The sequence below is a fragment of the Mustelus asterias genome, chromosome 8 (genome assembly GCF_964213995.1).
Source record: "Mustelus asterias chromosome 8, sMusAst1.hap1.1, whole genome shotgun sequence".
NCBI classification, from domain to species: Eukaryota; Metazoa; Chordata; class Chondrichthyes; order Carcharhiniformes; family Triakidae; genus Mustelus; species Mustelus asterias.
This window is the reverse complement of record NC_135808.1, coordinates 84,597,671-84,725,672: the sequence shown is the minus strand read 5'-3', so window position 1 is coordinate 84,725,672 and position 128,002 is coordinate 84,597,671. Positions and strand designations below refer to the sequence as shown.

Genomic DNA, 128,002 nt, shown 5'->3' with positions numbered 1-128,002 from the left:
ATCTTTGGAAGAGAAAACAAGTATTACATGGGTATTTGAACAGAACTCCAAATTAAAACAGGATAAGGGTTAATATAGGCTAGATATTTACATAAATTGAGGCAGGAGAAAAAGACAAGACATAACTGCCAACAGCAAAGTAGATGGAAAATATTTGAATATTAACACATTGCCAAGTTAACAGGAAATGATGTTACTTGAAGCAATTAACATCTTGAACCACAACTTTTCCTTCCCATAGTTTCATGCAGGATGTGTGGGGTGAATCCTCAGTTTTTAAACAAATTAAAAATTCCACATCTGTTTTATTAAATTGGGAATGATCAATACCTTTACACCTGCTTAATGAGTAACTGCACCATCCAAGCCAGGACAGTCCCAGTTTGAATTCTTAATCTATGTTTATTAGTTGATCTGGACAAGTCATCAGTAAAGGCACACTCAGTTCAACATGCTCATACAGGCAAAGGGGAAAAACAAAAAAAAAGTTCATTGCTTCCAACAGCTATCTAGTGACCCCTCCTGAGAATATGTAAGTATGCCTTTGTTATGCAAGGACAGAATTGGTTTCAGGTTCAATATTCTTGATTCCCCAATACTGGCCTTAAGATCAATCTTTAAATGAGCAAATAGCATTCTAATGTTAGTGAGACAGAGAGTGGAGCGTAATATAAAGTTGTTAAAATAAGGAAGTTAACATGAAGAGTTAAATCATTTATATATTTAAAAGTTGGCAGGTTTGGCAAATAACTTTGAATGTCTTGTGAGATTCTACCTGCAATTTAATGCATTTGCACAGATAAAGATTTTTGTTTACAAATTAGTCAAAAGCTGAAAGTCAGGATTTTACTGGCAAGACCCATCAGGCCCTACAATCAGCATTGCTGTGGCCACACAGGGAAGACGTGAATGGACAATGTTATTGGGCTGTCCAATTAACAGCCAGTGAGAGTTGATCTAGCACGAGGAAGTACCAGGCAAGAATGGCACTATCTTTAAACGGCAACAGCCCTAGAGAAATCTGAAAGGGAGTCCTGGCAACTAGAGAGTTTAGGAATAGACAGAAGGCAGAGCCAGAGTGGTGCCCCAGTTCTAAGGCTTCACTCTTCCAGGTTTCACAGCTTCAGAGTAAAGTCCACTGCCCTTGGGGGGAGGGGGGGGGGGGCAGGAAGAGACTGGCTCATTGGACTAAACAGGCATGGATTATGATAAAAGATGAGTAGCCATGCAGTGATCCAATGTACATGGTTACGGTGTCAAACGAGAAGCAATGACTTGGTGTGTTCCAACAAGGCAAGTAGTAGGGGACTACCTTCTTCTCATTTCTCCACACCTCATAGGCTTGCACTTCAGTTACTCTCAGAAACCTATTTTCACTCGGCATTACGACTTGGGTGGAGTATACGGTATGGTTTCCCATTGCCTTCTTCAAGACACAAGTGCTCTTTCCACAGGATTCTTCACCTGTAATCAGCTGTTGCCCCTGGTGGGGCTCTCTTTCCTGCCATCACCAGAAACAAATTCTGACTTCACTATTGGCCATGGATCCTTCACCTAAACCTAGGATAACCACACAGATCTCATGACCCTAAGTGCACTTTAAATCTGACTGAAGGGGTGTATGAATGTAGCAAAAGGAGTTTCCACCAGGTCAGAAGCAATGGCAGGCAGGAATATTGGGTGCCACATACAAGGAACCTTCTCTGTGAAGGACACTAGTTGAGTTGCCTCCTGCATTACTGGTACTGAATAGCCACATGCAGGAAACATCTCTGTGGCACTCTATTCGTATCAGCCCAGTTGCCCATCATAGTAATGGTGCATTGCCTATAATGACTGAGGCATTGAAGAGGTATTTTGTATCGATCTTCACAGTAGAAGATATAAATAACATGCCAATGGCAGGGGAGGACCGAGAAACATTTATCGCTAAAGAAGCAATGTTAGGTAAGCTAATGGGGCTAAAGGTAGCCAAGTCTCCCGGCCCTGATGGAATGTATCACAGGGTACTAAAAGAGATGGCAGGGGCAATAGCAAATACACTCGTAGTGCTTTACCAAAATTCACTGGACTCTGGGGTAGTTGTTGCTGATTGGAAAACAGCAAATGAGACACCACTGTTTAAAAAAGGAGGTAGACAAAAGGCAGGTAACTGTAGGCCGTTTAACTTAACTTTTGTAGTGGGGGAAATGCTCAAATCTGAGGACAAAATAGCGAGACATCTGGATAGAAATTGTCCCATTGGGAAGACACAGCATTGGTTCATGAAAGGCAGGTCATGTTTAATTAATTTAGTGGAATTCTTTGAGGACATTAAGAGCGCGGTGGACAACAGGGAACCGGTGGGTGTGTGTACCTGGATTTCCAGAAGGTATTAGACAAGGTGCAGCACAAACGTCTGCTGCATGAGATAAAGGTGCACGATGTTACGGGTAATGTATTAGCATGGATACAGGATTGGATAACTAACAGAAAGCAAAAAATGGGGGTCAATGGGTGTTTTTCTGCTTGGCGATCAGTGACCAGTGGTGTGCCTCAGGGATCAGTGTTGGGACTGCAATTGTCTACAATTTACATAGATGATTTGGAGTTGGGGACCAAGTGTAGTGTGTCAAAGTTTGCAGATGACACTAAGATGAGTGGTAGAGCAAAGTGTGCAGAGGACACTGAACGTCTACAAAGGGATATTGTTTAAGGGAGATCATGAATTTTGGTAGGAACAAGAGCAAAATGGACCATTATTTAAATGGTAAAATATTACAGCATGCTGCTGTGCAGAGGGATCTGGGTGTCCTTGTGCATGAATCACAAAAAGTTGGTTTGCAGGTGCAGCAGGTAGAGGAAAATGTAATTTTGTTCTTCATTGCCAGAGGGATGGAGTTTAAAAACAGGAGGTTATGTTGCAGCTCTAAGGTGCTGGTGAGGCCTCACCTGCAATACTGTGTACAGTTTTGGTCTCCTTACTTGAGAAAGGATATACTGGCACTAGAGGGGGTGCAGAGTAAATTCATTAGGTTGATTCCGGAGTGGAGAGGGTTGGCTTCTGAGGAGAGACAGACTATACTCATTGGAATTTATGAGGGGGATCTTATAGAAACATAAAATTATGAAGGGAATAGATTAGGAGGTTGTTTCCACTGGCGGGTGAAACTAGAACTCGGGGGCATAGCCTCAAAATAAGGCGGAGCAGATTTAGGACTTAGTTGAGAAACTTCTTCACCCAAAAGGTTGCGAATCTGTGGAATTCCCTGCCTAGTGAACCTCGTTGAATGTTTAAGGCAAAGATAGATTTTTGAACAGTAAAGAAATAAGGGTCATGGTAAGCAGGCGAGCAAGTGGAACAGAGTCCGCAAAAAGATCAGCCATGATCTTATTGAGTGGCGGTGTAGGCTCGAGGGGCCAAATGACCTACTCCTGCTCCTAGTTCTTATAGTCTAATGAGGCGAGTTACACACTGCAGGACTCCTAGCTTCGGACCTGCTCTTATAGCCATGGTATTTACATGGTTAGTCCAGAAGAGTTTCTGGTTAATGCTAACCCATGATGTTGATATGAAGGAGTACTAATGGTAGTTGTAGGGGGTACTGAACTAAGTGAGGGGTATAGCATCATGTGTATTGTCTCCAGACAGAACAGCTTGCAAGTCCAGGAAGCAGGCTGTTACTGATAATGCACCAGGGCTAAGTATACTGGCACTGTACACAGTGTACAGGGGCTAGAGGGTGGGAATGAGGGGTATAGAAAATAGATACAGGATATAGAGGGGTGCAAGAGGTATGGGAGCAATGCAGAAGTATTGGGGTGGAATTTAGTATTGAGGGGGGTCTGTATCAAGGGGCTGTAGGAGTATTGAGGGGAGGAGGGTTTTACAGAGTATTGCGGTGTAGTGGTCTGGGGAGTCTTTAGGAGATATTAAGAGGGGGGTTAGGAGGATATTGAGGGGGTACCATTGCAGAGGTTTAGGAGTACATGGCGGTTGTTTAGGGGAATAGGGGTGTTTAGGCATTATATTGAGGGGCGTTGGGGTATATGGGAGTGTACAGAGGGTATATTGAGAGGGAGGTTTGGGTAAGTGGGGGATATTTAGGGGGTTTTAGAGGTCTATATAAAGTAAAGTTTATTAGTCACAAGTAAGGCTTACATTATCATAGAATCCCGACAGTGCAGAAAGAGGCCATTTTTGGCCCATTGAGTCTGCACCGACCACAATCCCACCCAGGCCCTACCCCCATATCCCTACATATTTACCTGCTAATCCCTCTAATGTACGCATCTCAGGACTCTAAGGGGCAATTTTTAGCATGGCCAATCAACCTAACCTGCACATCTTTGGACTGTGGGAGGAAACCAGAGCACCTGGAGGAAACCCACAGAGACACGGGGAGAACGCGCAAACTCCACACAGACAGTGACCCAAGCCGGGAATCGACCCCAGGTCCCTGGCGCTGTGAGGCAGCAGTGCTAGCCACGGTGCCGCTATATATAGACCAGATCTATTAAGGCATCCAAGCTGTTTTCAGAAGACCCATACCTTTAGTGGGTAGCCCTCGTCACTGAGTACCTAGCCTCAAAAGCATGCAGAGAACCCGAAATAGGTCAGCCAACTGAGACTGCCTTTGTGTAGGCATCAGAACAGCTTCCTGAGAACTTTGCACTAACCTGAAGGATTTATTTGCAATGGCTACAGATCAATTTTACATTGAACAAATTGTAGGTCTGCTGTTGAAGGTTGCTGCCTGGTCTGTGGTAGCATTGATGGCCACGTATGTGCAGCTTCTGATAGCTGCACCTGGGGAAATATAACGACTCCAAATTCTACAGTCCTCTCTACTTGAGTGTCCAGCTCAATCAGAAATGGCTTTGATGACCATCGTCAAGTAATGATGAGTTGCAGACTGAAGAAATCCCACAGATACCTCCAGAAGACCATTGGAATGATGTGTTAAAGCTCAGCATTATGACGATGTTCACCATTACAGGTAAAGGATGCCCATCACTTCCTTTGGGCTCTGCTCCTCCATCATGATACACAGCTTAGTGGATGGTCAGTCTTCAACACTATGGTTCTGATATTTACAGGAAGCTTAGCCTCACAGCAGAATCTCTCTGGAGGGTCATGTTATCTGTACACAAGAGGCTGCTTGCATTCCCCTCTGTGCTGTCCATGTTCACCCCCCCCCCCCCCCCCCCGCCTTCCAGCCTCATGAGTCTGATATCTCTCAATAGCCTTGCTCCTGGTGGCTGTATCTCTCTTCCTCTGACATGCTGCCTTACTGGCGGTCACAAAGCCTGGGTGAATAAACTCCATTGTAAATTGCTCACCAACACTGCAAGGCCTCCCACCCTCCTTTACTCTGACTTACTACATACAAAGAGGACACAGCCAGAATGCCTTTGCTGTATTTACCAAATTTAGCTCGGCTCCAGATTGCTTGTCACCAATTACTGAGCATCACCCTTCCACCTCTCACATTAGCTGCGAACTGCAGTCAAGACTGTCGAGCTTCCAGTTTCTTAAAGCTGGCAAGGCTCTGAAGCTCCGTAGTTCTCCAATGGCCCTTAGAAGTCTAAAATAGTTAAAATTGCTGTTAATTACTACATAGCAGGCTTTCCCACCACCTTAAAGCACAGCCTCCACCCACCAGCTCCAGTAATATCCAATAGTGGCATAAACACAATGGCTTCCCTCCCTCCCAACACCATTGACTGCCACTTTGTCAGCTCTCCTGCCACCCAGCCCACCTCTACTGTGTTGAAAAACCCCACATGCAGATCATCCTTCAATAATATTCTTTTATCTACTGACAGTAATCTCTGTTCCAGTCATTGGTGAATTTGATATTCAAAATCTAGTGAGCAAAAATCTCTATAATCAAAGGGAGTTATCAATGGCCTGGGTTGTTAATTGTAGATTATATTAGCTGTCTATGAACCACAGGTGATGAACGCACCAACTAAGGAGAACTGGTGGATGCTACTGGGTCTAGCAGCCGACAAAGAAATCATCTTAAAAATTATATAAAGGGATAAAGCTATATATTAATTTCCTTAGGCCATAAGAATTGCTGCAACTGTGCCCAGAAGGAACTTTTGCAAGCTGTTAAACCCCTCTTTGAAGGATGCTGGGCAAATTAGGATCAATTTTCAACACTCCTTCCTTTGAAGTACAACTGCATTCAGCTTGTTCTGGCACTGCAAGTTGTGTACCAAGATAGCTAAATCAGCATAAACACCATAACCAAGAATACCGAATCAGCAGCTGCAGTATAGATATCAAACTTGATGCCTTGTTAATATTGCCCAATTAATTGTCTCAGTTTGGACAGCATCCATGTCAATCTGCAAGCACAAAACCTCACCCAATCATTACATTTTAGGAACACCAGCAAAAACACTCATTGATTCTAGAAACTGGTGCAGGACTTATTTTAATGTGCAAATTGCCAAGGACTAAGGGACACCTTTAAAACTAATTGGTCATTCTATTGGAAAAAATACTCATTGCAGTACCGTTACCCATGTAATGCAAGACTGCTTCACATGGATAGTCTTTCACCATTCCCTCACCTGTAGGGTGTAGCTCTAATCCACAACTACTTTAGCTTCACTACATTGCAGAAACAGCTATGCAGTAACACTAGAGTATTAACTCACGAAGAGACCATGCTAAATTCATCACTCTGCCTTATTAACTGTGGTTTAAGACACAGTCAGATTACATTCAGCCGTTTTATAAGGAGGCAAACACAAAACCTATTGCTATTTTCTCAAAATTGCTATTTTTCCCTCCGTCCCCAAGCAAAACGCTTACTTGTTGCAGGAGGAACACTTATGGATACTTCCTTTATAGAACTACTTCCACCAAGCCTATCTATAAGTTGATCTTTTAAGTATCAATTCCACAACTTTCCAACCACCTTCTCTAATTTATGAGGATTTAAGGCGGCAAGGTAAAAATGAAAACACAATATTTCTGGGCTATACCAATAAATTTAACTCTGTCCATAGCTACAACAAAATGACAAGGGGTAGCATCAAGCACTTATAAATGCAACCATTTCTGTTGCACCCCCCCACCCCCCAAAGTCCCTTAGGGTCCTACCCAGTTAAGCTACGTCACAATACCTTCAGGGATACTGCCACTTATGTTATAGCATTATAATATGAAGGTTAATGCCTTAGATATCTTGATCCAGCAACAGCTTTCAGTTTAAAGCTAGCAAGAAAAAAAAAATCAGCTGGTAAAAAAATTCTTCCTAAAAAGGACAAAGGAAAACAGAATGTGATTCTTTTAAGACGTTTACTTTTACTATGCAAAAAAACAAGAAAATAAACCACAGTTTATGATTCAAGTGTAGTGAAATGTACTCCTGCTTTTCCCTAGTCAAAGGTAGCAACATTTTTACTCAGACTATACCTATCACAGTCTCCAAACAATTCTAGTTCACATACCAGTATTAATTCAAAAACACATACATATATCAGCATTAAAAATTACTTTCATAGAGTAATCATCCCATCAATAAAACAAGGACCCAGCAGTAACCTTCAAAGCAGCCAGAATAGAATACTTCACTGAAAAGAAGAAAGTACTTCTGCATTTTAAGTGCTATATATTACACAAAAAACACCCAACATCTTTGCTTTGGTCAGTGGGAGCAGGCTGTACTGCATAGTGTAAATATACTGAAGACAACTACATCAAATATAAGTCAGTTAGTGCTGTCAGAGAACAAGTGTTCATCCATGGTAAAAGCTCATTTCATGTACAGAAAAAACATTGCACATATGCAAAATGAAATCTGAAAAGTGCAATTCAATAACTAAATGATAGAAGTGTACCTGATGTGAACTGATTGAACAGAAAAAAATAGTTGGGGGAGGGAAAAGAAATCCACACCTATTTTTCCATGGCCCTTTCTTCCTTCCCTCCTACCAAAAATCTTAATACATTCTAGAGTGAAACATTCAAGTGTGATTAAGCTGAAGGCTCTACAATTCTTCTTGCACATTCAATGAAAGACTGATTGAGAGAAGTTAAAACTGGTCCCGCTTTGCAAAAGCAATAAAAAATTGAAATCAGATTGCGCAGCTGCCTTCAAAACAATGAAATCAAGACTGTCTATAGCAGGCATGAACCAAAATGCATGGTAATGTGTATTCTGGAAACCTGGTTTTTGATGGGGGGGGGGGGGGGGGGGGGAAGAGTCATATTAAAAAACAATTTCAAAATAAAAATTTAAGGAGACCATTAAAACTTATATTTTTTAAAAATCAGTTTTTCTAAACATAAATGTATTGATACAGGCAGTTTCACATTTAAAAGAACTATCCAGCATTAGGCAAAAAGAAACAGCAGCAAAAATAACACAGCAAAAAAGTCAAAATATCCTCTTTTTCTTGTAATATGAATCAGCATAATGACCACCGAGGCCCTGCGAGTGCTGCCCAACGTAGCCGCCATCTGGACTCACTTCAGGGGAAGGCAGGAGGTAGGAAGATGCACGTTTCTGGCCAGTCACTGGAGACTTAAGGAAAATAATGAATTAAATTTCTGATCTTGTTTTAAAAAACTCATCCTGAAGATAGTTTCTATTAATAGTAAAGCAAAAACAAATCACTGGTGCAAGAAATGCTGACTATTTGAAGCATTTACTAATTCTATTAAAATAGTAATTTCTACAATCAATGAAATATTTGCACGGAAAACCAAAGTATTCTCAGTGGCACAACATAATTCTCCAGTATGAAAATGAACCATGCAGAACAGTAAATGCCCAAGCTAAATGCCTGGTCTCCATTGAAGTAACCATTTTTGATTTTGGTTCTGGACAAGGGTCATGTTTCCAATCCTTATCACTACCCAGTCACTCCTTACAGGGTACGTATTTTAAAACTGACTGCCAATGTGACGCATTTCAATGTTTTTTGTTACAATGATCTTACTGCACTCTTCTCTCCACAAAGAAACAGAAGGTGCACCCCTATTTTCTGTCCCAGATATCCCACACCCATAAGATTTCTAATGCCCACTACACTATCTCCAAACCATTTCAGTAGTACATCAATGAAGTATAACAACCATGTTTAAGCTGAGCTCAGATTTCAAAATAACTAGCTTTATTAAACTGCAAACAAGAGATATAGATTGATAGTTTTTAAAAATTGGGCTATTTTGCAACTATTTTGTCCTAACAGTAGTAGGTGTAATGAGAGTCCCTTCACTACCCGATGGGAACACTTCTGCATTCACTTTCAGTTCCACAGAACCAAAGATTAGAACTCTTTGCATGAGCTTCCCATAAACCCCTCTTCCTACAGACTTGCCCATTTCTCAAAATGACACAATGATCTCGGTCTCAACTACTTCATGACCATGCTCTAACAAATTCTGCAGAAAGAAATTTCTCCTAATCCATCTCAACATTTTAAGTGATGATTTTACATGGGATAATTACAGACCCTGCACCAGGAAATAAAATTTCCATTCCAGGCCATCAAAACTAAATTTTGAAAATAGATTAAATCTGATCTCAGCCTTCGATACGCCAATGAAAATAATCCCAATATTTGCCATAACGATAGTTTTGTATTCTTAGAACAAACTTGGTGAAATTTTCCCTGAACCTGACTTTGATAAGAAATAACAACAGAAAATGTTTGAAATGCTCAGATCTGGAACTATATGATGAAAGAACAATAGAATGTATGTTTCAGATTGATAACCTTTCCATCAGAACTAGACAAGTTAGAGATGCAACAGATTTTAAGAGGCAGGGAGGAAAGAACAAGCGGGAAGGTTTGTGTTAGGATGGAGGGCAAGCGTGATTAAATGACACTCCTTTTTGTCATTTAATCACACTTGCCCTCCACCCAATCAAAGATTTTCTTTTTGTATCCCCACCACCTCCCACTCCCAGCCGGTCTTTGCCTTCCACTCGATCACATACTTCTCCTTTCATTCTTTACCCTTCCCCATTCCCAGTTTCTGTACTTGCTCAAGGCCTGTTACAAGTCTAACTTTCCAATTCTGACAAAAGGTCATTGACCTGAAACAATAATTCTATTTCTCTCATCATAGATGGTATCCACCTTGCTCAGTATCTGGACCATTTCTCTTCACTTGAGTTCCAGCATTTTGCTTTGGCTTTGAAGTGCTTTCTGTAAAGTCCAAAACTACCCACAGCACTCTTTCTTAATGGCAACCTATCAAATCGTACACATTCGATATTGTTTATACTCTAGGCTTCTGTCTTTAAACAAAATTCCATTGGTTATTAGCATGCGTACTTTCAAATGATTGCGATTTGATTTATTGTCACGTGTATTAACAGTGAAAAGTATTGTTTCTTGCGCTTCACACAAAGCATACCATTCATAGAGAAGGAAACGAGAGAGAATGCAGAATGCAGTGTTACAGTCATAGCTACGGTGTAGAGAAAGATCAACTTAATGCAAGGTAAGTCCATTCAAAAATCTGACAACAGCAGGGAAGAAGCTGTTTGAATCAGTTGGTACGTAACCTCAGACTTTTGTATCTTTTCCCCCCCCCACCGAAGGAAGGGGGTGGAAGAGAGAGTGCATGGGGTCCTTAATTATGCTGGCTGCTTTGCCAAGGCAGCGGTCAATGGATGGAAAGCTGGTTTGCGTGATAGATTGGGCTACATTCACGACCTTTTGTAGTTCCCTGTGGTCTTGGGCAGAGCAGGAGCCATACCAAGCTGTGATACAACCAGAAAGAATGCTTTCTATGGTGCATCTGTAAAAGTTGGAGTGAATGAGCTGACATGCCAAATTTCCTTAGTCTTCTGAGACAGTAGAATGTGTACGATTTGATAGGCTGCCATTAAGAAAGAGTGCTGTGGGTAGTTTTGGATTTTACAGAAAGCACTTCAAAGCCAAAGCAAAATGCTGGAAATCAAGTGAAGAGAAATGGTCCAGATACTGAGCAAGATGGATACCATCTATGATGAGAGATCAGCATGGGGGAACTGGGACAGATTGTTGGTGATCTGGACACCTAAAAATTTTTCTACTTCGTCCTCTTTGATGTAGACAGGGGCATATGCTCCTTACTCTTCGATGACAATCTCCTTCGTTTTGTTGATATTGATGGAGAGATTATTGTTGCCGCACCAGTTTCTCTCATACCTGTACTCTGTCTCACTGTTTTGAGATCTAACCCACTAGGGTGGTGTCGTCAGCAAGCTTGAAAATCGAACTGGAGGGGAATTTGGCCACACAGTCATAGGTGTATAAGGAGTATAGTAGGGGGTTGAGAACACAGCCTTGTGGGGCACCAGTGTTGAGGATGATCGTGGAGGTTGCCTATCCTTACTGACTGCGGTCTGAGAATTAGGAAGTTCAGAATCCAGTCGCAGAGGAAGATGCCGAGGCCCAAGCCAGAGTTTGGAGATGAGATTTGTGGGAATAATGGTGTTCAAGGCTGAACTGTAGTCAATAAATAGGAGTCTGACATAGGCATCCTTGTTATCTAGGTGTTCCAGGGTTGAGTGCAGGGCCAGGGAAATGGCATCTGCTGTGGACCTGCTGTGGCAATAGGCAAACTGTAGTGGATCCAGGTAGTCCGGAGGCTGGAATTGATTTGTGCCATGACTAGCCTTTCGAAGTACTTCACAATGATGGATGTCAGCGCCACCGGCCAATAGTCATTGTGTATTTCAAACCTACACCCATTTGTTTCTCCATATCCTTCAGTATCCCTGGATTTACTTCCCAAAATGAACCTCCTCCTTAGCACTAAGTGCCATGGGCCATCTGTCGATCCATCAGATTAATTTGGAGTACGATGCAGCCCCATTTTCAATCTTATTAAAATGTAGTATCTGCTTTAATAGGATACACCCTATGCCCATAGAATCAATATACTGCAGAAAGAGGCCATTTGGCCCGAGTCTGCACAGACTCTCCAAAAGAGCATCCCATCAGGTCCTCCCTCCGCCGAATCCCCGTAACCCAGCAAATTTACCATGGCTAATCCATGTAACCTACACATCTTTGGAATGTGGGAGGAAACCAGAGCAAACCCACGCAGACATGCAGAGAAAGTGCAAACTCCACACCAACAGTCACCAGAATCAAACCCAAATCCCTGGCCTCTGAGGCAAGTGTTTAAGCCACCCTTTCCAGTCCAATTAATGTGAAGCAGATACCACCCTGTTTTATTAAGCTTTGCATTTTGAGGTCATCATTCATCATCCTATTTTTAAATTGAGTCCAACGATTAGAAGAACAAAGTGCTGGAAAATCTCAGCAGGTCTGACTGCATCTGTGGCAAGAGAGCACAGCTAACTTTGAGTCTGGGTGGTGTTCACAATGTGGAGATGCTGGCGTTGGACTGGGGTGAACACAGTAAGAAGTCTCACAACACCAGGTTAAAGTCCAACAGGTTTATTTGGTAGCAAATACCATAAGCTTTCGGAGCACTGCTCCTTCGTCAGATGGAGTGGAAATGTGCTCTCAAACAGTGCAAACAGACAAAATCAAGTTACAGAATACTGATTAGAATGCGAATCCTACAGCCAGCCAGGTCTTAAAGGTACAGAATGTGGGTGGAGGGAACATTAAACACAGGTTAAAGAGATGTGTATTGTCTCCAGACAGAACAGCTAGTGAGATTCTGCAAGCCCAGGAGGCAAGTTGTGGGGGTTACTGATAATGTGACATAAATCCAACATCCCGGTTTAGGCCGTCCTCATGTGTGCGGAACTTGGCTATTAGTTTCTGCTCAGCGACTCTGCGCTGTCGTGAAGGCTGCCTTGGAGAATGCTTATCTGAAGATCCAAGGCTGAATGCCCGTGACTGCTGAAGTGCTCCCCCACAGGAAGAGAACAGTCTTGCCTGGTGATTGTCGAGCGGTGTTCATTCGTCCGTCATAGCGTCTGCATGGTTTCCCCAATGTACCATGCCTCGGGACATCCTTTCCTGCAGCGTATCAGGTAGACAATGTTGGCCGAGTTGCAAGAGTAGGTACCGTGTACCTGGTAGATGGTGTTCTCATGTGAGATGATGGCATCCGTGTCGATGATCCGGCATGTCTTGCAGAGGTTGCTGTGGCAGGGTTGTATGGTGTTGTGGTCACTGTTCTCCTGAAGGCTGGGTAGTTTGCTGCGGACAATGGTCTGTTTGAGGTTGCGTGGTTGTTTGAAGGCAAGCAGTGGCAAGCTACGGCATCTCCTCCGGAGCCTTCAACAAGCTACGGCATCTCCTCCGGAGCCTTCAACATGTCATTGATGAAGACGAACATCTCGCCAAGGCCATCCCCACACCCCCACTGCTTGCCTGCCTTCAAACCACCACGCAACCTCAAACAGACCATTGTCCGCAGAAAACTACCCAGCCTTCAGGAGAACAGTGACCACGACACCACACAACCCTGCCACAGCAACCTCTGCAAGACGTGCCGGATCATCGACACGGATGCCATCATCTCACGAGAGAACACCATCTACCAGGTACACGGTACCTACTCTTGCAACTCGGCCAACATTGTCTACCTGATACGCTGCAGGAAAGGATGTCCCGAGGCATGGTACATTGGGGAAACCATGCAGACGCTACGACAACGGATGAATGAACACCGCTCGACAATCACCAGGCAAGACTGTTCTCTTCCTGTGGGGGAGCACTTCAGCAGTCACGGGCATTCAGCCTTGGATCTTCAGATAAGCGTTCTCCAAGGCGGCCTTCACGACACACGACAGCGCAGAGTCACTGAGCAGAAACTAATAGCCAAGTTCTGCACACATGAGGACGGCCTAAACCGGGATGTTGGATTTATGTCACATTATCAGTAACCCCCACAACTTGCCTCCTGGGCTTACAGAATCTCACTGGCTGTTCTGTCTGGAGACAATACACATCTCTTTAACCTGTGTTTAATGTTCCCTCCACCCACATTGTCTGTACCTTTAAGACCTGGCTGGCTGTAGGATTCGCATTCTAATCAGTATTCTGTAACTTGATTTTGTCTGTTTGCACTGTTTGAGAGCACATTTCCACTCCATCTGACGAAGGAGCAGTGCTCCGAAAGCTTATGGTATTTGCTACCAAATAAACCTGTTGGACTTTAACCTGGTGTTGAGAGACTTCTTACGGTGTTCACAAGAGCAGACTCGTGACTATTACTCAGTTGTTTGGATTTCATCCCTTATTCATCTTGCTCATTTCTCAGGAATAAAACTAAGTGATAATAGTTATAATTCCTATAAGACTAGAAACATGCTGATTTATTCTTGCATGCCTCCAAAAGATACTACCCACATTCATTATCTACATTATGTTTATTCCAGGCTATTTAGAGATAATTAAAATCATCCAGTATTATTGCCCAGTTGATCTTGAACTATCTGTACATTTTCCTTACTCAATCCCAATGCCCTGAAATCCCATCTAGTCTAAATAATATCCATTGTTTGGTGACCTCCATTAGGGAATTTCACAATTTGCCGTCCTAATTCTACCCCAAAGGATTCTGATTTAACTCAACCCAGAATGTTCTCACATTCCAATACTGTAATAAATAATTCAACTAGCTCACTGTTCTCAACCTTTTCACCCCTATTCAATCTTTCTGAAAATGTCATTACCTCTCTCTTTTTAGGTACCATGGCCTAAGAGGACATTGATGACCATCGACCTCCATGTCAATCTTGCTCTGGAGGAGCAGACCATCTTCATTGGTGGTGCACTCATCCATTTTGTGGGGTTCTTAGAAAGATCTGTCTTCATCTATCTTGATCTTTTTTACCACGGACCTTCTAAATCATGATTTCCTATTACATGCCCAAGAAATTCCAATTGCTGATCAAGATCTTAATCTCAGATTTTACAAGCTCCTCTGCATTGATAGTGATTTTTCCAAAATGTCTTAATTATTCACCATAAGAACTAGAAATCTGCAGCCTCAATTCTTCTCTAACTGCCGAACATTCACTTCTGTATGTCAACATTGATGTGAATCCCAGAGTTCAGAGCTTTGGTTAATTTTGAGTTGATCACAATCAATTATTTTCATTTTTTGAGATGCATCTTTGGCCATTCCAATCCTTCATCTTATTTCTTGGACAAACTTCTCATCTGATGTTAACATACTTCCTAGGTAACAAAATTTGTTTGGGTGACATTTTCATTCTTCACTATGATCTTTACATTTTGGTATGATATTCTTTTTGGACACTACTAGACTTTTTGTTTCCTTGAAATTTATGCTCAGCCCCTTATCACTTGCACTCACGATTCTAGCCAAAACCTTATGCAGTTTCTCTTCAGAGCTGGCAGTGAAAACAGTATCTGTATTATTAAAGTTGTAACCTCCAACCTCCAATTTAGGAAGGTCGTCAATCTCTCCAAGAATATTTTCACTCCACAAATTGAATAAACCTTGGGAGAAAATACACCCATGTCTAATCCATCTTTTAATCTTCACAAAATTGCTTAAGGTTGTTGTTTGCTGCCATTAAAGATTTCTGATCACTCCAAGATCCTCACCATCAAGATCAAGAGACTAACATACTCATCAATTCTTCACTTTCATCTTATCAAATGCCTTACCATAATCAATTAGAACATTTTTTTCATGTCAAGGCTCTGATAGCATGTATAGCATAAATATTACATTTCTTGTTCCTCTACCTTCTACAAAACAACACTGAAGATCTGAAACTTTTGGTTTTATCTTGCTCCCGGCCCTATTCAGAAAGTGGTAATGTAACTCAGTCAGTGTGACGAAATTCACATTTAATAACTCCTGATTTTTTAGGGAGTGTGATAAATATCGATTTATTTAAGTCTTCTGGGATTTCTCATGTTGTAAACATTAAAGATCAATCAAAAAGTATTTTAGCACCTTTAACTTGTCTGGTGTTTATTTTGTTTCGGCTTTTGGTTTCATTGTTTTTCATCTTATTTACTGCTGTTCTTACTTTGTCTTTCAAAATCTTTGGATCACCCATATTTTTCGTTGTTGGCTTCAAGTTAGTTATGTATTCATTCCAAACACTTGGCCCCTTTCCATGATAGCTTCCCCATGTTTCTCTTTGATGCATCCGTCAGATGTACACCTAACTTTGTTATTTCCTGAATGTCTTTATGCCCTGTTCTCAAGTCTGTTCTGGCATTTTAAAAAATTCTTTCATTTTTTGTACAACCATTCTTACTTCTCTTCAACATGTGTCTGTTTGATCCTTTTCACCAATTCCTGATATTGCTGTTGATCTATTTGCTTTACTTTCCTTATGTGCTCCATCAGGTCCAATATTTTATTGGTCACCCATTTTTGTTTTTCTCTTCAAAACTGGAATGATACTCTATGATAACTTTTGCATAACCAGAAATACCAAATCCCCACACCTACCTAAACTGCAAAAATGCCTTCATTATAACTGCTATATTGCACCATTCCAACATTCAATGTTTTTAAATACACCAATTGTTTAGGCAGCTAATTTTTGACAATCTTATTTAAATATTCCTCCCTTCAAACTGCTCCTTTTATTTTCCTTTTCTACCCCGTTTCATTTGCTTTTTTCCTCTTGCTTTATTTGTTTAAACCATCACCCATGGAACTAATTATTACGCCAACGCAGGTACCCTCTTCAGTCCAGCTCAGGCAAGTTCCATGCATCTTATACAAGCCAGTCTCGTCCCAAACCTGACTCCAATGTTGCAGGAAATTGAATACTTCTCTTCCTAACACGGTTATTTCCCTTATCCCAATAGATTTTCCTGCCTATCATTTGGTTCGAGTGTAACTCTACAATTACTACCTTTGAGCACCTATATCTAAATGCTGAAAATCCCTTTTCAGGGCTCCAATTCGAATACTTCCTCTTTCACTGGTTACAACATGAACCATGACTTCTGGCTGTTTCAATTTCCTTTTTGTGCGTGTTCCATTATGTCCCTTACCCTAGCAGTTGGGAGATAGCACATGAGATTCACATGCAACCACAGAAGCATATTATTTCTTGGATCATGGAATGCTCCATCACCACAACATTTCACTGCCAACTATTCATTTCAAAGTGTTGGCACCATGGGTGCCTTCAAATAGTCACCATTAGGCTACTCAGTCCTGAAAATTGCCTAATCAAGTAAATACACAGGGCATCTTAGTGTTTCTCCTGTCTTCCTTCCCTATCCCAATGGGTGGCAAACATTTTGCTTCCTCGCTACACCACTGCACCACTACACCAAGGTGACCAACTCCCAGGAACCTTTCCATCTCCTGTATGCAAGTGTTGCGAGCTGTCTGGAAGCTCTGACACTTCAGGTTTCAGCATAGCAGACTCCTACGCACACAGTCAACATGCAGATTAAGCACCCTGGCCGTCCCATATTCTGCTGCTACTTCACAGCATAGGCTTCAGCTAGATCTCCCACATCCTCACCCCCACACTTAACTACTTTCAACCAATTAGCTTGGTTTCTCTGATGATCAACCTGATTTTTTTCTTGCTATCATGTCCCCATTTCCCTTAAATTGCCTACGATATGAATTCTGGATAGACAATACATGTTAAAGTTAATTGCATAATAATGCGTTTGACCAATCTGAAAATTGGGTTATCAATCAGTAAGGGAATTGCCTGCACTTCAGTTTTTCTAGCTCAACCATTATTAATCAGAAGCAAAAGATAAAAACCACCTTCCGGAATCCAGAAACATACAGCTGTCTTGTACTTTTTCCAGTCTCAGCTTTACACATATATAGTACACTGTTAATTTAGATTTGTACACTTAATACAGTAACAATGCCATGCAATTTATTATACTGCGACAGGACAAAGTTTGTAAATTACACATGAACTAGTAAGGAGAGGGCTTAGCTTCTGTGCAACACCCTTGCAGTTGGATAGCTTAAAACACACACACACAGGATTCTAATTCTCGCTTTTCGAAAGATAACACAGCATATACTTCACAAATGATTACTGCTTGCCTAAACTGTCAGTTTTTCATCTATACGCTCAGGTCATTTAGTCACAGGGAGAAGAACATCACATCATACATCATCTGACCCATACATCAAACATCTATATAATTTCCATCAGGATAGAGATCAAAAGCAGGAGCCATGGGGAAAAACAATTAAAATCAGAAGTAATGGGACCTTCATGCCTCAGACATTTACAAACTTAACTAGAGATGTCAATTTTTTAAAAAAAAACAGAAACTGCCTTCTATAACTTGTCTATAGAATAGTTTTCAATAATTTAAATTGGAAATAGAACAATTGAATTCATAGCAGTTAAACAACAGCAGTACCAGAAATCATTCAAATCATTTCCTTCACTTATTGTAAGAAAATTATGGTGGTTCAACCAAGAATTAAATATTGCTGAGAAAAAGAGACATGTCAAAGTTTGTACTTACCAAGACACTTTGCAAGAATACCAATACAAAAGGGGAAAACAACAGGAGTGCTGATTGGTTGGCAAGTGGAGTCTGATTGACAGTTGCTAAGGGGAGTCTACCAGTTGATGGTGACTGATAGTTAACTGCCAAGCATTGCTTAAAGTTTAAATCAGGCAGCTTGACTGGTCAAGACATTGTCCTGAAGAATGAATCGGCCAATGACTTGTACTTATTTTGTTTACCTGAAACAAGCATAATGTGTGTGTATATATACATGTTTTGTCTGCAAAGAACAGGGCCCTGTGTATCAATAAATGTAGCTTCCAGTACAAACAAACGCACCACACAGCAAGTCCAATCGACCATCTGAAGTTGGTTGTCAGCATAATTCTCAGCACAATTCTTAGCACACCAAGGATTACTTAGCAAATGTTGTCCAATTGTAGAACCACATGTAATGTTTGACAGTGTTTAGAATTTTGCAAGCATGGGCTGGTTGGGTACACTTTGTACCCTGCCCGTTGCAAACAGCGGCTGGGACATCTTGCTTGATATGATCCACTAGTCTTTGGCACGTACAGGCTATAAACCTAGCATCTCACTGGCAAAGAAATTCATACATCATATTACTGGTTTGAGCGACAGGTTTGATGGCAGCGTCCTGCTAGTGGCAAATATCATGTGTGTTGTTACTCCACAGTATCAGCACAAAACAGCTAGCTTCACATGATTTTGAGATACCCTGCCCTTCTAGGGTAATCCAAGATAGATCAGCTACTTTTCATGGCTGAAAGTGACAGCCTTCAGCCTGTTCATGAGTTTCCGTGATATTCAGTGCAAAATGATCTGATCAGGGTAGCCATTATCCTGCAATATGTCTGATACAGCCTATTTAAGGCATCAAATTTGCTTTGAGCAAATGGCTCAGGTCCTATTTACAAGGCTGTCAATAAGACCAATCTTGTAGCCTCTTTGCAGGCCGTTTTCAGGGTCAAGCTATCTGATTTAAATTTCAAAATTCTTGGCAGTTAACTGCCAGTCACCATCAACGGGTACATTCTCCATGGCAATGTCTCTACCAGAGATCACTGCCCAATCAATGCACACTCTCTTCTCTCAGTATAAATTAGTGTTTTCCCCTTGCATTGGTATTCTTGAAGTGTCCCGTTGGGTACAAGACAAAAAGCTTTGACAAGTCTTTTTAAGCAATACTCCAGTTTCTGTACTCGAAACTAATTTTGACTAAATTAAATGGATTTTAATCATACAAGCTGCCAAAATACAATTCAAATGCATTACATAGTGATGCATTACAATGGCACATCAAATACACACCAGAATGAAGGTTTGATCAGTCAAGCTGAGATCAATTATATGACTGCAAAATACTGCAAAGCAGCAGTATGACAGAGGAGGAGCTTGGGATATGATACTGGCTAATCTCTCATACATCCTAGCATCAAATCCAAGCAATTCAACCCCAAGTTGGATACATAAACCATGAACCTGGAGGGCAAACTGGAATTATAAAAATGAAAATGCCTCTTTATTCAGAATTGATTTATAAAGGAAAATTGTGGGGTGAAACAAGTCAATTGTGTATTAAAACTTATATCTGGTTTCAATTTCTCCTAAAACAAGTTGTTTTCCCATTTCTTCCTACTTTTAGTATTTCCCTTTCACTTCTGCCACACTGACAGTCAGGTAGCTCAAAGCCCAGATCACACCATTAGAAAGGTACGTTACATTCAAGGCACATTCCCAGACTGTTTTTCTGGCCAAGGCCATCCTGATCACCAAATTCTCTGGAAATGTTAGAGCCCTCAGGTTAAAAAAACAATTCACCTTGTGACAGGTACCCATCTCTATTCATTTGGAAATAACACTCTGCCCTTGGAATTTCTTTGTCGTCTTTTGGGGGAGTAAAGGCTTTTACCAATTTTCCATAATGATACTTTACGTGATGGTATTAAATTTGCTTTATAACAGTTCTGTGAAGTAAACTTGAAGCGTTTTATTGCATTTTCATAATGAAAATTTGTTGTTGGCCTCGGGTTTTTCTCATCCCTTCAAGTGGAAACACTCAACCATAGAACCTCAACAGTGCAGGAGGCGGCCATTTGGCCCATCGAGTCTGTACCGACTGTCCAAAGGAGCATCCTACTGAGGCCTTAACTCCCCTTCCCTATCCCCATAACCATATGCATTTACCATGGCCAATCCACCCAACCTGCACATCTTTTGGACTGCGGGAGAAAACCAGAGCACCCAGAGGAAACCCAAGTTGACACGTGGAGGTGGTGCAAACTCCACAGCCTGTCACCCAAGGCTGGAATCAAACCTGGGTCCCTGGCACTGTGAAGCAACAGTGTAAACCACTGTTACTATGCCACCCCACGAGATGATTTATATCTTGTCGAACAAAATCTTTCAATCTTAAGACCTCTATTAGGTCACCCCTCAGCTTTCTCAATAGAAAAAAAAAGACCCTTTCTTGATAAATAGAATCTCATTTGTTATGATTTGCGTACATTTTTCACTGCCTCCATATTTTTATAATATAGCAAGCAGAACAGTGCAAATGTATTCTAACAAAAGATTAATATAAATTTAGCATAACTCCTGTACTTTTCAATTCTAACCCTCTTGAAACTGTAGTTCTCCTTTTAATGGTAATTCCTCACTTAAGATTTTGCCCCAGCCAGGACCAATAGTCTTTTTATGTACTATAATTTCTAACAAACCCATCACCTCCAACATAACCTCTAGAGTAGTCAATATAATATTCAACACGCAATATTGGAACCCTCGCTGAACAGAGCCTTATGTCTTAACTAAGGAGTCAGCATTCACAACGCAGTGCATTATCCATTGATTGACATGGTAGGTATCTCACATGCAGGGTCATAATATTAAAGGCAGTTTGCACTACTCAAACTCTCCCTCACTGCTGAAAAATCAATTCCAGCCCATTCCATTTGTACCCAAACAATCAAGTTATCACAAGAGATAATGCAAATACTGCATCACACTAGTTAAAATCAGTGCAACAGCAGCAAAAACGTATTCAGACTCTTACAAGTCAAATAAAATAGATTTGAAATTTACCTTGAAATTAGTCATGGGGTTTCCCACTGGAGCAGGACCAAGAATTCCAGCCCCTGGAGCAAGTGACTGCTGGGCTGTAGCACAAGGAGGTCCCTGCTAAGAAGAAAACAAATGAATCAAAGCAAGCATTAGCCACCCCCCCGCCCAAATGTTCCCTTCTCCTCACCTGAGGCCAGAGATGAATGCAAGGTGTAGTGACATGGGTTCCAGTTACCTTGTGATACTCTATTTAAGTGATTATATTTCATTTGAGAAGAATCAAAGCTAAAAACTAAAGTGAAATATTAATAAGGTGTGTAAGCACAAACAGCAACTTTGGTTTCAATGCCCTGGGGTATGGTTCCTATTCCTGATCAGTGATAAACTGATCCTGGTCTTAGATGTCAGATGAGAACAGGATCAGGATTCCAAGTGATAGGAAGAAAGTTGTTGACCAAAAAATAAACTTGCAATTGTGGGGGAAAAAAAAACCACACTGGTATTTATGAGAGTTGGAATTCAATGTATTGATCAGCTCTCTATGGCAGCTGGAACAAAATCTCACTATGTTGACAAGAGTAGAAAGTGGCATTTTATATCTTTTTCAAATGCAACAATTTGTTGAAGGGCTGTCATCATGAGTGTTTTGGAAAATCTGTGTGTCGTGGAAACAACATTATATCACTTGCATACAAGACCATAAATTATACATAGCAAAAGAAAAGTATTCCCAAATACTCCTTTAATTCAAAGATTGTTGTTCTGCGAAATCTAAAACCAGATAAGGTAGAGTATTTATTTAGGGCCAGTTCTCCCTTCTTTACCCCTCTTCCCAGCAAAGGATGTTGTCTATTGATGGACATGGTTCCAACAGCCCTCTGATGGCTTTCCCCAGCTGATATTTATCATGAGAACTTAAACAGCATGGCATTAAAACTTTCAGGATATGGCAACTGGCCCTGATCTTGTTCTCCTACAGGAACCATTGGATAGCAACAAGAATAATGAATCTTTTTCCTTTCGTAATGCAATGGAGTTACAGGATTCCACTTTCCCTTCTTGTTACTTGGGCAAAGTCAGCTAACTCAGCTGGATTAGAAAAATCAAACTTTGGGCATTCCAGGCTAGGTGGTTGAACAGTACATTAGATGCTCATTTTACTCGAGGTTACTGGGAACTTTAATACAAGATTTTTTTAAAAAGCACATCTGAAACAAATCTCTCAATTTTTTTGTACCAAGATAAGAAGCACTCACATTTTTCACTCAGTGGTAGCATCAACTGTTCCAAAATCACAGGCTCTCATCCATCTATTGCTCTCACTAGCCTACAATCATCTTTTGGGGAGCAATCGTGGAACTCTCTTCTCAACGTAGTCTTTTAAGTATGCTCTTCTCCAGGTTTAAGTATACTCATGTCTCTCTCTGACCCTGGGCCTAGCGCGCAAAAAGGTGACTTCTGACCAGGGTACAGGTTTCAGCGTTATATCCTCTCGTTTCTCCTCTAGGTAGTCCAACATTCTACTCACTTCATTGAATTTGAACTTGACAAAAGTCAAGGAATTAATGCGAATGTATATTTGCCAATGTCATCTAAAAGTTGATCCAAATTAATATTTTGCATTCTATTTATTAACCCCTACCTTGTTGGTTTGACCACTTTGCATGCTTCCAGGGAAGTAGGTTTGATTTGCAGCATAATAAGAAGGCACCACCTGCACAGCCATACTGTAGTCCACACTAGTATTTACAGGTGTGTTCTGGAAGGAAGAAAACCACTCAACTATGAGTTTTTAAGGAATAGGAAAAGCTACATGGGCCAATGATGCTGTGCTTTTTGAAATATCTCAACCCAGCCCACATTCACACCACATCTCTCAATTACTGTTGCGACTAAGCAACATATTCATGTACACTGAAGTTATATACATTGGACATTTTTCCTTCCCTTATGTTTCACATTTCAATTCCCCTCACACCCTAAATATTCCTCGTAGCTTTCCTTGTGACTACAAACTACAATAGATTAAAGTTTTTTAAAAGTGCATTTTCTGCTTAAATTCTGTTTGTATAAAGATGCAACAGTTGTGATCAAAGCGTTGGATGGGTGCCTGGATCCCTGGCCTCCAAATTCATCAATATGGATGCAAATACCAGTGCAGGATATCAAACATAGAACATAGAACATAGAACAGTACAGCACAGAACAGGCCCTTCGGCCCACGATGTTGTGCCGAGCTTTATCTGAAACCAAGATCAAGCTATCCCACTCCCTATCATCCTGGTGTGCTCCATGTGCCTATCCAATAACCGCTTAAATGTTTCTAAAGTGTCTGACTCCACTATCACTGCAGGCAGTCCATTCCACACCCCAACCACTCTCTGCGTAAAGAACCTACCTCTGATATCCGTCCTGTATCTCCCACCACGAACCCTATAGTTATGCCCCCTTGTAATAGCTCCATCCACCCGAGGAAATAGTCTTTGAACGTTCACTCTATCTATCCCCTTCATCATTTTATACACCTCTATTAAGTCTCCCCTCAGCCTCCTCCGCTCCAGAGAGAATAGCCCTAGCTCCCTCAACCTTTCCTCATATGACCTACCCTCCAAACCAGGCAGCATCCTGGTAAATCTCCTCTGCACTCCTTCCAGCGCTTCCACATCCTTCCTATAGTGAGGTGACCAGAACTGCACACAATATTCCAAATGTGGTCTCACCAAGGTCCTGTACAGTTGCAGCATAACCCCACGGCATTAGGTCCTGATTTTACCATCAAGTCGCACCAGTTTTCGGGTGCGAAAACTTGGTAAAGTTGGGTGTGAGGCAAGTAGCGCGATCCGTGCCCGCTCCCCCTTTACCAAGGCCCGATAACGGCTGCGATCGGGACTGTGCCCGAAATGGGCGTGACAGTCATTTAAATTGACTTAATGGACTGGGTCTGACAGCTCTTTGCTCGGGATCAGTGCAGGGAAAGTCTGCTGCCACTGCCCGGGATCAGTGCAGGGAAAGGGAGGGTCCACTGCCACTGCCCGGGATCACCGGGGGGGGGGGGATGCATGCGCGAGGGGCCCGCGATCGATCTGGATGGTGGGGGGGGGGGGGGGGGGGGGGGGGCAGCAATGTCGGTGAGGGCCAAAGATAGGCATCATCCAGTCCAGGAGTGATGTGGCAGGGGAGCCACATTATCATTTTCTTCTGCGCATGTGCAGTTGGAGGTGCTGATCAGAACTGCAGGATTTCAGGTGCGTTAAGCCCCACCCTCAGGCTTCTGCAACGCGATTCAGAATTGCTGATTTTTTTCAGAGTGCATATGGGGGCGCCTGAGAATGGGTCTAAAAGTCAGATCTGAAACACAGTTTCAAGTCCGCCCAGCACTTAGAATCGAAATGGTAAAATAGGGCCCATAGTCTGCTTGATAGTGCCACTATTCTCTCTGTTGCTGATTCTCTCAAAACTTTTAAAGTGTCACAGAGTGCCTTTGACTTCCCTAGCTAGCCCTTTTGTATTATTACTATCCTGCCACCACAGTTACAAAGAGTAGCACTTAATAGAAGTGATCCAGGAGAGAAAGGAAGAACGGGAAGGGGTGCAAAATACAGGAGTGGCATCTAGAAACAATGGTGTCATATTTGATGCACTGAGTCTCCCCTCCCACCCCCCCACAAATCAAGGAGTCCCCATTATCCGACTAGTTCCCCCCTAGCTCCCACCCCAAGACCCAAACACATCTCCCATCCCAACCCAACACTGTTCCCCCCTCCCCACCCCCAAATTCCAAAACACACCCCTACAACCCAACACTTAGACCTCTCGCTGTCCACCCCAAGCTGACATTCACTCTCTCTTCCCCCACCGGCCCCAGAATCCAACCTGATGTGCCCACCCCACCAACTCAACTCACCAAAAATCCAACACTTCTCTCCTTCAACAGACTCTTACCCCACCAACTTCCAAAAAAATCATGATGGGTGTGAACAGAGTATCAAAGAGAAACTCTCATGTGTGAATGGATTGTGACTGAGGGGGCACAGATTTAATTTAAGAGCAGCAGAAGCAAAATGAGAAGTTTTTTGACGCAGTGTGGGTTTGGGTCTGGAATGCAGAGCCTGCATGTGTGGTGGAACCAAATTTATTCAAGGCATTGAAAATGGAGTTAGATTTATCTGAAAAGGAACAATGTGCAAGGTTATGGGGAGAAGACAGGAAAATGGCACTAGGTAAATTGCTCAGACGGTAAGTGCAGACAAGACTGCCTGAATAACCCCCTCCTGCATTGTAACAATGTAATTGTGACCCACAGCCCGCCCCCCCCCCCCCCCCCCCACCCCACTGTAGTGCTCTAATTTTGGTAGGAGCACTGCTCCACGGAATGGGAAGTAAAACAAAAAAAAAAAGCCTTTTCTACCATTTCTCTAGTAGCCGTTAGCTGACTCTTTAATTACCACTGTTTAAGGCTGTTGCAGAACTGGAAAAAAAATGATTTTCCACAGTAAATGCTCCACCAAGCTTTTCTCAATTTGCACAAGGACCTTAACAGGCACAGCACCCTCCTTTGCAGCTTTAAACTGAACCTGTGTTAAATTCAGTTGTCCATATGGATCAATATAGCTGGCGTCATGGCATCAGTACAAATTAGTTGCAAAACACAAGACTAAGAAATTGATAAATATGGAACCTGTTTTACATTCTAAAGATGGGTGAAATCACACCAATTATCCCAATGTGTCCAAACACCTTCACTGAATGTGGCTCATGCAAAGTGCAAGGATGTCTGAACAAACTATGTAACTTGAGTCTTTGCACTAGAGGGCATGCAAGAATGGAAGGAGCACCGTTCCTGAAACAATTCCTAATGTGGCAAAACATAGATGAGTATGATGCGTCATCCATGCCCATCCACACAGAAGGCTGTTCAAACAATGCAATCTCCTGAATGGCCTGCAAAATTGGGTAGTAGGGTAATGAGCCGGATTATAAAGGGCAAAGACCTGCTCAGACAGCAGCAAGTTCCATTCCAGTCTGTTCTCAGAAGTAAAGGCTGTGATGTTCCCCCAGGCAAAAGAAAAAGGGGCAATTTCATAATTGGGTCACCTCTGGCACTTGCGCAGTTACAAGATGTATCAATGCTATCTTTTTGGCAGCAAAGTTCTCCAATGAGATGGTCCCACTAGGAGGGAAAGACTAGGGAATTAATAATAGGAAGACAAAGACATGGCAAAGACTTTGAACAAGTATTTTCTATGTCTTCACAGTAGAAGACACAAAAAGTATCCCAAGAATAGTAGAAATGCAGCGGGTCATGGGGAGGGAGGAACTTAAAACAATGATTAGAGAAAAAGTACCAGGAAAATTAATGGGACTAAAAACTGATAAGACTCCTGGACCTGATGGCCTGTATCCTAGGGTCTAAAAGGAAGTGAAGCCAGAGATGGGGATACGTTGGCTGTAATCTTCCAAAATTCCCTCGATTCTGGAAAGCAGATTGGAAAACCATAAACAGAAACAGCTCTATTGCAGAAAGGGGGAGTGAGGAAGCAGGAAGTTATAGGCCTGTCAGTTTAACATTTGTTATTGGATAAATGCTAGAATCCATTATTAACGAGGTTGTAGCAGGACATTTAAACCATCATTTAAATATTTAAACGTTAAGACTATCATGCTGGGTCAACATGATTTCCCTTTCACAAAATCATGTTTAACATATTTATTAGAGGATGTAACAAATAAGGTGGACGAAGAGGAACTTGTAGACCATAAGAATTGGACTAGTAGCACTTAAACTTCAAAAAAAAAGGTACTCCTAAAGGTACATAAAAGATTACTGTCCAAGACAAGAGCCCGTAGTGCTGGGGTGTTATTTTCAAGAATGGATAGCAGATTGGTTAACAAAATAGTTGGGATAAATTGGTCTTTATCAGGTTGGCAAACTGTAATGGAGTGCCACAGGGTCTACTAGGGTCTCAACTATTTAGCTACATTAATGATTTGAAGAGACTGACGGTTCTTTAGTCAAATTTATTGACGACAAAGTAGGAAAGCAAGCTGTGAGGAAGATTCAAAGTCTGCAAATGGATATTTGTAAAGTGCATTATAAGCTTCTTCTGAAATCCATCAATATAAATAGAAACAAGTTTGCTACTTTCAATATTTAATTCTTTTGGATTTGTGCTCTGAAAACTGTAATTTATGGACTTTAATTCAACTCCTTTTATCAGTTTGCTGAACACAAACCAAAAATGAACAGTACACACACAAAAACTCAGTCTGGCAGGCATATTATTTAGAAGGGGCTTGGAGCTCCGAAAGCTTGTGTGGCTTTTGTTACCAAATAAACCTGTTGGACTTTAACCTGGCGTTGTTAAACTTCTTACTATACTATTTAGCCCAGTAACAATCCCTATACCATACTGCCAAGCATCTTATATTACATCCAATTCCTGCTAAGGACCATAGACATTGATGATAGAATCTCCAGAATAATCTTTGATTTAGTAATGTGAATTGATGATTTTATATTAAACTATTCAAAAACACAACCTAAAAGCTTCCAGAAACTAATTCCTTGTTTCCCCCACCAGTGTCTAGCCAAAATTCATCCCTGTCAATATCACAAAAATGGATTATTTGGTCATAGAATCATAGAAACCCTACAGTGCAGAGAGGGGCCATTTGGCCCATCGAGTCTACACCAACCACAATCCCACCCAGGCCCTACCCCCATATCCCTACATATTTACCCACTAATCCCTCTAACCTACACATCTCAGGACACTAAGGGGCAACTTTTAGCATGGCCAATCAACCTAACCCGCACATCTTTGGACTGTGGGAGGAAACCGGAGCACCTGGAGGAAACCCACACAGACACGAGGAGAATGTGCAAACTCCACACAGATAGTGACCCAAGCCAGGAATCGAACCCAGGTCCCTGGAGCTGTGAAGCAGCAGTGCTAACATGCCGCCCCTGTTGTAGTACATTACAGTACTACAACAGGGGCAGCATGGTAGCACAGTCATTACAGTATCACATGCAGTTTGTGGGAGCTTGTCCTGCCGTTGGGTGGAATGTTCCCTCACTATAAAAGTGACTGCACTTCAAAAACACCTTATTGTAAAGTGTTTGCGTCTCTCAATGCAATAAAAAAAATCATTTTAATCAACAGTTGCATTTAACTCTCTATAGAGAAGCTTAATCTTCCAGGTGTGGTCTTCTTGCCACATGGTCACCTCCTGAGATCCCTAAAGATCCATTCCCAGCAGCCTTATTATATCTGAGTGACAATTTGTAGACACTGGATTAGCTTCTACAAATAGCTGATGATGTCCAACTCTCTCAACATCACTGCCCTTAATGTATGGTTGTAATTGTGTAACTAAAACAAGTTTAAACAGAATTTAATGCAATTAAACACTGGGAAAACAAACTTGTCAACCTTACTATAAGTGCTTATTATCTCCAGGTCTATCCCTAGTTGCTCACTCAAGTTGAGCAAGCAGAAACCAGTCTTGATAGTCAGACATTTGACGTTCACTTACTTCTACCATATCAGTCATTTCAACCTTACCCAGCTTCCAGTGCCACCTAAACCTTTATCCACACTACCACCACCTCAGGGCTGAACTTCGTCCACACCTTCTAGCCAATCTCAGAAGCTCCCACATAGTCAATTGCCAAAATTCCAAAACTCTCAATTTCTTCAGCATTGAGCCCATTCCTTCATTACTCCAAAACTCAACTGCTCTTCATCCAACAGGTGCAAAATGCTCATCATGGTCTAAAATCACTCTACAGTATTGTCCCACTATAATTTGTGTTTTTGATTTGATTATTGTCACATGTATTAGCATAGTGAAAAGTATTGTTTCTTGTGCGCTATACAGAGCATCCTGTTCATAGAGAGGGAAGGAGAGAGTGCAGAATGTCATGTTACAGTCATAGCTACGGTGTAGAGAAAGATCAACTTAATGCAAGGTAGGTCCATTCAAAAATCTGATGGCAGCAGGGAAGAAGCTGTTCTTGAGTCAGTTGATACGTGACCTCAGACTTTCGCATTTTTTTCCCGACAGAAGGTGGTGGAAGAGAGAATGTCTGAGGTGCATGGGGTCCTTAATTATGCTGGCTGCCTTGCCTGCCGAGGCAGCAGGAAGTGTAGACAGGGTCAATGGATGGGAGGCTAGATTGTGTTGGATTGGGCTACATTCACGACCTTTTGTCGTTTCTTGCGGTCTTGGGCAGAGCAGGAGCCATACCAAGCTGTGATACAACAAGAATGCTTTCTTTGGTACACCTGTAAAAGTTGGAGACAGTCATAGCTGACGTGCCAAATTTCCTTAGTCTGAGAAAGTAAAGGCATTGGTGGGCTTTCTTAACGACAGTATCGGTACGGGGTCCAGGACAGGTTGCTGGTGATCTGGATACCTAAAACCTGAGGTTCTCGACTCTTTCCACTTCGTCCCCATTGATTTAGACAGGGGCATGTTCTCCTCTACACTTTCTGAAGTTGATGACAATCCTTCATTTTGTTGACATTCAGGAAGAGATTATTGTTGCCACGCCAGTTCACCAGATTCTCTCTCTCATTCCTGTACTCTGCCTTGTCATTGTTTGAGATCCAACCCACTAGTGATGTCATCAGCAAACTTGAAAATCGAGTCGATGGGGAATTTGGCCAGTCATAGGTGTATAAGGAATATAGTAGGGGGCTGAGAACATATGGGGCTGTGCTTCATTAAATAAGCATCAACATTGCAATAACAGTTATCCTTCAACTTAAAAGCCTTTGCTAAGGATGACATTGAATTGGCCCCAGTCTCTTGCATAGTCAATAATTCTATCAGCATGTGTTAATTACATGGCACGGTGGCACAGTGGCAAGCACTGCTGCCTCAGCGTCAGGGACGCAGGTTCGATTCTTGGCTTGGGTCACTGTGTGGAGTCTGCACATTGTCCCGTTACCTGCGTGGGTTTTCTCCAGGCGCTCCGGTTTCCTCTCTCAGTCCAAAGATGAGCGGGTTAGGTTGATTGGCCATGCTAAATTGACCCTAGTGTCAGGGGGACTAGCAGGGTAAATATGTGGGGTTACAGGAATAGGGCCTGGGTGGGATTGTGGTCAGTGCAGATTCAATGAGCTGAATGGCCTCCTTCTGCACTGTAGGGATTCTATGACTGCTGCTTTCAACTCTCTGGCTCATCTGAACTGAACTGCTTGAAATCAGTTACCGAGACCAGCAATACATTCAGAATATTTTTCTATTTTTAGGAATTCCCTAAACATGCACCTCCCCAAAACTGATGGGGTGGTTGACATCTTCCTAGGGCTTTGCATGCATAAAAAAAAATGAACAGTTGGCTTTATAATTTTTTTAAAACAAATACAAAATGTGAAAACAAGCAACTTTGGAAATGCAATGGGAACACAGCTTTCAATAAGAATTGTAGATATACTCAATATTCCTTAATGCATACTGGAGCAAAATTATGCAATTAAGACTGAAGGAGTATTTAAACATTTAGTGCACCGCATTTAACCCAAGTTAAAATCAAACCAGTTGTAGACCAAGTGGTCACGTGAGAACATGACGGGGCTACAAAAGAGATCATGTGGCAGGAGCTTTGGAGTTGGTTTTCCCTGGGAGTGCAGGCAGAGCACAAGTGTTGAAGTAGCTGGAGAGCTAATGAATAAACTACCTTATTGAAAGCCCTTGTTGTCAGTGAGTGATCGAAGGAACCCACAACATCTACATGGTGTCAGAAGCTGACTGTATGGTACAAGGACTTTGCTGCATTGACTTTGCTTTGATGAAAATATTGCAGATAGCTGGGAAAAGTGACATATTTACTGTGATGCTGCAATCTCTAACAAGTCTAAAATCATATGCTTAAGTCCTATTAAAGCTTTCAGGCCCCGAGGCCGTCAAAAAATTTGAGTCATTTGTTTTCCATACAGTTAAGGAAAAGACACAATATAATCCTGAAAAGTTCAACACCACCAGTCTTCTGGTTTAAAAAAAAAATTTTTGATAGACCTGCATTCAATTCAATGAACCAAAGAATAGATGAATCAATAATCTTGCATGGCCACCCTAAAGAAGTGTGTTTTGATTTGTCACATGTATTGGCATACAGTGAAAAGTATTGTTTCTTGGATGCTATACAGACAAAGCATACCATTCAGAGAAGGAAAGGAGAGAGAGTGCAGAATGCAGTGTTACAGTCATAACTAGTGCGGAGAGAAAGATCAACTTAATACGAGGGAGGTCCATTCAAAAGTCTGATTGCAGCAAGAAGCTGTTCTTGAATCGGACGTGTATCTTTTTCCTGATGGAAGGTGGTGGAAGAGAATATGTTTGGGGCGGGTCCTTGATTATGCTGGCTGCTTTTCCGAGGCAGCGGGAAGTGTAGACAGAGTCAACAGATGGGAGGCTGGGTTGAGTGATGGACTGGGCTTCATTCACGACCCTTTGTAGTTTCTTGCGGTCTTGGGCAGAACAGGAGCCATACCAAGCTGTGATATAGCCAGAAAGAATGCTTTCTCTGGTGTATCTGTAAAAGTTGGAGCGAGTTGTGGCGGACAGGCCAAATTTCCTTAGTCTCTGAAAAAGTAGAGGCGCTGATGGGCTTTCTTAACTATAGCGTCAGCATGGAGGGATGAGGACAGGTTGGTGGTGATCTGGACACCTAAAAACCTGGGACTCTCACTGAAGATTTAATCAGAGATCACGTCGTTTGTGGAATATATGATGATTTAATCTGCTAGCAGCTGCTATGAGAGAAAAACTTAACACTACAATCAGCCATCAATATCTATGTTAAACAATCAGAGAAAAGAAACAGAGTTTTCAGGCAAGAAACTGAAGCATTCGTTGCACAGGGGGTGTCTAGCTTCAACTGGCCCCAAAGAGAACAGCTTCTTTTGCATATGGTAAAAGCAGAAACAAATGAGGGAAATGGAAGCACTTCACTAAGTGCTGCAGATCCAAACCACAGCAGTCCTCCTCTGCCATCAGCAACATGGCAGCTGTTCAATCCTCCAGGGGAAAAAGCGTCAGTGAGGGGAATGAGACTACATGATTCAATACCACCAACACACTGTGCTCAGAAGAGTACCAATAGCCATGAAGCAGAAAGTCATTAATGAGTCGAATCAGATGACAGCACGGTGTCATAACTTCTGCAGAGGCGGCCATGGAATGGGTTGCACCAATGGTTACAAAAGATGGTACAGTCAGGATGCGTCTTGACCCATTGTACTTGAACAAAGCACTGCTCCGACCACATCACCCTATGAAGACAGTGGAACGTGTGATAGCAGACATGCCAAATGCCAAGGTGTTCAGCATTCTCAATGCAAAATACGGGTTCTGACACAGCCGTCAAGATGAAAAATCCTCAAAACTAACCACATTCATGTCTTCAGTAGGCAGATATCACTTTCTTCTTATTGCCTTATGGGAACTGCGACTGGATGTGAGGTTGTTCAGTGGTGCATGAAGCAACTCTGATCATAGTTCATAATATCCTTGCTTGGGGTCGCACTATGCAAGAACATGATGCATGATTAAGACTATACAATTAAAGCTCAACCCCGAGAAATGCAGATTCCAGGTCAACCAGGTTCCTTACCTGGGTCATTTACTCAGTTGATGTAAAGCCCGATCCAGGCAAGACAACGGCTATACGACAGATGACCATTCCCATGGACAAGCATGCCTTACAGCGCTTTCTTGGCATGACAGATCACCTAAGTTCATTCCATGTTAGTGTCAGGTCACTGGACCTCTCATCAACTTCACACCACTCAGCGATCTTCAACAGACTCAAACAAGCACTTGCTATCCCACCTAAGTCCATTGATGTTCGAGCACCCATACTTGTATCAGCTGACACCTTCCAGCATGGATGTGGCATTCAGAACAGCAGTCCTTTGCTTCAAGGGCCCTCATTGAAACTCATTATGCGCAAATTGAAGAGTTCTTTTAGTCTTTGCCTGTCAAATTTCATGACATCATATATGACCACACAATAAGAACTAATACTCCATCACCAGTAATCTGTCAGCCCTACTACCCTCCAAAGGTACAACACACAACTGAACCCTAGATTAGAAGCAACCAGATACAGGGCCAAGGAATCACTACCAGCCTTCCATGTATAGAAGTGTGGAAAGGAAAATCTCCAGATGTGTACGATGCAAGGCACTCCAGCCACATCAAACTAAGGAACCACTGAGGTGCCAGACCTCCCATGGTCATTTGTAGCAACTGATATCTTTGAATGGGATGGTAAACAACATTTAGTCTTAGTTGATTCGTATTCCAGTGGTTTGAACTCTACTACCTGCCAAATCTGATGAGTTAAACAGTAATCAAGCTTAAGAGACACTTCGCTACACACTGTCCCACAGAGACTCACTCATGACAGACAACTCTCGTTAATTCATTCTCCACTGAATTTCACAACTTTGCACATATAGGACTGTGACTGGATATTGGGGGCTACTTGCAAGATACTCAAATGGCCTGGTGGAACAAGTTGTACGCTCAGCCAAGCATGTTCTAGAGAAATGTGCGTGGGATCGCAGAGACTACAATGCTGCACTCCTCCCTCAGCCTGCAAAATCTACTGTGCCCTCGTCAGCACAAGGACTTTTTTCCAACTGCACCAGGATCACAATTCCTACTGCTGAGGCTCTGCTTCAGCCCAAACTTGAAACCAATGTGAATGATGCCCTCCTGCAATACAAATTGAGAAGTAAAATGCACATGCCCACAGACTCACCCTCTAGCACCAAGTCAAACAGTCAGGATTCAGACTACGTGCAGCCATGACCTGTTAGCGGCGCTATACAGCAATGCCTGCAATCAGTTACACGATTGTGATGAAGAGGCATGATGGGCTATGCAGCAGTTGCGACAGCTTAATCTAAACCTCATATGGAAATAGTTATGCATCGTTAGCTCCTTTAATTGCATGTTCTACAATGGTCTGTACATAGTTTCCTATTGTGCATACTGTTACATCTCAAGCCACTGGGTGTCCCACTAAACAGGGAAGATGCAGACTGAGTGGTCACACAAGAACATGATGCAGCTACAAAAGAGGTCAAGTGGCAGAAGTCCTTGCTGCCAGTAATTCATTGAACCCATATCAACAGGAGTTAGATGTAATCGGGAGCCTTTATTACAAAACCAAGGGAAAGTTGTTCTGAAGGGAATGTGAAAAGTTCAAGTCTCCTATACATTAAAAATGTGCATTTTACACCATAGGCGTATACAACATGGCTGATTTAAAAAAAGAACATCTATAATGCAAAAATATCCAACAAATAGTGGGGGATAGGAGAAGAACAGGGTGTTTTAATCAAAAGTCAGTTGAAGTTTAGAACTGGAGTCAATCTGTACTTGGCCAATCTGTATTCAAATCTAATATTTCGAGTGAAACATTACAAGTATAATCTCCTAACTCAACTAAACCCCAGTTTCACAGTCAAGTGGATGCTAGATGCCAATTTGTGCCCTTCACTTGAATATAATTAATCACAATTGTTATACAATTAACAGGAGTACGAAGTTTGGGTTTATAAAGCTAAAAAACAGGGATAACAATGTCACGGGGAAGAAATTCTAAACCAACTGAATATTAGGAAACATCAAGAAGCGAGAAGGAAAATTTGAAAGAATTTCCATCCAAAAGAAAGAAAAATCATACGATAAAGTACCAAGATAGCTTGTTGAAATCGTAGCTACAGGCAATTTCTGGAGAGACAAGACACTGAAAAATATGGTATTTATTGGCTTTTTGTTGCTGCAGCACTTAGATGCATTTTCAGTTTCATAGCTAATTATGGAACATTTAATCAGTGATTTTTGAACAGAAGCTGGTACCCAAGAGCAATAAAAATACAACGCCCAAAATAAAGAAACAGGTAACTTAATGCAGAGAAGTGCAAGCAAATGAATTTTGGGAAGGAAAAGACTGAAAGGACAGAGCATACTCAATGGAAAGGTCTTGCGGGGTGTCTGAGAATATTGTAAATAAATAATCCCTTGAACATGAAAGTGACTAAGTGCATATTCTGCGATGCAGTACAGTGGATGAATATGATGGACTGAATGCATCATTATCATGAAGGGAGAAGGTTTCAGAAGTTGAACCTCTGGTTTATGTTCAATCAACTAATCTCAGGTCAGAGCAATGATGAGGCATTATACGAGGTCTTTGCATCAACAGGTTAGAAAGAGGCGAGAAAAGTTTATCTAATCTGAAAAGCATCGGCCACGGCACTGATCGTGGACCGTGCCAGAACATAACACCCTCATATCCAAGATGAAGAATAGTTCTATATGCCACGAGTTAAGGGATGACCAACACTGCCTATGCAAACACACATGAACACAAGACACTATTGCAATTACAATGGTCTTCGTTTCTCTGTTGCCCCTCATTTTTCAAGAGGAAATTAATAGGTGAAGTGCTGGTAAATACGAAGTTGTCATTGTCCTTTTTTTAAAAAAGTGGTGCAATTTATTTTACAAAAGCAACCACACGAAAAGACAGCATTTATTTACTTTCAGTAAATAAATTCAGTAAATTCCAAAATATGGTTCCTTCCAAATCAGATACATCTGAAAATCCCCCTTCACTCCACTGCGTGCACACTCCTTTAGGGCATGGAATGTCATGCCGCAATTCAGCCTAATTATGGCTTTTATTATGCAAATGAATTAGTATTCAGCTTTATTTTGTGCCCAAACACACACTGCTGTTGTAAAATATCTCAAATACAAATATATCCTCACATTTATCAATGCAATGTTCATGTACACAAAGCTCAATGACAATCAAATAAAAGAAAATACAGAAATAGCAACAGAGCATATTGGAGTACCAACATATTGATCAGCAGCTACACAGTTAACTCTGCACGAAGGAGATTCCGACTTGGACCAAGATACTGCTGCAAAATTGCTGATTTCCAACAGCTCCCAAAAAGAATAAAGCAAACAAAAATAATCCAGTTTGTTTTATTTTGGGATCCACAAAAATATAGATTGCAATACACCATGGGGTTTTGTACCATCTACAGGAACTATTTCTATAGCTATTAATGCAATTTCACTTACCTCACTCTGCTCTTTCTCACACCCTACTACAAACGTCTCGGAGGAGCTATGTGATGGCACATAGTTCTGGTACCACTGCTGCATGGTATCCTACCAATACAGAAACAATTTCACAGGCCATTTTCAATGCTTGGTCTAACATGTAATATGGGATTGAAAAATACTGAGTTCCAATTCACCTTTAATAATGTATCCAGGAATATTCAGTACCATGTCCTGCACTTTTTTTGAGCCAGTTCTCCCAATGACCACAACTTCATATTCCCATGTAGCTACTTGCACTTTAAACCCTCTAGATCTTAATGCATTACCTCGAAGACCGACCGCCATCTCATGTTTTACCATTTCCTATTTTATTTGCTTTGCCCAATTCTTTGTGCACCTTGTTTATCCTTTCTAATGCTACATTGTGGTTCCCATCCCTGCCAAGTTAGTTTTAACCACCCCCAACAAAGTGATTAAATTTTTCCTTCTGATTACTTTAGCCCATTTTCTGTGGCAGATGCCAGGTTCTTTTTCAGCTACTTTATAAGTGATCACAGTGATGAAATAAGTGATTAAATAATCACAGTTATGAATATTTGTTACACAAGTTGACTTCCAAACAATTGTGTAAAAAATGAAAAACATTATTTTCAAGAATTACATCTACATGGCTCAGTGGGGAAATTACTATAAAGACCAGGAAGGTCTGTCTGGTTGCCTCCTCCATCCTTCATCCCTGTATCCCACCTTCAACTTACATCCAGTTCAACAAACTTTGACATTTCACCTTTGAAACTTAGCTACGTTTGCCAGTCCCCTTCTCAGCGTTTTTCAATTCATACAACATACACTGAACCCAAGGTAGAAAATCTACTACATAAAGAAAAATTAGGTTTACATTGTTATATTTTGTTTGTATTCTGTTGAGCTCATTTCATATTTTAAAGCATATCCAAGTTTCTCTTGTTTTATACATTTACAAATTATGTTCTAATCATTTGTCTTTGACCTTAATATGAAAGAAAATAAACTTAATTAAAACCAAACCCATTTCACAGCAGCCATTACAAATTGCGATTTGTAGCTTTACCTGCGAATAGTCCGCACAACTGGAGGTGTACTCAGGATAGCAGTCAAATGTGTACTGAGAGGCTGATGTCTGCAGCAGTTCAGGTGTTGTGACTGCTCTCGAGATGGCTGGATTCAACATGTATTCCAGGATTCCAGCGTGCTGTTGCCCAGGAACATGCTTACTGACATTTCCAACTGAAGGGAAGAAAATGGGTTTAAAATTTAGACAAAAAAACTAATTGGTTGCATTGTGAAGAGGAGGTAGTAAAAGTAAAAGAAAAGCATCTTCCTTTTCTTTTTGAAAGTTGCAACTTGACAACCAATGGTAGTTTTCCATTACCCTCACCATTCATGAAACAGCAGGCTAATTGGTTACTTAAATGTGGAAAATATTACATCTGATCTTGGTTTTGTCCATACCTACAAACACATTTTCATTCAGCAGTTTTACAAGATTTTAAAATTAGAAATAATAATTAAGAGTAAATAGCAAATCCAAGTAGGAAAAAACCAATTGTTTTCTGTACAGATAAATTTGATATAAACCAATTGTAGAGTGCAATCAGATTCCAACCAATCTGAACATTGATCAGCTTGTGCGCTGCACACCTAAAGTCTGGACATCCATCAAGGAAGAAACTCAATTTTTCAAAACAGATACTAATATTTTGAAAGGAATTTAAGAAAGTACTTAGAGTAGAAAATAGCCTTCTACACTTAGACATTTGAATCTATGGCAGAATATTTGTAGCACCTCTTTATTATCCTTCCACGAACTGCAACCAGTTTGGAACATCAATAACACCAACTGCTCGTTTGTGCCATGCAAAAAGAAAAATAAGCCACCTCCCCAGATTACTCACCAGGCAAATTCAGGTTTGGCAGTATATTGCAAAAGTTAAGATAAGGATTGTTCGGCATTTTCAGATCAGGTGGTGGGATTCCCAGTAATGATGTCTGGTTGCTTGTTGCAGTGTTCTGTGAAGAAAGGAGACTTTAAAACAAACAGGATTTTTATTTTTCTCTGCTAATCATCTAGCTGAGAAAACAGTAAATACGAGTTTAATACGCTGGCAATTACTCTTTTCTAGTTTTCCTTATAGAATTACAAAAAAATCCTGGATTAATAAATATTAGGAAAATAAAGGTAGTTTTAAGAGATTTATATTAGAGCTATCATTAATTGATAGTTAAAGCAATTGTGAATAACTTATATAACATTCAGGATAAAGTAATTCTGAAAGGGAAGGTGCAAAACATGGGAGCAAAACTGATGGAGGGAAAAGTTATTTAAAAGAAGATTTGAAAGCATGTCTTTTTGAAAGAGGTGCTTGAAATCACTCGTGTGGAAGCAGAGTTCAGTGAGACAAGGTGACTCATGGTATACGAATCATCTGGCAGAATTTTGAGGAGAAATCCATAGGAATTCTCGTGTTCAGAGTGGAGTGCTTCGGAAAACAGCCAGCCTATGTGTTGAAAGGGACTGTGCGTTACTGAAACGATAATAGCCGAAGATATACTTTATAACTAGTGTTAATCTTAAAATCTGTGTATCTTTGTAAAACTAAGGGGAGTATCGTAATCAAACTGGTCATGTTTTTTTTTCTTGTTGAAACTAAGTAGCAGTCCTGTGACTCTGTTCCTCCACGTTTCCTAAAAATGAAAGTTAAGGTCTTTTGAGCCAAGGCTCCATTCTGGGATTTTTCTGTCCAGTTGTAACACGAACTGGGATCGCAACACAGTTCTTAGAAGATACAAGAATAGGAGTCAGTTTTCTAATACTGGAATAAAGCTTATTCCCTTCTCTTCTATAGGCAACAACTCTTGCTACTGGTACACTTCACAAATTCTAGGTGACCTCTAGCACATGCTCAACTGACCATTTTCATTTGTGAACAGAATAGAGCGGAGGCTGTAGAGGATAGTTAATTAACATTTCTACCTGAATACAAGGTCCATGTGATTCACATTGCCATGGTGGTGAGCTTTTTGGGGGCGGGAGGAAAAGAGGTGGGGGAAGTCCATAGCAAATCATTGTCGTATCAGTCTACAGGGTTTTCTAAGCTATCAATGAACCCAACATAAACACATCAGTAAAGTTAAAGAGGCAGCTTGTCTCTAATATTCATCATGCAGAATATGAGTGGAAGCTTGTGCTTGGATTGAAGAGATGAAGTCCATGAGGACTTAAATAAGGCTGGAAAAATCCACCTGGCTTTACCTCAAGGAAGCAATCTCCAGGGTAACCTTCACTGTGAAAGTCAGTTCAGAGATTAGAAGTCACTCATCTGGAAGCAAGCGATTAGGAGTTGAGAACAGCTTTGGACTGGTTCCAGGCCAATGTAGTGTCCACTTGAGTGACAGAGTGAAGTATAACCATGGAGGGGGATTTTAAATAGGGAATATTTTCTGTGGTTTAGAGAATAAGTTGCCTTACTGAACATAAAATATCATCTGATCCTTCCAATGTAGTCACTGGAAATTCAAATATCCTTTTGAAAAGTTATTGGTCTCTCTGGGAATTGTAACATTATGTAGGCTATTTCACGATTACGGTGGTAGGAACGAAACGTCTTCAAGGGCAGTTCAATTTGTGCATCTCCAGAATCCCATTTAATCTGGAATGGGCAGCATCTCTCCAATTGTTGCATTTATTCAAGCAGTGGCCATGATTTTCATTCGTGATGAAGAGGATAACCAGAATATTAATTAGAGTTGCTACAGCAACAGAACAGAATCATCACATTCTACTGCTCAGTTTTGATTTCCGATGTCCTGACTAGACATTTGTTCTGTATACTTGAATAAGAGACTTTTAAAACAAAAATAGTGAAATTTCAAATTTTACTTTCACATATACTCAACTTTTCCCCTTTACTTGTGTAGATTATTACACTTAGTTTGAATTTCCTGCATTATGTTTTGGGTTGAACAAATTCTTGCAAGAAACTTGACTATGTCAACTATAGGCAATTACCTTATTTTCTTCAAATAATTATTGCTGGGTTTACTTAGGACATTGCAGCACAGTGGTTAGCACTGCTGCTTCACAGCTCCAGGGTCCAGGGTTCGATTCCCGGCTCGGGTCACTGTCTGTGTGGAGTTTGCACATTCTCCTCATGTCTGCGTGGGTTTCCTCCGGGTGCTCCGGTTTCCTCCCACAGTCCAAAGATGTGCGGGTTAGGTTGATTGGCCAGGTTAAAAAAATTGCCCCTTAGAGTCCTGAGATGCGTAGGTTAGTGGGATTAGCGGGTAAAATATGTTGGGGTAGGGCCTGGGTGGGATTGTGGTCGGTGCGGACTCGATGGGCCGAATGGCCTCCTTCTGCACTGTAGGGTTTCTATGATTCTATGATTTGATACAGGAGTATTTTAGTGCTGCTTTAGGTTAGATAACAGTCATTCTTTTGCACTTCATTATAAAATAGCATATTCAAGAAATACAACCTTAAGAAACTTCTTTCACACTGTTCCAAAGCAAACTGTATACACATTAGCAGTCAAGCTGCGTTAGGTGGGAGGTTAGCTTACCCAAGCAGCACCACTCATGGATACGTTTGGCTGGATTTGTTGTTTTTGGTGACTGGTGATCAAACTTCCCAGAACAGAATTAGGAATTCCTTGAAGATGTGCCTGTGTGACAGAAGCAGAAACTGGAGGTGGCCCAATGACTACATTTGACTTCTCCAACAAGGCTTTTTGCTCGGTTGTATCTTGTCCCAAGAATTTCTGATTGGGGTGAAAAGGCAATGTTCCCACAGGTGGTTGAGCAGCTGCTTTTGCAAATTCAACAGGCAATGAGGGAACTGGAATACCTGCATCATGAAACAACAGATATGAAGTTAGTGGCAGAATGATTTCATTATTTTTAGATGCATTTTAATAGCAACTGTATACCTCTATCTTAAATACACAACTTTTTCTATTTTTTGGGGGAAGGGATTTCTGTTCAACAGCAGGTGGGGGAAAACAAAACACCTTGCCTATGACAGGCACTCCCATGCCAGATATAGGATATTGCTGAAATAGAGAGACATTTTTCATCTTGCGCTCAGCAGGACACTCTCGTGAACGTAATGCAAGGGAACTCATCAAATTAATAATGCATCAGAAAAGTGAGTTGATTGGTTGGCAAATGGACTCTGATTGGTGCATTCTCCTTGGTAGTACTGTTACCAATGGATGGTTGAGTTAACTACCAAGCGTGGTTTGCAATTTAAGCCAAGTAGCTGGACTCTGAATCGGTTTGTAAAAAAGAGTTCTGGTGTATTGATACATGTAACTTCCAATATTAGTAAATGTACCACCCTGAGCCTGATTGACTAAAACAGGCCCGCAGATTGTCAAACAAAATAGTGACAGCCAATCGTTGGTTTATTCCTCAGAACAATGCCTTGACCAGAGTAAAGTTGCCTGGTTCAACTTTCAAAATGGCAGTTAACTGTCAGTCACCATCAATTGGTACATTCTCCATGGCAACACCTGTACCAGACTTCACTTGTCAAGCAATCGGCACTATCTCATAGCATAAATTTGTTGATTTCCTCCAGATTGTATTATTGTAAATGTCCTGATAAGTGCATGAAAAACTTCAAAAAAAAAGGTCTCTCTTCAGCAACACTCAAATCTATACTGCCAAACTAGGTTGATGCAAGGAGAAACCTCTTCAAAAATTTCCTTTAGCCCAAGAGAGGAAATTAACAGAGGTGATAGCAGCAAAATTAGCAGGCTTAAAAGTGGATAAATCTGCAGGCTGGGATGAGATGCATCTCAGCTGTGGAGGGAGGTAAGGAGGGAGATATCAGGGTTACTGACAGCAAATTTCAAATCCTCTCCAGCCATAAGTATCTGAAGGACTGCTAACATTGTCCCATTATTAAGGAAGGTATGGATAGACTAAGAAACTTCCTGGGGAAGTTACTAGAAAGTGTCCTGAGGGAGAGAATATATCTGCACTTGGATAGACGCCAATTAATCAGGGATAGTCAGCATGGATGTGTCATGGGTAAGTCATGTTTGATAAATTTAATTTTTTTGAGTGTTGATGAGGATAATGCATTTGATCGTGGTCCATATAGACTTTAGCAAAGCTTTTGATAAGTTCCCCACGGCAGACTGGTCAAAAAGGGCCCATAGGATCCAAGGCAATGTGGCACATTGGATCCAAATTTGGCTGAGAGGCAGGAAGCAGAGGGTGATGGTAGAGGGATGTTTCTGTGATTAGAAGTCTGTTTCCAGTGGGGTTTTGCAGAGCTCAGTGCTGGGCCCTGTGGTGTACATTAATGATTTGGACTTGAAAGTAGGCAGTACGATCAAGACGTTTGTGGATGGCACAAATATTGGCAGGGTGGTAAATAGTGAGGAGGATAGCCATGGGCTTCCAGAGGTTATCGACCGGTCAGGTGGGCAGAGCAGTGTCAAGCGCAGTTCAACCCAGAAAAGGGTGAGGCAATGCACTTGGGGAGGGCTAACAAAGCAAAGGATTACACTATGAAATGGTAGGACCCTGGAAAGTACTGAAGATCAGAGGGACCTTGGACTGCAAATCCACAGATCCCCGAGGATGGCAGGACAGGTAGAGAAACAGCAACTGGGATACTTTATTAGCTGAGGTATAGAATACAAGAGCATGGAGCTCATGATGGAACTATATTAAACACTGGTTGGGTCATAACTGAAGTACTGCATGAAGTTCTGGGCGCCACACTGTATGAAGTATTTCACTAGCGAGGATAGAGGAGATTAACCAGAATGCTGTTTGGACCAGAGGGAAGACTGAATAGGCCGGGTTTTCCTTGTTGTAGCGAAGGTTGAAAGGGGATGCGATTGAGCTTTATAAGATTATGAGGGGCAGAATTAGGAAGGTACTTTTTCCACATTAGTACAGGACTCAATAACCAAGGTCACAGATTTAAGAGAAGGCTAAGAGCAAATTGAAGAGAAACCTTTTCTCTCAGGGTGGTGGGAGTCTGGAACACTTTGCTTGAAAGGGTGGTTGAGTCAGAAACTCTTGTAACATTTCCAAAGAATTTAGGTATTCACTAACCTCGAAGACAATGGGCCAAGCACTGGAAAATGAGATTGGTGTAGTCAGGTCTTTGCCAACCGGCATGGACATAATGGTCCGAATGGCCTTTTTCTGTATAAACTAAAACTTTAGAAGAGCACCCCCCCCCCCCCCCCCACAACAAAATGTTATCTCCCACAGCAACCATCATTAGGGCCTCTGGTTGAGACCACGCTAGACCACATTCAATAGGAACTAGAAGGTGACAACTTTATATAGTGGATCCTTGCAGTCAGCTGGAGCATTCACCCCATCTGACTAAATATGCAATACCACACATACCACATAATTGAAAGGATTTACTCCTCAGAGGTTAATATTGGAATTAAAATCTACATTTAATTTGGCAAGAACATAAGAACTAGGGGGAGTAGGCCATCTGGCCCGCTCCGCCATTCAATAAAATCATGGCTGATCTTTTTGTGGACTCAGCTCCACTTACCCACCCGCTCACCACAACCCTTAATTCCTTTACTGTTCAAAAATTTATCTATCCTTGCCTTAGAAACATTCAATGAGGTAGCCTCAACTGCTTCACTGGGCAGGGAATTCCACAGATTCACAACCCTTTATGTGAAGAAGTTCCTCCTCAACTCAGTTCTAAATCTGCTTCCCCTTATTTTGAGGCTATGCCCCCTAGTTCTAGTTTCACCCGCCAGTGGAAACAACTTCCCTGCTTCTATCTTATCTATTCCCTTCATAATCTTATATATTTCTAGAAGATCTCCCCTCATTCTTCTGAATTCCAAGATATTCACATGTATTAACTAATGTAACCAATTTTGGCAACTGGCCACCCTGCATAGGAGTCAAATCCATATTACTAACACCTAGTATCTTAGAAATCAACATTTCATTCCACAACATTGGCAGAATTTAAAGCACAAAAGTAAATTTTAGTTTTGCATTGTACTTAGTCTAAACCAAACATGGCTAGCATATTTCACCAGCAGGCAACAAGCACCTTTTGGCTGCTTCACTATTAAATATGCAATCTTAGTCGGAAGCCAAAATGATGGAAATTTCATCAGTGCAAAACAGGCGCTTGGCAGTTGAGATTGGGTTAAAGCTCATGTGTATAGTCATTATCTATACAAAGGGCTGTTATGTTCGAGTATTTTTCATTTGCTGGCATACAGATAGATCTGGTAGCAGCAGAGTCTGTGTTTATCGGTTGCCTTAACAACAGTCATGGGCACTGCAACTCAACAATGCTTTGCTGGGCCTGATCCAAGCCCTTGCATTACTTACTTCATTCATTATCTAGATAACTTTTTGTATGGTTCAAAGTTGTAAACCAGCTATACTGCTTGCAAATTTCTGAATTTACCTTTTGGTGAATCAGCCAAAATTCCTTTCCCAGGGTTCAACCTTGCAGTTGGTCCGAGGCCCAAAGCCGCTTGAAGTAAAATAGATGGATCGCCAAGTAAACCGGGCTTCTGGAAAAATATTAAAGTAGTAAAAATGTTTTTTCCCTTTAATTCATTTCTCTTTGCTTCAATTTTTTTCTTCTCCTCTTGGAAAACAATCAACTTGTGCATCTTGTGTCCCAAATGCCTCCCAGTATTTCACTCGTGGCCATTCCCCATCCTCAGACTTGCTTGGTACAGATAGTCAAGCTGTTTCATTGTACACTACTGTACCCAAGGTAGTTATTTCCTTGTCTACCATCTACTTTTGGAATAAGTGGGAACAGGAATAATAAGTGGGGACAGAACCCTGGTTACTTTTACCCCTGCCTTCACCTGAACACACTCAGCGAAGGTTCAGGTGAAGGAAGCAGCAAGCAGGAGCATTAAAAAAAATATGGGAGTGCAGCAACCTCAGTTCAGCAATTCTGCACTATCGGGAACTGCCCTTCCAAAACATCGTAGCTCCGGCTTTGGATTGGATCTGGAAGTTGAACAGCAACGCAAGCCCAGGAGAGGCCACTGACAACAGAATGTGTGGTTTGGAGGGGATCCACAGCAAGCAGGAGGTATTACGAGTAGAAAGTTACATTTGTCTATTTTTAAAAATTAGAAGTTATTTAATTTACCAATGTAGGAATCTAGCTTTTACTGAACTTCAACTTAAAGAGAAGAATGTTTTTACATTTACTTTGTCTGATAAGTCCTACAGTTTTAACCTCGATTCCTAGAGGAACCAATGTTTCACTTAAAGTCATGATTTTCAGGGACATAATCACAACTTTCAAGTGATGGCTTGTGTTACAGCAAAGGCTATTGGTCCGGACAACAACCCAGCTGTAGTACTGAAGACATGTGCCCCAGAATGAACTGCAACCAAAGCTACTACAGTCCAGTTACAACATTGGCATCTATCCATGTGGGTAGAACAGATATGCCCCGCCTACAAAAAGCAGGGCAAATCCAATACAAATTACCACCCCTTCAGTCTACTCTCAATCAGCAAAATGATAAAGGTATGATTGACAGTACTATCAAGCCACACTTACAAGCAATAACTTGCTCAACGTTCAGTCTCGGTTCTGCCATGGCGTCTTGGCTCCCGACCTCATCATAGCATTGTTCCAAATATGGACAAAAGAGCCGAATTCAAAAGGTGAGATACAATGGCTGCCTTTTACGTCTGGCCAAGTATGGCACCAAGGAGCCGTAGCAAAACTAAGGTCAAGCAGAATCAGGGAGAAAAGTCTCCACTGTTTGGAGTCATATCAAGTATAAAGGATGGTTAGACCAGAAGACAGAGAAATAGGCCATTCGGCCTATTGACTCAGCTCCATCATTCAAATGAGATCATGATTGATCTGATGTAATCCTCAATTCCACTTTCCTGCCTTATCTCCATAGCCTTGTTACCTTGATTCCCTTACCTGATTAAAAATGTGTCTCAGCCTGGAGCATATTTAATAACCCAGCCTCTACAACGAAGAATTCCACAAATTTACTAGCCTCTGGAGGAAGAAATTCCTCTTCATGGGCAACCCTTTACTCAGATTATGCCCTCAGGTCCTAGCCTCTCCCACAAGGGAGAAACAACAATTCTATGTCACAATAAGGTCGCCTCTCATTCTTCTAAATTCCAATGAATACAGGCTCAACCTCTCATCAGAAGAAGATCCCTCCATATCCAGGATCAACCTAGTGAACTTTCTCTGGACTGCTGCCAATTTCAACACATCTTTACTTGGGTAAGGGAACTAAAACTGTTCATGGTATTTCAGGTGTTGTCTAACTAATGCGCAGCATAGTGGCATTGCTGCCTCACAGCACCAGGGGGCCTGGGTTTGATTCCCAGCTTGGGTCACTGTCTGTGCGAAGTCTGCATGGTCTCCCCGTGTCGGTGTTGGTTTCCTGCAAGTGCTCCGGTTTCCTCCCAGTGCAAAAGACGTGCTGGTTAGGCGCATTGGCCATGTTAAATTCTCCCTCCTTGTGGGAGAGGCTAGGACCTGAGGTGCTGGAGTGTGGTGACTAGGAGATTTTTACAGTCACTTTATTGCAGTGTTAATGAAAGCCTACTTGTGATACTATTAATTAAACTTAACTAATGCCTTGTAAAGTTTTAGCAAGACTTCTTTATTTTTAGACTCCATGACCTTTGAAATAAAGGGCAGCATTCTATTTGCTCTCCATATCACTTGAACTTGCATGCTAGCTTGTGATTTGTGCACTTTTCGGCAGTTTCTTTCCATTTACATAACATTCAACTCCATTATGCATTCAAACAAAGTGCATAACCACATCATGTTCAATCTGCCATTTTTTTGCTAATCTGTCTGTATCTCTCTTTAGACTTCCATCACCTATTTTTGTGTCACCTGCAAACTTGGCAATAATATAAACTTCCCTCGTCCAAGTCATTTATATTGTAACTAATTATGGCCCCTGCATTGATCCCTCTGGAACTCCACTAGTTCCAGGTTGCCACCCTGAAAGGCCCCTCATATCTCAAATCTTAGGCTATTAGCCAATCGTTCATTTATGCTAACATACTACCCTCAACACCATGGGTGTAACTTTGTTAGTAGTTTTTATGCAGTACCTTATCAAACATTTTTTGGAAATCTAAGTATATTACATCTACTGATTACCCTTTATCTATCCTGCACATTACCAACTCAAAAAATTCTAGTAAGTTTTTCAGGCATGATTTCCCCTTCATAATCTGCTTAATTATATTATTTCTAAATGCTCTGCTATCACATCCTTCATGATGGACTCAATATTTCCCCACTGAGAAGTTAAGCTAACTGGCCTATGGTTGCTTTTTTTGGCAACGACCATCTTCAATAAAGAGAACCTAACCATCTCCCCTCGATATTCCCATCACGGAATCTCCCACCATCAAGATACCACCGATCAGAAATGCAATTGGACTAATCATATAAATACCGTGGCTACAACAGCAAGTCAGAGGTCGAGAATCTGCAGCAAGTAACTCACCTGCTTGTTAAAGCCAGTCCAACATCTGTATGGTACAAGCCCAGAGTATGATGGAATACTCTCCACTTGACTGGATGAGTATGACTCCAACAACACTTCAGGAGCTCGACACCATCCAGGAAAATGCAGCCCACTTAACTGGCTACACTATATTTTCCATTCATTAACCAATCCCCAATTCATGCTATTACCCACAATTTCATAAGCCCTAATATTATATAACAACCGATTGCTTAGTACCTAATCAAATGTCTTTTGAAAATCCAAATGTGATACATCCTTTCACTCTCCATTATTTGACCTGAAAATAACACCCTCAAAAATTAAACACAATTTCCCTTTCACAAAAATGTTGACTGCATAATTGCCTTTTCATATGATTCAAGTGTCTGTTACCATGTCCCTAGCAATACATTCTAACATTTTCCCTACCACTGTCAAGCCAACCATTTTCATTCTCTCTCCTCCACCTCCCCAACCAATCTTTCTTGAACAGCAGGGTTGTATTTTCCACCTTCCAATTCACAGGGACCATTTTTAAAATCTAGGCTACCTTGGAAGATCAAAAACTATATCAGATGTTACAACTTTTAAAACCGAATGATGTGGATCATCAGGCCTCAGGGATTTGTTGATGTTTGCTTTATACAATTCTCCAGTACTTTTTAACTACTTAAAAGTTCACTTTCAGTAGACCCTTGGGTGGCACAGTGGTTAGCACTGCTGCCTCAGTGCCAGGGACTCAGGTTCAATTCTGGCCTCGGGCGACTGTGTGGAGTTTGCATATCCTCCCCGTGTTTTCCTCCGGGTACTCCAGTTTCCTCCCACACTCAAAATGTGCAGGTTAAGTTGGTTGGCCATGCTAAATTGCCTCTTAGTATCGGGGGATTAAGAGAGTAAATAGGATGGTTTACGGAAATCGAACCTGGGAGGAATTGTCATCGGTACAGGTGCGATAGGCTGAATGGCGTCCTTCTACTCTGTAGGGATTCTATGACTCCCCACTGTTTATTTAGTGTACCTATTTCTTTGCTTTCTAATGTAAGGACAGGCATATTATACTTAACATCTGTCCTGCCTTGCGCCCCATTAGAATAGCTTGACTTAGTCTCCAAGGAAGCAACGTTTATTTTTGAAATGTACTTGTAGAAGCCTCAACCTGCTGTATTGTTAGTGTACTCTCATTCTATTTCCTCACTATCAATTTCTTAGGCCATTTTTTCCTGCTTTTGAAAATTCTTCCAATTCTCAAAAATTATGATTCATTAGCAAAATTAGCCTGGTCAGATCTAATACTATTCTTTACTTCCTCAGTTAGTGATGGTTTGGTGATTTTTGCTGTGGAGGCTTTATTCCTCATGTGAATATATATTCATTGAAAATCCTTGATTACGTGCCATATCTTTTAATCAAATTTTCCAATCTCTTATCAACTTGACCTTCAGTCTTCTGCAATTTTGTTTAAATTTAAGATCCTAGTTTTGGACATAACCACATTACGTTGAGTTAATATGAAGTTCCATCATGTGGTCAGTCTTCCTAGAGAATCCTTTACTATAAGATTGCTAACTAACCTTGACTGGCTGAATTTTTATATTGAAAGGTTAGATAACCAGAATCCAGAAAACCTTCAAACCTCTTTTCTGGGATATAAAAAAAATTTAAAATCAGGAAACATTGGAATATCCCATGAGACAATTTGAAACCTCAAAAAGCCCGGCAGTCTTCACTTTAAAGAGATGTTATGCATTTAAGTCTTTCGAATTATGATTTTTTAAAATGTTGTTTGTCTAAGGAGGTCTGTTGTTCATTGTTAAAGAGATATGACTAATATTTTAGACGCCCATAAATTTGTTTGATATTTGAACTTTAGAAAGAGACAAGAAGTGATGCTTTATCATTTGCAAAGAATAGGATCTTTATGCAGGGCATGTCCATTGCTAAAGATAGTCACTAGACAGGACTCTGTTCATTTCCTCATATACTACCAAAGGTTTACCTGGATAGACACTTGAAGGTATGGAGAATTAGGACTCATTATCATGGTCTAAAAGAGCGGAAATGATAAGGTTTGATCAGATCCAAAAGAAACAAATATGCTTTTGACTGACATTTGCAAGTCACATAAAATGAACTTTAAAAATACTAATTAAACACTGAAAAATGGACAACAATACTAATAGAGAACTAGTTTACACGGTGGAGTTACAGCAATCACAAGATAGTTACATCTGAAGGAACACAGAATTCCCCATCTAGGAGATAAAAACAGAACATTCTAAATTGTCACAAGGCTTACAAACATCTCTGTGCATCTAAGGTTGCAAATTCCAAACATGTGGGCACTTAACAGGGGCTGATTCAATTGTTTCCCTTCTTCCTCCCTCAAAACCCTGCTAACACTCACCATTAAAATTTACACAAATGCCACTGATGTAACCACAGGACCTTCATAACCATACAAATGCACAAGTTGACACTTTCAGGAGGCAACAGGTAAATAGGTGAATGTTAAGAACAAAATGACAATGAGAACAAACATTACAATATAAACCCAGTTTTGAGATTACACCAGCTGGATCCTAAACTATAACTCACGTTGTTGATTGCTGGATTCTCCTTGTTCAGGAGCAGCTGTTGTTGTTGTGCTACCTGCATTCGTAGCAGGTTCTGAAACAATCCATTTCCCAACACAGCATTCTAATAAAATAAATTAATCTGTTCAAATGAAGCTGGTCACAAAGTACAGATTAACTATACAGAAAACTAGTTTATCCAAATTATGAAATTTTAAGATACGCATCAACAGGTTGAGAGAATTCATTAAAATATTGGTGTTAGTTTAGGAGACATACGCTCTTCAGTGTCACCAGCTGAAGGAGCAAAAGGTCAGTCCCAATTGTTCACCAACTATCCTCCTGAACACTAGTACATACAAACTTATGAATTAGGTGTACAAGTAGACTACTTGGCTCTTGCACCCTGCTCTATCATTCAATAAGATCACAGACGATCTGATTGTAAGTTCAAGCCTACCCCTTATAACCTTTTCACCCCCTTGTCACTCAAAAACCTATCTTGCACAGCCTTAAAAAAAATCAAAGACTCTGCTTCCACCGCCTTTTGAAGAGGGTTCTGAAGACTCTCCATCCGGGGGAAAATTCTCCTAATCTGTTTTAAATGAGTGACCCCCTTATTTTTAAACCCCTAGCTCTAGATTCTCCGACAAAAGGAAACATCTTCTCCACATCCACCCTGTCAAGAATCTCAAAGGTTTCAGTCAAGTCACCTTTTATTCTAAACTCCAATGAATACAACCTGTCCAGCCTATCATAAAACAACCCATCCAATCCAGCTATTAGTCTAGTAAACCTTCTCGGAACTGCATTGAACATGTTTACATCTTCCCTTAAGGAAACCAATACTGTACGCACCACTCCAAATGTGGTCTCAGCAATGCCTTGCACAACTGAAGCATAACCACCCTACTTTTGGAATCAATTCCCCTCACAATTAACAATAACATTCTATTAGCATGGTTAGTGTGAAAAAATTAGATCAAAACAAGGCATTGTTCTATCCTAGTTCCAAATCATATGGCATACTGATTTTTGTGGATTGCACATTTAGAAAGGTGGTCATACCCCAAGCTAAGTCTGCACAAACAGAAAGGGAATGTATGACTGCCAGGCAGAGTGGAGATAGGCAGGTAGTGCAGGAGTCCCCTGGGGCCATAAGCCTCTCAAAGAAATATGCTGCTCTGGATCCTGTTAGGGAAAATGACTTCCCAGGGGAATGCAGTGAAAGTGAAGTCCATGACATCACAGGGAGGAAAGAGGGGTATGGCTATACTGTATGGGGACTCAATTTTAAAGGGGAACAGATCGGTGTTCCTGTAGCCACTAAAGTGATTCCAGGAGAGTATATTGTCTCCCTGGTGCTAGGATCCAGGATGTCGCAGAGCGCTGTAAAACATTTTGGAGGGGGAGGACGAAGAGCCAGCAGTCATTGGTACCAATGACATAGGTTTAAAAAAATGGGATGAGGTCCTGAAAGCCGAACACAGGGAGCTAGGTGATAAATTCAGAAGCAGGACCTCCAAGATAATGATCTCAGGATTACACCCAGTACCATGTGCTAGCAAGTGCTGAATGAGGAGGATAAGTAGGATGAATTTGTGGCTAGACGGGTGGTGTAGGAGGATGGGTTTCAAATTCCTGAGACAGATTCTTGAGAAGGTGGGATTTGTACAAACTGGATGGGTTGTCTGAAAAACATTCATCGCTGCTTCCTGTTAGGGTTGGGACAAGTATCTTTTGCTGTTTGTTAGTGCTGTTGGGGTGGCTTTAAACTAATATGGCAGGGGGATGGATACCTGAGCAGGGAGTTGGAAACTGGGTAAGAAGCGAGAGAGAAAAAGTGAAAGCATAAGACGAATACATGGGAATAAAGGCATAAAAATCAGTAGTTGTACCGGCCCTAGAGATGGGCTTAGTCTAAGGAAAAGTGAAAAAAAGGTTGCGTATCTTAATGCACATAGCATTTAAAAAAATGAACTGACAGCACAAACACAGTTAAATGGGTGTGATCTGATAGCCATTACTGAGACATGGTCGCAAGGAGATCAAAGTTGGAATATCAATATTCAGGATTATGTGACTTTTAGCCAGAAATAAAATGAGATGGGGTTGTTATGTTAATGAAAGGAAATATATACAGTTCTGAGGGATGATCTGAGTGGAATTGAGTTGGTTGGAAGTAACAAATACCAAAGGAGGGAAGAGAGTAATAGGTGTATTATAAGACCTCCAAAAAGTAGCCACATTGTAGGAAAGAGTTGAAGTCAGAAATAACACGCGTGTAAAAGAAGCACTGTATTAATCATGGGCAACTTTAATTTTCATATAGATTGGGCTAATCAAATTGGAAATGGCAGCCAAGAGAATGAATTCAGAGACTGCATTCAGGATGGTTTCTTGGAGCAATATGTTAGAGCCAATTGGGGATCAGGCTATCTTGGATCTGATAATCTGTAATGAGATAGGTTTAATTAATGATTTCAAGGTTAAGGATCCCCTAGGAAGTAGTGATCACAGCATCATAGAACTTAGCATTGCAAGAGAGAGAACACTGGGACTGAAATATCAGTGTTAAACTTAAAGAAGGTGAATTATGGAGGTAGGATCTGTTCTTGCACACAAATGTCCCCCCTATCATGGAGTCAACAGTGGCACACAAGTGAATTGAAGCAAGTCTTCAGTCAGGGAAGAAATCAGTTATTTGAAAAAAGTCAAGTTTTCCTTGGGAATGGACAACATAGGGGCTTTTCAAAAAAGGGTAGCCTCTTAGGCCCTTATGAATACTCAAAACAAGATGAAGTACATCTTTCCAGCAAACTAAGGAAAACAACCGGCAAGAATGTATTGCCTAGGGAGAGACAGGTCAAAGTTTTTGAAGGTTTGCAGAGGAGAATGTTTCATTTTGCAGGTTTTGTTATTTGCATACTATTAACAGGTAACTTATTTACAAGATCTTTTATAGACAAATGTTAGAAATTGCACAGCGTACCAATCACATTTCAAAGCAATTCATTTTAGACAGGGTTCTTCAAATGTCCTAGGACCAGATAGTAATGAAGAGCAATATGAACATCATGCATTATCAAAATGGTTGTTGGGCCATATGTACCGGACCAAATATTTGGAGGTTCCACTACCTGCCAGTTTCCATTATCCACCCAGGCAGAAGATTTGGGAAAACAGAATTCCATTGGATCTGATATGCAACAACTCAACCAGAATCAGTTTATATGCACTGCCTGCACTTGTCCAATAGTATGCTTTTATATATTGGAATACGTTTCTGAAGTGTTTTTTCTATTTTTGAAATTACCTGTGTTTGATTCATCTGAAGCAGGGCTGCAGTCAGTGCAGGGTTCGGCAGAACAGGCAGGTTGCCAGTATTTCCCAAAACATCTGAAGAGATCAAACCAGATTAGAGGTTAATCTGGAGGAACTACATTACTTTTAGTCTACTCATCCACAAAGCAAGCAAGCATCCATTCCAAATTACAAGTTTTGAAAATATTCAATGATATAAAACAATACATTGAGAACTTATTGATATTATTTGATTTGTCACATGTATTGGTGTACAGTGAAAAGTATTGTTTCTTGCATGGTATACAGACAAAGGATACCGTTCATAGAGTACGCAGGGGAGAAGGAAAGGAGGGTGCAGAATGTAGAGCATTGTTAGAGTTTACAAGAGTTAGAGTTTTAAAAACATAGAATGAGTAAAAGATAGAATTAGAGGGTATGCTGGGGATAGCTCGCAAAAAGTCACCACGCTTTGGCGCGATCTTGATATTAACATTAGCACCCCAAGTACCCAGCTCAACAAGTTATTTTTCATGTGAGCCCCTACAGTGAATATTGCTAAGTTATTCCAGCATGTGAAGCAACACAACCACATCTGATCCTTTGCTAACCTGATGCCAGGAGGAAAGTAATAAGAAAATCCTTTGCCTCCTCCCTCCCAAAGGAAGGAAGACCACAGGCAATTTAACTCTACCAATTAAATTTAATCCTACACTTGGTGTAAGTTCTTCATTTTAACCAAGTGCAAGTTTAGCCCAGTTGGCAGTATTTGCCCCATGTCAGAAGACTGATAATTTATAACCCACTACTAATCTGAGCATAAATTCAGGTAGACACAAATTAAATTTGAGGAGTGTTATGTTGCTCATGGTGTCAGCTTTCAGAAGAAACATTGGACAAAAGCTCTATCTGCCGACTGATGCAAGTAGAAAAAAAATCTATGGCAATGATTAAGAAAGGCCCAAAAGCTAATCTGGAGTCATGGGAGCTCAAACCAAAAGTATGAAATCTGCAGCCCTCCACTTGAGCATGGTTTCTTAGAGCTTCCCTTCTCTAAATCACTCCTCAGGCCTACCCAGTGATTGTACTGACTTTGGGTCACATCACTGGGGTGGATGATCTGATCTCCACCTGGGTAGGACATCTCAAAAGATTGAACAACATCTGCTCTAATTTTTTTGTGGCCTATGCATTTAAAATGCACGGAACCTTTTGCATGGCCACAAACATGTAGCAACTTAAGAGTCGACTTGTGCTCAGCCTGCACAGAAACTTCCTAATTACTGTATGGCTTAGAAGCAGGACCAAATGTTCCCTCTGTCCGTCTGCCACTTTGTTAAAAGACTGGAGACGTTCACAAGAACTTCAAACTCCACATTCAGGCCTATCCACATGACAGGTTTCTCGAGTGCCAGAGCCTACATGGATCAATTCAAATAGTGGGAATTGCAAAATGACTGCTACGATCTTGGGCAGCACAGCGACAAGCACTGCTGCCTCAGCATCAGGGACCCAGGTTTGCATGTTCTCCCCTTGTCTGCATGGGTTTCCTCCAGGTGCTCCAACTTCCTCCCACAATCTAAAAGATGTATAGGTTAGGCTGACTGGCCATCAGCGTCACACGATGTATAGGTCAAGGGGATTAGCAGGCTAAATATGTGGGGTTATGGGGATAGGGCCTGGGTGAGTTGCTCTGTCCAAAAGTAGGTGCAGACTCAACATGCCAAATGGCCTCCTCCTGCACTGTAGGGAATCTATGATTTTATCATACTTTTAGCAATCCAGGTCAGCTATTTGAGCAGAGTTCGAGTACAAATGAAGATAAATTATGCACAAGTGTTCTGCTTGTTCCAGACAAGTCACATTTCACTATTTTCAAAAATACTGAAATTTAACCAAATGCGATACATGTATTAGATGCAGGTTTTCAGAATGCTTTCAATGAAAAGCATCAAGACACTTATAAAGCAAACAAATGGTGCAAGAGAAAATGGATATACATAAAAACATTGCTTAACAGGATGGAAGTAGTATATGACAAAGATTAGATATTCTTCTTGTGTATAGCTAATTTGGACTTGCTAATAAAGAAATCAAAAGCTGGCATACAGCAGAACGATTGTAAAAGACTGCAGGAAGACAAACACGTGCAGAAATATATGGTAATACATCTGATGGGAAAATACAAGGAGTGGGTACATACACTCGAGACAGACCAATGTGAATTATTAGAGACCAAGATGAAGGTTTGAGCGCAGATAAGACAAAAATAGGGACACAGAATACAAGAGTAACATACTAATATCAGGTTTGGGCAATATTGATCAGACCTCAGTCACAGAACAATGCGCAATTCTGGATGCCTCATTGGAGAAGAACATTTGTGACAATACTGCGCCTTTAAGAAAATGTGTGTCATGTTTCTTGTGCAGGATTTTTTTTAAGCAGTCAGTTCCATTTATTGGTGCCGCTTAATCTGTAACCAGCAGTCCGTCAGTACTGCAGAAACATAATTGATCTTAATTGCTAAAGTGTTTATTTTAACCCGGACTAATGCACTTCTGTTATTTTAGTGTTTTCAAAGTATAGCTTGATTACGTTGATTGATAGGACAAATCACGTGACTGGGATTAAATAACAGTCAGTTGCTACTTGGAATTGGTAGGGAAAAGTGCCTCTCTCTCTCTCTGGACTTTGACACTGGGATCTGCCAGGAAATAAGCATCTTTCTCTGGAGGCTGTTGTATGGGAGTCGGAAGACATGTCTTTCTGTATCTCTCCAGAGGAGTTAAAAGGCTGAAAATGTAGCACTCACATCAGCATATCTGTTTTTGTGCAAACTGATGAAGGATGCATGTCTGTGGGGATATTGCTTACGCTGGAACTGTATGGATAGTTAGCTCAAGAATTATACCTTATGTTTAAGTATTTCAATTGGTAAAAGTTATGCTTTTTGTTAAGTAAAGTTTGTTTTCATAACACATCAGTTCACCAGGAAAACATCAGAAATGGGAAATCGTTATTAAGAGAAAAGAAGGAACAAAGAAGGGCACAAGATAAATGAACAGGGGCTTATTAAATTGTGAAGCATTTTGTTAAACTGAGAAAGCCTATTTTCACTATTTGGACAGTCAATGACAAGAAGCATCAATTTAAATGGTCCCTAAGAATCTTATGAAAAATGTCTATATGCCATGGATTCATGGAGTGTGGAATACTTGGGGTGAATAAGGCATGTATCTTTTAAAGATACATAAATAATTCAAAGTAAAATTCAATGCTGTGGAGTGTGAATGAAATTAGTTTTGGATTACTCCAACAAGGGTCAGCACAAAGGAGTAGCCCGTACTTCATTGTTCTTTGCTTTGAACTTTTAATTGCTCAAGTTGGGACAGATCAAATTGGATGGTTTAAGCAAATTCCATGTGAAAAATTCAAAAGTAGAGGAACACACTGATAGAAATAAAATGTTCGCTTGCGTGTTCTTGTCTCTAGAAAGAAACCCAAGACCTCCTGCTCCAAAAAGGAACCCAAGACCTAATACAAAGTTTAAAAAAGCTACTTAAAAATGAAATGCACGGAGAGTCAGATGAGGCTACAGATCATAATGGTTCCATTTCTCAAAGCATATTAACAGTTGAAACAAATCACAGGGACAGAGAAATTACCAAAAAACTCACTTTTTTTGCCGGCATGCCCTTGGAAATAAGGCCTAAGTAGCAATGGCAATGCAGCAGGATTACCCAGGCTGTTCATAATCTGCAACGGGTTGGGTTCAGGAAGAAGACCCTTCTTACTGTTTAGCAACTAAGGACAAGAGAAATTTTAAATCAGAGCAGTTACATCATTGTACCAAAACAGAATGAATATATCTCATTGCATATTTACAGTAACAAATTTGCAGGCATTCCCCAAAGAAATTCATTTGTAATTTATTAGGATGATTTTAATAGGAATATCAACAAATGGATTTTGATAAAAGATGGATGATCCCATTAAATCAGTCAAAGGCAGAAATGTGACTGCAGTATCTAGCACTGGTGCAACAATATTGGTACAATGCCTCGAATAGAGAACAGAGTTCCCTGGGCTTGGCAATGGCACTGCAGTGTTTTAGTGGCCTGACAACACTTGCCATCAAGGCTTAGACTTCAAGAATAGATATTTGGGTGGAGTAACACAGGATGGTCTGAACCTCAGAGGTTTGGGCTGGGGCAGAGGTGGGGAAAGAGTAAAAATAATTGACAGATTATTTAATTGTTGACATGCTATCGCTTTAACTACCTTAATATAAAAGTTGAAAATATCCTGCTGGGTGACACGTTGGCACAGTGGTTAGCACGGTTCAATTCCGGCCTCAGGTCACCGAGTCGAGTTTGCACATTCTCCCTGTGTCTTTTCATAGAATTCATAGAAACCCTACAGTACAGAAAGAGGCCATTCGGCCCATTGAGTCTGCACCGACCACAATCCCACCCAGGCCCTACCTCCATATCCCTACATATTTTACCCACTAATCCCTCTAACCTACGCATCTCAGGACACTAAGGGGGAATTTTAGCATGGCCAATCAACCTAACCTGCCTGCGTGGGTTTCCTCCGGGTGCTCCGGATTCCTCCCGTAGTCCAAAGGTGTGCAGGTTCGGTGGATTGGCCTTTCTAAATTGACCCTAGTGTCAGGGGGATTAGCAGCGTAAATGTGTGGGGTTACAGGAATAGGGCCTGGGTGAGATTGTGGTCAGTGCACTCGATGGGCCGAATAGCTTCCTTCTGCATTGTTGAGATTCTAAGTTGATATCAACATTTCATTCCAAAAAAACTGGAGCCATTAAAATTATAAGCTTACAACTTGAAACAAAATGAGAGTTCTGTTTTCACAGAAAGTTGGTGGACATTGTGAACCTAGAACAAAATGAGTATCAAAATTCTTTCAGTTCTATAGTTTTAACAATAGAGTTCCTTATTCCAAAGAAGATTTGAAAACACAACTTACCAACCTCTGAGCAGCAATGAGTGCTGCCAGTGTACAACGGCCAGCTGGCCCTGGTGCACAAAATGAAACGCGGGCTTGGCTACCGCCAATAAATATTCCATCAGTGGATTGCTGTACTATTTCAGTTTGATCTGAAGTCTCATACTCCGCCACTGCAAAAGAAGGATGGCTACCTGAGGCCTGGGCAAGCTGACAGATAAACAAAAGACAAATAAGTGCATTAAAAAAAATTAAGCAGCATTGGTTCCCTCTTCAAGGGAATATTAAGTAGGGCAGTGTATTAGTTTCTGAATGAGCTCAATTCATTTTCCCCCTCCTCCCCCGGGCTTTTCCAAAATGCCATTACCCTAACCAGAAGGCTAATTGCTGTGGCGAGACTGAAGGTGGGCAGAAGAAAGAGATTGCCAAGTAGTTTCAAACTTTATCATTCAATAGGGGTGCAATTTAATAAAATGACTGAAAAACAAATGAAACATATGTAAACATCATCTTTGGATTACCTTATTTAGTGGTATATGTGCTCATACCAATCTACAGCCATTAAGAAAAAAGTCCCAAGTTTGGGAAAGCTCACAAAAGAGAAGTCAAATGCCTACAGGTTAATTTGAAAAAGTCAGGAAATTGAAGCAAAAGGAACACAAGAGTTAGAAGTAAGCTATTCAGTCTGTCAAACCTGTTCCATCATTTGGCAAGATCATGCCTGGTTGGTCTCAACTGTACTTCCCTATGCAACCCTCATCTTATCGATCAAAAATCTGTCTAATTCGGCCCTGAAATATGCAATAGCCCTGTGAGGTAGAGAATTCCACAGACTAATGACTCATCAAGAAGAAATTTCTCGTCTCAGTCTCAAATAGGAGACTCCTAATTTTTAAAATGTGTCCCCAAGCTCTAGATTCCCTCAGAGGAAACATGCTCTCAACATCCATCCTGCCAAGTTCCTTCAGGACCCTATATGTTTCAACAACAACTCTCATTCTTTTAAATTCCAATGGTTGCAGGCCCACTAGCTCAACCTTTTCCGATACCCCTTCACCCCAGGAGTCAGTCAAGTGAAGCTTTTGACCGTGCTTCTAATGCAATTATATCCAAAACTGTAAACAGTACTTCTGGTGTGGTTGAACTAAGGCCCTGTCCAGCTGCAGCAACACTTCCCTATTTTTATACTGAATTTCTCTTACAATACTCAAAACTACTTGCTGTGAATGCATTTTAAAAACTAAAATAGACAATACGTTTTCATAAAATACGCCCCTTCTTATAATTACAACTGCACTAAATGCACAAGCAGGTAGGACTTGGGAAACATGGAGGGTTCAAGACAAATAGTACATTGAAAATAAATCTCAATGGTTCAATTGGTAAATTCAACATGGGGCAGTCACACAGACTAGAAAGAGATAACTGATTAAATTCCCAGTATCTGGCAGAGTCAGCACCTCCTGGATAAAGGAGGAGGAAAAACATAACCCAGTAAGTGGTCCCAATTGTTTTCTATTGATTTATGTTGAAAAGTGCATATGTGTAGATACTAAATAAAATCAGACAAGGCAGGTAGCAGAGGTAGTTTTATGCAACCTATGTTTGGATTGTTGGATATTAGAAATAAGGGGTAAATTAGTTGAAGTGTGTTGGTATACGGGTTAAAGCTCTAGTTAGATTCAGAGAACAAAGAAAGTTACAGCACAGGAACAGGCCCTTCGGCACTCCAAGCCTGCACCGACCATGCTGCCCGACTGAACTAAAACCCCCATCCTTCTGGGGACCATATCCCTCCATTCCTTTCCTATGTATTTGTCAAGACGCCCTTTTAAAGTCACAAATTCACGTTAAACAGAAGTGTTTTCAGGAATGGGAGTTTGGGTTTCATTTCAAACTGTCCGTATTGTACTTGAGTTATAAGAGTGGGGCGGCACGGTGGCAGTGGTTAGCACTGCTGCCTCACAGCGCCAGGGACCCGGGCTCCATTCCCGGCTTGGGTCACTGTCTGTGTGGAATCTGCACGTTCTCCGTGTCTACGTGTGTTTTCTATGGGTGCTCCGGTTTCCTCCCACAGTCTGAAAGAAGTGCTGGTTAGCTGAATTGACCATGCTAAATTCTCTGTGTACCTGAACAGGCGCCAGAGTGTGGCGACTAGGGGATTTTCATTAACTTAATTGCAGTGTTAATTCAAGCCTACTTGTGGTTAACAAACTTTACTTTAACATTGAAAAGCAAACAGATCTTAAAGGACTGAGCTGTTGCTTAGCAACCTTTAAGTTAGAAGAACCTTTTGAGTTTAGTTTTAATTAGGCCCAAGGCAGTGGAGCACAACAGTTAGAGGGGAAACAACTCACATCTCTGCCATAAGTAGGACAATGGAGTAAGTCCCATAGACTAAAAAAAGATAGTTTTAGAAACTAGGGAAAGAAGAGTGTGGTTCCAGGAAGATTGAAGTCAAAAAGACAAAAGAAACTAGAATTTGAACAAGATATGGTTCATTGAAATTAAAGACAGGGCTGAAAAATGCAGACCTGGTGCACTTGGCAACAAAAAGCCAGAAACCAGTAATAATCTAAAGGTTGGTGACCTTAGTTCAGCCTGTGAAGCAATAGTGTTCTATTGACATGGCTGAGTACCTGAGAGATTGTGTGGAAGCTTAAAGCACATGGCAATTAAATACATAGGAATACTGAAAGGTGAATTAGAAATCCTGGAAGTGGATCCTTGCTAAAAGCACTGGAAGAATCTAAGGTAGGCCTATTTGAAAATGGAAAAGTTTAAAGTTTATTTATTAGTCACAAGTAGTCTTACAGTAACTCTGCAATGAAGTTACTGTGAAAATCCCCTAGTCGCCACACTCTAGCGCCTATTTGGGTACATTGAGGGAGAATTTAGCATGGCCAATTCACCCAACCTGCACATCTTTAGGCTGTGGGAGGAAACCCACACAGACACAGGGAGAATGTGCAAACTCCACACAGACAGTGACCCAAGCTGGGAATCAAACCTGGATCCCTGACAGCAGTGCTAACCCAGAACTAGTGAATTCAACCCAGAATTATTTTGAAACAGTTTTCCATCCAATTCCACATATACCCTTTTACTGTGGGTACACAGTTTCAAAATCACAGGGCAATAATCTAATCCTAAATTCACTAATTATTGTTGTAAATAAGAAAACAAAAGATCAGAAACAGAATGAAGACTGCCAGATGACTACCAGCTATACAAATGCAAAATGGGTGAACACTCTGGATTGACGGTTGATGGCCTTTAGTAAAAGAATATTTATACAGCAACTTTCTCGTGAGGAAAAGCGTGGGGTATAGTGCATGACATCTAAAAACAGCATATTTCACTGGCCAAATCCTGTTCATTGCCATTCCCGTTAACAAAAAATCAATTCGCTCAGTCAGGTCAGCCCCTCAATAAGATTATACAAATTAATACCAATAGAAGACAGTTAATGCAAGTTCACTTAATAGGCTTGATCAAAATTGCATGGCACAATGTTTTTGAAAATTACATAACTTAAGATAAAAAGGCCATGACCCAGTGCGTAGAACACTAAAGTTTAAAACAGTAACGAAAATGAGCAATTAAAGCAGTACAAAATAAAATGGTGGGAGAAAAAAAATATCAATGACTTTTTGATGCTGCATAATGTTATCCAATTTGTATTATGATTTAAAATACTGCATATCCAGCGTGAAAAAGATGACAACTGCTGAGCTACATTGAACAGTATATGGCAATAAACAAAAACAGCCTGAACATATTCCCTCACTGCTTCACATACCTGACAGAAAATTGGTTTAAACTTCTGAGAGAAGAGCTCGGTCAGTTCCTTTGCATCTTTATAATCGTAGGGAATTTTATCTATGCAAAGGCACTTTGAATGAAGGAAATCAGCTGAGAGATGATCAACATCTGTCCACTGCACATACAGTATGCAAGATCCCAGCTGTTTGCCCATAAGTTCGGATTTAGCTCGAGCAGCAGAGTCCTTCTTCATGTACTCCACAAAACCATAACCTTTTGAATGGCCAGTAGTTTCACTATAAACAAGGAAGCACCTCTCCAAGTTTCCATAAAGGCGTACCAGTTCTTCAAACTGTTGTTGAGTATAGGACAACGGAAGTTGAGTAACGCAAAGCAAGGCATCAGTAGGTTGCAGCTGAACAGATATCTCTGTTCCCTGGAAATTGGACTTATGAAATTTTTGAATGGCATCCTGTGCTTGTTCTCCATTCAGCAAAGTAACAAAAGCTGAAAGAAAAAAAAAACAATTTAAATACAAGAAATTAGGATGCCATAAAATCTTGGGTACATTCATCAGAATCAACATTTTCTTCATCCCTTCAACTCAGGAACCAGGGTTGCATATTGTAATTTCTTCCATCATTTAACCAGTATTCCTAACTAGATACTTACTCACGCAGAAACAATGTTCCCATTATACAAGAATCGAAATGAGGAGTGGGCCATTTGGCCCCTCAAGGCTGCTCCACCATTCAATAAGATCAAGGCTGATCTGACTGTGGCCGCAACTGCAGTAAAACGTGCCCATTATACCCAATTCCACTTGCAATAAATGTCAACATTCCATTTGTCTTCCTGATCACTTGCTGCACCTGCATACCAACTTTTGAGATTCACGTACAAGGACACCAGATTTCTCTGCCCGTGGCATCCTGCAGTCTCTTCCCATTCAAATGTATTCTTGCCAAAGTGAACAAGTTAACATTTTCCCACATTATATTCCACTTGTCAATGTTTTGTTCACCATTTCAACAAAATACTGACTTAAATGGAAAAAGCAGAAATCTTAAAGTATGACAGGTCAGAGGACTAATCCACAACATCAATCAACAAAAAACATATAGATTATTTATTGGCTGATCTCTGATCAATTTCTGCTGTGGAACTATTAGCTTATTAATTTGTTGTTGTTGGCTACATAAGATTAATATCAGCTTCTGATTGCAGTTTTCATTTTAGACATTTCAGTCTGGCAAGCTGAAGTACATAGTACTTTTCAGTTTTGGTTTCCCGTCAAAGAAAGGGGAGCTTAGAATTGAACTCTTGATATACTGGGGCAGCACGGGTGGCACAGTGATTAGCCCTGCAGCCTTAGCACCAGGGACCCAGGTTCAATTCCAGCCTTGGGTGACTGTGTGTGGAGTTTGCACATTCTCCATGTCTGCGTGGATTTCCACCCACACTCCAAAGATGTGCGGGTTAGGTTGATTGCCCTTGCTAAATTGTCCCTTAGTGTCCCAAGAGAGGTTAGGGAAATTAGTGGGGTTATGGGGATAGGGCTTGGTGGGATTGTCGTCGAGAGTCAGTGTACGCTTGATGGGCCAAAAGGCCTCCTTCTGCACTAAGGATTCTACGATTCTATATTGCTATAATTCTTTCTAATAGTGCATTTGATAGCTGGCTGGACAACATACTGAAAAGATTTGCATTTATATAGCATTTTTCATGACTACCAGACATACCAAAAAGTGTGTTACAGCCAATAAAATACTTTAATTGTAGTCATTGTAGTAATGTAGGAAGAGTTTGCACTTAATAGGTTTTTATAAACAGCAATGTGATAATGACCGGATGATCAGTTTTAAAATTTCATTGATTGAGGGACAAATATTAGCCGGAGTACCAGGGATATCTCCCCTACTTGTCTTTGTAATAATGCGTTGGCATCTTTTACACCTACCTCAGGGGAAAAACAGAACTTCAGCATAATGTCTCATCTGAAAGACCGCATACCTCCGGCACACCACCTAGAAACTTGTGACTCTTAAGGCTAAACTGAAATTGACACTTGCCAGCCATCTCAAGTAATTCAAAATAAGTGCTTCTGCTTAATGAATCAGCTTACAACATAAAATTCTAAATATTGTATAAAGAAATGCTAATGCAGACAAGTTTTCCATGAGCAATTACAAATTCACTGAAAAAAGTTTGTTCAAATTGCACAATGCAGATCAACACTTGAAAAATGATATGTATTGAAAACTTGCATTTAAGAACAATGAGTATTCTTTAAAAATTCGAACCATAGTACGTTGCAAATAAGGTTACAGGAGCCCCAACATTCTAGATTGTTTTTTGTTTGGCTTCACCTTTTATGCTTTGCAATGCTATACCATTTAGGTGTTTTAGCTTACACAGCACTGCCAGAAAAACAAAAGATCAGCACACAGGCTCTAATAAAGATAGAATTCAGAAATTTAAGGCAATAGTGTCCAATAGAAATGGCTGACAAGTCACAGTTCTGTCCACAGCAGCAACATTTTAGTCATATGCACTAATTTTTGTAGAAAACACCTGACATACAGGTAAATGTACTTCACTCAACATCATTACCATTCCAAAACTGAAAACGCAGAACATTCCATGATCAAAAATCACACTATTTGTCCTATCATTTTTTGCCAACAAATGCACAAAAAGGTTATGGTACACATGCATATGTGTAAATGTGGGTACTGAGATTACATATTGAACAAGTGTTGTGTACTCATGTTGTATTTACTGACTAGAAACACAATTAGCCACATATGACAAGTGTTTAATGTATTGGATAATCTTTCCAATAAGGGAAAACTATTTCAATAACCTGGCAACATCAGGAGACAGTTAAAATGAATGTAAAATTAAATTTCAGATGCCAGAAACACTCAGGTCAGACAGCATCTCTGGATAAAAAAACATGGGTTAACTTTTCAGGTCAATGACCTTTAGAAGAATTGGAAGATGTGCAAATGAACAACCTTTAACACGTGCAGATCCAGGGAAAAAACTGGCAGACAATTTTTAAATCTGCAATTGGGTGGATAACAAGAGATAATTGAATGATAGAAACAATGACCATGACAGAAATGAAAAAGATGCCCATAGGATGTGTGAATGGTTATAGCAAGATGGAAAAGTGGAAGGGAAGCCTAGACAATCTGGCAAAGCATTGAAGGCTTGTGTCCCAAGAATGTGGTCGAAAACAAATACATGCATTTGCCTGGTATAGTTAAAAAATCTCCATTCTGAGCACCAGCTCACACTATCTGCATCCCAATAGCCCATCCACAGCTATTTTTCATTACTAACATATGCTGTGGGAGAGAAAGAGCGCAGTTAAGATCTTAAGTTGTTATCAATGTTAAGACCAAAAGGCTACTAAGTGCTTTGTTATCTCTTTAAAAAAAACCAATGAGATTGGTCAAGCAAAAATTTCTCTTTTGAATTCTTTACTGCCACTTTTTTGGTTTTGAGATATTTTCTATTTTCTCCTTTAGTAGGAAAACCATTACTTTCTGACCACTGATCATAAGCTAACTGGCTTAATTTCCAGGCTATGTTCTCTCTCTTTTAAGTACAGGTATTTTAGCCAGTCCTTTGGTGTTGCACCTTTTGCTAATGAATTAATTAAAAAGTGTAAAAGTTTAGTCCGAGATCCTTCTAAAACGTATGGATGCAATCTGTCCACCCCAGCGTTTTTGTATTAGCTTAATAATTCTATACTTTATATAGTTATATAATTTCTACTCATCTTCTGATATCTGTCTGCCTAACCTACCTCCCATGTAAATGCTGAAGTAATATCTCACCATTTTACTATTGCTGGCAAAGATTTTATTTGTTCTTCCTTTAGCGTCTCTATTTGTACCACAATTTTTATTTGCATGTAAAATATTTTTTGTTGTATTTTATATTCCTTCACAATTCAATTTCATAGATTCTCTTTAGCTTCCCAATTTGTTTTTGCGTTTCTCCTAATATCAGAGTCCATCCGCGGCTAACCAAGTTAAAAGTAGTATCAAATTGAAAGAAAAAACACAATTCCACTAAGATTAATGGCAGATCAAAAGATTGGATACAATATAAAACTAAGCCAGGAATTACTAAAAGAATGAGAGAAATTAGAGTACGGAGAAATTGGTTACAAATCTATTACCAGATAATAAGCGTTTATACAGGAATTTCAAAAGGATAAAAGTAAGTAAAGTGAATGTTGGTCCTCTATAGTGTGTGTCTGGGGAATTAATAAAGGAAATGGTGGATGAATTGAACAGATATTTTGCATCTGTGCTCATAGTTCATACAAATAACATTCCAGAAATAAGTATGTGTCAAGAGGTGAATGGGAGGGAGGAACTTCAAACAACTACAATCACCAAGAGTACTGAGAAAATTAAAACCCTCACCCTGGCAGCTGAGACTGAACCAAATTATTTGCAACCTTAGTACCATACTTGACCTAGAGATAAGCTTATATATCCACACCATCATTAAGACTTCCAATGATATCACCTGACTCAGCTCATCCCCAATTCACATCCATGTCCAAATTACCTCTAGACTAGACAATTCTAACACTCCTGGTTGGCCTCCCATTTTCCAGCATGCTAAAAGTTGAAGCTCAAGCGAAACTCTATTGTATGCATCGTAACTTGCACCAAACCTTATTCAATCACCCATATTCACTCAATTGCACTGGCTCCCAGTTGAGTGATGTCTCAATTTTAAGATTCTCATACTTGTTTTCAAATCCCACCAAGGCCTCAACCCTCCCTCACCTTTAACTTTATCCAGCTTTACAACCTTCCAAGATATCTGCACTCCTCCACCCATCACTCACTCAAGCATTGATGGCCGTGCCTTCAGCTGATGAGGCCTTAAGCTCTGGATATACACTTCTTCAGTCATTTAGAACACAAACTTATTTGACCATCTGCCTTTATATCCTGTCTGCCTTATTATTTAGTGAGATATCAAGTTTTGCTGGATAACTGTCTTATGAAATGCCTTGGAGCATTTTACTGTACTAAAAAGGTGTTTATATCAATCATAGAATCCCACAGTGCAGGAGGCTGCCATTTGGCCCATCAAGTCTGCACTGACCACAATTCCACCCTGACCCTATCCCCATAGCCCCATGCATTTACCCTAGCTAGTCCCCTGACAGTAAGTGGCAATTTGTCATGGACAATCCACCTAACCCACACATCTTTGGACTGTGGGAGGAAACCAGAGCACTATGAGGAAACCCACGCAGACACAGGGAGAATGTACAAACTCCAGACAGACAGTGACCCAAGCTGGGAATTGAACCCGGGTCCCCGGCGCTGTGAGGCAGCAGCGCTAACCACTGCGCCATCATAAATTCAAGTTGTGAGAAAGATTTCAGTTTGAGCTAACACTTGTAAAAATCTTTTTTGCCAAGGATTTACTATCAATTGTTTCTTCTTTCTTAACCATATATTTTAACTTTGACTGATTATCAGCACATCTTAAGCTGATTTCACTTGCTCATGATGCCTGCATTCAGCATATTGTCATTGTTTAAATTATAAATATGAAAGGTCTCTTTTCCAATCGATATACTTCGTGCTTTTGCTGAAGTTCATTGAGGTGCCGCATCAAGGGTTATGTAGAAAATAAAAGCTCATGGTTCAGGAGGTAACATACTGGCAAGGATAGAAGATTAGTTAACTATAGGAAACAGTAGGCATAAATGGATCTTTTACTGGTTGGCAGGATGTAACAAATGGTGTGCCACATGGATCAGTGCTGGGGCCTCAATTTTTCACAATTCATATAAATAGGAATATAGATAGGTTGAGTGGGCAAAGATCTGGCAAAAGAAGAATGTTAGAAAATGTGAAACTGTACATTTTAGCAGGAAAAATACAAAGGAGTATATTATCTAAATCGAGAGAGATTGCAGAGCTCCGAGATGCAGAGGGGTCTGGGTGTCCGTGTGCATAAATCGCAAAATGCTAGCAAGTAATTAAAAAAGCTAACAGTGTTCTAATTTATTGCAAGGAGAATTGGAACAAAAGAGGTTTTAAAGGATCGTCCCTTTAGCCTGAGGTTGTGCCCTCTGGTTCTAGTTTTTTCTACCAGTGGAAACATCCTCTCCACGTCCACTCTATCCAGGCCTCACAGTATCCTGAAGTTTCAGCAAGATCCCCCCTCATCCTTCTAAACTCAATGAGTACAGACCCAGAGTTCTCAATCGTTCCTCATACGACAAGCTCTTCGTTCCAGGGATCATTCTTGTGAACCTCCTCTGGACCCTTTCCAAGGCTAGCACATCCTTCCTTAGATATCGCGCCTAAAACTGTTCACAATGCTCCAAATGGGATCTGACTAGAGCCTAAAACAGCCTCAGAAGTCCATCCCCGATTTTGTATTCTACATCTGAATTACTGCGAGTATAGATCTCCTTATTTAAGGAAGGATGGAAGTACACTGGAAACAGCTCAGAGAAAGCTTACTAAACTAATACTTTAAAAAAAAATGTCACAAGTAGGCTTACATCAACACCGCAATTAAGTTACGTGAAAATTCCCTAGTTGCCACACTCCTGCACCTGTTCACGTACATGGAGGGAGAATTTAGCAAGAGAATTTAGCACCTAACCAGCACGTCTTTCGGACTGTCGGAGGAAACCAGAGCACCCGGAGGAAACCTATGCAAACAGGGGGAGAATGTCTGTGTGGAGTCCGCACATTGACCCAAGCCAGGAATTGAACCTGGACCCCTGCTGCTGTGAGGTAGCAGTGTTAACCACTGTGCCACCATACTACCCATACCACACCTGGAATGGTTGGGTTGTCTTGTGAGAAAAGGTTGGACAGGCTAGACTTGTATCTGCTGGTGTTTAGAAAAGCAAGAGGCAATTTGATTGGAACATACAAGATTCTTAAGAGGTCTTGACAGAATGGATGTTGAAAGGATGTTTCCTCGAGGAAACCTAGAACCAGAGACCATTGTTTAAAAGTAAAGGGTCTCTCATTTAAGAGATGAGAAATGTTCTCCGAGGGTCACAAGTTTTTGGAACTCTCTTCCACAAGCAGAGTCTTTGAATATTTTTAAGGCAGAGGTGAGCAAGGGGGTGAAAGGTAGGTGGGAACATGCAAAAAGAACAAAGGTGCCAGAGTGGAATTAGCAAGTGACTGGAAGTTCAGGGCCACATTTGCAAACAGAACAGAGAAGTTCAATAAAACAACCATGCAGGCACTACAGTGCTTGTATTTCTTTTCATCCCAGTTCCTGCGAGGACTCATTCCCTTTTTCTAGCTTTTGCAACTCAAGGCTGACATGAACTTTTTCTAAGAGCTTCTGAAAATGCTCTTTCCTCAGTCACAATTCTTCCCTTGCTATGGCATACAGGCTTTGTACCCATCACCTTTACCCATTCCCCTAGCTCAGCGTCTGCAGGGCTGAATATCTTCAAATATTAGAGGGCTTAAATCAATGGCTAGTTTGGGAAATTGAGAAATTCATTCTGGTGCTGTGGGAGTATTTGTCAGTACATTTTTGGGAGTACAGTGAATAAAATTTACAGTGCAACATAACTAACTTTGTAAGCTAAATGCTAACTAGAAATATGACTGACAGTCAAGTATCACAGGGTTCTGGTCTGCAATTAGTCAATAGGTTCATGAGAAAATGGGCCATTTTGGCAACATTTGCTATACTAGTGCAAACTACCCCATTACACTCACTGGAGGAAACAGGGGTTTAACATGCTGAAAGGTTATCATTTAATTTTCTTATAGCATGAATAGTTCATGCAAGTCTCGATTCTCCTTTTCTATCTTGGAATGTGTGTCACTGGCAAAGCTAACATTTATTGTCCATCCTTAATTACCTTAAGTTGTGCAGGACTATGGCAGCATCAAAATCAAACCCAATGTTTATTACCCAGTATCCCCACATATGGAATAACCAACAAGTGTGAAAGAACCGATCCATCTTTCTATTCTCTAGTCATTAATGCTAATTTTAACATTTGTGCTATTTAGAACAAAATCAGCCAATTCAGAACTCGCTCAAAATTGAGCCTGGAAATGCCTGAATTTGGTTTAGCTCAGTTCCACAATGCAACTTAAAAATTGATTCAAAGAAAAAGCATATTTGCCCTTTGAAAAGAATATGCATAGAAATGACCATCTGTGCAATCATCTTCATCAAAATCATTACATTTAACTTCTGTATGACAAAGCCCTCTTCCCAATTTAGGAACAATCTCATTCGTCTGTTATCTTTGATCATTTTGGGCTGAGATGAGAAATTACTTCACTCATAGGATTGTGAATCTTCTGCCACTGTGGATACTCCATCATCAAATACATTGAAGGCTGGGATAGACAGATTTTTGGACTCAAGGGAATGAAGCGATATGGGGAATGTGCAGAGAAATAGATGTGAAGCCCAAGACCAGCCATGAAAAAGATACAAAAGTCTGAGGTCACGTACCAACTGACTTAATAGCTTCTTCCCTGCTGCCAGACTTTTGAATGGCCCTACCATATATTAAACTGATCTTTTTCTACACTTGAGCTTTGACTGTAATACTATATTCTAGACTCTCTCCTTTCCTTCTCCCCTATGTACTCTAAGAGATGTTTTTTTCTGTATAGCACGCAAGATACTTTTCACTGTATCACAATACACATGACAATAATAAATCAAAGATCGGACTGAATGGAGGAGCTGGCTCATAGGGACCATATGATCTACTCCTGCTGCTATTTGTGTCCTTTTGGGCAATGGTAATCACTGGTTTGGCAGGTGCTATTTATGAAATCTTGATAAATTTGCAGTGATGTATCCTATAGAAAGTACAAATTGAAAAGATTGGTGCTTAAATTGGTAAATGGGGTGCTGACAAAGAAGACTGTTTATTTAAACAGTGTTCAGCTTCTTGAAAGTTGCTTGCAGCTGCAACATCAGGCAAGTATAAAGTACTTAATTGCACTCCTGACTGGTGTCTTGAAAGGTAGAGAGTCAGGAGGTGAACCATTCAGCATAGAATCACCAGCCTCAAAATGGGTCATGAGTTTCTCAGTTGTGATACCCAGCAAGTTGTTTGTAAAGATTAGTTATGGTAATGTCATTAATTGTCCAAGTGAAGTGTTTAGACTTCCGCATAATGAAAGTTGTCATTGCCTGCCAGTTAGGTAGCCTCTTTCCACACAGCAGTCATGGACTGCTCAATTAAGTGAGGAATTATGAATGGAGTTGAACACCGTGCCATCACTGACAAGCAACCCTAATGATGGAGGGAAGGTCATTAATGTAACAGCTGTTGGCCCAAGACATTGTCCTGAGAGACTCCAAAAGCAATGCCATGGGACTGAGGTGATCGTCTCCAAAACCAAACTCTCATATACAGTTACCTGCTGCTTTGAATTCAAGGCCAGTCATTGTCACCTTACCTCTGGAATTCATCTTGCCCACGTTTGGGCCAGGGCTATTGAGGTGCATAGCTGAGCTCCAAGTGGACCCCAATCTGAGCACGCACTGCTTGATTGGCTTTTCACAACTTTGTTGATGATAGAAAGGCGGCCAATGGGGGTGATAATTTACTGGATTGGATTTGTCCTGCTTTTTATGGACATGATATAGCTGCATAATTTTCCACATTGTTGAGTAGACACCAGTGTTGCAGTTACACAAGGAAACACTAAATGGGTCTATCATTTGTTTGCAAAGTCAGATTCATTCCCTGTCTCTGGAAGTGGAATCTGTCAAGCATGGGCAGGAAAAGCATTCCATTTAGAATTTTTATTTCCACTAAGAAAGGCAGACTCTAGTGCCTGTAGCACTTTAAATTGCTTTAAAGTTGGTGTTAATCACCAAGGAAAATTAAATTATTCACCACTGGCTTAATCTGGTTTATTCAAAATGAAAACGCAAAGCAATTTAAATGACTATCAAGACAATTAAACTTGTGGTTACAGGTAAATCAAAATGCTATTTTAACCCAGGTATAAATTGTGCAATCAATTTTCATGGTTGAAACGGAGCTTTAAAAACACAAGATTAACATTGGATATTTTCACACTTGTCCTCCTGAAGTGAGAGACTTTTACAGCTTTAAATCCAATTAATTGAATGTGTGGAGTTTGCACATTTCTCCCTCCCCAAACCCGGTGTCTGTGTGGGTTTCCTCCAGGGACTCCAGTTTCTTCACACAGTCCAAAGATGTGCAGGTTAGGTGGATTGGCCATGCTAAATTGCCCCTTAGTGTCAGGGATATTGGCAGCGTCGATATGTAGGGTCATGGGGAGAGGACCTGGGTGGGATTGTTGTCAGTGCAGGCTTGATTGGCCCAATGGCCTCTTTCTGCACTGTTAAGGATTCTGTAATAATTCTAAAGAAATGGAAAAAAGCAGAACAAAACAAAACTTTTAATTTGATGCATGTGTCAGAAAGTCTTCCATCTTGGTTTTCCAGGCTAAACTGCAACCTCAAGCTAGTGTCACATCAGATCTCCCAGTTGTACATGACAGTTGTTTGCAGCTGGCCGGCACTGAAATCATCATAGAAACCCTACAGCGCAGAAACAGGCCATCCGGCCCATCAAGTCTGCACCGACCACAATCCCACCCAGGCCCTACTCCCATATCCCTACACATTTACCCGCTAATCCCTCTAACCTACGCATCTCAATTTTAGCAAAGCCAATCAACCTAACCCGCACATCTTTGGACTGTGGGAGGAAACCGGAGCACCCGGAGGAAACCCACACAGACACAAGGAGAATGTGCAAACTCCACACAGACAGTGACCCAAGCCGGGAATCGAACCCAGGTCCCTGGAGCTGTGAAGCAGCAGTGCTAACCACTGTGCTACCGTGCCGCCCCTGAGCTATAGAAATAGCCAATTTAAAATCCTACATGCTGACACCAACATCAGAATCCAATTCAAAAGCTCCATGCCAATTGTCAAACCAAGTCATATCATTTTTTGGCAGAAAAGCCAGAATATTTTAACTAATTTCAACAAACATTGCAGTTTCAGTATCCTCTTATCACCTGCTGAAATAGTTACTACTGAGTGCTAGCAATGAAAAGATTCTTGGACTGCTGCTGTGACAATGGCTGCGTTAAAGGCCTGGAAAAGAATGCAAGTATCTTAACCAGAGAACAAAAAAATGTAAGAAATTATCCCCCTCCAAAAACACTCATTCTTGGTGAATGGTAGTCAGGGTCAAGATCCGTTCCTCAAACATTTGAAATAATCCCAACTTACCAGTTCCTTTGTTCTTATCCACATAGCAGTACTTCAATTCATAATCTTTGAACAATTCATGTACTTCCTAGATCATAAAATAAAATAAACATTAGCCATTTAATTAAGCACAATCAAATACTTAAAGTAACGATTAAAATACATTGAGGAGAAGGAAATGTTCAGAAGTCAGATAAATAAGTTGGTGGGGATGGTTTGAGGTTCAGATTTGGAATGCATTGGAGGAGCTGTAGTCTTAAAAATACATCCGAAATAGATTAAAGGTAAAGTCACCACAGTCCCACAGGACAGAGTGGCTAGTCAGAAGTTTTTTCCCAGGGTGGAAGAGTCAATTACTGGGTGGCATAGCTTTAAGGTGCCAGGGGCAAGGTTTAATGGAGATGTATGAGGCACGGTTTTCTTTTTTTTTTATAAACACAGAGTGATGGGTGCCTGGAAATCGCTGCCGGGGGAGGTAGTAGAACCAGATACAAAAGTGACTTTTGAAGGGGCGTCTTGACAAATACATGAATATAGATAGTGTGACATGACCCCAAGATCCCGGTTGAGGGTAAGCGTTCCCCAAGGTGGCCTACACGACAATGCAGAATCGCTGAGCAAAAACTGATAGCCAAGTTCCGCACACGGCCTCAACCGGGATCTTGGGGTCATGTCACACTATCTGTAACCCCCGCGACTTGCCTGGGCTTGCAAAATCTCACTGACTGTCCTGGCTGGAGACAATACACATCTCTTTAACCTGTGCTTAACCCTCTCTCCACTCGCACTGTCTGTACCTTTAAGACTTGATTACCTGTAAAGACTCGCATTCCAACCATTATCTTGTAAATTGAGTTTGTATTTATATATGCCCTGTTTGTGAACAGAACTCTCACTCACCTGATGAAGCGGCAGTGCTCCGAAAGCTTGTGTCTTGTGCTACCAAATAAACCTGTTGGATTTTAACCTGGTGTGGTGAGACTTCTTACTGTACTTCCCTTTAACCCCATGGGCTTTCATTTTGCTAATAAGCCTATTTTGTACGTTATCAAACATCTTTTGAAAGTCCATATGCACTACACTACTTTCATCTGCAAATTCATGTTGCATGTTGTTTCGTAACTACCTTTTTCCAGTAAATATTCTTAATTCATTTCAAACTCATTGATATCAATGGAAATCGGGGGGAGCTCTGCACTGGCTGGAATTTTAAAAAGGCTGTAATTGTTGAAAGCCATTCGACTCAACCCTAGGACATGATCACAGGACTGCTCAAGGGTAGTGTCCAGGGCACTATCACATAAGGTCAGAATTAGGGGATGTTCGCTGATGATTGCAGTGTTCAGCCCCATCTACAATTCCTCAGATACTAAAGCAGTTCATACCAGCATGTAGCAAGACCTGCACAACATTCCAACTTGGGCTGGTAAGTTGTGGGTAATGACCATCTCCAACATGAACAAAATTTAACCACCTCCCTTTGACATTAAATTCATTGAAGCCCTAATTATCAACATCCTGGTGATTACCATTGACCAGAACCTGAACTGGACCAGCCACATAAATATGGTGATGCCACACCTGGAGTACTGTGTACAGTTTTGGTCTCCTTAGTTGAGAAAGGAAATACTGGCACTGGAGGGGGTACAGAGGAGATTCACTAGGTTGATTCCCGAGTTGAGAGGGTTGGCTTATGAGGAGAGACTGAGTGGACTGGAGCTATACTCATTGGAATTCAGAAGAATGAGGGGAGATCTTATAGAAACATAAGCTTACGATGGGAACAGATAAAATAAAAGCAAGGTAAAATCAAGGAAGTTGTTTCCACTGGCAGGTGAAACTAGAACTAGGGGGCATGGCCTCAAAGGGAGAGCAGAGTTAGGACTGAGTTGAGGAGGGACTTCTTCACACAAAGTTGTGAATCTGTGGAATTTCCTGCCCAGTGAAGCATTTGAAGCTACCTCATTGAATGTTTTTAAGGCAAGGATAAATTTTTGAACAGTAAAGGAATTAAGGATTATGGTGAGCGGGCGGGCAAGTGGAGCTGGGTCCACGAAAAGATCAGCTATAATCTTATTGAATGGCAGAGCAGGCTCAAGGGGCCAGATGGCCTACTCCTGCTCCTAGTACTTGTGTTCTTATGAATGCAGTTTCAATATTCAAAACGTTGGACATTATCCAGAACAAAACAGCCAATTTGATTAGCACATCATGCCGATGATTCATGCCCTTCCACTAATGGCACAGAAACGCAGAAATCTGTAACACCTACAAGATGCAACAGCATATTCCAGACCTGTGGGAGTTACCACCTAAAAGGTTGCTCTTGGTAAAACCACCACCTGCAAGCTTCCCTCCACATAACATCCTGACTTTTACGTCACTAGGTCAAAACCCTGGAACTTCCTCCCTGACAACATGCCGATACCACAGAGTGCAGTGGTTCAACGGCAGTTGGGCACAAATACTGGCCTTGTTAGCGATGCTCACATCCCATGAACAAACTTTTAAAAAAAATTCCCAAAGCACTTTTATAAATAATTAAGTTATTTTACATGTAGTTACAGTTGCAATGTACAAAACATGGTTGCAAATTTGACAAACAGCAACGAGATAATGATTAGATCATTTGTTTCAGGTGCTGGTTAAGAGATGGATGTTAGTCAAGTTACCAGGGAGGACCCCATTGGTCTTTGACTAGTCTTGTTTTGAAATTTTACATCCAAGTACAGACAAGGTTCCAGTTTAACATGTCATCCAAAAGACAGCCAGTCTAGATTTTGTGCTCAAGTAGCACTTGAACCCACAACCATCTGACTCAGACAAGAGTGCTACCAACTTGAACTGCAGCTGACATTTGTTTTCAAGGTTTAAATCAAATATATTTAATTATGTGAAATCAATTATGTTCAGTCTTATCAGAGAAGCTTCTGGAATGTGCTTTTAGCAATCAGTTGGTTTTATGAGCCAATTCCTACTTTCAAAAAAGTATTTTCTAGTCAGGGACTGTTAGAATGATTATATCCACAATTATAGGGCTCAATTTTGAAACAAATTCCTCTGAAATTTTGGACTTTGTTCTGTCCATTTATCAATCTCTGAATCCATGTTAATACATTACTCCAAGACCCATAAGCCCTTATTGTGCATATCAACCCCATCAAATATTTTCTGGAAACTGAATATACTTCATCCACTGATTTTCTTTTATCTACTCTACTAACTGCAACAGAAAATGTAACCAACCTGTCAAACAAGATTTTCATTTGCTAAATCCATATGGACTCCATCCAAATCATATGATTTGCTAGGTATTCTATAATTTTCCTCTAATACATTCTTGTATTTTCTACTACTGATGGCAGATCAGGTCTATAACTCCCAGCTAGTTGCTACCTTCATAACCATCAGGGACTGTTCGAGAACCTTGAGCATTTTGGTAAATTAAAACTAATGTATTCACTAGCTCTGTAGCTACCAATTTTAAAACACCAGGGCACTTTTTTTTAGTAATACTGGACTAAATAAAGTATTTTAAATCCCTCATTCCAGACCCTTGGTTCCCCACTTTTTCTGGAATATTTCTGGTCTTCCATGATCTTCCGCAATCAGTAAGGATAGGCAACAACACCACCTCCACGATCATCCTCAACACAGGTGCCCCACAAGACTGTGTCCTCAGCCCCCTACTATACTCCTTATACATTTAACTGTGTGGCCAAATTCCTCTCCAACTCGATTTGGGTCGGATCTCAAACAATAACAAGACGGAGTACAGAAACGAGATAGAGAATCTGGTGAACTGGTGCGACAACAATATCTCCCTCAATGTACACAAAACAAAGGAAATAGTCATCGACTTCAGGAAGCGCAGTGGAAAACATGCCCCTGTCTACATCAATGGTCGAGAGCTTCAAGTCTTTGGGTGCCCAGATCACCAACCTCTCCTGGTCCCCCCATGCCAATACTATAGTTAAGAAAGCCCACCAACGCCTCTACTTTCTCGGAATACTAAGGAAATTTGGCATGTCCACTACGACTCTCAACAACCTTTACAGATGCACCATAGAAAGCATTCTTTTTGGTTGTATCACAGCTTGATATGGCTCCTGCTCTGTCCAAGACCGCAAAAAACTACAAAGGGTCGTGAATGAAGCCCAGTCCATCATGCAAACCAGTCTCCCATACATGGATTCTGTCTGCACTTCCTGCTGCCTAGGAAAAGCAGCCAGCATAATCAAGGACTTCACACACCCCAGGCATTCTTTCTTCCACCTTCTTCCCTCAGGAAAAAGATACAAAAGTCTGAGGTCACATATCAATGCCCTGTTGTCATCAGACTTTTGAATGGACCTACCTCACATTAAGTTGATCTTTCTCTACACCTTAGCCATGACTGTAACACTACATTCTGCACTCCTTTCCTTCTCTATGAAGGGTGTGCCTTGTCTGTATAGCATGCAAGAAAGAATACTTTTCACTGAATATTAATACGTGACAATAAATCAAATCAAAGAACAGATTCGTATTTGTTTATCACTGCCACTTCCTTAGTTCTCATGTGTGTATTTTCAGTATCTCTTCCCAATTACTGTTTTTCTGCCTCTTCCTAGCTTACTCTCATATACTCAATTTCTTGCTCGTGCTTTGCTTGATTCTAAAATCAAAATAGGAGCACACTCTTGTAGAGTACTTCGCCTCCAACTTCAACCGTCACATTGCCCCACCACCCACAATGAAAGAGATCAGTGCTTTATCATTTAAGGTTAGTTTGAGTAGCATCCATGGCTAATACTTTAAAACTTCCCTTGTCCCACTCAAGCTTCTTCATACCATCCTTTTTTCCTATATCCTGACTTCAGATTGAAAATCTCACAATATGTTCCTTTTTTATTTTATTAATTAAACTTGATTCATAGTTTTTAGCCTATATCTTCTGAATAGTCAATTTAGAGATTGAGAGAAATCAGGAAAGTGCAATAGTATTCAGTACCAATTTGAGTGCAAAGCTCATCATTGTTCACCCTGAAACCCACTATTCCAGAGTACTGTGTAAGTAAGGTCACGTTTCAGTTCACTGGGTGAGAAATGCCTACAACAGCAAACTTTGCGTGGAGCAAAAAGAAAGGGCATTCAAGTGAACATGAATTGGGGAAAAAAGGACTTGCATTTATATAGTGCCTTTCATGACCACTGGACTTCCTAAAGAGTTCTACATAAATACTTTAGAAATGTGGTTACTATTGTAATGTAGGCAATTAAGCACACACTATGCACACAGCAAACTCCCATAAACAATGTGATAATGCCGAACAGAGATGCTGCTACTCAGACAAATACAAGAATGCAAAATTTGAAATGATCACAACAATGTTCACATTCTATATTAATAATTTGAAAGAGGGAACTAAATGGATAATCTCCAAACTTGCTGATGATACAAAGTTGGATGGGTGAGCTGTGAGGAGGATGCAGAGATGCTCCAGCATGATTTGGACAGGCTGAATGGGCATATGCAGTATAATATGGATATATGTGCAGTTATCCATTTTGGTAGCAATAATAGGAAGACATTACTTGAACGGGTGTAAATTGAGATATGGGTACTCAGCAAGACCTTGGTGCCCTCATGCACCAGTTGCTGAAAGTGAGTGCATAGGTACAGTAGGCAGAAAACAAAGTGATATGCTGGCCTTGATAGCGAGAAGATTTGAGTATTGGAATAAGGATGTTTTACTGCAATTGTATAGGACATTGGTGAGGCCACACTTGGAGAAGTGTGCGCAGTTTTGGTGTCCTTATCATCTGAGGAAGGATGTCCTTGCTATAGAGGGAGCGCAGTGACCAGGCTGATTCCTGGGATGGCAGGTCTGTGATATGAGGAGAGACTAAGTTGGTTAGGATTATATTCATTGGAGTTTAGAAGAGCAAGGGGGGGGGATCTCAACAGAATTAGACAGGGTAGATTCAGAAAGAATGTTCCCGATGGTGGGGGAGCCCAGAACTAGGAGTTGTAGTTTGAGGATAAAGGGTCAACCTTTTAGGACTGAGGCAAGGATAAATTTCTTCACCCGGAGTGGTGAATCTATGGAATTCACTACCACAAAAAGCAGTTGAGGCTAAAACGGTGTGATTTCAAGAACAAATTAGATATAGTTCTTGGGCTAAAGGGATCAAAGGATATGGGGAGAAGGCAGGATCAGGATATTGAATATGATCAGAATGGCAGAGTGGACTCGAGGGGTCGAATGGCTGACACTCGCTTCTATTTTCTACGTTTCTATATAACAAGAAAAAAAGTGCTGATTGATTGACAAGTCAACTCTGATTGGCTGAGGTATTGCCATGGAGAAAACAAGTGACCATAGGTTCCCCAAGGTCTCGAGACAATTCAAAGAAGGTGCAAGGCTTGAGCATATTCCTTTTGATTGCAGGGAACAGGTCCTTGTATTTGAATGCATATTGCTTCGGCCAAGCGTAAATAAGCCACATTACATTTTTGACTAATAAGTTTAATATGATAAACACCAAGTAATCATCTTATGATATCGATTGACATAAACATTAACCAGGATAACTCCTCTGTTGTTCGCCATAGTGCTCTGGGTTATTTTACATCCAAGTAGGCAGATGGTGCCTTGTTTTAATGTTCCATCTGAAAGGCAGCACTTCCTCAGTACTACACTACGTGGCAACCTTGATTTTATTTGTGCTCAAGCCCTGTACAGCTCACCTATTCCTGGGTTCCAAAGCACCAGCAATCAAATTCCCTCCAGCTTCAAAAACCCACCCCCCATCCTTAAATTTGAAATGAACCTGCTGTTTCGGCCATTAATCGGCTGTTCTGAGGAACATTAAAGAATGATTGCACCCACACAGTGCAGGCTTCTGACCCACATTGCAGCCTGACAGTCAAGTTTAAAAGCCTGCAGGGAAAATCCTGCCCTTAGAAACTATTTCCATTGGTTGAGGAATCTATCAACTCTTCTCTATCTTCTAAATTCCAGGGAATACAATTATAATTTGTAGAATCATGTCTTGTATTTTAACCCTTAGAGACCAGATATTATTCTGATAAATTGATGCTGCACTCTCTCCAAGGCCAGTATATGCTTCTTGAGGTGTGGTGACCAGAGGTGTATTTCAGGTGTGATCTAGCCAGCATGATTCAATCCCCTTGTTTGTTTTATATCCCTCTAGCTATAAAAGCCAACTTTCATTTCCCCTTTATTTTCTCTAAGTGTCTATGGCATTTTAATGATCTGAGTACCTGGACTCCCCTAACATACACTGTTCCTAGCTTTTCACTATTTAGAAGGTGCCCTGCTGTGTCCTAAATTGGTGACATGGTAATTACATAACAAAAATCTTGGTTGTAATATAACCAGGTACAATGCCACCACAAAGCACTGCTCATTATGGAATTTGTTGTTTGATTACGCTTGTGCAGCCAGTAATATTACGATGTTGAAGACTGGCTTTGAAAAACCAACAGCTGTAGGATACAAAAAGAATTGTACAGGATTGTCCAATATCCGATACGTGCTTTAAAAATCCCGTACAGATCATTTCTGAAGGAAAATAAAAAAACTGAGCACACACTCACTTTCTACAAGTAGTTTAAAAGGATCAAAAACGCACGGGGGGGGGGGGGAAGAGAGAGAAGAGGGTGGAAATGTCACGTTAACCAGAACGAAACCAGGAATATCTCGCGGAAATACAACCACGCAGATGAAAATATGATTTTACGCAGCACTGCTTTGTAAATTCAGTCCTCTCTGCATCGAGTTTACTCGATTTTTAAAGAAAAATCATACACAGCTTGGCAGCCGACATTAGGAGGCTCCACGTTACAAACACGCACTTGCAAGTTTTAAATCACACCTGACTGCAGATTTAAACTTTCCACTTCCAACACAGGGCAGGGGAAAAAAATGCGCATTCCGCTCAACTCGCGTTGGAAACTAAACTTAAGATCCGCTGGGATTTCACTTTAGCTCGGATTAAAAGTTGAAGAGGGAGAGATTTAACCTGTAGATAAGGCAGTGTGTGTGTGAGAGAGAGACCTGAGCAATGGCAGAAGCTGCTGAAGTTGCCCCCGAGTGAAGAAGTTGCTGTGAGCAGGTAAGCTGAGCGCGGAATATTAATACAAACACTGGTTAAGAGCGGGGAGCCGACATTTTAAAGCGTTGTTGTAGTAGTAGCCGCCTTCCACCCCCACCCCCCCAGTGCAGGCTCTGACTGGGCCCAGGGACTCCTTCCACCCCCACTTCCCTCCCCAGTACCTGGTTGCTGCTGTCCGTCCGCAGGTTCTTCACCAGGATTTTCCGCCTGTTGCTCAGCTCCCTGCTGGTCCGCTCCAGCCGCCGCTCGATCTCATCGGGCTCCAGAGTCGGCAGCTCCCGCTCTTCCCCCATCCCCTGGGCCTGCTGCGGGAACACGGAGCCCATCGCCGCCTGCGGATACGGGAGCGCCGCCATTTTGGAGTAACAGCCGTTACAACTCACAGCGGCCACGAGCCCGAGGCCGGATAAAGGAGGGGGGGAGACACCGCCCCCTCAGGGCGAGGCCGGTACTGCAACGCCGGAGACAGCGCCTCCTCAGGGCCAGTCGGGTACTGCAACGCCCCAGACACCGCCCCCTCAGGGCGAGGCCAGTACTGCAACGCAGGAGACACCGCCCCCTCTGGGCTAGTGCGGTACTGCAACGCCGGAGACACCGCCCCCTCGGGTACTGCAACGCCCCAGACACCGCCCCCTCAGGGCGAAGCCAGTACTGCAACGCGGGAAACACCGCCCCCCACCCCCAGGGCGAGGCCAATACAGGAACGCGGGAGACACCGCCCTCTCTGAGCTAGTGCGGTACTGCAACGCCGGAGACACCGCCCCCTCAGAGCCAGTCGGGTACTGCAACACCGGAGACACGGCCTCCTCATGGTGAGGCTGGTACTGCAACGCCAGAAACACCGCCCCCATCAGGGCGACGCCGGTACTGCAGGTAAAACAAAAAATGCTGCAAATTCTCAGCAGGTTTGACAGCATCTGCGGGAAGAGCCAGCCACCATTTTGAGCCTAAAGAGAGAGAAAATCGGATAAAAGCAAATTACTGCGGATGCTGGAATCTGAAACCATAAAAGAAGATGCTGGAAAATCTCAGCAGGTCTGGCAGCATCTGTAAGGAGAGAAAAGAGCCGACGTTTCAACTCCAGATGACCCTTTGTCAAAGCTCGAAGGCAGAGAAAGTGAGAGATATTTATATTGCAGGGGGAGGGAATGAAAGATGAGTCATAGCCACAGAAACCAGGGGAAAAGACTGCTAATCGCTGTCCACAGAGAGAATAAAGGGTGTGAATGGCCAAACGGCAGAGAGGCTAAAATGAGCTGTGGGAGATGAAGATGTTTGGTGGGGGAGTGGAATGGATGGGACACAGGTAAAATTTAGAAAAGGGGAAGCAAAAAGGGAGAAAAAAATAATTAAAATAGAATGAAAACAAAGGGGTCGAGGTGGGGTAGAACTAATCATCTGAAGTTGTTGAATTCGATGTTGAGACCGGAAGGCTGTGAAGTGTCTAGCCGGAAGTTGAGATGCTGTTCCTCCAGTTTGCATTGAGCTTCACTGGAACGTTGCAGCAGGCCAAGGACAGACATGTGGGCATGGGAGCAGGATCGGGTGTTCAAATGGCAAGCAACCGGAAAGTCAGGGTCCTGATTGCGCACAGGCCAAAGGTGCTTAGCAAAGCAATCATCTACACTTGGTCTCTCCGATATAGAGGAGACCACATTGGGAGCAGCGAATGCAATACACCAAATTGAAAGAGAAGTGAAACACTGCTTAACCTGGAATGAATGTTTTCGATCTTGAATGGTAAGCATGGAAGAGGTAAAGGGACAGGTGTTACACCTTCTGCGATTGCATGGGAAGGTGCCATGAGTGATGGGAGAGGTGTTGGATATAGTGGAGGAGTGGACTAGGTTATCCCAGAGGGAGCGGTCTCTGCGGAATGCTGACAGAGGGAGTGAAGGGAAGATGTATTTGGTGGTGGCATCACATTGGAGTTGGCGAAAATGGTGGAGGATTATGCTTTGCATGTGGAGGCTGGTGAGGTGAAATGTGAGAACAAGGGGGACCCTATCCTTGTTCTGGGGGGGAGGGGAGGGGGTGAGGGTCGTAGCGTGGGAGATGGACTGCACACTGTTGAGCGCCCTGTTGACAACTGTAGATGGGAATCCACGGTTGAGGAAAAAGGAGCACATATTAGAAGCACCACTTTGGAAAGTGGCATAATCGGAGCAAATGCGACAGAGGCGAAGGAGCTGAGAGAAAGGGATGGAGTCAAAGAAAATCGGACAAGATTTATCCTGAGGGTGGGAATTGGTTTTTTTTTATTAGTCACAAGCAGGCTTACATTAACACTGCAATGAAGTTACTGTGAAAATCCACACTCCAGCGCCTGTTCAGGTACACTGAGGGAGAATTTAACATGGCCAATGCACCTAACCAGCACGTCTTTCGGACTTGGGAGGAAACCGGAGCAACCGGAGGAAACCCATGCAGACACTGTGAGACTCCACACAGTGACACAAGCCGGGAATCGAACCCAGGTCCCTGGTGCTGTGCGGCAAAGTGCTAACCACTGTGCCACCGTGCTTCCCCTAGTATAATTGATAGGGATGGCATAGAAACAAGACAAAGGGAATGTAAATGGTGATGATAAATACTGAGAATGGTGCTAATCATGTCCATTAAGAGATCGGAACATGTGAATAGCCAAACAAAGGTAGAGATTGTAGAGGACAACTTGAGGAATGTGGCAGTGGGCCCTAGAGTGGTGAGCGGGGGAAATAAGATGGGAAACAAGTGGAATAATAAAAATAAGAATATAAAGTAATAAAAAATGGATGAATAAGATGAAAAAAGAAATAAAATAAATGGAAATGGAGAGAAGGTGGGGGAGACAATACATGCTCTGAAGTTGTTGACCTCAATGTTCAGTCCAGAAGGCTGTAAATTGCGCAATTGGAAGACAAGGTGCTGTTCCTTCAATTTGCGTTGGGCTTCACTTGAACGTTGCAAAAAGCCAAGGACAGACACGTGGGCAAGAGGGCAGGGTGGTGTGTTGAAATGGCAAGTGAAACGAAGGTCTGGATCCTGCTTGCAGATGGACCGAAGGTGTGGTGAAGTGGCATGACAAAACCAGTTCTTTGGAAACTGATTTGGATTGCTCAGGCTGAGAGCAAAGATTAGAAGGATTATTATATATGGCCATGTACTGAGCAACTCCACACACTATAATGAGAAAGAGCCCAATGGAGCTGCTACTGGGATGCACAATATGCACTAAAATGTCAGACCACAGCCTTGGTCAAGAGGTTCGAGATCACAATGCTGAGAAAGAGGTTGTTGCAAAGTTTTATGCAGAGTACAGAAGGGGAGCTAGACAGTTCATCGTGATGCCAGGTGACAAAGAACTGATGAGACCGGAGAATCTGAGTACGATGGGTACACTGTTTTATCCAAAGCTGTATAGTTTAATCGCCAAGAAGAGAAACAGTGTGTCTGTGCAGTTGCCAGAAGGTATAATAGAAATTCTTCATGTGTTAAAAATGTGGAACTTCAAGTTTCTAGATGTCCAGATCACAAACAACCTGTCTCTCCATGTTGACGCTGTAGTTAAGAAAGCCCACCAACGCCTCTACTTTTCAGGGGGCTAAGGAAATTCGGTATGTCCACTATGACTCTCATCAATTTTTACAGATGCACCAAAGAAAGCATCCTTTCAGGATGTATCACAGCTTAGTATGGCCCCTGCCCTGACCAAGGCTGCAAGAAACAAAGGGTTGAGAATATAGTCCAGTCCATGACGCAAACCAATCTCCCATCCATTGACTCTGTCTACACTTCCCGCTGCCTCGGAAAAGCAGCCAGCAAAATCAAGCATCCCGGGCATACTCTTTTCCACCTTCTTCCTTCAGGAAAAAGATACAAAAGTCTGAGGCCGGAATTTTCCTGGCCTGCCTGCCATGTGAATCAGAGCGGGCGAGGGGTGGAGCATGGGAAGGTCCATTGACCTCGTGCGGGATTTTACGATTTTGGGACGAGCGAGGCTGTAAAATCCTGCCGTGTGGTCACATTCCAACCAATTCAAAAACAGCTTCTTTCCTGCTGCCATTGGACTTTTGAATGGATCTATCTTATATTAAGTTGATCTTTCTCTATACCCTAGCTCTGACTGTAATACTGTATTCTGCACCCTCTCCTTCCCTTCTCCCCTATGCACTCTATGAATGGGATGTTTTGTCTGATTAGCACACAAGAAACAATACTTTTCACTGTATCACAATACATGTGTCAATAATGAATCAAATCAAGTGAAAAAGTATCATGGTGTCAAAGGCACAGCAGCCGATGAACCAGACGTAGAGTATAAAAGTTGGGGTCTGATGTTGCAGATGTATAGAACGTTGGTTCGGCCGCATCTGGAATACTGCGTCCAGTTCTGGTCGCCACACTACCAGAAGGACGTGGAGGCTTTGGAGAGAGTACAGAGGAGGTTTACCAGGATGTTACCTGGTATGGAGGGGCTTAGTTATGAGGAGAGATTGGGTAAACTGGGGTTGTTCTCACTGGAAAGACGGAGGATGAGGGGAGACTTAATAGAGGTGTATAAAATTATGAAAGGCATAGATAGGGTGAACGGTGGGAAGCTTTTCCCCAGGTCGGTGGTGACGTTCACGAGGGGTCATAGGTTCAAGGTGAAGGGGGGGAGGTTTAACACAGATATCAGACGGACATATTTTACACAGAGGGTGGTGGGGGCCTGGAATGCGCTGCCAGGCAAGGTGGTGGAGGCGGACACACTGGGAACGTTTAAGACTTATCTAGACAGCCATATGAACGGAGTGGGAATGGAGGGATACAAAAGAATGGTCTAGTTTGGACCAGGGAGCGGCGCGGGCTTAGAGGGCCGAAGGGCCTGTTCCTGTGCTGTTTTGTTCTTTGTTTGTAGGGGTTGAGATGAAGCTGAGATCCTGCAATCCAGAAATCCAATCCAGTGATGCAATGGCAGGCAGACTGCTTATGATCCAGAAGGAATACCATTGATTGCAGAGGGGTGGACGACACTTCTTAACCCTGGTGAGATGACCAAAGTTCCTGAGACATAAAGTAGACCATGGTGCAAGAGGAGACAACAAAGTGATACGGAAATCAGTTTGAGGCAATGATTTGTGATTTAAAATGACGTGATTTTAAATTGAGAAACAACAAATCTTGACACAAAGTATGTGCCTAGATTTAACATTTAATGTTTTTTTAAAAATGTGAATGTTGCTGGCTGTGTCAGCATTTATTGCCCATCTTTAGTTGCACTTGAGAAGGTAGTAGCAGTGAGCTGCCTTCTTGAACGGCTGAGTCCCTGAAGTGTAGGTATATCCACAGTGCTGTTAGGAAGTATTAAAGGGATTCAAAATACCCTGGAACTAAAACACTAGTAAAGACTATTAAAACAGAGTGGATTTACTTAGGATAAGAATCACAGACTGCCTTATACATATATTCTACAGAGGTACTGTTTGCATAGAAACACATATAACCACAGTTAGAGAATTCAAACATGTATTTCTGAATTGTGTTATTGAAAAAGCATACATCTTGGCTAATGGCACAGAGTTCTAAGGCATCATGGGAAGTAGTCAAGTAAAATGAACCACATTCTTCATAACAGTACACTCACAGAAGCATAGCTCTTATCGGCATGAGCTCCAGACAGTCCTCATGAATAGAATATTTCATCAGCCAAGGACGAAGCTAGTGATCCCAAACAGTTTAATGAATAGACAAAGTATTAAGCCAGATAAGATGGTCTGGAGCAACCAACAGGTGGCCATGGGAAAGATAGTCAGAAATCACTCATAATCCCATGCTATCAAAGAATAAATGTAATTGGTTGAGATATATGACATTTACTAATAATGATTGACCTGTACTAATGATGATTGGTTTATTTCTGACTGGAATGAGCCAGTGGGCGTGTAAAATGACTTTTGGAAATTGTATAATTATACTGCCAATGTGATGTAACTTCAGAGAAGTGTTGGAATGCCCAGCAATTTTCTCCCAGCTTATGTTGGTCAATAAAGAACGTCTTTCACCAGGATATTGTCGTCACAAATCTTTGTATTAGTTAAAATTCAGCTCAATACTTAGTCTCTGAAGAAACCCCAACAGGAAGAGAGTTCCAGGATTTCGACCCACTGACATTGAAGAAACTGCAATATGTTTCCAAGTCAGCATGGTGAATGACTTGAAGGGAAACTTTCAGGCGGTGGTGTTCTCAGGTATCTGCTGCTCTTGTTCTTCTCGATGATAGCAGTCGTGAGTTTTGAAGGTGCTGCCTCGGAGCATTGATGAGTGCCTGCAGTGCATGGTATACATGGCTGCCACAGTCAGCAGTGGAGGGAGTGAATGTTTGTGGAAGAGGTATTAATGGGCGGCTTTGGGCAGCACAGTTGCCTCAATGCCAGGGATCCAGATTTAATTCCAGCCTTGGGTGACTGTGTAGAGTTTGCATATTCTCCCTATGTCTATTTGTGTTTCCTCTGGGTGCTTTGGTTACCTCCCACAGTTCAAAGATGTATAGAGTAGGTTGATTAGCCATGCAAAGTTGCCCCTTAATGTCAGGGGAATTAGCAGGGTAAATATGTGGGGTTACAGGATAGGGTATGGATGGGATTATGGTCAGCAGAGGCTCATTGGCCAAATGGCCTCCTTCTCCACGATAGGGATTCTATTCTTACATTGTATTTCAATCAAGCAGGCTGCTTTATCCTGTATGGTGTTGAGTTTCTTGAGTGTTGTTGGAGCTGCACTCATCCAAGCAAGTGGAGAGTATTCCAGCACACTCTTGACTTGTGCCTTGCAGATAGTGGACAAGCTTTGGGGAATCAGGAGGTGAGTTACTTACTGCAGAATTTCTAGCTTTTGACATGCTCCAGTAGCCATGATATTTATATAGCTGGTTCAGTTCAATTTCTAGTCAATGGTTACCCTCAGGAAGTTGATAGTGGGGACAGGATAGAATGCCACTGAATGTCAGATGTTAGATTCTCTCTTGTTGGCGATGGTCATTGCCTGCCATCCATGTGGCACAAATGTTACTTGCCACTTGTCAGACCAAGTTTGGAAATTGTCTAGATCTTGCTGCATTTGGGTATGGGCTGCTTTAGTATCTCTAGATTTGCGGATGGTGCTGAACATTGTGCAGTCATCAGTGAACATTTCCACTTCTGACCTTCTGATGAAAGGAAGGTAATTGATGAAGCAGTTGGACACTACCCTGAGGAACCCCTGCAGCAACGTCCTGGAACTGAGATGATTGACCTCCAACCAACACAATCATGTGCTGTGATTTTATTCAAAATGAAAAGGTTTACTCCAAATGCTGATCTTGTGATTTTGAAGTTTCTGTTTGTGATGTTTGCAAGAGCACGAGAAAGCAGGTGGAGTGGATCATTGAGGTGCATGGAATTCTGTACCAACGATTATCACAAGGGAGGCCACAGTTAAATCGTGAAAGGAAGTCAAAAATTTAGTTTACACAAGTTGAGGAAACAGAGAAATCGCAGTTCCAGAAAGTGAAATACTGAACAAAAGACAAACTATATTGGACCGTGATGGTGAACTTACTTGACATTCATAATTTAAGAAATTAATTTACTCATTGTTTGGAAAACTTATTGCAGGGATGGAGTCTTGAACTACATGCACCAAGCAGAAAAATGTGTGTCAATATTAGACACCATACAGTGTTCAGGTCATCTGCCTTGGGTGGGGTAGTACATGTTAAGGGAGTTGGTCAGCAGGACAATTATGTTGTTCTTGCTGTTAAATCTGTGAATTTGAGTGTTGAGATTTGATGGTAACATCGGAGAAGGATAGAGGAATAGGAAAGGGACAAAGATATGACTAATTTTAAACTGAGATATTCAGGTCTGAGAGTCAATGTCGGTCAAGGGTAATGGCAAGTGTGACTCGGTCAAGGATAAGGACCAGGCAATGAAGCTTTGGATGAGCTGAAGTTTATTGTTATGTATGTTGAAGCATGCCCCTTTAAGAGAACGGGTCAGGTAACCGGGACTCAAGCCCCACCTTGGTTGAAGCTTGCCTGGGCAGTCTGATGCTGACTGTGCTAGGAGATAGATGTATAATAAACTGTTCCGTTAATTTATTCCCAATGATCTTGTGGTCCTTATTAGTCTTCAATATCAAACCTCAAACATAATATTGATTCAATTTATTATTGTCAAATGTATTGGTATACAGTGAAAAGTATTGTTTATTGCGCACTATACAGACTAAGTATAACGTTCATAGAGTACATAAGAGAGAAGGAAAGGAGAGGGTGCAGAATATAGTGTAAAAGCATAGAATGAGGGTAAAGGATAGAATTAGAGGGTATGCTGGGGACAGCTCACAAGAAGTCGCCTCGCTCCAGCACCCTCTTGAAATGAATATTTTGGGAGGATGGGATGTCAGCTAATATTGAATTTTAATACTGGCATAAGGTCAGATGTTCAGATACAATATCAAGCTTGCAAATGGCCTGGTTCATGCTAGAGTACGTGGCTGAAGAGGAATATGAGGTCATTGATGAGGGTATGGAATTTACAGCACAAGCTGAAGACTATACCCAAAATAAATGGATTATTTCCTTTGCTTGGAATCGTTGAGGTGACCGATTCAAAACTAGCACTGAACTGTTGGCTCTATTCTCTCTCCACATATGCTGTCAGACCTGCTGAGTTTTCCAGCATCCACAATATTTGCCTTTTTTAAAACTGAAAAACATAGAACAGATTTCTCCCTATTCTCTGCCTCAATTGTTTTCTCATTGAAGTAGTCATTCCTTAAGTGATCCAAGACAGTGAAGCTAGTTTATCTGTTCCTCTACCTGAGTGAAAGTTGGTCAGAATCCAACTGAACTTTATTCCATCTGACAAAACAAGCTATTTTTTGATTGCTCTGACTTTTCCCCCATGCAAAAATGCTCTTTGAAAGGGGCCAAAGCCCTCAAGGGAAAAAACCCTATCAATGTTGCATGCTCCTGCGACAAGATTGTCAGTCCTTGAAAAAATTGCTATGAAACTGCAGTAGCCAAAAGAAAGTTGGATGATTTTATTACAGAGCATGTTTGTGGCGAAGGCTTTAGAAGTGTACTTGTCTCTTTCAGACATACAGTCTGATGATTATGATACAATGAAAATTGTTGTTCTCAATGTTTATGAGCTAGTGCCGGAGGCCTTCAGGCAGAAGTTTGGACATCTACAGAAGAAACAGAGTTAGGCTTTTGCGAAAGTTGCTAGAGAAAAGGAAATGGTATTTGATAAGTGGTCTACGAAGGTTGAACAAGATGATGCCAATAGAAGAGTTCAAAAATAGTGTACATTTGGGAAAAAAGTTCCACCTGAAAGACCATAAAGTCCCTAAGATAACACAGGCTGCAAGAAGGCTGATAAATATGCATTGTCTCTCAAGCATGCTAGTAGCAGGCCATAATTTGTGAACTCACACAAACTGGACAGATAGGAGATCAGATCAAAGGAGGAGAATGGCCTGGGGAGAAGAAACAGATTCTCCTTCAAAAATTAATAGAGGTAATCCGAAGTTTACATTTAATTCAAGGGTACCAGCCTGTCATCTTTGTCCTTAAAAATGGGCATGTAAAGGCTGAATGCTGGAAATTAAAAAAAACAAATTTGTGAGGGTGCAGAAGGTGCCTTCAGAAAGCACTTTCCCAGTGGATAAAAATGCCGGTTAATCTGTAGGGTCACCTATATTCACCAATAGAGGGGGACAGAGTGCTGGAATTATGCAAGTTTTTCTTTAAAAATGAGGTGTCCCTATATCGGTCCAGTAAGGCAATTAATATTCTTAGATATACAGGGTCAGCTCAATTGCTGATTCTGGCAGGTGACAGGAATTTCCTCCTAAAATTCACTAAATAAAAATGTGTTGTTACAGGCTATTGATGGGACCTGTTTACCCATTCCATTCTGCAGAGTTAATTTAAGCTATGTTTTAATTTTCACTCTTGTAATTGTGTGGATTGAGTCTAATTTGCCTATTCATGGTATAGATTTTTTTAAATTAGGAACTTACCTGACCAGAGATAATGTATTGCAGTCTTCAGTGCTTCTGCAACAACCCTTTGAGGCTTTGGAAATAGAAGTTGTGCCAGAAAAGTCCAATAGCATACAAAAAAAAATCATGACTTTCTGTAACCCTGCTGTGAAAACTATTGTTTCAACTAAAAATGTGTCCAAAGAGTCGGAAACTGAAACGGCTAATGTTAAAGGGATATCGTAATATCATACTGACAACGAGGTAAAGCCATCTGAATTATACATGCAGGCAAAGCATGAGATAAAACAGATAGCACAGTACTCAAAGTTAATGATGAAGCAAAGGAAATAACTACTTTGAAACAGAATAACTCAGCCGCATCCAATACTGACCATAGAGCTGCAAGATAGGACACTTGTTCATAGAATCCAACAGTGCAGAAGGAGGCCATTCGGCCTATCAAGTCTGCACCTACCACAATCCCACCCGGCCCCATCCCCATAACCCCATGCATTTACCCTAGCTAGTACCCCTGACTTACCTTGGGGTAATTTAGCATGGCCAATCCATCTAACCCGCACATCTTTGGCCCACGCAGACATAGGGAGAATGTGCAAACTCCACACAGACATTCCCAAGCTGGGAATTGAACCCAGGTCCTTGGCGCTGTGAGGCAACAGTGCTAACCACTTGTTCTTGAACACAAATTAATTTTTTTTAAAAAAGCGATTGCCTTTGCTAGAAAAGAACAAGACAAAGCTTGAACTGAGTGGGAAGACAAGAAGCACAAAATAATTAAAAATAATTTGTGAATTGACTAGAAAGAACTCTCAACGTTTTTTATTTGATCATTCACATAACCTTAATGAAATTCGCAATGTAGCTGAAGAGGAATTTAGTCGACAGAGGAGCAAACTACTTGCACCAAAGGAGGCAGTGTTGAACCACATTCTGGAACAGAAAATTACAGTGCTAAATCATGGAAAGAGACTTGAGGACAAAATGATCCTGAATTTAAACTCCTCTCTCTTACACAGATGGGTTGACTGACATTAAAGGTTTTGTGATTAGAAATCATAGATTCTGGAAAAAACAAAGTAGAAAAACATGACTCTTGCCTAGTGACAGTGGTCAAGTAACAGTCAGAGAGACAAAGAGAAAAAAGTAGTGTTGTGAGAGAGGACAGTAATTGTAAGCTCACTGATAAGTAAAACTAGGATATTGGGACAGTAGTTGACTGAACAGACAGTTATAGAACAGTGTAGCTGGGGTGCTCCTGGAAGTCGAGTTTAGAGAACAAATTCAGTTGCTCTGCAGTTGAGCAAACAGTGAGTCTAGAATGCAGTTTTTGGGCAGATGGGTCATAGAGGAACTTCAATGAAGAGAGGTGTGAGGTCATAGAGGTCTACAGCACAGAAAAGGCCAATTGGACCATCATGTCTGCGCCAGTTGAAATCTAATCCCATTTCCCAGCACTTGATCCATAGCCTTGTATGCCTTGACATCGCAAGTGTGCATCAAAATACTCAAATGTTATGAAGGTCTCTGCCTCCACTATCCATTCAGGCAGTGAGTTCCAGACTCCCAACTGCCTTTGGGTAAAAATGTTTTTCCTCACATCCCCTCTAAACCTCCTGCCCCTTACCTTAAAACTACACCCCTGGTATTTGATCTCTCTACCAAGGGGAAAGGTTTCTACCTATCTATATGCCCCTCATAATTTTATATATCTCAGTCATGTCTCCCCTGTCCCCAACCTATCTATTCTCTCTTTATAGCTAAAACTCTCCAGCCTAGGCAAAATCCTGGTAAATCGCCTCTGCACCCTTCCCAGTGATATCACATCCCTCCTATAATGTGGATTCCAGAACTGCACGCAACAATTTAGCTGTGGCCTAACCAATATTTTATACAATTCCAAAATAAAATTCCTGCTTTTAAACCTTACGCCTTGGCTAATAAAGACAAATATACCATCTGCCTTCTTGACCACTTCATCCACCTGTCCTGCTACCTTAAGGGACTGGTGTACATACACACCAAGGTCTCTCTCTCATCCTTGGTGCTTCCCAGGGTCCTGTTTCTTGGCATGTATCCCCTTGTCTTTTTCCTGCCCAAGTGCATCACCTCACACTGATCCGGATTGAATTCCATTTGCCACTGATCAGCCCATTTGAACTATCCTCATCACTATTTGCCACCCCACCAATTCAGAATCATCCATTACTTATTGATCAACTTTCCTACATTCAAGTCTAAATCATTTATATGAACTACAAACTGCAAGGGCCCCAACACTGGTCCCTGCAGGATCCCACTAGGCACAGGCTTCTAATCAGAAAAACACCCCTTGACCATCACCCTCTGCTTCCTGCCACTCAGCCAATTCTGGATCCAGTTTGTCACACAGATTCAGTCTCCCATTTGGGACCTGATCAAAAGCCTTGCTGAAGTCCAAGTAGACCAAGTCAAATGCATTGCCCTCATCTACAAACCTGGTCACCCCTTTAAAAAATTCACTCAAATTTTTCAGACATGACCTCCAGTCAACAAAACCGTGCTGACTGTTCTTGATTAATATCTGCCTCTCCAAATGCAGAAGAATTTTGTTTTTCAGAATTTCTCCTGAGTTTCCCTACCACTAAAGTTGGGCTAACTGGCTTGTAGTTTCCTGGTTTATTGCTTCCTCTAGAGATAACAAAGTCTAGAGATAACAAAGACATGGCTCGAGGGGCTAGATGGCCTACTCCTGCTCCTATTTCTTATGTTCTTATGGATGAGGATAATACTAGGAATGCTTGCAAGAGTAGGCCTCTGTCTTTTGTTGGGTCTTGGGTCTCAGATTTGGAAATTTTATTAGGGCTCATGGTTTAAGATTCACATTGACGTCTGTATCTATTTTCATTCTGCTTCTGCAAGATTGAGATGTCCAGAGTTCACAGGAATAACCTACATCACATGGAAAAACACAGAAATGAATGAAGAAATACAGCACTAGCAACTAAAATATAAATATTTTGATTTTTTTCCCTCACACAGGATATACCATCAAAATTGTGACCCAATGGCATGGTTTGAATGGCGATTTTTTGTTGGTCATAAACCTGTTGTGGACTAGACCCCACAGTCTGGAATTGCCTATTTAAGCACCTCCACTTCCTGCTATTTAAAAGCATCCCCAAAACCTACAATTCTAACCAAACCCTGGCTCAGTAATCCAGAGGTCAAATCCCACCATAGTAGTTTGAAAATTTAAAGTAACCGATTTAAAATAAACCCAAAATAAAATGCTGGTTTATCAGTAAAAGTCACTGTTAAACTTATATAATTTCAACTGATACACAAATATCATTTAGAGAAGGAAATCTGCCATTTTTATCCGGCACAGCTTATACGTGACTCCAATCCTACACCAAAATGGTTGATTCTCAGTTGTATTCTGAAGTGGCGCATCAAGCCACTTAGTTGTACTAAATCACTTATAGCAGTTCCATGAACAGCCAACCATCACTTCCTCAGGGCAAAAAAGGGATGGTCAATAAATGCCAACTGTGCCAATGATGTGCTTAATTCTCAATCTTTTTTTTTAAAGAAAGCATTGAACAATTGTAAGAAATTCTCGACACTCTTAGGTGCTGTATAAATACAAGTTGGCAGTGTTGTGGAGAACTGCTAAATGAAACGAGTTTCCAGTTTTCTGTAATATTCTCCACTGTTAAAAACAATGAATTGGCATTTGAGCCTGCGCATCTCCTAATGTTCAGGTATACTGGCAGGTCTACCTACTTGACTCCAAAGCCTTAAAGGTCAGGTATCCAAAGGAAAAAAAAGGAACAAAGAAAAATACACTAATATTACAAAAAAAAACCAGCTGAACAAAAAGTGAGTACCATACTTTGGGCTGTGGGACAGAGAGGGATGGTACAATGCAGGAATAACTGGAACACTGGATGCTTTTCCTGTGTTGCTCAATGGTTGTGATCAATGTAGTACGTTTGCTCAAGTCCTTGGTGAGATCAGTTAATTTAGCTCAGACTAGAAATGGAATTTGAAAATCCTCCTGATTTGTACAATTCAATTCGTCAATGGGCAGTGCATTTAGTAGGTGAACTGTCAGCTGAGTCCTCTTTTTCTATCTTTAACAGAGACCATGCATATCAAAAACAAACTCCAAATACAATTTATCATTTGTTTTTAATCAAAAGATACTTATTTCCAGTTTTTAAGATACAAGTGTAAAATTACATCAAGGATATTATAATAACTAAGCAGGATACTGTCTAGTTTTAAGAAGAAACAAAATTAATCTGATATTTATCTATAAACATCTGTAAACAACATTAAATTATGTTCACTAAAGCCCAATGCAATAAGAATCCATTTCTGGTCCCAAAGATATGCAAAACAATACGAACATCAACAAATGCACAATGTCCATATTACCTATATATCCCATTGTGTTTTTAGTGATTATTTCCCCAGTCTTTTTTCCTCTTGTGAAGATGCTATAACGAGGAGAAGTTCTACTTGTTCACCCAACCACTGTTCCTTTGCGTGAGGCTATATATTGGCCACCTGCAGAAGGCAGCGCAGCTAACCTTGATCCTCCAGTCATTCAAGGGCCATTGGATAATGGACAGTGATCTGAAAAAGGAGCGTTGGCTGATTTCTGGTCTCCTTAATCCCAAAGGAGGTTGCCAATTGTGGCAATCTCACCATCATTACAGATAAGCCAACACAGCAAATGAGATATCAAACCTTGGACTTTCTTAGTCATTCCTGTGCAGTATCACACGAGGCAATACGTTTCTCTCCTAAACCATCAGTACAGCAGTGTGCAAAATTGTTAATTCTATTATCTGCACAAGGAATTGAATAATCTATCACAGAATTTGTTAGACTATGAGATATTGAGAATGTAATCTTCCAATCACTATATAGAAATTGTAGAAAATAAACACTTAAAACTCCTGGGACATCAGAAATGGACTTAATTGCACAAGACCATAGTGATATAAAGAATATTTACAAGTGTTTTCGATATATACAGAATTTTAAAGATGAGCCTGAATTATGATATTTATTTCAATTTATTATTCGTTACACATCTGTAAAAATATAAAGCCATCCTTTCAAGGTTCAATATTCAAACTTCTTATATGGTTTAATATATTAAACAAAAGTAATTTATCTTGGTTAAAATCGCATCTGTAACATTTGGTTGACATTTTGTTCTTTTCTCAATTTTCTCCCCATCGTTCCTGAAGATGCCAACTCTTGTTGGTATGCAGTGTATGGACATGACAGTTCTCTGAACCCTCACTCATGCCTAGACAGTGACCATCACTCAGCTGTTCAGGCTACAAGAACATCAAGGTTGGACAAATCCTAAGCTCACTTGGCATCCCTGCTTTAGCATCAGGCAGCACTATTTACCGGGATGTCTGGCAGATTTTCCATGCCTATTCAACATATCATAGCACCCAAGAGGTGCACTGGCTAATTCAACATTTTGGCTTTTCAAATGGTTGGAAGGATTCTGTGAAAGTTGATTTGTGCTTATTATTTCAAGTGACATTGGTTTTATTGAATACTTCCAAGAAAAGTATTACGAGCTGATGGCCATTTGAATTTCTAAACACAAATATAAAGATAACAGGTGGGATTTGCTGTTTGTGCCCACTGCTGAGATCGACCGGTCCTGCTGCAAGTCAATGAATTTTTGGCTGGGCTGCAAGATCTCCCATCACAATGGGGTTGGAAAATCCAGGCTACTGTTAGTATGAGGGTGAGGAGAGTGATCAACTTAGAAAATGTTAATATCGGTGAACTATGTTTTGAAGAAACTTGGTTAGGTTGGTCTTTTTTGGAAAAGAACATTTTCAAAAGCTTTCAAGATTCAGGAATTGTGCTTTTGGATTGAAAAATTGCAAATGTTACTCATGTCATCATTTAAGAAGGGAATGAGAGAGAAATCAGGTAACAACAGCCCTATCAGTTTAATCATGGGGAAGGTACTGGAATCTGTCATCAGAAATCAAATGACTGAACAGTTAGTTGATCAGAGTCAGGTGGGTTTGTGAAGTGTAGCTCATGTTTGACAAATTTAGTTGGATCATTTGAAGTCAGTAGCATGCTAAATTGTGAAGTGTCTACGGATGCTGTCTTTATGGACTTCCAGGTAGCATTTGATCATGTGGCCACACACAAGGCTATCAGTATCAGAGTGCATGAAATTGGAGGCAATCTTGTCATATGACTCATTAGGTATAACATTTTTGTTTTCCGAATGGCAATATATGATAATCATTATTCCCTAGGGGTATCAATTTTGGCTTGTGTGTGTGTAAGCCATTGATGTTGAATTGCATACAAGTTTGCAGATGACACTAAGGGGCACTGTAAACTGTGGATTGGAGCAGCAAGTTACAATGGAACATAGACTGAGAAGGTAGGCAAAACTATAGAAGTTCAATATGGAGAAGAGTAACTTTATCCACTTTGGATCCAAGATTTACAAGAGTTAGGCCTTTCAAGAGTGAAATCAACAAGCAATATTTCACACAAAGAATAGTGGAAATCTGAAACTCTGTTCCCCAAAATGATGTGGAATCTGGGTGAATTGAAAATTTCAAGACTGAGACTGATAGATAATGGCATCAAACAATAAGGAACAAAGTCCGGTAAACGGAATCAAGGATCATCTGTAATCTAAATGAATGACTGAACAGGCTCAATGGCCAACTTATCTTCCCATAACTTAACTGATCTGTTGAAAGAGAACCCATGCAAATTTCTGGTTTCAAGGCACAAGTTAAAATGGGGTTATTTCTTCTGACCAATGATGGACTGAACAATTAATCCCACATGTGCAGGCCAGTTAAAAGCTTCTGTGTTCACTATAGGTCTGCATAAGGTACCATGGCTAAAATAGTGTGAACTATTACAGAAAACCAACTCTTCATGCTCAATTTTTAATGATATTGTAGGGATAGGACCCATAGTCATGGGTACCTAAATATTATATTTCAAGGCCAGTTTGAGAAACAGTTCTGTAATATTTGTGCAACTTAACAGACAACCAAGATATTAAGTGCAGAAAAGATGGAGGAGGGATGATAACTGGGCAGGAAAGAACTGTGCACACCCCTTTTTCAACTGCACTACCTCAACTCAGAATATTGCCCTCACACATCTTTGATTTTATGTAGAAAAGCAAGGAGAAAAATGTTACAAATGTGGCTTTTCATGGATTAAAATACTTGGTCATCAGCCACAGCATTACAGTGACAATCTAGTTCCCTTGCTCCGAATAGAAAACATATTTTAGAAGGAAAACAAGAGAACTGCAGTTTCTTAGAATCTAGCAGTTGAGTGAAAATTACTGTCATATTTGGAAGCTTGTTGTATGCTTCCTTACAGCAAACTGACCATATTAAAGGCCCACTGTCTTGTCAAAAGCGTTTGGCAAAGCCTCTTACAATTATCTCAACAGCAAGTCATTTCAAAGTGATTCACATCGTAGTTTCGCAAGTTTGTAAACAAAAGAATGCCAAATACTTTTACATGTAGATGTGCTCATTTAATTTTAGAATTGTACTATATCATTGACAATGAGTAAAATCTATCTTCTAAGATTTTAATTGTTTAATAAGAATTTACAGTTTAAAAATGCAGGAATACAAATAATTATCACTTTAAATTTTTAGCAACTGTAACCATAAAAATAAAAAAATTTAAATTTACAATTTCATAAACAATTTATTTTAGGGAGATCTGGTTCGTGTGTGTGAACTATACATGAACCATGTATTGACTAGTAAATACCTTCCCTAAACTTCATGTCATTATCAGCAGCAACTTGAGTTTTTTTTTATATTAAGTGTAAAATCACATCTGACTGAAAGAGAAAAGACCACCAAAGAAGTTAATCTATACAGGACACACAGTTACTTAAAAAACAACTTATTTGCAGTATTGATTGCTCTTCAGCTCATGCTCGCCAACGACCAACTTCACCGTAGAGCTTTGAAGTCAATTGAAAACTCTGATACTGTATTTGAAAACATTCCACTGCACCACAAATATTTAACACCAACACTCCATAACAGAATCTTATTCCAAACTGATCTCATGACGTTGCCATTTTACAACGGCAGCTATAGACATCATATATCGCTTTACTTAGAACAGTAGTACTCATAAAATCGCCTGGTGGCTATCTGTGCCATGACTTTATGCTCACCTGTGATCCTGAGTAGAAATGATGTATGTACCCTTGGGACTCCATTCACAGCCTTCCCTGATGTGGGTTGTGGACCATGCTGGGAATTGGTTCTACTCTCCCACGTCTACCTTTCAAAAAGATGGCTTGGGAACTCTTAAGAGGCAGGCCTATCCCAGGTTCCAAATAAACAAGAGCCTTGTTAAAATTAAAACTACTGGGCCAATGGTTTACTTCTCTTCCTGTGGGGAAGTTCTTGCCCTCTATTTATCAAGTTCCCATAGTGGCATAGTTGGAATCAGGGTCCCACTGCATCAGAAGTCCAATCTGCATGTCTGCATCACTTGTTGTCTTCCCAAGTGAGCCTAAAGCAAGACACTGGTTAAAGATTGTGACCTTAAACACAACGTTAGCAATTTCTCTATTTTGAAAAGGTTTTTTGAGCCCATGCAATCAAACATAATGCATTTACAAACTTTAGTTTATCTGTGGATTCAATTAAAATTCTTTATCACTACTCGTGTAGCTTTCTTCAATCTTCATTCACAAGCTTTTCTGTAATAGAATTGACAGAAAAAACACATCAGTTCAATTTTCCAGTCAGTTTTTTTTTAAAAGAAATTGTTTCCTACGGTTGATTTCTGTTAAAAAGTTCAATAAATAGTAGAAAAATAATCCTTTATTTAAAAAATCTGAGATGCACTGTTAACACTTTTACAATTCCCACTGAGTTGCTTTGATGGTTTTCAGTGTTCCTTAGAAGTCCAGGAAAAGTTTTCACCATCTGACTCGAAGACTTTAATGATTTTTTAAAAAAGAGTTTTTGTAATTTTCTGATTGTAGCTTCCAGTGAATGGGGAGCCCAAGTGGTTCAGCATTCTGCATCCACAGTGTGGACTGTAACTGCAGCTTGTAGGTGATGGCTGTGATGGAGGGAAGGATGGTGATGCAGGCGGTAATGGTGAAACTTGTGACTTAGCAAAGCAGCAGTCTGAGGTGGAGTGTCCAACTCTAAGTCTTCCTCATGGTTCCCGACATCCACCCCAGCTGTTAACGGGTCATTATTGCATGGTGGATTTTCACTGTCCTCCTGAGGGCTCATGGTACTATATCCTGCGGATGAGTGCAATTTTACAGAATTAGTTAAACATGTCAGTTTTTGGCAGGCATTTCCATTTACAGAAGTTGTTTGATTTCAAATCCAACAATTTTAATGACCTAGCTTTTTATTTACAAAACTGCTCAACTGTGATTCAAGTCTAATTTCTCCCTCTCCTCTGCAAACATCACAATGAGACCCTGCGCTGCCATGTGCTTTTGTGTTGTTAAACTGTTTCAACATCTAGTTCTGGATGAGCTGAAATTCCCTCCAATTAAAAATTGGGGTACCTGAAAACTACTGTCCTCCGGCCTGCCACAAATGTTGATCCTTAGTCACTGATTGCAATGCTGACCCTGGACACGGTCCTAGGCTGAAACAGAATGTTCACAACCTCAATGTGCTATTTGACCCTCAACCGAGTTTCTGAGCCTATTCTTCACCAAGGCTTCACATTTCCACCTCGGGAATCATCTCCCTACCTGCCTCAGCCCATCTGCTGCTGAAACCATGACTTATCCTTTTACCTCCAGATTTGACTATTGTAGCTCTTCTGAATGGCCTCCAACTGTCACTCTCCAAAAGCTTAAGCTCATCCAAAACTCTACTGCTCATATCTGAACTTGCACTAAATTTTACTCATCCATCAAATCTACTTGTTGATCTATCTTGGCCCCCAGTTCTCAAGCTTCTAACATTTTCATCCCCTTTACATTATTTTATGGCTGTACCCCTACCCATCGCTGTGCCCTCCCTCCAGCCCTGCAGCCTTACAAGAAGTTTACATTCCCCCAAACCTAGCCTTCTGTTTATCTTCCACAACTGTACTCCAGTTGTGAATAAATGCTTCCAGAAAAGGAAAAGAGACTATTGAAGTTGAAGCATTATAATCAAATACATAAAATTATCACAGGGATAACTTAGGCGCAAATGCACCAAAATCATTGTAATTGCATCATTTAATAAAGTGTTCAACTGATGTATTTCCTACATGTATCACTGAAACAATTATCAAATTTATCGTCTAAACTCAAACAGCATCTTGAAATATTTGTTCATTTTAAGCATAGGTTTCTTAAACACTCATAAAAGCCTAGTGTAAGAAAACTAAACACTGTCAAACTCATGCTGTGACAACAGCTCCTATTCAGGGGGCTCTGGACAGTGTTGCTGCATTATATAAACAAAAGTCCCCACAGAATATTTTTAGCAAAGTAATACCAAAAAATGGTTAGGTGTTAAAATAAAGAAACAGCAGTACAAGAGATGTTTATCTCTCATGAATTTTTCTGGAGATTCTTTCATGCATTTGAAGATAATTCATTTTCAGTTTTGACTGGGGCTCAACATCAATCACAGCCCACACAGATAGGACCAGTTTCCTTCAGACAGAAACAGGATCATTTTCAACTTCTGAAATGCTAAATACCGCTGAGAAATGAATAAGCTTTTTTTTCCTCTGTCAAGTGAAATGCAAGGCCGTTGATCTTACCATGATCACTCTCTGTTCCTGATCTTCCCCAGTAGCGGCGCCTGCGTTCTGGACTGTGCGCATGTCGTTCTATCACAGCCGCTATAAATCTTGTGTTACTGACTATTCAAAAGAAAGAACAGAAAATTCTAAGTGCAGACAATAACTTTCTCTTCTCAATGCGCAATTCTAAATAAGAGAATTTAAAATTTCAAGTGTCAATGTTTGGGGGTTGGGGCAGAGAGGAAGGGAAAAAAGGAGTTCAAATGAACTGGTAAATTTAATCAGAGGAGGAGGAGGTCAGGCATTTACTGACCCACTCACCAGTTTCAGACACAGTGGATGCTTCCAATCTACAGATGCAGTCCCAGCAGCCAGTGTCCCCAAGGGCATGGGACAGTAACTAATTAAATGTTAAAGGCTTCAGTAACCAAGGCAATACTTGTCCTTAATACTGAAAAAAGTGAGTGGTAACAGTACTCTTTGTTCAGAAGGTACTTGCTCCATTCTATTTCTTTGCAGCTTTCAATTTGTTTTATTCCATAAGTTTTCTTCAACACATTTCATTTTTATTTCTCAAATTTACTTTCACTTCTAATGCATTTGTGATTCAACTTTGCAGCTTGTCCTTGGGGCACTACTTTTGCAAATCAAGTTTGTAAATATTGGTTGGAAATTAAGACTGCATTTCAGTAAATAGGGAGCTGGTAACGTATTTTCACAGGACTAGTAATCCAGAGGCCCAGAGTAATGCCCTGGGGACACTGGTTTAAATACCACTACAGCAGCTGGTGGAATTTAAATTCAACTAATAGCACAGTTCTAAAAATCCCGAACCTACGTGACTCCAGATCCACTGCAATGTGGATATTTTCACGTCAGGTTGGTGAGTGGCTTGAAGGGGACCCTGCAGATGGCGATGTTCCCGTGTATCTGCTGCCCATATCTTTCTAGATGGAAGTGATCATGGGTTTGGGAGGTGTTGTCTAAAGATCTTTGGTGAATTGCTGAAGTGCATCCTGTAGAAAGTACACACTGCCGCTTCTGAGCGTCGGTGGCAGTGGGAGTGGATGTTTGTGGATGTGGTGCCAATCAAGCGGGCTGCTCTGTCCTGGATGGTGTCAAGCTTCTTGAGTGTTGTTGGAGCTGCACCCATCCAGGCAAGTGGGGAAGTGTAAATCGGACAGCAACTTTTAGATTTCCACATATAATTTCACATGCATGGATGCTGAAAGTTGCTGGCTGATTCACTTGAGGGAGCACTGATTGGTCTGGATTTGCATTAATAATAGTGAGGCAATCAATACTGATTTTTGATCCTGATCGTGCCTAGAAGCAGAAGGTCAATTGTACCAACACCCCTACAGATGCAGCTGAGATCAGTTAATGTATCACTAACCAACACTGAGCCGGGTCAGCACAATAGTTCAATTTACCAGTTTGTCTATCAGGGAATGCTCCTTTTTAAATTTTAGTTGAATTGATACATTTTGCCGACCATCTTTGGTATACTCATTTTCCAATAGCTTTATAAAGGTTTTTTCTTCTCCTGAAAACATTAGATGGTGCAGGGATACAGCTCCATGGATGCCAGATGTCTTCCTGGATCCTACTCTCATAATTTCTCTTTGTGATTCTACCTAAACTATTCTGTCATGGGCAACCCCAAACAGTTGTCAATCACAATCAAAAATGGGACTTCTCCCTTCTCTTGCGTTGGGAGACCAAGGTCTCCTTCACCAGCTCAGTTGAAGTACACTAACTCAGTACCTATCAGGCATGGAACCGTAGTCTTCCTGCTCTATGGTTCAGTATCCGAATGGGTAGGAGTTATCAGAAGCACCAGGTGGCACCCTCTCACGTTACAACTGAAGATTTTCTTTTCACCTCCAGTTAAAAGAAACTTTACGCTTGATGCCTTTTCAAAGGGGAATTCAGAATCACAGATAAATAATTGAGTCGTTTTCATGGAAAAATAAAACATTTCAATGAATCAAAAGTTCTTTCCATCCTCATCACAAGAAGTAACACTTACTGATGCCTCTGTCCTCATGACTATCTTCATCTCGCTCATCTCGATCATTTTCCAGGTTGGACATTCGCACAGACATCTCTTTTAAAAAAAAAAAATTTAGGCGAAAAGATTATTTTTGAGTATATTTGCACATCAATTTTTCCAATCAATCTTTATTTACAAGGAGGTTAGGACTTCTTTCAGCTGACACATTAAATCCATTCTGGGAGCAGCGCCAAATCCAAAGGGCATTGGAGGTATCACAACACAAAACTATGAAATGGAAGAATTTATGGAGTTACATCAAAGGAATAAACAGATAATCTTAGAGCTGCACTTGTCTTACAGAGCTGCCTTTTCCATAGTGCTGACTTAGGCAGCAGTCAGGGAATAAATCTTCTGCTTTATGTGGCTCAATAGTTTACCAGGTCGTGCCATTAATATCAATAAACAACTGAATTCCCACATGTCTTAGAGGTGATAGATAAAATATGGTTTTACTTTGGTCTCTTGGTTTCATAAGCTAAGTAAAGCCTGCCCTTTCGTTCCTACCAAAAACAGTTTCATCCATTATATCAAACATTCCTAACTTGAGGTTTATGCATGTTCTAGATACTGCTACTTTCTGGAGTTTACCATAAATACTTTTTTCTTCATGATTTTGGAAAGGATGGTTACTGTTCTTACCTTGTGCTGCGAGAGGAGACATGTGCTGGTGACTTCTCCTATGTATCTGGTGTCGATAAGCATACACCGCCAGAACAAGCACCATGATACACCCCATGATTCCACCAGCCACAGGTCCAACTGGGGCACTTTTGATCATGTTCAATGCTATAACCTCATCTCCTAGAATTAGGAATGTTAAAAAAAACAACAGGTTACTTGGCTTAATATCTGTAAAAGTGTATATTCAGATATCAGCTTTGATATAAACATACAATTGAGGTTGAATCTAATGGTGTTGCAGTTTCTCATAATGTCTCGAAAAAATTAACATCTGGTAACAGATGTCATCTTTTATCATGTGAACACGAAGCAACACTAATGGCAGCCGGGAGGAAGCACCACCCCTGAACTTAGTACACTTCCCACTTTAGCAAAAAGGCATGAAGATGGGCTCAGTGATCCATAATCTGAAGAATCAGTCTCAGGCTTCAGAACTTCTAATCTTTCACCTTGGCTGGAGTAGCACTGAGATGTGCATTAACTGGCAGAAATCAACTGAAGACAGTACTGGAGTCAGCTCTGCTGGCCATAGAGATTTACAGCATGGAAACAGGCCCTTCGGCCCAACTTGTCCATGCCGCCACTAAGCTAGTCCCAATTGCCTGTGTTTGGCCCATATCTCTCTATAGCAATCTTACCCATGTAACTGTCTGAATGCTTTTTAAAAGATAAAATTGTACCCGCCTCTACTACTACCTCTGGCACTCGTTCCAGACACTCACCACCCTCTGTGTGGAAAAAATTGCCCCTCTGGATCCTTCAGTATCTCTCCCCTCTCACCTTAAACCTATGCCCTCTAATTTTAGATTCCCCTACTTTTGGGAAAAGGTGTTGACTATCTACCTTATCTATGCCCCTCATTATTTTATAGACTTCTATAAGATCACCCCTAAGCCTCCTACGCTCCAGGGAAAAAGTCCCAGTCTATCCAGCCTCTCCTTATAACTCAAACCATCAAGTCCCGGTAGCATCCTAGTATATCTTTTCTGCACTCTTTCTAGTTTAATAATATCCTTTCTATAATTGGGTGACCAGAACTGTACACAGTATTCCAAGTGTGGCCGTATCAATGTCTTGTACAACTTCAACAAGACTCGTGTATTCAATGTTCTGACCAATGAAACCAAGCATGCCGAATGCCTTCGTCACCACTCCGTCTACCTGTGACTTCATTTTCAAGGAGCTATGAACCTGTATCCCTAGATCTCTTTGTTCTATAACCCTCCCCAACACCCTACCATTAACTGAGTAAGTCCTGCCCTGGTTCGATCTCCCAAAATGCATCACCTCACATTTATCTAAATTAAATTCCATCTGCCATTCATCAACTCACTGGCTCAATTGATCAAGATCCTGTTGCAATCCTAGATAACCTTCTTCATTGTCCACTATGCCACCAATCTTGGTGTCATCTGCAACTTACTAACCATGCCTCCTAAATGCTCATCCAAATCATTAATATAAATGATAAACAACAATGGACCCAGCACCGATCCCTGCGGCACACCGCTGGTCACAGGCCTCCAATTTGAAAAACAACCCCCAACAACCATCCTCTGTTTTCTGCCATCCAACCAATTTTGTATCCATTTGGGTACCATGAGATCCCATGAGATTTAACCTTCTGCAACAAACTACTATGTGGTACCTTGGTCCCATAGATAAGAACCTGCCTGATGTTCACTATCCAGGTTCACTGAAATATGGGGCTCTATTTTCGATCCCAGATTCAGGAACCTGACGACCAGATCATTTCTGATAAGAACACAGCACGGTGGCACAGTGATTGGCATTGCTGTCTCACAGTGCCAGGGACCCGGTTTTGATTCCCGGCTTGGGCCACTGTCTGTGTGGAGTTTGCATATTCTCCTCGTGTCGGCGTGGGTTTCCTCCCACAGTCCAAAAAACGTGCTGGTTAGGTGCAGTGGCTTTGGAACATCAACGGTCATGAAAGGCACTATAAATGCTATTCTTCATTTTTCTATTTCTTAAGATATAAGAAAAGCACCATTTAGTAGGCTAGGTGGCACAGTAGACTAGGGTGGCACATTGGTAAAGATTAGCATTGATGCCTCTCAGTGTCAGGGACCCAGGTTCGATTCGTGGCTTGGGTCACTTCAGTGTGGAGTCTGCACGTTCTCCCTGTATCTGTGTGGGTTTCCTCCAGGTGCTCCGGTTTCCTCCCACAGTCCGAAAGACATGCTGGTTAGGTGCAGTGGCAATGTTAAATTCTCCCTCAGTATACCCTAAAAGTTAAAGTTTATTTATTAGTCACAAGTAAGGCTTATATTAACACTGCAATGAAGTTACTGTGAAATGCGACCCGAACAGGCGTCGGAATGTGGCAACTTTGGGATTTTCACAGTAACTTCATTGCAGTGTTAATGTAAGTCTACATGTGACACTAATAAATAAACTTTAAAAACTTTAAAACTAACTTTAAACTTAAAAAAGACTCTAAACTTTTCTGGATCCTGACCTCACGTCACATCAGTGTCAATGACACAACGTGGCTTTTAAACCCAAAGGCTCTAATTAGACTAGCCGCGAGTTCAGTGCCCAAGAAGTGACAGAGTGCTAACTGGAAGCCAGAGCTATTCCTGGAGGGTGATTTTCAAAGGCTGATGGCACTCGTGGCTGGGCTTGCTGTTGCTTTGAGGAAAGCAGGAAAGCAGAGGACTGGCAACCTCACTCAAGTGCTCAAACGTTCACTCACTTACTTAATCCACTCTGCTCAAACAGGGGCAATTCTATGCTACCACAAGCACCTGTTTGACTCTGATTTTAAATCGCGCCATATACCGTGGCCAGAATTTTCCGCTCCTGTTTGCATTGGATGGATTTGGTAACGGGCGTGGAAAATATCACGAGAAGTGCAAAGTCACGTTTTATGTCAGTGTGAAAATATGACATGATTGTCCCCTCCTCTTGTCAGTGACAGGCCGCATTTCCCAACGCTGAACACGGAACGTCATTCTAACACGTTTACATATTATCAGGCCCATACTGGAATCATCCACCCTGTCAAAAAATCCATCCCCAATGGTGTGATGGCAGAACGGTGTGAAGTATGACTGGTCTCCGAAGACGTGCACTTGGCAAGTAGACTTCCCACGGGAGCTCTGGTGGCTGCAGTGCTCAGAGGGAGAGGGTTATGCCCAGGCATCAAGTGGGCACTACCCTGGGGGTGCAGCAACCTGGTTGAACTGGTTTGCTCGCTTTGCGCTGGGGTGACCTTTAAAAATGGTGCCCAGGATCACTAAGTATCTGAGATGATGGCGGGGTAGGCGAATCAGAGGTTGGTGATATGTTGTATGATCCATTTTTTTTCAAATTTCCACACTATATGGCTGTGGGCGCCGCTTTGCTGGTGATATTAGGCTGTGTTGTGTTTATCGCTGAATCAATATTTGATGGATTTTGGTTTTGAATTTTCTCTATATATGCAGTGTTGACATGACGCAGGCCAGCTTTTGGTAGTGGGCCACGAACAAATATCATATTTTGAGTTTTTTCTCTCCCATGATTCAGTCAGAACGTGTGAGATTTTCTGTGACAAAGCTACCTGCTATAATGTCCACATTGACTGGGTAGCAAAGTTTTGTCACCAGAAGAGTGGAATAGATGAGTGGGAGGACCAGAACCTCAGTTACATTAGGAAGCCAGACTAGACCCCAACATTTTTTTCTTTTTGGCATAAAAATGTGAGGATAGGCTATTTCTCTCCAAAGTATGGATCTTTTATAGTAAAACAAACTTTATTTAATAACGCAGTTTTTAAATATAGCTCTAACAAATGAAGCAGCTTAACCATTAAGAGTTGAACAATATTTAAAAATGAAAGGAAGCAATTTTACTTTCTAGCTTTAGACTGTTCCAGTACCAAATAAGCCCCATTCATGCATAGATCAAAACCACTTTCAAATAGATAGTTAGCAAACCCAGGCATACTTGATATAAATTGTGTTGACAGTCTTTAACCTTTGAGAGAGAAATTTTGTGGAGATAAAGCGAATTCTCAGGAGCAGCCGCTCCTGATTTCAGCAGACCTGCACTGCAATTCCCTAGTTTTTCCCCTGCTACAGACGTGGCTCCTCCCATCACCACACCAACACCTGACCGATAACTAAAAAACCCAGGGGAAACCTTCATCTATAAACAAAAATCCATCAGCTCTATCCGAAGTAAACATTACATAGCTAAAATGAATGATTATCCTGCTCTCCCAAAATCTCGGCTGCATTCCTTCTACACATACTGACTGCCTGTAGAATAAAGCTAAATTTCAAACATTCCTCTTAAAAATAAAACAATATATACTTAGATCAATTGCACTATCATCGCACTGGAATACTCATTCAGGTGCAGAAGGATAACAAGACTGCAAAGAGATGATTTTCTGGGGTATGCTCAACTGGGCAATTTATTTTGAAATCACCTACTATCTTTTGAAAGATGGATTGCATTTGATTTTTTTTGTCCTGTCCAAAAGATATGAAGGACTCTCTTTTTACAGTATTTTGCTGGATTCTGGAGTTCTGTTCAAGTTTGGGTATGACTTTGAGGGAGGTCAGGGCAGTTTCTTGTCCTGTGGCGCAGACAGGTGCTCCTGACCTAGTGGGTCTGCTTATCCAGAAAGTATTGTAGGTATTGCAGTGTTGTTTGATGGAACTGGAAATCTGTTCATAGGTTTGAATGACTCTACTTTCAATAAATTGAGAGAGCCTTTGGGCAGCCTTCGCACATCAAGACCTGAAATTTCCATTCTACACTCCATTTGGATATAAAGTGATGGGCTTCATATAAGGAGTCGGAACAGGAAAAAACTAGCTACAATCATCCGTCTTCAGGGTTACAAGATAAAACTTAGAATGCTGTGATATTAGCATTTGTACCAAACTATGTTCATGGGTAGTCACTGGGAATAACAGTATTCAACACAGATTAACGAATTGTAAATATGTCAACTGGGGATGTAATACACCTCAGACTGAAACAGCTTGTTGGCTATCTGCCAAATGATAACAACTCAGGCTAGAAAACATGACAGCTAACAAACTGGATAAAAATAGATGAAGAAAATTAAGTCGGAAGAAATAACACCAATGGAATTACGGAAAAGAGACAGCAATGGAGATTATGACCATTTTAATGTTAAGCATTGAAACGCCTTTAGGTCTGTTTTATTATTTTAGCATTTTAATTAGCCAGTTTATTTTTTTTCCATTCATTCATGGGACATAGGTGTCACTGGCTCGCCAGCATTTATTGCCCATCCCTAGTTGCCCGAGGGCAGTTGAGAGACAACCACATTGCTGTGGCTCTGGAGTCACATGTAGAATCCATGAAAACAAGAATGTGGGCAAGCCAATATTTGAAACATGAATGATTATCAAAACCAAAAAGGGGTCACTGCTACAGCATGATGCAAGTGAATAAACTTTCTGTGACACATTTGAATTTAAATTTACAGGAATGGGGTTGAGGAAACAGATCTCTTGATGAGAAAAGGGTAATGGCATAACTTCTCTCCTTTTAAATAAAAAGTCAAATACTTTTAACGGACAGTCTAATCCCTGAAAAACCATCGCAAAAAATTCCTTGAATCTATAATTTATTGTTTGACCACTTAAAATGTTAACATCCAGTGTTACTCGCTCTCTTGGATGTATTCTTATGGGCTGTAACAAATTGGATAACCCTCCTACAGATTTAACTGGAATCCTCAAGGATAGTAAATAATTCACAATATAAGTGGATAACTATATTGTCTCTTACACTATTTTACCATCCTTGCTGCCCATTGTACCATTCTTACCTAAGGCAGGCATGTCATCGATATATGGGCTCTTGGCCCCCACAATTCCTCCAAAGCATTCTTTCTGGGAAGCACAGTATGGTTCATCCAGATGTGTTTTTCCATCACTGTCCACCATACACCATTCACAATCTAAAACGCCAAAACAATCACTGAAATATAAAGGAAGGAATCTGTCATTAGACACTGGCAACCAGAAAAGGTTATTTTTTGTTACCTCTACTTTTCTCTCCAAGCTATTGATTGTGTTGGATTATGGGTCTGAAGACACCAATTGCTCCTGATACCTCACTTAAACGACCAATCTCAAGAGTCAACTTAGACAGCCGTGTGCTTCCAAGCAGTTTGATAGTGGAAATATCATAACTGAACTAATTCTGTCCTCATCCATTGTCATTGCACTTTCCAGAAAGGTTCACTGGGTAGGAACCAAAAGGAAATCGCATTGATTTTTCACCTTTCACAGCCTAGGATCGAGTTAACTCAACTGCTTTCCTGTCTTAGGTTGGTTAACATTTCATGGATGTGCAACAGCATTGTCACCAGCAGTCGACCCTACGGTCGTAGGAACAATATAGGTTAATAAACCATCAATTGTTACTGGTGCTAATTTTCTTCTTTGTAAAGTTCAGAACTTATCCAAACCAGTTTCCCCTAATATGTTTAGACTCTATTTAAAACAACAAAACATTCAACTTAAAAGACAGAAATTAAGTTTTTAAAAATCTTGATTCCTTACAATTTTATTTTCTTTGAAAAGGATTCCTGGATTTTGGTTGATCTGACGATCAAGAATAAAACAATAAATCCATTCTCTTGCAACTTCTGCTGCAAAGAGAAAAATGATTGTTTCGCACATCTCCAGGCCCCACGTTTGCACATTGTAACCTTACCCGCTTGATGTCCTTTGACTGCATCTGGTGTTAATGCACTGTGGGAGGCTTTCCTGTAGACTGGGGTCAAAGGCAGCAAGCGTCAGTGGCTCCTGATGGACTTCACAGCTAGGATTTCTATTTTATTAAAAAAGAAATCAATTACTCACATGGTAAGCATTTGCTGACATATCAGTTCCTTTTAAAAATTATTAAGCGTGTCTCATTTCTCCCATCTCCCTTGAAGGTATCGATTTCTTGACGAGTTTTGGTTCTCAAATCTCAGTTGCACTCTGGTACATTGGCTATTCGTGCATTCTTCATAAATGAGCCGAGACTATGCGTTTCAGCAAGCTGCTCCACAATGGGGGACACAACAGAAACGTACCTTGCCCTTACCAGACTGACATGTGCACTGATGGTGTTCAGCAGAGTGAGTCCTGTTTGAATTTGTTTTCTCCCTAACACATCACTGGAGCTATAATAGCACCCCCAGTGTTGCTTCTGAGATCAGCTAACTCAGGACAGGCCAAGGATTAAACTGGGAATCGTTCTGCATTGTATATTCTATACCGCACACATTTCCCCACAAAGCGGTTCTGACATTTAAGTCGCTCTATCAGACAATTTTAGCTCCTGGAACATGTCCTAAAGCTCTCAGCCATCAAACTGGCTGCTGGGAATGGTGAGGGATTCAACAAATGTAATATTTGAGAATTTTTAAAACAGTTATAATTCAGTGAGCAAATGTTACCATCATCCAGGACAATTACACTTCAAAAAAATGTGGAATGATTCTTGCCTGCTCTCTGCATTGGTCAAGTTGCCAGTACATTCGTTCACCTCCAGGGGGCATTCACAGGGGCACTCACACTCATTCTGTTCCATTCTGAACAAAAACAAGAAACTGGTTATCATTAATTGCACAAAGAAGTTAATCACAAGAGAACAAAATTCTCAGGTTTTCAGCAATTTATTTTTTGAACAGATGCACTTTTTGAAAATTCAACTCTCCTTCCCTTCCTCCTCACCTACAAAAGCCCTTTCCACATCCTGATCAAACTCCCTCAAAATAACATGGAGTTATTAATATCAGTTACTGGTTCAGAGAAGATAACTAACTTGTTCAATAGTATTGCTACGGTGGTACACTAATGTATTGCGGCTCTCTTGTCTTCATAAAGAGGCATGAACATTTTCAACAGCTGTTATTCCTTTTAAGACTTCATGTATAATACATTCATATAGATTTCATGACAGTCCACAAACAGATGGGATTGGTGCTTAACTATCAGGAAAACCCAATGAATCCAAAGTTCTGGTGGCAGGAAGAACTAAACGTTTTAGCGTAGGGGCTCACAATTTTGTGTTGCAGCCGGAATCTAACAGGTTTCCATGTCATTTAGTGAGTGGAAAAATCATGATTGCAAAGGTTAGATGGACCTACTGTCCACCCCTTTACCCCCAAGAGGTATTCCCAGGAATTTAATCATTAATTTACCTGTTCAGCCCAGCAAATACTGGAGAGCAGATAGAGGCTCTACTGAGGATTTTTAAGTGCCCTAAAAATTTGCTGACCATTCACCTCTTTTGTTCAGAGCTTCAAATCTTCACACCCATGAAAGGTTCAGGTTCTCCAGTGGGTGCTTCCACACAGTCAGGCTGCTTACCCCCCCACAAAAAAGAAAACAGCTCCTTCCTTGCAATGTGGGACATAGTCAACTAGTACAGCAATCCAGGAAGCAGGAATCCTGCTCCTCCATGCCTGCTCCCTTAAAAATATCCACTTACTGTTACAATTTTCAGAGTAATGTTGCAAACTACAAATCTAGATACCAAAATTCAATCTATTGAGATATTTATGGTTTACATAACCTACACTTAGAAATAATGTCAGTGTTGAAAATTCCAAAGTAAATTTCCATATTTATGTCTATTCAGTGAAGGTCATGTGGAACCAAGGCAACATTTCACAATGTGATCAAAACGGGTAGAAATATTTCATTAAAAATTTGTCTTAAAAATACAGATCATTCAGACTTAAGTGAATGCTTCCACAGAACATCTCAAATATGTATAGTTTTTATTATCAAATTGTGTTTGAGATATATTTGGAATTGGTCTTTCTCAGGAAGCATGCTTGCACTAGGCTTCTGGACATGGAGAGGTAGTTGGCTTTTCCCCCAGTTTTATGCTGATTCATGATACAGGAAGGATTATTTCTCAAAGAATAAAAAGATGACATCATTTGCAATAAATTCTCTTCCAAAAATGTGGGTGATGCTCAATTGACAGGACAATATGATTTTCTCAGTCTCACAAACAGTCATGGACACCATGTTACAACTCACTGTGCCACCCGCTATGTTTGTCACAGATTCACCACCTTACCAAGATACCCTACAACTTGAAGGCATACTAAGTGATTCTGCCTATATGACCAGACAGTATATGGAACAGAAGGAATAAGTTTTATTAAAAAATCTCATCAACATGTTTAACTCATCTTGCTCTTTCAAATGCTGACTGACCAGCAATGCCTTTTCAGAATTTTAAATATCTATTTCTTCCATGTACGCATTAAGAATGTCATGGCTGAAAACAATGGCAACTGTCACATATGATTGTGCCACAGAATTTGATAAGCACTAATAATAATTTACCAACTGATTGGTTTTGTGCAATATTGCATTTCCTCAGAAGCAACGCAAAATCCTATCAAGTAGATATCATTCATGTTACTCACCTGTGACAGTTCAGGCAAAGCCTGTCTACCATACTGCAGGCACAGAAAGCAAGCGCATCACACGTTTCATTAACAATTCCAAGAAACGCATTGGTGCCAGGAATCCTGGTTAATCGATACTTCGAACAATGGCTACCATGGACAAGGTTGGTCAGATCACCCTATCAAAAGTAGGATATGAAAATAACATGAAGAAATCACAAGGACAAGATGTTCAATTAAGTTCTTCCAATACAATTGGCCCAATGGATAAATGCAGCACTTGCATGTTGCTGTGAAATGCAGACCAGCTCAATCTCAAGTCTGCTAAATTGCAAGGGTAACAATGGAGCTATTACATTTGGCCTCATCACCCTTAGACTAGAAAAAAATACAATTAAGAATTTTTGTCCCTGCTGGTGTAGTTCAAACCAAATGGTTAATGGTAGGTTTTAGGCAATTTTTCAAGCTTCGTCCATTTGCATAGCTTCAGGTACAGGTTGGACAGTTGCATGCAGAAGGCCATTGTTTACAGCAAATAAGAACATGCATGTGAAATATAAGGGAAAGGAGGTAACTAAAGGGTCAGAACAGGTGGGATGTCAACAATTCTGAATGCTTTTGCAAAGGCTTAACTGGCATCTTAACTTATTTGTCAAGGGTGAAAGGGGAAGGGATTAAGAAAAGTTAAAATGAAGGGAAAGAAAACTCTGTTTAGGCACAAGTCTGAAAGTCAGTAACAAAGCATCCAAATCCTGTTTGATGTCTGCTGAAGTAAATATGGTGCTTTATGAGGGGCTTGTCAGGAGGTTAGTCATCTGCCACCACAATGAGCTATTCCACAGTTCATCATGGAAGCTTTCCGAGAAATGAAATTTGCCTGGTGCCTAGGGGCTTAAAGCGGAGTATCATGGCACAGTTGACAAGCTCACTGGATGTGCCAGCCCTCTGCTGGACGGTATTGTAAGTGTCCTTGCAGCAGCTGGCACAGCTTTACATCAGGCTTGCTGACTATAAACCTGAAAAACTGTCACAGCTAAGCAGTTGTTCCAGGGAAAGCAGAAAATATTGGTCATAGCTTAGAGATTGATCACTCTGAAAAGCCTTCCTTCATGCAGTATCACTGAACATATGACAGGCTGTGACTGGGATGTTTCTGAGGAAGCACCCAGAAGTACAGTTGGTCAGGTACTCACACAAGTTATTGGTGCCTTCAGTCTGCAGTTTGTGAAGAGGAGGCTCTGCATGCAGGTAACACCTGCCAAAATGAGGTGTGTTCATTTCTCTCTGCATTTGCAGCTGTGCGTAGCAGCCACAGGGCACAGATCATGTCCTGTGCAGTTTGCCCTATCTGGTATCCTTTACTTCTTCCAAATCCCTCAGATAAGGTAATTTTCATTCCTGGTACTGATGGTAGGTGGCCTGCTTCTATACTGTACACTCGATCTAGATGTGACGTTTACCATCAAGGAGTCAGTATTAACATGGGGAGTCCCTATCAGGATATCTTGATTTTGGGTGGGGAGAAGAGGGAAGCATTCAACTGTTTCAGTCCCTCTATCTCCCATTGTTTTGCAGAATTCTTGTGTTCAAGGATTTAGATAGGAGTAAATAAAGATAAAACTTTTTCCATTGGCTGGAAGGTTAATAGCAAGAGAACATAAATTGATTGGCAGAACCATCCGAGGCAATATACAGGAAAATTCTGTTCCATGATAAATGGTTAGGATTTGAAATGCACTGCCTGATAAGGTGCTACATACAGATACAAAAGAATTGCAGGGATGTAACGCAAGAACAGGTACAACTAACTTGATTGCTCTTCAAGAGAGTCGTTGAAGACTCAATAGTCCTATTGGCCTCTTTCTGTGCTGTACTAATCTGGATACTATGATTCTTTTCTCTGGTTTTCTCAATGATGTAGGAGGCATATTTCTCCCCAGCAATTAGCACAATGTTCATAAAAATAAAATTAAGCTTCAGTTCCCACAAAACTGAGTTTCCAATCTAACTGGGGATGTTCGTAGCTGTTTGCACAACATTCAGTACCGTTCGTAACTCTTCAGATACTAAAGCGGTCAGTGTCCATATGCAGCAAGACGTGGACTACATTCAGGCTCGAGTTTCTAAGTAGCAAGTAACATTCGCACCACACAAGTGCAAGGCAATAACTATCTCCAACAAGAAGAATCTAACCATCTCCCGTTTTCATTAAATGGCATTACCACCACTGTATCCCCCCACTAACAACATCCTTGGTGTTTTCAGAAACTGAACCAGAATAGCCATATAAATTGTATGGCTACAAGAGCAGATCAGAGGCTGGGAATCCTATGGCAAGTAGTTCATTCAAAACCTGTCTACCATCTATATGGCACAAGTGTGGTGGAATGCTGTCCACTTGCCTGAATCTGTATAGCTCCAACAACACAAGAATCTCATCACCATCGAAGACAAAGCAGCACTTTGGACTGGCACCCCACCCACCACCTTCAACATCCACTCCCTCCATGATCAACGCAAAGTCAGAGCAATGTTTACCCATCTACAAGATGCACCACAGAACTCACTAATTCTCTTTCAACAGCAGATTCCAAACCCATAACCTCTATAATGTAGGACAAGGACAGCAGATGCTATGGGAACACCTGCAAGTTCCCCTCCAAGCCACACACCATTCTGACGTGGAACTATATCAGCATTCCTTCGCTGTTACTGGGTCAAGATTCTGGAATCCCCTCCCTCGCAGTACTTTGGGTGCGCCTACACCATCACGTGGACTGCTGCGGTTCAGCACTACCCTCTCAAAAGCAATTGGGGATGGGCAGCAAATGCTGGTCCAGCCAATGACACCCACATCCTGTGAAAAACAAAAAACGGGCATGACTGCAGAGACAAAGCCTGCATCTAGGATGAGTAAATTTCCTTTGCCTGGCTGTTTGATCAATTGATACAGTGGCTTGGGAATGAGGTCATAACAATTATTTTGGGCACAGTGCTATGAAGTTTTATGGGAAGAAAATAAACAGTGAAAGTGAAGGGGAAAGAGAAGAATCTAAAATATCCATTTAATTAAAAGGGAAAACTGACTATTATTTTCAGGAACAAAAAAAAAATTAAGCCAACCTCAATCTGTTAGATTTCAACTGAGCTCTCAATTCATATTCAAAAGATTAAAACAATCTGCAGAAAATGGCTGCTGAATTTGGTTCTGCTTGAAGCACACACGCTGTTTAAAAGCAGACTTACTACAATGCTGGTGTTGAACTTGTAGAATCGCTGCACTGTCCTGTCACTGAAACTGTTGCAAAGGTTTTTCTTCACAAAATTGGGATGATTTAGAATGTCATTTGCCACCAGAGGTTCCTGACAGGAAAAAGAGGAAAAACAATTTAATGGCAAAGTCCATACTATCAGATGACTTCAGGTTTCTGACACCAGGGAGAGGACAGAGGTGTTTGTTGTAGTCAGAGCCCTTCACCTTCACCTTACTCAATGGCTCTGCCATTCCCAACAATTCTTTTCCTCTTCTTGCAAAGACACAGAAATATGCCACAATGGTAAGAATACAAACAAAACTACTGACTCATCCATACAAATATTCTCTGTTTGTCTGATATGGAGTGTACGTTCTCCCTTTTGGAACACATTCCACTTCTCTAATGTAACTGGCTCCAATTATCCACAAGGATTTCCCTGAAGCTGAACTGGTTAGAACCACACCGTTTATCAGCACACAGTATTGATATGGTTTTTACCATGTGTCCAACTGGAACAGTTGTCCAAAAATAAATTAGTGACTAGTCACTAGTGTGGCTGTGAAAAACCCACTGTTTTAGTCATGTGTACTAATTTTAGTGCAATGCACCTGACATCCAACACAGATAAATGTGCTTCAGGTGTATATTTATTTAACATCTACCACTGTACAGTGGTTAAGGAAGAAAATCACGCACAACAATTGAAACATTCAAACACTGTTTTTAGACTAACCAACTTATGAACAAATGCACAAAGGGTTAAAGTACGCAAGCATATGGCATGCAAATAAGTACTGAGATCACATGCTCAAAGCTCTGTCTTTTACTCATTTTTAAAACATCACAAATTCAATTAGTCATTGCTGGATTCCAAATTAGCCACATCTGGCTACTGGCTAATGGAGTGGATAACACTGAATTAGAGAGCTGGGTTGCAGTGTTATTTGAGGCCACAGAGAGAATTCTGAATCCCATTGAAAGACGTACCACTCTAGACCATCAATTAGCCAGTCTGGATCAATCATCAACAACCCTCTCAAAATACAGCTCATCTGATTCTGATATTGGGTTATCTATCCTGCCACAGAGAATCACATTTGTTCTAACATTCTATCTCCTGGCAGATTAATTTAGAGACAACACAACGGCAAAGAAAACCCATTTACCTCTCTCCCTGAAGCAATCTATACAGTTAACAAATAATGCTTCCTGCTTATCGAAAGTACAAAAATTAATTTGGAGTCACCTAAGAAATACTGGAACAAGAATGAGTCTCTCCAAGTCAGCCATCCACCAAGTTGACAAAGTTTTGACTAGTTCCATTGGTGTGCTTAAAATTAACTGCTCAAAGCTAAATTTTTTCAGTACCTTGTGGGTGATATGTTGTTGTTCCACAGGAGCATGGCCTTTTGGGTCGATCAGAGTTGGATGTGCCAAGAGATAACCTTTATCTTCCATAATAAAGCACCTATTGAAAAAAAGCCAAATCAATGTTAAGAGAAAGAGTCCAGGAAAGCTTCCATCACTCTAGAACAATTGAATGGCTAAATTTTACATTTAGTAGGCCGCCAGCTTCTTTTTATAAGGTTTGATGGTGTAAAAAGAAAGCAGAGACCCAGCAATCTTCATTTTAAGAAGGCAACATTAAAATGAAACGTGAAAAAACGTGGAATTTATGAAGAGTTAATATGCAGCCTCCGCCACAGAATTGGAAAAATATCAATCTGTGCCTCCTTCCTGGGCACCCACATAGCACAAAAGAACAAAGGAAATGTTCTTCTTTTGCTAATGACAGAGCAGATCAGTTACAATTGTTTTAAATAGTCTAATTGATGGAATCTAGATCTTCATTCAGTTGAGTAATTCTGTGTTGGTGTTACCTGATTTTGTTGCCTCCATCTTGATTACAGATGGGTAACAAATCCAGAAGAACTTTATAGAAGTATCGCAGTGTAAAGTCAACACCCATCACTGCTACAGCATGCCCTGGTGCTGAAAGAGATCTTTGAAGAAAGAAAATAATACTTTGACATATTTCTCACTAATGTCCACCTAAACAACAGTGCATCTTGGCTATTTTCTTTGCTGAATTTCATTTTATCTCAAATTTTCAGAAAGAATCAACACAAACCATTCTTGAGTAATTATTCAGAAATCCACAGTCGAAGATGTTATGCTCATAGAAAATGGCCAACAGTACTGCCACATTTCATCTTCCTTTTTAAAAAAGGTTTAATCAACAATAATGGACCATCTGATGAAATTGGAACTTATTTCAGGTTAGTTTTACAGAGAAAATAAAGGGATGCCACCTTCATGAAAAACATGTTTTAAAAACAGAAATTCTGGGAGAAGAGTCATGCAGTTTTGTCCAGTGCAATTACCTATATAAATTTGTATTTCCTAAATTTAAAAAGTATTTTCACAAGGATGATGCATTTCTAACACACTGTATAGAATGAATGCCTTGATGGAAGTTTGAAATCTAAAGTTTACCTGGAAGAATGAATAGTGTGGCTGAGAGTTACCACATAACCAGCTCCTCCAACATCAAGGTATGGGCCAGTAAAGGTAATCAGAGCTGGGTTAGCCATTGCATGGAGATACCTAGTAACAACAGTACAATTTCTCTTGAGTACAGTTTTTTATACTTGATATTTATTTTTAACAAGGGCAAAACTTTATTTTCTTCTCTGTTATGTTGTTTCATATTATCCTGCTCCCAGATTTCTAATATTGTTCTCTGGGAGGTGAACGAGAGCCACCATATTAACACTTTCTGTGTTTCCTTCCCTGCAGGGAAGTGAATGGTCTTGGTGCAAATTCTGGACCAAAACAAACGAGGCTGAGATAAGTAACAAAAACCCCGTGGCACCACATTGTGGCTCAGGCATACCAGCCACACACTTTGCTCATATTATGACTGGTTTGACTATTAATACATTAGCAAGAGAAACTGAAGGGCACTAACTGGCCCCAGTGTTTCTGAGCTACGAAAGGAGAATCTCCTGCTCCACAGCACTATTCAGTGAACCCTGTTGAAAATACATGCATAGCTACTGAGCAAAGACATAATAGGCTTGGTTGAGGTGCCCCCACAGTTCAATAGCTTGCCAACTCTCAGCATCTAGCTTCATACACAAGTTGCCCTCAGTCAGCGAAGAAAAAAGAAACACACCCATGATGTTCAATGCAGCTTGCTCAAGTGAGAAATAAAGCAGGGCAGCCAAGGGAATTATTGAATTTGAAACAAATACAAATAAATCAAATAATCTTGGCTGCAACATCAACAAAACAAAATGTTAACCACATGAACACAAAAAACATCATTAATCACTTCACTGTGAGGACAGGCCCTGTTCACTGGAGTGAGACACAAACATTTTTTTAAATAAAGAGGTTTTGCTAGTGAGGCTATATGGAAAACTCTTCCTGCAGATCCTGTAAAACTCACCACTGTCTCCTGGTGGGATCAAATGCTTTATCCATGAGAGAACCAGGGTAAATCCGAAGCACCCCATTGGGCGTTGCTATGTAACGCCGAACAATGTAACTGTTCAGGATACTGATTTCCATTTGTGACATCCATTCATCTGTTACATGACTGGTAGCCATGACTTCGTTCCTGACAGAAGACTACACACAGGCAGGGGGAGAAAAAACACACACAGGACTTCTTAAAAGATATGCCTGAGAAGTTTCAAAGCCGTGAATCAATCCTGTTCATACGCTTTTTAAACAGATTGTATGAAATTGTAGAGACAGTTCTCTCATATATTAAAAAAGGATTCTGTGTAGATTTCGGTGTTCCAATTTATCCAGGCCAGGGAAAGATAATTTGTCTAATTTCACACAAGTGAAAACCTGATCCATTCCCCAAAGGGATTTTTTTTTTAAATTGAGAAACCTAGTGAAGAGTCAAGGGTTACAGTGCAGGACACCACCAAGGTCAAAAAGAGTCGCAGATTAATCAGGAACTATGATTAGGTGATGTTAAGCTTGGGTTTTAAAATCATGAAGATTAGAGGAGAAAGGAAAGACACAGGAAGGCAAGGGGTCCCAGTTTTGAGATCATAGGAAGATTTAGTTAAGGTTAAAGGATACTATAAAAAGCCACAATTTTAAAACAGTGAGAGCACCGGGAAAATGAAGGAATGTGCAGATGGTCCGTGAAAAGAGCAAGTAAAGAAAGTTTAGGGATGTAGCATTAATCTGCAATGTATAATTATCACATAATTTAGCAGATGTGTGAATAATTTCCCCGAGAAGCAGCATATTAATCCACGTTTACTCTCCTAATTCAGAGATGGAATGAGGATTCCAATTCTCTGTAATGACTGGGGTTAGGAAGGAACAAGAGAAGAGAGCAGTGGAATTTTTATACTGATCCACTTCATCCAGCAATTCAACTATAGACTGTCTTGTTTTGTTGGCAGAAAGCATTCTCAATTGTATGATACTCGGGTGAAGTGCTAATGATGGTAGTGGTTGGAACAATTTTAGATGATGAATTAAAAACCAAAAGAAAAGGTGTATCACACAACATTGAATTATATTTACTAATTTGATATTTTTTCTGTTTATAGTGCATTTAATAAACATACCAAGGGTCATAAACAATTCTGAAATTGGGCTCATACCTTGAGGCTACTGGGAGGGTTTATCCTTCATCAACTTACAGTAAATTTGATTAGCAGTTCTCTTTAGGATACACACATTGACTATTTACAAAATTGGAATGCCAATTTGTGAAAAGCAAGTCACTTGTTTAGCAAGATCTAGCGGTCCTGTAAAGTACACTACTTTGTTATGCATAACTATGATTTGAAACTGACTGGGCATTAGTTAAACTTCAGTTTGGCACCATCATTAAGCAATATTTCAAGCACAAACACTTAGTACTTCAGAATAAAAAGCCTCATTTTTCATTTCTTCTCAATGTATAACACAATAAAATAAATCATAATAGTGTAGGGGATATTGCCTCCCCCTCACCATTAGCTCTTGGCAGAGTTGGTGCCTGAGTTTCTGATCAGTGTCTGACCAGCTGTAGGGAATCAGTAGTGTTCAACAAGTGACTGCTAAGAGAGAGATACCTCAACTTCTGTGCATCAAATGATAGGACTCTTCCCATGATTTTCTCGGGCTGAAGCAAATATATTGAACTGAGCTTTAAACTCAGCCTAGTATCAGTTTGCTCGGCCCTGAACAAAGTTGTGAAATAACATATTGTTACAGTTTTGGAAATTTTAGAGTGCAATTTTTAAAATGAAAAAACACACCTTGAGTCCTGGATTAGCGATGAGACGTGTGTTGTCACTCAGATAAGCTGTGTAGTGTTCCACCATGCGTTTGGTCTCTGCTTGACTCAGGTGCTCAAATGGAGATGAGAAGCTGCCTGCAGACAGCATGACTGTGGGACTTTCTGAAAGACAGGCAATCAGGGCATAGCATTAAATATTAATATCACAAACACGAGACTTGTGTCAATCAAATCCAAGAGGCATCATTATGGTCTCAGGCTAATGAGGGCATAACCTTTCCAATACTGAATGACACTTGATGCTAGGGGCTCATGATGATATGAAGTTCGAACAGAAAGTGTTTTCCGTGAATAAAAGAATTACAACTGAATATGTGAGAAAGCACCATATGCCTGGAGATGCTGATCAAGTTACCTTACATGAAAGTTCACATTAACAACAGAAATTATGAATGTTGAACCTTATATAATTATTTTGCTCCCAATAGTTTTCTCTTCCTATCAGAATGTGCTGGCTAGTGTTGGGGGTATGGGTCCATGGGAAGTCCTTCCATTCTTCATGTGTGGGCCTGGCATGTTATACCAGCAGAGGACCAAACTATGATTTTTTTTTTAACACCAACAAAAAGGCATAAGTCAACTAAACAGTGGTCCTTGAAACTCCTTTGGTGAAGCATCAGTAACAGGAATGATAATGACTGGATAGTTCAGTATCTTATGCTGCTGTGCTCATGACACCTTACCTATGTCAAGACAGGCAGCATGATGGGAAGACAATAAGACAGGCAGCATGATGGGAAGGCAATAAGACAGGCAGCATGATGGGAAGGCAATAAGACAGGCAGCATGATGGGAAGGCAATAAGACAGGCAGCATGATGGGAAGGCAATAAGTAAACATTGTATACTTCTCTACATGAATAAGAAAATTAGAGAAATTGAGGTTAAGTCATCATCAAGCTTTTTCCATGTGCTGCTAGCAATCATTTCGGAGTACAATTGGTGCAGGTCTGGGTTAGGTAGCCCAGCTGCCTTCTTATTTAAAGGTGACCCAAGGTGGGGTGGGCTGCAGGGGGGAGCAGCAAAGAATATCAGAAGTCACAAATCCTCAAAGCAGGTCTTGAAAATTAAATGTTCCTTACCCAGTGTTGCTAACTGCTTGAAGTGCAGGCAGGAGGTGGGCTGACCCAGCAAATCCAATCGATGGTAAAGAAGCTTGCTGCTTGGTGCTGTGTTCAAATTCTTCAGATGTTTGACTGGTACCTCAGGCTGTACCATCACTATACAGAGAATAAAGGATGTGTCCTGCACCTGCACAGACAGAAGTTCCAGGATTTATTTAAATTCATTTTGAATAAAGCTTCATCAGGATAAACCTGTGGCATGATTTTCAGTAACCTCCACACAGCAGAATGGAGGAGGAGATTTCACAGAATCATCGAGCCCCTATCTATGCAATAAAACATACTACTGAATACATGGCAAACATTAGTTAAAATAATACTTTGAAAATGCCTGACTGTTGAGAGGGCAACAGAAAACTGGGAAGAACTGGCAAAGGCATTTCAGTTATGCACATGAAAAGGAATGAGAAAGACAAGGATGGGTTTGATCTCCATTGGGTTAAATTCTGAATCATAGTTACAGGCAGTGTGGAGTTGCCAGAGGGCAGGTTAGGTCCTTGGAGGGAGGGAATTAAAAAAAACCGAGAGGGGAAATTCTGCCCCAGGATCACTCTTCCAGACCTGTGACTGGATCACAGCAGCACTGGTGGAAGCCCAGATGTGGAGATGCCGGCGTTGGACTGGGGTAAACACAGTAAGAAGTTTAACAACACCAGGTTAAAGTCCAACAGGTTTATTTGGTAGCAAAAGCCACACAAGCTTTCGAGGCTCTGAGCCCCTTCTTCAGGTGAAGAAGGGGCTCAGAGCCTCGAAAGCTTGTGTGGCTTTTGCTACCAAATAAACCTGTTGGACTTTAACCTGGTGTTGTTAAACTTCTTACTGTGGAAGCCCAGAAGCAGCTGAACTGCCTGCCTTTCCATTGCAGTTGCTGCATTCCTGAACCCCGAGAGACCCAAAGTCAAGAGTTTAACCTTAAATAAAAATAAATGCAAAGACCTTTGAAACAATTGCATATTTTATCTTCACAATAACACCAAGCATTAACAAATAGGCCCACCTACACTGCCACTGTATTCCTGTTCGAGAAAAATCTCACAAAACCACCAACACTTCTCTGGAATTCAATGCATTTCTGTTATTTGGCAGGTTCTGTTGCATTACAATCAACAACTATGCACAAACAAATCTATTTGTAGCTGAAGGACCTCCCCAAATAGCTGGGGAGGGTTTCTACAGGTCAATGAGAAGGAAGTGCAATCAGTGGTTTTTACGCGCAGGTGAGCCAGCACTCTGCCCAGGAACTGAAAACTGAAAGGCAAGTCCTCTGGAGGCCATGTTTACGTTTGCCCCTAGGATTCTGCTGCTGATGCAGCCATTTCCTTAGATGGATATTGGCGCATTTAAGACAATAGCACTCATTTACCTTACAACCTTATCACTGATCAATCAAGCTCCTGAAAGTGGCAGTGAAATGAGGTAAATGTAGCAGAAAAATGGAAGAAAGAACTATTTTCTAAACTTTGACATAAAGAACCCATTTTCGAACCAAAGTTTGAAAATTCAGAATTAGCCTAATAACCTAAGAATAGCACAATAAACGTACTCAGTCTATCATTGTATTAAATATTAGCACGTTCAATTGCAAAAACATTTATCTGGATCAAATATGATCACCACAATCAAAAATTTAGCACTAAGCCATTGAAGATACGTAATTTGGGTACTTCTGTGAAAAACACCCTTGATTAAGCAAAGTTCTTTTGGTTTTAAACTGCAAACCCACATCCTCACAGATCAAAGAAAAATCAAATTCAAGGGCATGTTCAACAAAGCATAACATACCAACTTCCAGGCATAGCTGACATTGTAGGCCTCTTTGCTGGTTTCTCGTAAACGATTTATGTGCCAAGACAAGGAGGAGTTTACAGGCACAGTAATAACCTGACTTCCCAAAGGGAGGCTGCATGGAGATACGAAATATAAATAATTCACATGTTTACAAATAACATTTCTATAAAACTCAAATCTCCAAACACAATTTTAGGATTTAAAATGATAAAACATGCATGATTAAGGAGAAATGCAACATATGAAGAGTGATCTACTTTTCTACCAGTTTTGTGCCTTCAGCAAATTTAGCAACCATACCTTCAGTCCCTTCACCCAAGTCATTTATATGAAGTGTAAAAGGTTGAGGCCCTAGCACGGATCCCTGTGGTGCACCACTCGTTATATCTTGCCAGAAAAATGACTCATTACACCTACTTTCTGTTTGCTGTTAGCCAATATTCTATCCATGCCACACAAAAACAGAAAATGCTGGACACAAAAACAGAAAATCTCAGCAGGTCTGGCAGCATCTGTGGAGAGAGAATAGAGCCAATGTTTCGAATCTGGATGACCCTTTGTCAGAGCTCTGAGATTTTCCAGCATTTTCCATTTTTGTTTCAGATTCCAACATCCACAGTATTTTGCTTTTATTCTATCCATGCCAATATGTTACCCCTACCGCAAAAGATTTTATTTTCCTCAATAACCTTTGATTTGACATCTCATCAAATGGCTTCTGGAAATCTAAATTCAGTATATCTACCGGTTCCCCTTTATCCACAGCACATATTACTTCTTCAAAGCTGGTTAAACATGATTTCCCACTCACAAAACCATATTAACTCTGTCTTGAATTTTTCAAAGTGCCCTACTATAACGTCTTTAATAATAGCTTCCAACATAGAACAATAGAATCCCGACAGTGCAGGAGACTATTTAGTCCATCGAGTCTACACTAACTCCAAAAGAGCATCTTACCCAGGCCTACCCTCCCACCCTATCCCAGTAACCCACGGATTTACCATGGCTAATCCACCTAACCTGTATATCTTTGGACTGTCGAAGGAAGCCAGAGCACCCGGAAGAAACCCACGCAGTCACCCAAGGCCAGAATTGAACTTGGGTCCCTGGCATGTGAGGCAGCAGTGCTAACCAGTGTCGCCCAAAATAAAGAAAAAAATATTTTTTAACCAGCAATGTAACTCCACCACCTTTTCCTTTTTTCCTGTCCTTCCTAAATATTGAACACCCTTGGATGTCCAGTTCCCATCCCTGGTCACACTGCAGCCATGTCTCCATAATCCTGACTATATCATTACAGTTTACATATATTTGCACGATTAATTCATCCACTTTGTCAATGTTCCACGAGTTAAGGCATGAAGCCATTTCCCCTATGTAGAAGTTAAGCTAACTGGCCTGTAGCTTCCTGCTTTCTGTTTGCCTCC

General features: G+C 40.9%; 2 protein-coding genes across 8 annotated transcripts in view; both read right to left on the bottom strand.

Annotated features, from left to right (window-relative positions):
• Window positions 1-7,282: 7,282 nt before the first annotated feature.
• raver2 (ribonucleoprotein, PTB-binding 2) lies at window positions 7,283-82,526 on the bottom strand. Of its 6 annotated transcripts, none has more exons than XM_078218413.1 (15): window positions 82,292-82,526; window positions 74,028-74,094; window positions 62,773-63,242; window positions 58,992-59,180; window positions 57,679-57,805; window positions 54,012-54,094; window positions 50,718-50,819; window positions 45,044-45,152; window positions 41,178-41,461; window positions 38,511-38,625; window positions 37,667-37,842; window positions 36,592-36,681; window positions 23,108-23,224; window positions 21,487-21,579; window positions 7,283-8,528 (listed from the first exon to the last, which is right to left on the bottom strand). In XM_078218413.1, the coding sequence occupies exons 1-15, from the start codon at window positions 82,484-82,486 to the stop codon at window positions 8,382-8,384; spliced, it is 2,364 nt and encodes a 787-aa protein (XP_078074539.1). In that variant the 5' UTR covers window positions 82,487-82,526; the 3' UTR covers window positions 7,283-8,381. The 6 variants fall into 6 exon arrangements, with proteins under 6 accessions (XP_078074539.1, XP_078074538.1, XP_078074541.1 ...); XM_078218412.1 differs by having other exon boundaries at window positions 7,294-8,528; window positions 21,487-21,582; XM_078218415.1 differs by lacking the exon at window positions 23,108-23,224 and having other exon boundaries at window positions 7,294-8,528; window positions 21,487-21,582.
• A 17,164-nt stretch (window positions 82,527-99,690) lies between these two features.
• The window catches only part of cachd1 (cache domain containing 1), a 172,010-nt gene continuing 143,698 nt past the window's right edge, over window positions 99,691-128,002 (bottom strand). Inside the window, exons 12-27 of one of the 2 annotated variants that reach the window (XM_078218408.1) lie at window positions 126,567-126,684; window positions 124,743-124,911; window positions 123,621-123,763; window positions 121,793-121,974; window positions 120,835-120,945; window positions 120,219-120,341; window positions 119,707-119,806; window positions 118,328-118,444; window positions 115,100-115,260; window positions 113,156-113,242; window positions 112,375-112,491; window positions 111,482-111,633; window positions 105,622-105,783; window positions 104,956-105,033; window positions 102,942-103,043; window positions 99,691-101,463 (exon numbers count right to left, since the gene is read on the bottom strand). In XM_078218408.1, coding sequence (XP_078074534.1) covers window positions 101,222-101,463; window positions 102,942-103,043; window positions 104,956-105,033; window positions 105,622-105,783; window positions 111,482-111,633; window positions 112,375-112,491; window positions 113,156-113,242; window positions 115,100-115,260; window positions 118,328-118,444; window positions 119,707-119,806; window positions 120,219-120,341; window positions 120,835-120,945; window positions 121,793-121,974; window positions 123,621-123,763; window positions 124,743-124,911; window positions 126,567-126,684 — 2,164 coding nt within the window. In that variant the 3' untranslated portion in view covers window positions 99,691-101,221. Of the gene's footprint in view, window positions 101,464-102,941; window positions 103,044-104,707; window positions 104,839-104,955; window positions 105,034-105,621; window positions 105,784-111,481; window positions 111,634-112,374; window positions 112,492-113,155; window positions 113,243-115,099; window positions 115,261-118,327; window positions 118,445-119,706; window positions 119,807-120,218; window positions 120,342-120,834; window positions 120,946-121,792; window positions 121,975-123,620; window positions 123,764-124,742; window positions 124,912-126,566; window positions 126,685-128,002 lie in introns of those variants that run through there. The other variant, XM_078218409.1, reaches the window with a different exon arrangement.

What these genes read in the sequence shown, in the direction of transcription:
- raver2 (XM_078218412.1), bottom strand. Translation starts at nt 82,486, where the DNA reads ATGGCGGCGCTCCCGTATCCGCAGGCGGCGATGGGCTCCGTGTTCCCG. An exon ending in AGAATCCAGCAATCAACAAC is followed by an intron (nt 45,153 to 50,717) that starts GTGAGTTATAGT and finishes ATATTTTTCCAG; the next exon opens with AAGCCCGGTTTACTTGGCGA. An exon ending in GCCAAACCTGAATTTGCCTG is followed by an intron (nt 37,843 to 38,510) that starts GTGAGTAATCTG and finishes TCTTCCCTTCAG; the next exon opens with TTGGAAATGTCAGTAAGCAT.